This window comes from Schistocerca cancellata, chromosome 8 (assembly GCF_023864275.1).
Source record: "Schistocerca cancellata isolate TAMUIC-IGC-003103 chromosome 8, iqSchCanc2.1, whole genome shotgun sequence".
Taxonomy (NCBI): domain Eukaryota; kingdom Metazoa; phylum Arthropoda; class Insecta; order Orthoptera; family Acrididae; genus Schistocerca; species Schistocerca cancellata.
In genome coordinates, this window is record NC_064633.1 from 167,970,717 (window position 1) to 168,114,895 (window position 144,179).

The following is a 144,179-nucleotide window of genomic DNA, read 5'->3' on the forward strand; positions in this document are numbered from 1 at the left end:
GTCCATAACCCAAAAGTCTCCACAGAGGACATGAGAGTAATCAACCAGAAGGTTGTACTGAAGGACGAACCCTGGTGGTGGAGGTCAGAGAGAAGTCCCTGAAGGGGTTGTGAGAGCAAGACCTAAAATTGTTTTTAGGGTTCTCGCAGGTCACTGTCAGGGTTATCAAAGACTTCAAAGGTAATTATGGCAGCAAGATGGAGTCTAGAGGTGCTGCATATCAATCGGCAGAGCAGTCAAGGGGCCACTGCTGCCTTTAGCCGCTGCCTGGGGAGACAGGAAGTGGGCGCGGATACAAGAGCCCGACTTATATAAAGGGGGAATATAGAGCCTCAGTGGAACTGGAGGTAAGCTGACTTATGCTAGAAATATAAGAAACTCCAGAACATGCATCTATGAAAGAAATGGAATTTCCTTCATGTTAATTATGTATTTCTGGTCCAGGGACCTAGTGACCAACAGAATGCAGCAGTGTGAGGAAGGTATCACGAGGGAAATTGCTTTGACCTCATCATACCTTCCTTATGAAGACAGCTCTCCTCCTCCTTTGGAGGGTAGCAGATTGATGGACGCTTGCCATCGACAAAGCGGCCAACCGTTGGTTGGATGTGACGCCAATGACCACAACTTAGTGTGGGGTAGCAAGGACACCAACAATAGAGGTGAGTCCTTCTTGAATTTCTCTTAGCTAACAACTTCGACGTCCGGAATATGGCAATGAACCTACATTCAGTAATAGCAGAGGGGAAGAAGTAACTGACATAACCCTAGGTTCAATAATGATGGGCAGCTACGTCAAACAATGGCATGTGGCGTTAGAGACAGCCTCATCATACTACATGTACATTAAATTCAAGGTGGAAATGGGAATCAGACAGACCATGACCCACGAAAGCAGACTAGAAGACATATGGTTGGGGGAGGGGGGGGGACTTTTACGTAAGCAAATCGGAAATTGAAACCTCTATAAGGAATCCAGTAGCGTTTGAGGATGTAGCAGAGGCAGGCATACTAACCTCACACCAGGACACCTGGACAACCACCAAGAAGTGCACATACAGGAGTGTACCTTGGTGGAATATTAACTTCGAAATGCAAAGAAAACAGGTATGAGGACTGATTAACATTGCGAGACGTGAAGGACAACGGGCAAAACATCGTGAGGCCCTTGTCAACTACAACTTTTCAATTAGATAAGCAAAGGAGGCATCGTGGAAGGCATTCTGTGGGAAATAGAGAGCATGGCTGCTCAGGCCAGACTTCACAGAATAATCACTAGAGTCGAACCAATCCAGGAGGTGCGTTGAGGAAGGAGTATGTGCAATACACAAAGACAGCACATGAGACTCTGGAACTCCCCTCAAAAGACACTTTCCTCAATAAACTGTGGCGGATAAAAAAGACTAGAATGTGATCCCATAGATAATGGTTCTCAAGCATTCGAAGAGAGGTCTGAGAATCAGCCAAGGTGTGTGTGGACTTCAATACAATCCAGTGGGCGGTGGGAACATTCCAGCCGTTGAGGTCACCTAGCCCAGATGGAATCTCTCCAGCTCTTCGGGCAACAAACAGGAGAGAATCTCATAAGAATCCTATACAGGTTATTCAGGAATAGCCAAGCAGTAGGAATCATTCTCAATGTTTGGAGGACAGTGAAGGTTGTCTTCATTCCAAAGCCAGGGAGAAATGATCATAGTATGTTCAAGGATATGAGACTATTTAGTCTGCCTCCTTCATTCTTAAAACATGGGAGAAACTGGTTAATGTATATTTTGGGGAGGGGAATCTATTTAGGGCCTTTCTACATTGAAACCAACGTGTGTATCAACCAGTTAAATCATGTGAGATAGCTCTCCATCAACTCGTTGGGAGGGTGGAGAAAGCACTTCACTTTCACGAAATAGCCCTCTGCATCTTCCTGGATATGGAGGGATCCTTCCGTAACACGACCTTCGATTCCATCGTATTGTAAGTAGGCTGTTTAGGTTTTCTTATTGGCAACGCCACGTAGCGCTCTGTATGAAAATCACTGGCTGTGCTGTGTGCAGTCTTTGGCTAGTTTGCATTGTTGTCTGCCATTGTAGTGTTGGGCAGCGGCAGCTGGATGTGAACAGCGCGTAGCGTTGCGCAGTAGGAGGTGAGCCGCCAGCAGTGGTGGATGTAGGGAGAGAAATGGCGGAGTTTTGAAATTTCTGATACTGGATGTCATGAACTGCTATGTATATTATGATTTTTCAACACTATTAAGGTAAATACATTGTTTGTTCTCTATTAAAATCTTTCATTAGCTAACTATGCCTATCAGTAGTTAGTGCCTTCCGTAGTTTGAATCTTTTATTTAGCTGGCAGTAGTGGCGCTCGCTGTATTGCAGTAGTTCGAGTAACTAAGATTTTTGTGAGGTAAGTGATTTGTGAAAGGTATAGGTTAATGTTAGTCAGGGCCGTTCTTTTGTAGGGATTTTTGAAAGTCAGATTGCGTTGCGCTGAAAATATTGTGTGTCAGATTAAGCACAGTCATGTACAATTGTTCTAAGGGGATGTTTCAGTATTTACAGCAGAGGTGCGTGATCTATGGACCACAGTATGTAAGTGCACTAGGGCCATGCTTAATGGAAGGAAGTTATAGGCTACCATGGTAAGTGAAAAGATGTTTATTAACACGACTATAGGTTGCCTATAAGGAGGAATTCTGTCCCCTTTATTAGGGAATATAGTGGTGAACGAATTCATTTAGGAACCAAATTCAACAAAAGGCTTTTGCCAAGGATATGCAGACGATCCTATTATAGTATACTTGGCAAATTTACTGACAGAATTAGAAATAAGGCACAAGGTACATTGGACTTTGAGCAAGACTGGTACATTAAACAGGATCTAAGGGTTAATCCTAAGAAGAATGTTGTGGTACCATTTACGAATACGCATATCCAACACTGAAGTTGAAATATAAAGCTCTTCAATGAAACTCTACGTGTGAGGGGGGGGGGGGATAGTGAAATATGTAGGGGTAACCTTGGATGAGAAACTAACATGGACCCCTCACATCTGCCACAAGGTGAAAGGTACTCTAGTGAGTACCAGGATTGCGGTAAAAACTGGGGCCTAAGCCCTAGAGGTATTGACTGGATATACACCACGATGGTTAGATCTAGGATTACCTACGGGGACATAGTGTGGTCGAAGAAGGTAGAACAGTTGGTTGCAGCTAAGGAGCTTGCTAAGGTGCAGAGACAGTCCTGCTTAGCCATAACAGGCGGTATTAGCAGCATGCCAACTGCTGGGATGGAAGCCACGCTGGACATGCCTTCAATACACCTTTGGGTCAAAATGGAGGCAACAGCTGGTGCATACAGACTTAAAACCGGTAAGAACTAAAAAAATGGTTCAAATGGCTCTGAGCACTATGCGACTTAACTTCTGAGGTCATCAGTCGCCTAGAACTTAGAACTAATTAAACCTAACTAACCTAAGGACATCACACACATCCATGCCCGAGGCAGGATTCGAACCTGCGATCGTAGCGGTCACGCGGTTTCAGACTGAAGGGCCTTTAACCGCACGGCTACACCGGCCGTCGGTAAGAACTAGATTTCATTGATATATCCAGTATCACACACTAAGATTGTGAGGTAAATATAGGAATGGCTGGAGAAATGCTTGCCAACTGTATAAAAAAACTCCCAACCGCTTCAAAAAGCCTTTCAATATAATAACTGGAAACAGGGAGCAGCGGAAAAAAACAGTTCGACACTGTATTAGGGACATTGTTTGCCTGATCGATGGTTCTAAATCAGAACAAGGCACTGGGGCAGGTGTGTACGTGGTTCAGCTAAGACTGGAGGGCATCATCTCTCTAGGAAAACTGTCCTCGGTATTCCAAACTGAAATTACTGCAATCAGGGCATTTGTAGAGGATAATACGAATAGGTGCTACAAGGACCATAGCATCTACATCTGTTCAGACAGCCAGGCAGCCCTGAAATCAATGGCAGCTCCTGCAACGAGATCTAAGATCGTAGCAGAATGCCACAGGGCCCTGGTGGAGCTAGGGGGAAACAGTAGTGTAAAGCTAGTGTGAGTCCCTGTCCACTGAGGCATCTGTGGCAATGAACAAGCCTACTGATTGGACAGGGGGCAATGACTCCATTCATTGGACCGGAACCTGTCCTGACATTCACCAAGGCTATGATCAAACTAGAAGTGGCTTAGTAAACACACATAGAATATTGGACCAAGGCTATAAACAAAAACATGCTAAGGTAATGATGCCTAAGCCATGTTTTAAAATAAGCTCTGTAAGCCTGGGATTGAACAGGAAAGAGATCAAAATCATCACTGGACTGATGACCGGCCACATAAATTCCAAAAGAAACACCTACATACAATGGGTATAACGGAAAAAGATCCTAGATGTAGGATCTGTAATGAGAGTGAAGAAATTGCATCACACCTAATCTTGGAATGCATGGCACTGGAGGGCAAGAGTTATAGAACTTTCGGGACAACTGGACTTGATGAAATAGTTACTAACAAACAAAACAGGTAAAGGGACTCCTTACACTACTTAAGGTCATGGGTTAGCTTTACTAGACGTACAGGAAGCGATACCGCACAATAAACTCGGGTTCGCTGCGGACAGTGACGGGTTAGAGCAAAGCTGTTTTAGCTTCCCTCTCAAAATCAAATAAAAAATTAAATGAAGGCGAACGCTCGTGAAGAGCGGGAAATGCGAGATCAGGTCCCGCCCCCGCACAAATTATAATTCCATTATACAGCTGATAATTGTCCATATTCTCAACTAAGAATATATTTCATGTATAATGCAGATGGTGTTATCCCTAGGTACTCTTAGTGACTGTCCTGAACTGACGACCATTTGCATGCATTTCACGCAAATTTCACATTTCTGCACTGCCCTTTCACGTTTCCGCAAGTTAAGGGCTAGACGAATACACGGTATCGGTCGTTATACGTCCGGCCGTACTTTAAAATAGGAGCACCGCCGTGTTTCCTACAACCGCCAGCGCGGCACGAAGGCGCTGCCACGAACGATTACGCCGCTGCCAATGGGATGCAAGAATCCCCACTACGGAGCTCCAGCGGGCTGTGGACATTCACGCACTGAGCCCATTCTGTGTGTCTGCGAGTTGAAAACATTTACATTCTTACATACCGCTCATTGATTGACTTCTTCTGGATAGACATTATACTGAAAAGTGACAGATTTACAAATCTTTTGTGCCTGTTTATATTTCTACTGTTAGCAACTGACGTGGCAGTCCACAACAACAAAGTAATGTACTATGTACTATTTTATAGTAGATCAAGAATAAATTAATGTCTGAATACTCTGTTCATCAACGTCATCTCTACCTCACCCCTGTATCCACTAAAGAACCACAAAACTTGCAAAGGAAGACATAACACGATGCGCTTCAACACAAGAAAGAAAAATAAAATAAAATCATAAAACGATCAGCAAAAAGGAATTATCGGAATTGGGCGGATATCGAAAGATGTGATGCACATGTACAACCAAGAAATAAAAGAGTTTCAGAAAAATTAAATGATTCATTCACGTGAAACAGCTTCACAAATTGGGGAAATCTGTTCACCACTGGTACTTACGCAAGTAGTTATTCGGGTTGGATTTGATTGACAGATTTGTTGAATGTTCTCCTGAGGGATATCGTGCCAAATTCTGTCCAATTGGCCTGTTGGATTGTCAAAATCCCCAGATGGTTGGCGTGCACTGCCCACAATGCTCCAACATTGTCAGCTGGGAGAGATCCGACGACATTGCTAGGGAAAGTAGGGTTTAACAAGCACGGAGACAAGCGGTAGAAACTCTTGCCAGGTGCAGGCTAGCATTAGCTTGCTGAAACGGTCCGCTATACTTGGTGTCTCCAGATACGTATTCTTTGGTATCGAGGCTCATTTCGAAGCGGGACTGATCACCACAGACAATTCTACTCCAGTCAATGAGATTTGGGGCTGATGCCGTGCCTGGAGACACCCTAGACAGCAGTGGGACAAATTCGGGATTTTGACAGTCCGACGCGCTAATTGGACATAATTTGGCAGCATATCCCTCAGAAGCAAAACAAAAATTGTCAAGCTATTCCCAGCCGAATAATGGCTTCAACAAGGGCCTGAAGTGGACCAATGCGTTACTGACTCGTAAAAATTTTTGAAGCTCTTTCACTTGATTAAATCATCAAATTTTGCAGAAAATGTAATCATTTGTTTTCCTGTCACGTATACTTCGTGTACCGATTGCCGTCCTATTGGGATAATTCCTACATAGTGCTCGTTATTTTGTGTTATGGTCCATTTACAGTATAACTGATATTATGTATGTGTGTTTTAGTAGAGCTCTGCTATGCCTCGAGCAACTGCCACCACACTTGGTACCCATACAATATGGCCTAGTACCAGAAGATGAATGAGGTGTATGACACCCCTAACATCACTGCGTGTCGTGAAGGAGATGGGAAAGTGGTGAACTGTAAGGGCCAGTTCAGCCATCCTATAGGAATCACCTTGAGGAAAAGTACACTCTTCCTTTACGAAGAAAATCACTAATTCTAAAGAGTCTGTCATAATAAGGAAGGAGGTACAGCGGTAAATGACATCAAACTTCCAGTACGTGTACAGTACACCGCTACGAATTGCAGTTTGCACCGTATTTTACATGTCGGATTGACTCATCCCACGGCTACAGTCAGTTTTCATACGACAGAGGCTGCAATGCCTTTATCACACTCCACTTTTGTCCTTCATATGTTTTACGCTTTTCGTGGCTGAAATACTGCGCTATTGTGTTAATGTGGTACGCAATTCAGTGTCGCCGCGTTCAATATAACAGGTTTCCGAACTCGTTAGGCAACACATGTACGTTCGCGTTCACGTCCCTTTTAGGTATGCCCTGTGGAAATATTCAGTCATTACAAAGTCTGTAAATTTTTAACAGTTTTCAACACGAAACAACAGCTGCAGATTCCGCCACTGGAAAACAAGTCTAGCATCAAATACCTTTAACTGTTCACTAACGAGACAGAGTTCCCCTAAAATACGCCAACTCCTGCGTAACTCTTGCACGGTACAGGAAAAGTATACTGTAGCAGCAGCAGTAGAAAAAATTTAATAAAATTTTGAACTCTTTTACAGCTAACAGATTTATCCATCTACCGCAACAGACTAGGTCCTCCTTTGTCCATCATCTACCCTAATTGTTTCTCCACTGTGAACGTTAACTTGTTAAACTCCAAGCAATTTTTAGGTGACCACCTCTTCCGGCCTAATCTTCAGCGTAGTCGGTACATTCAGAACAAGGATTAGCGACAACGTTTCTTTAGGTTTCGTAAAATTCGACTTCTCATTGGACATCTCAATTATGGCTGTCTTTGGTCATGGATGTTCGAATGTTGTTTTAAACAACTGGAAGAGCAGAACCTGGTACCAGCAAATGGCCGATACCTTTCCGATAATGCTTCGATCATTATCGCCCTCATGTCCTGGATGGAATTAAAGAGTCAAGTCTTAATAATTCTTTGTTTATTACTGATAGTTCCCGAAGTATAGTACAGGCATAAGCTTCAGACCCCATTCTCGTTCTCTGTAACTAGGGATATTATCACTCGCAAATTCAATTAAAGCTAACGGAATTTATTTATTTGTAGGGCAGAGCTAACTTCAAAGAATTGAAGCTTATTTCATAACGCTATAAACATAATCTCCACCCGTATACTTAAATAATTTCCTTTCCTCTCGTCCCGTTTTTCGTACCGTACACATCGTCTACATCTATTTCAGTTTCACATTGATTACTGTTCCCCGTAACACCTGACATCCACTCATAAATACCTGGCGGAATCCACTCACTTAAAGCGACTATACGAAGACGCAATTACACTCGAAAAAAAAACACAAAATTAACACAAAAGTACTCGCCAGTCTACCTAAGAACTTGGCTTCGGCAGAAATTGTACAGTTACAAATTGCAGCCAGAAGCGACGTCGAAAGAAATATAATGAGAAAACTGTTAAGGATACCTGAAAACAAATTCGCACATGACAGAAGTAGGCGACATACACTTTGGACCTGTGCGATGGGGGATCTGCCATATGAATCAGTAAGTCATGGGACATCCTGTTGGATGAGTGTTCAGGACTGATGGTGCTGACTGCGCTTTCTGTTCTCCCCCCTCCTTCGAAAAAAACCTTCTCGCTCTCGCCCAGATAAAAAGATTCAGCGTCCTCCAACAAGTTAGCATTGCATCTCACTCCAATACTGCTGACTGAGAAATCAAAGCAATACATTCCGCAGTGCCCATTTCTAATACCTAGTAAATAGTTGCTGGAAACCTTTGAATGGAGTTACGTAATGAGGTGGCGCAGTGGCCAGCACACTGAACTCATATTCAGGAGGACGATGATTCAAATCCTCGCACGGCCCTCCCGATTTAGTTTCTCTAATGTTACTCTGAATCGCTCCATGCTAATGTCGGGATAATGGCATTGAAAAGAGCACGTCCAGTTTCTTTTCACACTCCTTCCGTAATCCGAGCTTGTGGTCCGTTTCTATGGACTGTGCTGTCCGTGAAATCTTAAAATCTATCTTCCTCCGAATGAAACTGAGTCGTATGAAGCACTATCTCCGACGCAGGTTTGTATTTCACCTGGTCAGTGAGATTCAATGGCAAAAGATCTTTCTTCATCGAAATTACACCGTAAAACGATAACAAAGTTTCCACACTACCTTGTCCTTTGATTCAGTAAACAAATTAATGAAACAGATTCTAGAAAGCTTTAGGAGTAATATATCATGCACCCACATGTACCATACCGAGGACATATTGAGGTTTTTGAAAATTCCTAGAGAACGAAAACCACTATGCATCACCCCCAGCGAAGAATTTGGGAAACAGTGTTAACTTGTGTCACAAGTTCTACTCGGCGGCTTTGAAGTAAGACAGCTAGTGTCGCGTAGACGAGTTTGGTTATCGGTACATGAAGTCAGAGCAGGTCATTAAGCAATTTTCATTTGCATCTGACTGTTTTAATTCGATTGTGTGCTCTTCTTCGAACTCATTCATCCGTTAATCCACATTGTCTACCTGTAACATCACTTTTTTTTCTTTTCACATAAGTTGTTCTTCACCTCCCCCTAGAATATTCCTGTTCTCCACCTCCTTCCAGCATTCTGTGAACTACGTAGAGACTTCAATAAGTAAGTTAAACAGGTCGTCCCGCGATAAGATCATTGAGCAACAAGGTTAGCGCATCGTCAAAAAAGAAAGTATTCTGTACTTCTTGCAAACATAGCTCTGCTGCAAAGCGCGTTACAGATACAACACAGTGCGGCAAAGGGAAACGTACTACAGAAATGAATTACACGGAACGATACAATTCGTTTAGGCAAAAAACATAAATTCATCAACGGTTCATTGTGAAATTCGGGTGTTATATTGACCAAATGGAATGTAGCGTCCAGCAGTTGAGGAATATATTTAAAAATTTCACCGAGGCCGTACTTATGTGGGCGATGCTGACCTGCTAGGAAGACATATCTCACCCATCGTGATCTTCAACTTTTCGGAAATCTGAAAGAATATCCGTTGACAAAAAGATTTTACAACGATGAGGAAGTTCATACAGCGATTCTCAAATGACTCCGGCGACCAAGACGCAAATCTACATCTACATTTACACGGGTACTCTGCAAATCACACTAAAGCTCCTGGCAGGTGGTCCATCGAACTATCTTCACAATAAATCTGTATTATTCTGAACAGATCGCGAAAATGGAACGAGTAACCGTATCTTTCAGCGTGAGCTCTGACTTTCCTTACTTAATTATGATGATCGTTTCTCCGTATGTAGTTCAACGTCGACAAAATATTTTCGCATTCGGTACAGAAAGTTGGCGATTGAAATTTAATGAGAAGCTTCCGCAGCAACGTAAAACGCCTTTGTCTCAATGATGTCCATCCCAAATCCTGCACCATGTCAGTGTCTGTCTCTCCTAATTCACGACAAAGAAAACGCGCTGCTTTTCTTTGCAGTTTACTCGATGTACTCTGTTAATCCTACGAGGTAAAGATTACAGAGCGAGCAGCAGTAGTCCAAAAGAGGACGGACAAGCGTGGTGTAGGCAGTCTCTTAAGTCCATCTGTTAGGTTTTCTAAGAGTTTTGATACAAAACGCAGTCTTTGGTTTGCCTTCCCCACAGCATACTCTGTGTGTTCTTTCGAATTTAAGTTGTTCGTAACTGTAATTCCTAGGTATTTAGATTAATTTACGGCCTATAGAACAGAATCATTTATCGTGTAACCGACGTTTTACGGATTCCTTGTAGCACTCATGATAAGGACCTCACACTTATCATTATTACTGGTCAACTGCCAATACTAGCATCATACAGATATCTTTTCTATATCGTTTTTCAGTTTGTTTTGATTTTCTGATGAGTTTACGATAACCGACAGCATCATCTGCAAACAGTCTACGACGGCTGCTCAGATTGTCTCCAAAATCGTTAATATAGATAAGGAACAGCAGAGCGATTACACCACCTTGGGAAGTGCCACAAATCACTTCTGTTTTTTTGGATGACTTTTCATCAGTTACTACGAACTGTGACCTCTCTGACGGGAAATCACGAATCAAGTCACGTAACTGAAACGAAATATTGCATAAGCACCCTATTTCACTAAAAGCCGCTTGTGTGGTACAGTTAAAATGGTTCAAATGCCTCTGAGTACTATGGGACTTAACTTCTGAGGTCATCAGTCCCCTAGAACTTCGAACTACTTAAACCTAACTAACCTAAGGACATCACACACATCCATGCCCGAGACATGATTCGAACCTGAGACCGGAGCGGTCGCGCAGTTCCAGACTGTAGCGCCTAGAACCGCTCGGCCACACCTTCCGGCTGTGGTACAAATGCCTTCAGGAAATCTAGAAATACGGAATCAGTTTGAAATCTCTCGTCAGTAGCACTGTACACTTTATTTGTTTTTCACAGGAACGATGTTTTCTAAATGCGTGTTGACTATGTGTCAAAAGACCGTTCTCTTCGAGGTAATTCATAATGTTCCAAAGCAGTACATGTTCCACAATCCTATAGCATATTGACGATAATCATACGGGCCTGTAACTTAGTTGATTACTCATGCTACCTTGGTTGAATATTGGGGTGACCTGTGCAACTTGCCAGTCTTTGGGTACGAATCTCGTGTCGAACGAGCGGTTGTGTACGATTGTTAAGTACACAGCTGTTGTATCAGTATACTCTGAAAGGAACCTAATTGGTATACAGTCTGGACCGGAAGACTTGCTTTTACTAAGTGATTTAAGTTGCTTCACTACTCCGAGGATGTCTAAGTTACTCATGTTGGCAGCTGTTCTTGATTCGAATTCTAGAATACTTATTTCGTTTTCTTTGGTGAAGGAATTTCGGAAAACTGTGTTTAGTAACTCAGCATTATCAGCACTGTTGTCGATAGTATTTGCATTGATATCGCTTAGAGGAGGCATTGATTTTGCATTGCCACTAGCGCACTTTACATATCACCAGAATCTCTTTGGATTTTCTGCCAGTCTCGAGATAAAGTTTCGTTTTGTAAACTGTCATCTCATTGACGTCTACGCTAAATTTCGAGCTTCTGTAAACAGATCATCAACCTTGAAGACTTCCCTTTCGTTTAAATTAGGCACGCTGGTTTCGTTGTTTTTGCAACAGTGCTCTGACCCGTTTTGTGTACCTGTCTGTCGTTTGTTTATATCGTCGGGAAATGAAAGGAGTGGTGGAACGTTCCGACTGTTATTTACAGATACTATGTGACTTCTTTGGAGAATATATATATATATATATATATATATATATATATATATATATATATATATATATATGCCCAGCTCTAAAGTATAGTACAATACTGAACGGAAGTTACGTGGCCTAACATATTATTGCATAACTTACTGTGACGTACCTTAGTATACGTTTGTACTACAGAAATGCTCCACGGACAGTCATGGAGAAATGGGAAAGGGGAAGTGAATCTCTTTTTACGAGTATCTGAAGAGAGTGAACTCACGGATGTAGATCACCACGGAGAAGACGACAGACAGCAGTTGCCATTTTTATAATGTGTTAGTCTTGCAGCAATGAAATCTGTTTGGTTGTGGCGGAAGTTCGCTGAGTTTTTCGGAAGTTCAACAGTGACAACATATACACATAACAGATACTTTACTCATCAACAGTATATATTCCTTCAGTATTTACAACAGTCTGCCAACACTGGGGTAACTTTCAGATTCCGTGAGTGTAGAAAAAACATGGTTTTGAGTCGAAGAAATCATCGAGACATGTTCGAAACGCATTTTCTTGCGGGAAGGAAGTTCCTTGAAGGTTGTTCGACAGAGAGCTCCAAAGGTGAAAAGCAGAGTGCGCAAGGTCTGGTGAGAAGTTGAGTGCGTAATGATTTCCTAACCCACCTTCTATACACTACTGTCTGTCTGTCCGGCAGAATGCGGGCGGCCGTTACCATGGAGTAACATCACTTCACGCAGTCATCCTGGTCGTTGTTCTTGAACAGCATCTGCAACACGTCACGCTTGTTGACAGTGAATGTCAGCAGTGATGGCTGTACCTCGGGGAAGCAGTTCTTAGTAGAACAACGACGCCTTTCTACCAGACGCTTAACATTATCTACTGCGAATGCGATCAGATCTTTGTACGGGGAGTGATTGCTTTGTTTCCGTTCAACCACTCTTTTCTTTTCCTTATGTTGGCATAAAGACACCATTTCTGGTCATCAGTAACGATATAGGATACGAATAGTCAGTGTTAATCATGAGGAAGTTGATGACGAGGAAGCAAAGACGCACTTATGGCCACAGTCTGATTTTAGTGATTTTGGCTTTGAGCAACCGTTACCCATACACCCAATTTTTTAACCTTCTCCATTGTGTGCAAATGTCGCACTATGTTCGGATGATCACAGTCCATCACATTCGCCATCTCTTGAGTACACTGACGTGGATCATTCTGGAGTAATGCGGTTAAGCAACCTTCATTAAACCTCGAAGGTCTTCCGGAATTTAGAGAGTGCAAAAAAGTGTGCAAAAAATCCTTAGTGCAAAAAAGGACACTCCTTAAAAAGATGAACACCATTTTCCTGTCGTGCTCGGTACAATGGCATTATTCTCACAGAAGACGTAATTGTTCCTCAGCATCTTCGCTGCTGTCAAACCTCTATTAACCTCAAAATGTAGAATGTGTTACAAATGTTCCGATTTCTCCTCCTTGCACTCCATTTTCTACCTTCCACTGCTCCACTCACTATGTAGAAATGAGAAAATTACATTAGATAAACTCAAATAGTGACAGTGAACTACAAATAACAAATGACGATCGATAAATAAACCCATAGCATCCGAAATACAAACATGCAAAACGAAAAGGTTTAATCACAAACCAAATATGTTATAGGTACGGTACATGAAAACAACGAAGTCATGAAGGATTCTTCTTTAGTATTTAACGGTTTTAGTTCCAATAACTGTTTTTCTTCTAATTGTTCGCCACCCTCGTCCACAACCAATACCTGTAACAAATCTGTTCATTACTTATTTAACCATATCTTATCATGGCCATGAGGCCTTCGCTTACATCAGACCATGCTTCACACTTTCAGTTCAATTTTTGCATCACAGTATCCCAAGAAATAACTGTTTTAATATGACAAATGGTAATAAAATGATTTACTTTCCATCGTAATTATGTGATTAAATAATACTGACTATGAACGAATATAATTAATACTATCAGTTCTAGCATTACTACTGTTGCTGCCGCTAATAGTCATAACTGTAATAATAATAATAATAATGAAAATGGTAACAATAATGATAGTAACAGTTGTGAAATGGGCTGGCCCGCGAAGTGAATCGAACGGCATTTGGAATGAGTAAGAACGTCGACTTAGCTCTAGACCACGGTGTCCGATATCATTTTATTTTCTGATTTCGACTCTTGAGAGGTAATGGATTACCATTCCCCCATAAACACTTAGACATCCCATTAAAAATGTCCTCACCAGAGTCAAGGCATCAGTGTGGCAGAAGGTGAAAACACCCCATATTAATGTCCGCTAATAGGTGTCCGAATGCATTTCTTCTTCATAATTTTTAGAACATATCTTCCTAGCGTGGGAGTTAAAACATTTTTTATGTTCACTGTTTGCTAAATGTGAGTACCTAGAACTCATGCCAGTGATTGACTAATAATGCTTGCAGTCACTTCATTTCTACCGTTGGAAACTGTTTCCGAAATTTCATTATTACCCACTATATTTGGCTTTTAGTATGTCATGACGGTCATCTTAGCAACACTTTCCGTATCTCTACTAAAGTCATCTGTAACTGACCAAAATAAGCTCATTGAACAACGTCTTAGCTTGTCCACTGAGACACCTTTGCTTCTTAAGGACCTCGATATGTCAGTTAGGCAATGGTAAGCTTTCGCCGTTTGGGATTCACAAGTTGTTCCTTGTTTAGAAGTGCTTACGCTATTCCGATACTGATTCTACGTCCTAACATGTTCTTGTTTTGTACTGGTAAATGTTCTACTTTAGGAGGAAGCCTGGATTTGCCTGATGTCGATTAGAGCTGGTTGTGTATCCTCCTATAACACAAAAAAAAGAAAAAATAGGAAAAAAAGAAAAAAAGAGTTGCGATCGTTAGGTTTACTTCCCGTCATAAGGCTTGGCCTCCTGAAATTCTAGGAGTGCTAGTTCTTCCAGTTTCGCAGGAGAGCTTCAGTGAAGTTAGGAAAGCAGGAGACGAAGTACTGGTGGATGTAAAGTTGTGAGGACGGCGCGTGAGTCGTGCTTGGGTAGCTCACGCGGTAGAGCACTTGCCTGCGAAAGTCAAAGGTCACGAGTTTGAGTCTTGGTTCCGCACACAGTTATAATCTTCCAGGAAGTTTCTCAATTTTTGTTCAGTGGAAGCTGATTATAGTGACATATGTCATATTTTAATTTCGTAGCGCTGTAGAGCAAGAATTATTACCCTCAATCGAATTATAAAACAACTGCCGCATTATTAAACGTTGTGTACTGAAAACTTACAATGCTACTTGCTCATTGTGAAACTACTCACAAACATTCCTTCTGTCACGAGGAGCCATGGTGGCTTGTAAATCAGTTCCATGGCCTGTATATGCGAAATTTTTTCTGAAATGCGCGGTCCAATCCCGTTAGTGTGACTACCTCTCAGAAGCCTAATACACCAACTAGTGCAGCGCACACGTGCGAAAGAGTGTCAGTGAGGTTCTGTAAGATACCGACACAGATGAGGAGACATGTAAACTCGACTGCCGTGGCCAGCTGCGATAGCTTTCTCTGTTCACTACCTATGGCGCCAACAGCCCTACTAGGGTGGTCACACATTCCGCTGCTCAGCAATACGATTTTGAATTGTTGATTCTAATCACAGTGGGCCAATATTCTCATGCATCAGAGACCACTCACTGGATTACTTTTGTAACCTCTAAACATTAGAAATAAGTATTATCTTTTAGTATGAAATTAGGTTTCAGATGCAAAAATGTAGGGTGACAACAGCGGTTGTGGCGTTCGGTGCTTAGTAAATGTGCTGCGGAGTCATTTGGCCGTTTACTGAGATTTGAAATGGAAATTGTATTCACGAATCATCTGTGGATTTTCGATGGTTAAGTTATGTTTTCATTCCCTAAGTCACTAAATACTTGCATCAGGAGACATCCAGATCAGCACTGCTGGACGGTATAAGGAGAGAGAAATCATTTATTCAATATTGTGTCAATTTGTTGATGAGTCATTAATTCTTATGCAAAACAGATGTAAGCGAAGTCAAAAACTGGTGCCAAACCCAACTATACTAAGCAGAAGGAGAGCTAAATGAGAAATGGTCGACTAATTGCAATGAAAATTTTTGCCAACGTACGTGAGTAACTACTGTAACAAATTTCGGCCTTACATAAGACCAGTATAAGGATAGAAATCACCTGATAAGCACCTCAGTGACTAGCAAAGAAACGAAATATATCAGAGATAAATCTTCTCATGATCTTCTCATGATCATTGTACTGAGAAATAGTGAGTTGTGTAACTGCGAAATAAAAAAAACCTGCTAAGGCGATCAACTGCGGAGAGACATTCGCACTCTGCTCCCTTACGGGCAGCGGATTATCGCAAGTCATTGCAGCAATGTAAGGCGCCAAACGATTGCAATATGGCGCATTTCGTTCCTGTTTTGCAAGGAGCATTATGGACAGACACACATAATTATGGGGCTATATGCCTGAAGATTACCTGCAAAAAAATATGCAGAGGTAATACACCGATAAGCCAAAACATTTCGACCGCTGCCCACCGCGACGCCTCGCGTCGTTGCCAGCACGTGATGCGGCAACGTAAGTACGTAAGCTGAGCAGACGTGGGCAGGATATCATCCTACCAAAGGTATGGTCGGAAGTGGGGAAATCCATTCAGATAAGCGACTTTGAGAAACGGCAGTTATTATTACGCAGAGCCTATGAACGAGTAACTCGTAAACTGTGAAGATGGTCGAATGTTTACGTGTTACTGCTGTGAGACTCTACGGAAAGAGGTATAAGGGCAGTGAAACCACCACTACACGCTAAATGGTTGTACTCCAAGGGTCTTCACAGAATGTGGGGTTCGGCAGTTTGTCTCCTCTGTAAAGTAGGGTAGACGGTGATCTGTGGCATCTCTGCCGAAAGAGAACAATGCTGGTGCAGGCACAGGTGTTCCGGAGCACGACGTTCATCGCACACTGTCAAACATGGAGCTGCGCAGCGGATCACCCCTCCGTGTTACATGTTGACACAACAACATCGTCAATTACGATTGCGATAGGCACGGGTCCATCGGGACTCGACTGTCGATCAAGGGAAACATATAGGCTCTTCGGGTGAGTCACATTTTTGCTACGCGAGGTCGATAGTCGTCACCACAAACGCCGTCATCGAGGTGAAGGGCGGCTCGAAACGTGAAGCGTGCCACGGCCCAGGCTGGTGGGAGAAATGTTATGCAGCGGGACAAATTCCCTGCTCTTGAACGGGACCTGTGGTTGTAATAGAAGACATGCTAAGAGCTGCGAACCACCTCCATACCTTCACGCTTGATGTCTTCCCCGACGGCGATGTCATCTTTTAGAACTACACTCCTGGAAATTGAAATAAGAACACCGTGAATTCATTGTCCTAGGAAGGGGAAACTTTATTGACACATTCCTGGGGTCAGATACATCACATGATCACACTGACAGAACCACAGGCACATAGACACAGACAACAGAGCATGCACAATGTCGGCACTAGTACAGTGTATATCCACCTTTCGCAGCAATGCAGGCTGCTATTCTCCCATGGAGACGATCGTAGAGATGCTGGATGTAGTCCTGTGGAACGGCTTGCCATGCCATTTCCACCTGGCGCCTCAGTTGGACCAGCGTTCGTGCTGGACGTGCAGACCGCGTGAGACGACGCTTCATCCAGTCCCAAACATGCTCAATGGGGGACAGATCCGGAGATCTTGCTGGCCAGGGTAGTTGACTTACACCTTCTGGAGCACGCTGGGTGGCACGGGATACATGCGGACGTGCATTGTCCTGTTGGAACAGAAAGTTCCCTTTCCGGTCTAGGAATGGTAGAACGATGGGTTCGATGACGGTTTGGATGTACCGTGCACTATCCAGTGTCCCCTCGACGATCACCAGTGGTGTACGGCCAGTGTAGGAGATCGCTCCCCACACCATGATGCCGGGTGTTGGCCCTGTGTGCCTCGGTCGTATGCAGTCCTGATTGTGGCGCTCACCTGCACGGCGCCAAACACGCATACGACCATCATTGGCACAAAGGCAGAAGCAACTCCCAACGCCGAAGACAACACGTCTCCATTCGTCCCTCCAGTCACGCCTGTCGCGACACCACTGGAGGCGGGCTGCACGATGTTGGGGCGTGAGCGGAAGACGGCCTGACGGTGTGCGGGACCGTAGCCCAGCTTCATGGAGACGGTTGCGAATGGTCCTCGCCGATACCCCAGGAGCAATAGTGTCCCTAATTTGCTGGGAAGTGGCGGTGCGGTCCCCTACGGCACTGCGTAGGATCCTACGGTCTTGGCGTGCATCCGTGCGTCGCTGCGTTCCGGTCCCAGGTCGACGGGCACGTGCACCTTCCGCCGACCACTGGCGACAACATCGATGTACTGTGGAGACCTCACGCCCCACGTGTTGAGCAATTCGGCGGTACGTCCACCCGGCCTCCCGCATGCCCACTATACGCCCTCGCTCAAAGTCCGTCAACTGCACATACGGTTCACGTCCACGCTGTCGCGGCATGCTACCAGTGTTAAAGACTGTGATGGAGCTCCGTATGCCACGGCAAACTGGCTGACACTGACGGCGGTGGTGCACAAATGCTGCGCAGCTAGCGCCATTCAACGGCCAACACCGCGGTTCCTGGTGTGTCCGCTGTGCCGTGCGTGTGATCATTGCTTGTACAGTCCTCTCGCAGTGTCCGGAGCAAGTATGGTGGGTCTGACAAACCGGTGTCAATGTGTTCTTTTTTCCATTTCCAGGAGTGTATAATTGTCCGTATCTCGAAGCCAGAACCATGCTACAGTGGAGTGAGAAGCATTATGGTGAACTAAAGTTCATGCCGCGGCGCCCAAATTCGCCTGATGTAAATCCTAAGAAACCCACCTGGATCACTATCGGGCGATCCCTAATACGCAGAATCAGTGACCTATTTCGTTCCAAAGATGGACAAACAAAGTACTAAGCTGACGGTCATAATGTTTTCGTTCAACACTGATTAACCTCTTAGGAGAACTAAAATCTTGTATGTAGGAATCAACATGGACTCGGTACCAGCGACCCTGCAAAGCTCGGTTTGCACCGTTTGTCCACGAAATTCACAACGTCCCAGAGGACCCACGCACATAAGGAATTTCAAGCGCGACGTTGTTGTCTAACGAGAGGTTGCGACGGCAGAGAACTGCAGCGGAATCAAGGAAGGCTTTCAGAGTATGGATGATTAGTTCAGGGCCTGCCTGTTCAACTTCAACGAAAATAAATTGAATGTATCACGCATGAAATGAGCGCGAAATTTATTAAACCACTATCAATTATCAATGGAAACAGTAACAAACCTGAAATACCTAAGAGTAACGGATCATAGCGGTCTATACGGAAATGATCACCTAAAACTAATTGCAGGAAAGCCAGGTGCCATGTAGAAAATCATGGGAAGAATTTGAAGGAAATGTAACTGATCCACGAAGGTATCTACTAGCAAATCAATAATTCGACCGATTGTTCAGTAATCCTCATCAGTCCGAGACAATTATCAGATCAATAGAACAGATAGTGAAGGAACAACGAAGAGTTGTTCTTGTCAGGTCTAATTTTTTGGCTAAAAGCCACAACGTTACAGAGATCAACAAACTCCAATGGCAGATTGTTCTAGAAGAGCGTTGTGTATCAGAGGGTGGCTTGGGCCTCCTTTCAAAATTTCGAGACTGCACATTGCCGGAAGGGTCAGCAACGTATTAGGTGTTCCCATGTACGTCTAGCGAAAAGTCCGCGATGATAAAATCAGAGAAACAGAAACCATATAGAGGCACAAATGTGAAGTTTATGAGACTACGTCCGTGAGGCGAACGAAGCATTTTACGGAGTAAATATATAAAAGATGAGTCGCCCGGATATCATGCCAAACATGTATCCACAAGTATACAAGGCGAAATTGCTGTTAGTAACGCAATAATCGGTGAAATTAAGATGAATGTTTCAGAAGAAACAGAATTTTACTTTTAAAAAATTGATATTCCCTCTCACGCATTACGTGGTGGCAAACCGGAATTACCATGTAAATATCACTGCTGCCACTGCATGTATCCAGCTAGCGCACTGACCTCTGGAAGTGGATGTGTTATTTTAGTGACCTGAGTGGAACACGTCGAACTACGCCTCTCTTTTTAAAAAATCGTAATCGGTCCCTATGTATGTGCAGTTTGGCTGTAAATTGCTCTGAGCACTATGGGACTTAACTTCTGAGGTCATTAGTCCCCTAGAACTTAGAACTACTTAAACTTAACTAACCTAAGTACATCACACACATCCATGCCCGAGGTAGGATTCGAACCTGCGACCGTAGAGGTCGCGCGGTTCCAGACTGTAGCGCCTAGAACCGCTTGGCCATTCCGGCCGGCATGTGCAGTTTCGTCGGATGTGAAATTAACGACATATATGAACCGGGAACTGCCTTAGTCTCCTTCACCGAAAAGCTTTAACAAAGTTCTTAAAAAAGTAGCAGTCTGGAATCTTGATAACGAGTAAAAGTTCTCTTGAAATAACTTTCACTGTATTCCAGTATCGACCGAACTACCGTATGCTTTTTACTTACAATAACCCGAAATTATTATCAATAATCAATGCTGTGTCATCCTCCAAATTTCAAGACAAAGCTCTTTTTCCTTTATTTAAGTTCAGAAATAATTTTAATTTTTCCAGGAAAGACGGAACATCTCCTTCTCCATCAAATGACAGGTAATTACTAATAATGCTAGTATTATGTGGCTAAAGCAAGGACAATCTTTCATTAGCTATACCTATACCGCTGATGCTCATTTTGAAAAATAACTAGCCGTTTTTAAGTTTTTCTACTCACTCACAGACTCACTAGTGTTGACAGTCCATGGCTTATCTATTTCAAGTTCACATTATAGGCACCATATGGCAACAGCCTTGTCTGTCTGTCTCTCTCTCTCTCCCCCTCCCTTCCTCTCCCTCTTTCACTCACTCACTCTCTAGCTCGTGATAAACATTGAATACGCCATGAAAACGAAAAGACTAAAATTATTTCTAGCCGTCTTTTCCTACATAGCTTAAAAAAGATTTCATTAGGGTGCTGAGAAAAGCCATTTGTATTTCTTAGGGGACAAAATCACATAGGTGGGGAACGTAACTCGTACAACCTACAAATGAAAAACTACTAGAATATTGTTACCTACAAGCTTAAGGAAGCTTGCGGGGTATACATGTAGTTATAGATCAAGAATATTGTGTGAGCAAGAACACCAGTCAGAAAATTTCACAGTGATGGACACGCTGTTGTATCACATGTCATTCCGTGTGACAGGTCATTTATATACACTGAGAACAAAGACCGTCTCATTACGGTATATTATGGCGTGTTACCTATATTACTGTATTAATGAAATTACTGAAGAGTAACGGCTGTTCAGGACAGCTTAATAGATTATTAAAGAACTCTCGGGAAAGTGACACTTTAGAGTGTACCAGGCACCAATTTGTTACCGAATTGGTGCTACTCGAGAAGGTGTTCCCAGTGACTGAAGCTTCTTACAACAGCTCTTTTTTTTATAAAAAAACAAAAACAAAACTTTTCCGTCATCCGTCTCTAGGACCGCTATTACCTTCATGTTATATAACAATATGCTGTTGGATCTCGAAAATGCAAATGTTAATAACAGAGGTGTATTAATTGAACAGGTGAATGTTATTTGCACTGTAGATGAACCAAGAAAAAGAACAGAACCTAAATCAGAGCTGGAATTCGTGTGGTGCCTAGTTCCCTTCCACATTTTCAAAATCCGGAGCACTATTTTACTTCCACTATTGTTACCTCAGTTTTTACTGTTGTGAAGTCTTGCTGGAACAATGCAGTACACTTCCCAAAATGGAAATCAAGTTTTTTCTCCCCTTCTGATATTCCTATTTCACCTTTGACGTGTTCGAGCAGGAAAGCAAAAATTCGCTAGACGACTGTAGGCGGGATCGAGTTACCCTAAAACTTGCGCGAGAATCAGAAAACATTTTGAAGAGTCGAAGTGCTTAGGAGGTAAGCATTAGATTGAGAAGCGACTACGATAGGACTGTAATCTATCCGCTATGTTATTCAGTCTGCACATAATGCTAGCAGTAACGGAAACGAGGGAGATACCTCTAATGCAAACGTTTTAAGGAAGGGAAAAACTTTGTAGTGTCTCGATAATATTGGATTTTATGCTGCTCAACTTAAGAAATAAATAATTAATTAAGAACGTTCTTGCTGCTGAAAGAGAAAGTGACTGGTTCTAAGTGCGAATAAGAAAGTTTTTGTTTCAGGTGGCAGTGAGACAGTGGCACTACATTTCATTTGTGATATTGTAAGTAAAAAAGTACAAGAGCAATGATTTATACAGTAGAGCCGTAGTGAACAAAAGCCTTTTCTCATATCTTTTGAATATTTTATAAGCGAAAATAACATTAATTTAAAGGAAAAAATCTTCCACTATTCATCTCCAGTTCTTTCGCAACTCCATTCGTGGGATCAGATGTTGCGACGTTTACTGCAGAACTCTATCTGCTGTTGAGGCAGGAAAGTCAGCATCGTCGACAAGTCCTCCCGTTTTCCAATTGGTAAATGTGGCTGGTCTTTCAGATGAAGTACGGTGTTAGATACTAGCTGGAGAGTTACTGAGGCCCCGCTCACCCCGCGGTCGGATTATCGATCCCTGGTAATCGATGGTGGTCTGTGGTTTAGTCTTGCGATGAGAGACGCTGGTCTGAGGGTCTCTTACTTGAAGATTATTTAAGAGCGTACAGGGTGTCGGTTGCCCTTGAGTTCTCAAGTTCGATTCCGCGGTTGTACGAATTGTCTCCGCAAGGTGGCGGGCTGAATGAGAGAGCGAGCGGGCGGTGCAGGGAGGGTCGTGTTATCTGCTGTCATAGTGCGGAGCCTGCGTGGTCGCCGAGAGCGAGCACGACGAGAGTGCTGTACTCGAGTCTGAGCGGCCAATTTGCAGTGATGTTTATAAACAGCAGCGACAGTTTGTCAGTAAGATTATTGGTCTGGTGACTGAACGTCTGTGTGAAGTACACTCCTGGAAATGGAAAAAAGAACACATTGACACCGGTGTGTCAGACCCACCATACTTGCTCCGGACACTGCGAGAGGGCTGTACAAGCAAGGATCACACGCACGGCACAGCGGACACACCAGGAACCGCGGTGTTGGCCGTCGAATGGCGCTAGCTGCGCAGCATTTGTGCACCGCCGCCGTCAGTGTCAGCCAGTTTGCCGTGGCATACGGAGCTCCATCGCAGTCTTTAACACTGTCAGCATGCCGCGACAGCGTGGACGTGAACCGTATGTGCAGTTGACGGACTTTGAGCGAGGGCGTATAGTGGGCATGCGGGAGGCCGGGTGGACGTACCGCCGAATTGCTCAACACGTGGGGCGTGAGGTCTCCACAGTACACCGATGTTGTCGCCAGTGGTCGGCGGAAGGTGCACGTGCCCGTCGACCTGGGACCGGACCGCTGCGACGCACGGATGCACGCCAAGACCGTAGGATCCTACGCAGTGCCGTAGGGGACCGCACCGCCACTTCCCAGCAAATTAGGGACACTGTTGCTCCTGGGGTATCGGCGAGGACCATTCGCAACCGTCTCCATGAAGCTGGGCTACGGTCCCGCACACCGTCAGGCCGTCTTCCGCTCACGTCCCAACATCGTGCAGCCCGCCTCCAGTGGTGTCGCGACAGGCGTGAATGGAGGGACGAATGGAGACGTGTCGTCTTCAGCGATGAGAGTCGCTTCTGCCTTGGTGCCAATGATGGTCGTATGCGTGTTTGGCGCCGTGCAGGTGAGCGCCACAATCAGGACTGCATACGACCGAGGCACACAGGGCCAACACCCGGCATCATGGTGTGGGAAGCGATCTCCTACACTGGCCGTACACCACTGGTGGTCGTCGAGGGGACACTGAATAGTGCACGGTACATCCAAACCGTCATCGAACCCATCGTTCTACCATTCCTAGACCGGCAAGGGAACTTGCTGTTCCAACAGGACAATGCACGTCCGCATGTATCCCGTGCCACCCAACGTGCTCTAGAAGGTGTAAGTCAACTACCCTGGCCAGCAAGATCTCCGGATCTGTCCCCCATTGAGCATGTTTGGGACTGGATGAAGCGTCGTCTCACGCGGTCTGCGCGTCCAGCACGAACGCTGGTCCAACTGAGGCGCCAGGTGGAAATGGCATGGCAAGCCGTTCCACAGGACTACATCCAGCATCTCTACGATCGTCTCCATGGGAGAATAGCAGCCTGCATTGCTGCGAAAGGTGGATATACACTGTACTAGTGCCGACATTGTGCATGCTCTGTTGCCTGTGTCTATGTGTCTGTGGTTCTGTCAGTGTGATCATGTGATGTATCTGACCCCAGGAATGTGTCAATAAAGTTTCCCCTTCCTGGGACAATGAATTCACGGTGTTCTTATTTCAATTTCCAGGAGTGTATTAGCATATCCAGCAGCCTGGTTACAGAAGAAGTACCAGTACAGTTACGCTGTTGTTCAACGTTCAATGACCTGACTGCACTACTTAGTGTATATGTAACGAAACAACAGGTTGGTCTAAAGGATTTGGTATTAGTAACATGCACACCTGTTACTGTTCATGTTTCTTTCGCCCGTTTAGAAATGTGGTAACTGTAGTTGGCTTTAATTTCAGCGGCGTTCATATTTAAAGAACTAACATGTTCTGTTGTTGTTTATTGACAGTACTTTAGATACTTGTGCTTCAAAAGAATTTCCTCTTCCTCAAGCGTTACGTAATAATTAGTTGGGTGGATTACTCAGTTTTAATAATTGTAGTACGATTAAGTGGGCTGACTGCTGCTTCTCGTAAACCGAGGACGTGTTCATGAACTAGTGCAAGAGGAATACGAGTAAATGGCTTCAACTGTTTGCACTGCTGTTCATCCGGAATTGTTCCATGAAGTCAAATATTCTTGATTGCATTTGTCACATAATTACTTCTTACTTGAAGTATCTCTAATGCACTCACATTGTTGGTTGGTTAAGTTGGCATGAGAGGGAGCAATCATCTATTGGCTTCATTCACAGATTACTAAATTAAAAGGTTAAAATTAAATGGATTAGAGCCATTTAACTGCTAAGGCATGACTTTTTTTTCTTTATTATGATTTTAAACACCTCATACAAAGGTCTGCTGTCAGCAGCAGAGTACGCCGCTCTTCAGCCTTAGGTTTGACAATAAGTATTACATAGAGGTGGCACAGAGAATACAGCCAAAACGGCGGGCAAAAAATGTAGACACTAAAAAACAAAAAAACATCAATAACACTAGTTGACACGGCGCACATAACATGGATGATGGCGACGGCCCACGTGAACGGTGGTGGCGTGACGGTGAAGAAACACTAAACACAAACGAAGGCACACACTCGAGACACTGATGGCGATGATCTCCGGCGCGCGAATGTTCACTTAGCGTGTGCCAGTCCGGGGACCTGCCAAGAGAGGAGGAGGAGGAAGGGGAATGGGAGAGGGGAGAGCAGAGCACAGATGCCATGGGCAGGGGAGATAGGGGGAGGGAGGAAGGGGAAGCCCGGGGGAAGAAGGGAAGAGGGAGGGGCGGGGGAAAAGGAAAGAGAAGGGAAGGGAAGAGAAGGGAGGGAGGGTGCCTAAAGGAAAGGACACAGGAAGTGCGGGGGGGGGGGGGATCAAAGTTGATAGGAGGGGTAGATGGAGGGGAGGAGGACTTCATCAGGGAGCTGGCGGAAGCCACCTTGGGAGAGGGTAAGGAGGGTGGAGAGATGGAGACCGGGTGGGACATGGGAATAAAATATGGTTCAAATGGCTCTGAGCACTATGGGACTCAACTGCTGTGGTCATCAGTCCCCTAGAACTTAGAACTACTTAAACCTAACTAACCTAAGGACATCACAAACACCCATGCCCGAAGCAGGATTCGAACCTGCGACCGTAGCAGCAGCGGGGCTCCGGACTGGAGCGCCTAGAACCGCACAGCCACCGCGGCCGGCGGACGTGGGAATGCAGGCGCGGCAGCGGGCGGGTGTGGGAGAGGATGGGTGAGACAAGCGGATGAGGAGGATCGAGTTTGCGGGAGGTGTACAGGATCCGTATCCTTTCAAGGAAAAGGAGGAGTTGGGGGAAGGGGATGAGATCATGCAGGATCCGCGTGGGGGAGGGGAGACGGATGCGATAGGGGAGGCGGAGAGCATGGCGTTCAAGGATTTGTAGGGATTTATAAAAGGGAGGGGGAGCGGAGATCCAGGCCGGATGGGCGTAACAAAGGATAGGGCGGATGAGGGATTTAGCTAAGGCATGACTAAGAGCCCCCTATTTATGCCAGTCTTACGCAGGAAGTGCGCATGCGTGGAGGCGCAGAAATTCGATGGCCAATAGCGACGATATCAACCGATAGCTGGAAGGACAGCAACGCCACCTGCAAGATGAAGAACCAAACACTTCGGCGCACGCGCGGAGGCTGCCGCTGCTGCTCTGCACTGCCATCGGCCGCCCCAGCGACCTCTGTCAGAAGCCGCAAGGAAAGATGCGCGTCCGCGTGGGCGCGTGACTATCCTCCCGTTGTCAGCAGAATATTTATGTTGCGGGTGAATCGTCATCCGTCGTATGACCAACAGTACTCCTCTCTGCTCGATGCGACTTCAATATGGCCTCTGCTGGTTTCCAAGCTGTACTGAGCTGAAAGCCCGTGTCTGTGTTTACAAGATTCGTCGAGCTACGTATTTCGACTGCTTCCTTAATAACGCTGTCCCAGTACGAACTCGTCGACGCGAGAATTTTATGTGTTGATAATTCATAGAATGGTCTGTACTGAGACAATGCTCGGCCACTGCAGACTTCTCTGGTTGCTCCAGACAAGTGTAGCGTCCGTGTTCAGTGCATCGCTCTTCTACAGTGCGATAAGTTTGTCCGATGTACGTAAACACCGGGTCTTCTTAGGCCAAGGCTGTCCTTAGATGAGCCCAAGAGAGCTCTGAGTTTTGCCTTCGGACGAAAGACACATTTAACTTTATTGACCTTCAATAATATTCCTATTTTTGAAGAGACACCGCCGATGTATGGTTAGATGACCATTCCCCTTTGTTTTTCGCCTTCTTCCAGTTCCTCACGTTTGGTAACCCACTTCGGGTGTTAGGCACGGAGAACCTCCCGTTCGGAATATTCATTTTGTTGTAAAGTGGTACGCAGATAGATTAGCTCATTGGATGAGCTGCGTGAGTCTGATATGGCTCTTACTCTGTGAACCAACGTCCTAAGTACGCCACTTCGTTGCGAAGGATGGTGACAGCTGTTGGCCAGTAAGTATTAGTCCATGTGTGTTGGTTTACGGTACACTGCGTGACCTAATGTGCCATCTTCTTCTCTCCCTACCAACACATACAGGAATGGAAGTTCGCCGTTTTTCTCCATCTCCCCGGTGAACTCGATGTTGAGATGAAGCAAGTTAAGATCCTCAAGAAATACATTCAGCGATTCAGTGCCGTGAGGCCAGATAACAAAGGTGTCGTCCACATATCGCCAAGAACACGTAGGTTTCATATCCGACGACTGGAGTGCTCGAAGTCTTCCATAAAAAGATTAGCCACAATGGGTGACAAGGGACTACCACCCATTGCGACGCCGTCAGTCTGTTCAAAGTATTGTCCATTAAATAAAAAGTACGTCGAGGTGAGCACATGTTGGAATAAGTCTAAAACTTCCCCATCCAGCTTCTCGCTAATGAGCAACAACGATTCCTGCAATAGTACTCGAGTAAAAAGTGAGACTACGTCAGAACTTACGAGTACATCTGCTGGTGGGAGTCGTAAGTTTTGGGCCGACGAATAAAGTCTTGTGTGTTACTGATATGATACTCACACTCTCCTACTAAAGAGCTCAGTTGCGCTGCCAGATGTTTCGCGAGATAAAACGTTGGTGACCCAATATTACTCACAACAGACCGCAGTGGCACATTATCCTTGTGAATTTTGGTCAATCCATATAGTCTGGGAGGTACTTGCGCCTGTGTACGTAGTCTCTTAGCAAACACATCGGAGATCGTGCCGTTCTTGAGGAGCTCCACAGTTTTTCACTGAATTTTGGCTGTGGGGTCCTTATTTAGTATGCGATAGGCAGAGTCGTCCAAAAGCTGACGCATCTTGCTCAGTTACATTGACGTGGAGACGATAACAGTCACATTTCCCTTATCCGCTGGTAAAATCACAATATCAGTATCTTCTCGTAGGGATCGAACCACTGACCTCTCTGCAGCAGTTATATTGTTCTTAGGCACTTGCGCCCATGTCAGAGCACGCAAATCTCCAGCCGAATCTCCTCGGCAGATTCCCTGGGAAGTTTTAGGATGCCTTGTTCGACGGAGTTAATGATGTCCAGAACAGGTGGTGTCTTCGGAGTCGGTGCGAAGTTCAGTCCCTCCTCCAAGACCGTTACCTCCGCGTCAGGCAAAGGCATGTCCGCTAGATTGCATACAGTTAGTCTACGAACTTCGTTGTTCTCTTCTTGTGGTAAGCGGTCTCTGAAGCGATGAAACTTGTCAATTTGACGTGCTGCGTCTTGTTTTCGATTCCAGTCTGAGAACGCCCAAGTAGCGCTGTCAGCCCACGTCCAAGAATCTGTGGACAATTTTGACGATATCTTCAAATGAAGTGCCAAGAGCTCTCTAGTTACGACGTCCAGTTATCGCCGAGTATGGTGAATCCTTTCTCTTATCAGTGCGTGCCCTGCTCGATTTTTTATCCTTTTGGGGGCTGCAGAGTTTATGAAGTGCGTAACCTTAGCGAACGTCGGAATAACTCGATGTTCTCGGCAGCCGATGGCAGCGCAGAGCAGCAGCGGCAGCCTCCGCGCGTGCGCCGAAGTCTTTGGTTCCTCATCTTGCCGGTGGCGTTGCTGTCCTTCCAGCTATCGGTTGATATCGTCGCTATTGGCCATCGAATTTGTGCTCCTCGACGCATGCGCACTTCTTGCCTAAGACTCGCATAAATAGAGGGCTCTAGTCATGCCTTAGCAGAGTGTTCGCCGTACCTGAAGATGTCGGCCAGTTGCGCTGACGAAATATTGTGGAGTTTTCACTATGGCATCCGACGTCTCGCCCGAGAACCATATATACTACCTCAGTTATTACCTGGGAACAGCGTATTATAGCACTGAAGCACATGCAACATTTATATGCGGGTAAAATCCACCTTGAGGTATAAAATTAATCTAGTATTATTTGAATTTCATGTGAGTGGACTTACCTAAATTTTAGCGACCAATACATTTCTTTTCATATGAGTAAGATGCCATGCTGCTGCAGGAATAAGAACGGAAACAGTGGAAGAATCCTCGTATCAGAGCACAAAAAAAGCAAGAATATGTGCCTGTTTATTTACAGGATTCTGACTGAAAGGGTGCCACCTGCCTCCTTCTACTTTCCTCAGTCCCTTTAAAAGTTACCACAAAAATTTTGGTATGCGAATATATTTACGTTCTTTTATGCTGAGAGATAAGATAGTGGCATGGCAGTGGTAATGACACGGAAAATTCATTTATGCTGGAAGATAGTAGACGGTCGCTATGTTATAGAAAGATCTAAGGCGACAACGGTAGTGTGAGAGAAAGAGAGGGACGTGGTGGCGGTCGAACATATTTGAAAGTGACAGAACAGTGTTAGGAGAAGAGTGAAGGAGGCAGTTGGTGTGTCTGGGGTGGGGACGGTGCATGAAGTGATAACGAGAAAGTGGTAGCGTGTGAGAGTTAGTGATAACGAGAGACAAAGTATATAACAATGACAATGTGGAAGAGATAGTGACAGCGAGAACAGAAAGCAGCAGTAGGAAGCAAGTAATGACACGTCAGCAGTAATCGAGGCAGTCAGAGTGAGAGGAGACAGTAGTAGTAGCACAGAAAGAAGGCAACTGTGGCTGTGACTCAGAAGTCAATGACAGAGAAAGACAAAGAGGTAACGACAATGGGTCTGGCTGAATGAAGCAAGAAAGGGCAAATGAGAGTGGGTGGGTATAAGCGACTAACTGTCGTAGACTAATTCATGTGAGTGAGTTACAATTAGGAGTATTTGTGTGAGATTGAGGTGCGTTGTACGTTGGAAAAAAAAGTGAATATGTTCGCACCCCAAATGTTTTCGGAAAATTTTTAAAGATGATGAGGATGATAGAATGGGGAAGATGGTATCCTTTTTTTCTGTCGGAATCTTTTAAACAAACAGAATCATATTAGTGATTTTGTGCCCTGAAAGGAACATTTTTCTGCCTGTTTTTTTTAATTTTTTTTTTCATGGTAGTGATGCTTAGGTTCTGTGTCTGCGGATTAAATTTCGTGGAGAAAAAAAACAACCTGTTTCAATAACGAGGAGATACGTTTCGGGCACTCGTCCATATTCAGTGGGCGTACAGCTAAATTTTCATTAATTTGATATTTTGTAGCCTTCAGTTTAAAATATGCAGCTGTATCGTGCGAAACCATAATTCATTTAACTAACACCGCTGTACCATTTTGTACTTGCATCCAGTTAATATTGAGTCTGCAAATTGTAATTAATATTTTATTTGTATTTTATAATTATCCTTAAGTTGTAGCTAAAGAGTTCAGGAGCTGCACATTATTAAATAAAAGAAAGCTCACACAGGTATTAATTAAATGAAAACATACATTCGGGAAATGTGTTAGCTTAAGAACCACTAACTACCACCCCCAATTTAAGTGTCGATTTCCTCTGTATAAAACATTCGTTCATACATCTATATGTTTGTGACGAAATATCTCTTGAACAAATGTCGTAAAAAAGCAAAATTAAACTTCCGCGCTCTGACTCTACACGGGCCAGTCGGTCCCGACAGACAGTCGTCTCATACTCTGGCAATGGCGTCAATGGATGTGGAATGGAGGGGAAATCGGTCAGCACACCGTTCTTCCGGATAGTCTTGGATTTTTTGACCTTAGAACTGCTACTGATTGATCGAGTAGCTCGTCAGTATATCACACGAGGCGGAGTGCCCCCCTTGGCAGACTCCCCACTAAGTAAAATTCCCAGGCAGTACCGCGGATAGAACGTTGGTCCTCCACATGTTTACCGAAACAGTGCTGACGACCCAGCTTTGGAGACGGACAGTTGTTGTAGTATAGTGATATAATTCTGTACATAAATTCAGTAGTATACGTGGCTATTGTCTAGAGAATGTATTGATGAATGGATGGCTGGATGGATATGTTGGTATGGACGCAGGACAGCAAGGTCTTCAGCGCCTGCGGGAAAACAGTTTGAGACACTTGTCGGTAAAATACGCTAAACAAGAATATAAACAGCACGCAAAATAAAGGTAACAGAAGTCGGAAGACTATGTGCGTACCCACACAGAAGCACAGAAGGAAGTATCTCGTCAATATTAAAACATTAACTAAACGGGAAGAAAGTGGTATAAGTAGCTAAAGCAACATGACAGATAGAAGTGGCTGGCTGACCGCAAGAATAAAAAAGGGGGAGCCAGCCATTCTGCAACACACTCAAACCTCCAGTGTAAAAGTTTAGAGTCCAGAAACATAACAAAACTTTAAAACCTTAGTCACAATCGCCTCATCAGCAACTAAAATAGAGGACAGATCCCCACCAATATTTCCTTCTGCCCTTGCATCGCGGTATAAAATGCGCACGGGTATGCGCACGCTACAAGCATCACAAAACGTTGGATCCTGTCACCGTGTAAGACGTGTGCGTTGCCGGCGATGGGCGAGGCATGGCAGAGTCTCTGACCAGAGAGTAGTATGTAGTTAGTTGTTGCTTGTCGCTAGTCGGCATTAGTCATCAGTAGTCTTCAGTAGTCGACAGTTGTCGGCGCGTGCCTGCGCGTGTCGGCAGTCTGCTCTGATCGTGACTTTGGAGGATGAGTATTATTGTAGAAGGTAAAGAAGCAGCCTTGCGGATATCTAGTAATGTATATTAATTGTCATTAATTTCTTTAAAAAAATGCCCCAAGAATAATTTTAATAATATAAAGTAATTTTTAAGAAAAACATTCATTTCAATTTAAAGAATATTTCCAATGCATGATCATTCCTTCCAAGAATTAAAAAAAAAATAATATAGGCCAGCATTGCACGAAGCTGTGCCAAAAAATTTTTACGTAAGAGCAGATATATTCGCAGTTTTTAATGAGGAAAGAATTTTTCCTTTTTTATTCAAAATACAGGGCCGAGGCGCAGCGCTGCTGTCGTCATAAAATTTACCAAGTTACTGATTTTTTTTATTATTTCCGGGTTTAGGAATTGAATTTTGTGGTTACATTAAATGTGAATGCATTTCTGCACGGAGATAATAAAAGGGAACAAATTTTGTTCAGAGGTTACAATATATAAAATTCATTTAATTATTATTTTTGTGCGGAGGTTGCACTTGGTTCCTGGTTACTAATTTAAAATAATTCTGTGGGGAGATTACACTTGGCGACATCCGGCCAGGATCGTATTTCTTGGTGAATCTTCTGATAAGTAATCATATATCTGCTCTTATTTACATAAATGTAGTTTGCATCTGGCGCAACGCATTTACTAATTTGTCACTCTTTCTTTCACAGATCATCGGCAATTTGTTGCTCTTTGTTGTAATTGTGTTTGTTGCATTTTGCAATGTCCTTGTTTCGTTTGTGCTTAATTTTGATTTGTGAAGAATGCCGCGAAAGACTGTTAACAGTACATCGCGATGTACAATGAGTGAAATAGCCGACTCGAATAGCTTGGTTCAAAATGGTTCAAATGGCTCTGAGCACTATGGGACTCAACTTCTGAGGTCATTAGTCCCCTAGAACTTAGAACTAGTTAAACCTAACTAACCTAAGGACATCACACACATCCATGCCCGAGGCAGGATTCGAACCTGCGACCGTAGCGGTCTTGCGGTTCCAGACTGCAGCGCCTTTAACCGCACGGCCACTTCGGCCGGCTCGAGTAGCTTGACCGATAATACTTGCAACACTGAGTGTAATAGCGACAGTCCTCCATTTACGGATAATCAGTGCGTACCGATCACTAATATTGATTTTGATCCTAATGATAAACAAATAAATTCAATTATGTCCTCTGTTAATTTAACGACAATTGAAGACGCGAGACGTTCTGTTACAATGAACGCTGCCCAGCTTGACACACCCGGTTTACAAAATTTACGTAGTGAGCAGATAATTATTTCTAACGAAAATGAACAATGTACTCAAAGTACGTCAAATTTATTTGATTTCGAGGTAGTGACTAACAGTGCACATCCGATTTGCAAACATTTTCAAGAATCACAGAATATCCAAATGGATACTCAAAACGCGACAATTGCAGGTATGCCATCAAACAGCACAGAGAATAGAGTAAGTAATATTGGGTTGGATCAAATTATGGCACTATTGCTACAACAGAGTGAAAATTTCAAACAACTTAATGAAAATAATGAAAATCTCAAACAACAACTTAATGAAAAACTAGACAACAATTACAAACAGTTGAGTGAAAAACAGGACAACCTTAATGAAAATTTCAAACAACTTAATGAACAGATTACAGCCGATGCCGTGCAATGTCATGATACTAAAGAACAATTACGTGAGGAAATTAAGGGTAGTGCTAGGAAAAGTAGTGAAGGAATTAGATCTGTTGCTCAAGAATTAAGGAATACGCAAGCAGCTGCAACAGAGTCACTTAGAGACGAAATTAGTGCAGTCAGTAAACAATGCTCTGAAAACGCAACACAGTTACGCGACGAGTTTAAATTAATGGCAGCAGAACTTTCGCGCACACTGGATGCAAAAGTAGACGCGAAATTCGACCAACAGAACAGTCAAATTGACGAACGTTTTAATCACCAACTACAAAACAGTGAAACGCGTTACCGTAAATTCATGCAGGAACAAAATAAAGTAAAACGACAAGTCATGGAAACAATTACCGCACAGAGACAGGAAGATAAACGCAAATTGTTTACGAAAGCAAAAACATACGTAGACAACAATATTGCTTCGGTATCAGACGAAATTAATACAATCAAACAGTTGAACACCGAATTGCGTGATGAAATTTCCGATCTTAAATCAAAAACAGATACACTCACAGTAGACTTTCAGACAGTGACCGACAGACTTGAACAATTAGAATTAATACAGGATCCCGATGCCAACAAAGCAGACGTTAAAAAATTGAACGAAACCACACGTAAAATACAAAAACAAATTAATGCTTGTGACACTAAAAACGATGATCAGGTAAAAATACTGACTGAAAAATATGATGAATTGGCCAGTCGTATTGATGTTATCGAAAGTAATAATGACACCAAATCAGACGATACTTCACCAGTTTCGTTTAATCAAACACCCGAATTTCAAAATTTACAGCAGAAAATCAGTGAGATAGATTCGTCCAATAATACATTACGTTGAAAATTGTCATCCTTACAGCACGAAGTGACGGAAATGAAAAATATTTCAGCCTTTAACACATCACAGCAGACGCCACTTAGCGAACATTTATCAGACTCACGCCGCCAGTATAATTTAGGTAATTTACAGAGAGTACGTGAGTTAGATTCCGAACAGTCACAGACAAATAGATTCTCATACAATCCTGAACCTGTTCACACATTCAGAGACGATAATGTTGATTACAAGCAATTTTCATCTGTAAAAAAAATCTAAGGTATTTAAAAATGACAGAGCATAGGTACAGGCTTTGGACTGGATACGACAATTTGCTTTTGTATTTTCATCAGCTTGGCGTGTAACGCAGAAACTAGAATTGGATTGTATACAACAACTTGCTTTTGAATTTTCACCGGCATTGCCTGTAACGCAGACACTGAAATTTATTTGCAGCGCGTAATTGACCTCAGGGGATTCATTACGCTTCGATGAATATGTGCCGTAGCGGGCACAGGGCCCCGAGCCGTAGTAGTGCTGTTTCCTCTTTAGTTTTCTGCACTGCTGCCTTCTCTTCTACTATCCTTTATCTCTATCAGAGCAGTTATTCAACTATCGAACTATCTAGAATTAGGAATGTGTAAAGAAAACCTGATATGACAAGTTTTACCAAAAGTGACAATTTATCATTATACGCTCGCGAAATGACAACTACCGCCGTAATTTTAATAACAGATAAAATTGTAATCATCAGTATGTACAACATTTTCAGCAGTCGTCAAAATTATCAGTAACCGCATTTTGGTAACAATAGAGGTTTTTCACAGCAACAGCATCAAAGCCAGGCGGTTAGCATACCTAACCAATAATGTAATGTACAAGGTCAATCAAGCTTTAATGTTTCGCCGTCTTCACGTATAGCCTCAGCTCCATCAAATAGTAACGCACAGCAACAAAGAAATAACTATGTACAGAAAACACACTATTTCAATTCCTATCGCAATGCACCGTATACAAATGACTATCATGACAGACGTCAAAGTAATGAGCACAATTTTCAGCGTATGTTTAATAACAGACGGTCTTATCAGCAGCAAAATCATCCGCAACAACATATTACCATGAATGAACCAGACAGTAGATATCATCCCGAATGTAATACGTCAGGAAGAAATAACAGATCAGTTCAAGTAGTGGAAATGCCAGAGCATCGTCCCGAAAATAATAGAACGTCAGATAGAATTTGACTAAATACAGTACAGGTTGCATCTTCCAGTAACGCAAGCAATACTTTTGACACAGAGAATATTGTTCACGAAAACGCTATTTCTTTTGACGACATCCGATACACACTTTTGCATTGAAAGACAGAATCACAACGTACGTAGTCGACATTCTTATCGCAGAAGCTAACTGGTCTGAACACAATCTGATTCTTGAACAACTGTTACGAACTTTTCGTGTACAAGGACTCACAGTTAACCTCAGTAAATCGCACTTTGGTAAAACTTCTATAAAATTTCTTGGACATGTAATTTCAGCAGAAGGCATTGCGCCTGACCCGGAAAAACTTCAAGCTTTACGTGACATTACTGTTCCTACGACGAAGAAACCATTACACTGTACGCAATAATATTCTGTTTCGCCACTCTCACCCTGACAGCAACAATTGGTTATTACGCATTCCTGACGAACTTGTTAACAAATTAATTTGGTATACTCATTTAAGTTACGCACATTACGGAGCCAGAAAATGTTTTCTTATACTGAGACAGAACTGTTATTTTACCAACATGGAGAAACGTATTCGACGAGTTTTAGCGTCATGTAAAATCTACCAGAAAGCTAAGTCAGATACGACTTCACATATTCCTCCGTTACATCTCATTGTACCTGTTAAATTGAGACACGTGGCCGCTGTAGACATTTTTGGTCCGATTCCCAGAACTAATAGAGGTTTTTGCTACATCTTTGTCGCTGTTGAACTCACTTCAAAATTTGTTACCTTCACTCCGTTACGCAAAGCTACTGCTAAAACTGTTTCGAAAGCATTTGTAAAACATTTTCTACTTCAAGTAGGGCATGTGTTGAAAGTAATTTCCGACAATGGACCACAGTTTCGATCTGCTATATGGACACGTATGTTACGAGCTAGAAATATTTCTCCGATCTATATATCCAGGTACCATGCTTCTTCGAACCCTTGTGAACGATTAATGAAAGAAATTGGTAAACTGTGTAGAATATACTGCCATAAAAGACATATTGATTGGGACACACACATACTCTCATTCCAGACTGTAATTAATTCCATACCAAATGAATCTACTATGCTATCTCCGTCTGTTATACTGAAAAATGTTGAACCACCTAACAAAATTCAAGAATTAGTAACCTTTCCTACATCTCGTCGACTACGACACCATGAAATAATTGACACTGCGCTGAACAACATCAAACGTGCCGCAGAGCGCCGGAGAAGACAGCAAAAAACAGGTTTGTACACGCCGTGATTTTCACATTGGACAGAAGATATTAGTATGTACACACTATTTATCCAACAGAGGAAGGAATAGATGCAGTAAATTTGAGCTTCTATATGCAGGTCCATATCGAATTCGCAGCATTCCTCACCCCAATGTAGTACACGTCGAAACTTTGAGAACCAGAAAAAGCAAGGGCAATCACCATGTCTCCAACATCAAACCCTTTATTGAATGAACATACTTTATGATTTATCACACTGTAATGCCATTTACTAATTTTTTTATGACCACTTATGCAATTATACTCACATGAAGATTTACTGATGATTATCGTATTTTTTCTTGGCAAGTGCCCGTCAAGGTAAGGTTAGCAGGTCGCTCTTCTTGTCGTTACACATCAGACCGTGCATATTTTTCCAGATGAACTTACACATTTTATGACCACGTATGCAATTATATTTATGTGACTACTTACTGATGATTATCGTATTTTTTCTTGGCAAGTGCCCGGCAAGGTAAGGTTAGCAGGTCGCTTTTCTTGTCGTTGCACATCAGACCGTGCACATTTTTCCAGATAAACTTACATATTTTATGAACAATTATGCAATTCTATCTAGTGACATATTAATTTAATCAAATTCTCTCTCCATTAAAGTCTTCAATTCTCGCCTCTATTAACTACACAACATACAAGCTGAACACAAAGAAAGTCATTTCTTGTCGTTATATATCAGACCGTGTACATTTTCCATTTTTTATGTATGTATGATTGTTTGCCAGTTTTGTTTGTATGCACTATGAAATATTTAAGATATAACAAACACCAGTTGACTTTAACATTTTGCCTTATGATATCTCAACATCGTGACTATTTTACAGTTTTTTTGCTGCTACATTGTGATACTCTGTGTAAATTTTTGCACCTGCACATTGTCTGTGTTTTTGACATATTACGTTTTCCGTCATGCTATGCTGTATGCTCAATTATATCACTAGAAACCAGTTTCTATTTAATGGGTATATGATTTAAATGCAAGACATTAATCTTTGTTCATCATTTTCAGAAAGAAATAACGAGTAAAAGAATTAAATTAAACAAAAATGGGAATTTCACCTTCGGAATGAACGAAAGAAGATGCAATACCTCGTCACGAAAAGTAAATGGATCAGAATTAACAAGCATTAGCGAGAATATACTATACACATCGTATGATAGCAGTCTTAACTAATTTTTTCTTTCAGAATACGAGGCGATTGATGCAGGCTGTCAGACAGAACTACACATCTTAATTTTAGTGATGAAATATGCTAGAAATAAGGAATAGTTGTATAATGAATAATGAAGTGACTTTTTTGCAGATGATAATGAATGGTGATGAATAATGATGAAGAATATGTTAATATGGATAATGAAGTTTTTCTTTACAGGTGATGATAATAATGGAGTTATGATGATATGGATAATGACGTTTTTCTTTGCATATGAGGATAATGTTGAAGTTTATGTATTTATGCTATGTACTTATTTAAGTATTTGTTGCAGTTCGTTTTGACAGTATGTCTTATGTCGCATGGTATGATGACTGAAAGTTTTGGAAAGGACAGCTAGAGAACATATATATTTTATACACATTTCACTACCTGTTAATTCGAAGTTTCCAGCATAATATGCGTTTCTTCTTTCAGCTTAATAATCCATTTTGTATTTTTTCTAGGAGAAGCTATTCACGAAATTAATACGCTATAAGCAGTTAATCATTAAACCTGTTCTAGTACTTGCATTTTTTCTTACCAATTTGTGTGTGTCATTCATGAATATGATCACATATACTCTACTTGTTTCATAACCTTGCTACAGCTGACTCATGACAAATGACGTTACACATCTTCATTTGCAGCAATAAGTCAAATGCAAATATTGTTATGCCCCAGTAATTAATTATCGATCCCAACGCAATGCATTGCAAGCACAAAAAAAAAGTATTACCTGTCCCAAATAATGCTACCAGTTTAAGAGAGTTCTGAGTAATACTGAATCATGTTTTCTAGTCACAGACGTTGAATAATAGTTACAGTATGTTACATTTTCAATATGTCCTATGTCACTGGCATGATCAGTTCTGAGTAATACTGGATGATGCTTTGTAATAATACATAAATACTATGCCAATAATTTCTGTAAATAATATTTCGTAATACTATGCCATTCATTAAATTCTGTTTTGAATGATGACTTCTAATGTTTTGTAACTGGCCAATGAGTGCCAATGATTACTATAACTAAGAGAATTAAGTTTTTACTATGCCATTCATTAGCTCCTGTTTTCAATGATGACTTCTGATGGTTTGTAACTGGCCAATGAGTGCCAATGTTCACTGTAATCAGATGATTTATGAACATTATTCTGTAATACTTCATACATTGTACAGAAATGTTCAGTAACTGGGCGATGAGTGCCACCAATTACTCAAATCAGTTGTTAGACTAGTGTAATTCTCAATGAAGACTAGTATGTGACTTAATGTCCTTCACCTTCTGACCTAATTACCAGAAATTACTGCAATATCCGTTTGTCCTGTCTATCCTCATGATCATGGAGCACTATATTTGGTTTTTGCACTAATTCTACGTTGGTGTACCTTACAAGAACGTGGTGTTGACACGACATGCTGTCCACCAACTTGAGCGATGGAGATGTTATTATGGTCCCACTGTTTGGTATACCTAATGTACTACCATAATGATAACATGGAATATTACTACGACATTTCAGTGTCTTGGCTACACTGATTAATACTTCAAGGAAAAGAACTTCAGATTGTCTCACTTGGCGTTGTGCTTCAACCATGATGCAATCCTTCCCTTTCCTATCCTTGTTCTTGTAAAATAGTAAAAAAAAGTTTATACAGTGCTTGTGCACTTTTGTCATTTTGTTAGCATGATTTGTATTCGTTGCATATACATTTTGTGATTTGCTGATATGTTCAGTACTACAGTGCGTGTGCACTTTATGTCATTTGTTAATATGATTTGTACTCATTCCGTATACATTTTGTGATTTGCTGATATATTGTGAACTACAGTGCGTGTGCACTTTTGTCATTTTGTTAACATGATTTGTATTCATTGCATATACATTTGTGATTTACTGATATGTTCAGTACTACAGTGCGTATGCACTTTATGTCATTTGTTAATATGATTTGTACTCATTCCGTATACATTTTGTGATTTGCTGATATATTCTGAACTACAGTGCACGTGCACTTTATGTCATTTGTTAATATGCTTTGTACTCATTGTGTATACATTTTGTCTTAGCTTGATATGTTCTGTACTCAGTGCATGTGCACTATATTTTATTTCATGTTCTGCACTTATATATATGTATATTTTCTGTGATTGTAAATTTAGTTAATTAAGAAAAATTTGTTGCTCATGGCAAGTCCAATCGACTCACCATCGCTGCCAAGTTTTTGCCCCCCCAGTGGAGGGTTATGTAAGACGTATGCGTTGCCGGCGATGGGCGAGGCATGGCAGAGTCTCTGACCAAAGAGTAGTTGTAGTTAGTTGTTGCTTGTCGCTAGTCGGCAGTAGTCTTCAGTAGTCTTCAGTAGTCGACGCGTGCCTGCGCGTGTCGGCAGTCTGCTCTAGTCGGGGCTTTGGAGGATGAGTATTATTGGAGAAGGTAAAGAAGCAGCCTTGCGCATATCTAGTAATGTATATTAATTGTCATTAACTTCTTTAAGAAAATACCCCAATAATAATTTTTATAATATAAAGGAATTTTTAAGAAAAGCATTCATTTCAGTTTAAAGAATATTTCCAATGCATGATAATTCCTTCCAAGAATAAAAAAAAAGTATAGGCCAGCATTGCACGAAGCTGTGCCAAAAAATTTTTGCGTAGGAGCAGATATATTCGCAGTTTTTATTGAGGTAAGAATTTTTCCTTTTTTATTCAGAATACAGGGCCGAGGCGCAGCGCTGCTGTCGTCATAAAATTTACCAGGTTACTGATTATTTTTATTATTTCTGGGTTTAGGAATTGAATTTTGTGGTTACATTAAATGTGAATGCATTTATGCACGGAGATAATAAAAGGGAACAAATTTTGTTCAGAGGTTACAATATATAAAATTCATTTAATTATTATTTTTGTGCGAAGGTTAGATTTGGTTCCAGGTTGCTAATTTAAAATATTTCTGTGGGGAGGTTACAACCCCAGTAAAACGCCATGTGTAAGTGGCCCGGCCCAGTACGAAGATGTGTAAGGGTCACTTCATCCCGCCTGTGCAAATGGATGGAGGAACGCCACGGCCGGATAGCTGACTTCACCAGCCGTGGCTTAATGTCCGTTACCGCCCGCCAATCCTCATCCCACAACTGCATGAACTTCCCGTGTAGGCAGGAAACGACAGCCGGCAAGGGAACAAAAATCTCTTTCACATCCTGTCCTGTCTCATTGCAGCCCGATTGGCCTCTCCATTTCCCCGTATTCCTACAAGTAATAAGTTAAAACGTCATGCCTGGTTCTGAGAATTTACAATACGAATAGCAAAAATGAGCTTCACGATTAACCTTTTCCATTTACTTTTGGGGCGAGGGGAGGGGTGAATCAGCGAGGGAAGTTTCATATAAGTTTGAAATCCACACTTATATATACAGACACGTCGCTAATTACAGCTTTTACCAGTAATACTGGTAAGTTCTTAACCAATGTACTTCAAACTTTTACACAGCACTCTAACAAACGTTCGGGTGGACTTCGGCTATACATTTTTTAAACAATGAATAGAAAATGCTGCTAGCAAAAATATTGAACTATATCTTGGTCGAGTTCATTAATATGCTGATACTACCATAATACAAATTCAAACAGTTGAATGCTACATACAAACTCAGCGAAATTTCAAGCGTCCTGCCAGCCGCAATTAGTGTCGGAGGTACTCATGAAGTGGAAGATAGCGGAAGAAACTGCACACCTCTTGGCTCTGGTTCGATTCTTTGTACCGTCCCATGTCCTACGTTTGTATCACATGGCTCTGAGCACTATGGGACTTAACATCTATGGTCATCAGTCCCCTAGAACTTAGAACTACTTAAACCTAACTAACCTAAGGACAGCACACAACACCCAGTCATCACGAGGCAGAGAAATTCCCTGACCCCGCCGGGAATCGAACCCGGGAACCCGGTCGTGGGAAGCGAGAACGCTACCGCACGACCACGAGCTGCGGACCACATTTGTATCGTTTTCTTGATCGGCTTTAGGTAACGAAACGAAGAACAAATTTGACGACACCGTCTCTGGTGGCCTAAAATTCTAACTTCAGTGTTAGTGAACTCGGAAACTGCACAACATATAGAATTTTTTGGAGCATGTATTCCTCAACACAACCCTAACATGCTTTTCAGACTCTGGAAAGAAGGAGTTGTCAGGAGATAGGTGATGTACACAAAGAGAGGGAGGAGAAGGAGATCGACAAAGAGAAGAGAAGGTCAGGGAAAGGAGCAATAAGGAAAATTTTACGTATAGCTATTTCCCAACTACGTTCGTTAGTCATGAATACCGTTTGTTTGATGTCGCTAAGACTTCTCATTCTAGAATACTGAATGTTTACATTTGGGTAATTTGGGCGCCTTCAGTTACGGATCCCTCAAGACACGTGCACAGTTTCTTATTTTAATACATGATTTACTGTATTAAACTTTAACGCAAGATTATACGTCTTAATGAGTGTATTATGTCAGAATTTTAAATTATCTAATTCGGTCAATAATTATGTTAATATTGATAGTCACAGTATTGTTGTCTCTGGAAGAGAGTGGGACCGGAGGAGTGGGTAATGGTTTTTTACCGTTTTAGTAATACAGAATATTATTTTACATAGGGAGCTATGGCGCTGATAATGATGTCGACAAAAAGTATGTTATCATCAAGGCACAGAAGCAACACGTCAACTTAAGATAGAAGGAAAGCTGGGACGAGTCTTGTTCTAAATATAACTATATAATAAGTGGTCGGTTGCTGTATTTCTTCAAGTACATAAAATACGTAAATAAATGCCTGAGATGGCACAGACGAAGTTTACGGCTAATACGCGGTCAAAAAGAAAAAAAGATTTTCAAGAAATTCATTTCGCTAGTTGCCACACAGTTATCAGAAATTAGGCAGTGATCCCGGAGACGCATGCGAACTTCTCCCTCTTACATGCCCAGGACTGACGCTGTCGTCAGAAGTAGCTTTCGCACTGCAACCCGGATCAGCAACCGAAGCACACGGAGGTCGGCCCCAGAGCATTCCGTTGCGCAACTGCAACGCGATTTGCGCATGCAGGTAGCGGCTATGCGGGCGCCCCTGCCGGTGCGGGCTATGCTCGCGATAGGAATCGCAACAGGCCGTGCTGGCGAACCCGGCTGTGGGCCCTCCATGTCACCACCACGTCAGACAGAGCGCACCGGCTTCCGCCGTCGCCATTACGCAGAAAGTGAAAGTGGCGTCCGGCCAAAGACTAGGCTAAAACCTAAACCATTCGAGATTAGCCAGAAGCTGTCGTGATTCGAACAGGTCGTATACAGGCTGAGAGCTATTGCTCAAGACAGCGCATGCGCAGAGCAGAATGCACGGCAGCATTTCCGTCAGTAGAAATCGTCTTCTTCACTTCACGGAGTAGGCGTAGTGCCTATTCAGTCTTCACTGAAGCCATCTGTTCATCAGACGTTCTACATCTCTCTTTTCTGTTCGTTTATATTGATGGTTTGGTTAGTTAATCTATACTCCGACGTTCTGTTGATAAATTGTTTCCATTTCCTGCATCTTACTGCTGTTCTTTCATTTATGCAGTTTATATTCAGCTCTTGTCTTAAAATATTTACGTTTTGATCTCTGACGATACATCCATCAACTTTCTCTAAAACTTTCGTTTCTTCAATTTGTATCCTCCTTTCGCCTGTTTCATTTGTTGTCAAACATTCTATTACACGTATTGTAATAGCTGTAGCAGTTAATACGTAAGCCCGCATCTCGTGGTCGTGCGGTAGCGTTCTCGCTTCCCACGCCCGGGTTCCCGGGTTAGATTCCCGGCGGGGTCAGGGATTTTCTCTGCCTCGTGATGGCTGGGTGTTGTGTGATGTCCTTAGGTTAGTTAGGTTTAATTAGTTCTAAGTTCCAGGGGACTGATGACCTAAGATGTTAAGTCCCATAGTGCTCAGAGCCATTTGAACCATTTTTTTGAGTTAATACGTAAATTTTAGCTCTATATCGTTCCTTGTCTCGCCACCCACTTTTCTGTGTATTAAGCAACCTTCCATCTGTAAGTTATCTGATTTATTAGTGAGATCATTTTCATAAATATCGTTAATAATGCAGTCTAGCAGCAAAACCTGCGAGACTTGTCGTATTGATTGTTCATGCAGAATTAATGAAAATTTCCTTTTCAAGGCGATTACTTTTGGCTAAGTAGATGAAAAGAAAATAATCCTGTAGCGATCCAACAAAGCATTGGTAGTGTCGTGGTTGGCATACGTCGAATGAATATCTGGACGTAACGTCGTAAAGCGATACTAAATGGAACAAGCACGTGACGACGGTAGTAGCCAAGAGGAACGGTCGACCTCGGTCAATATGGAGAGTTTTAGGAAAGGGTCCTCCTCCATAATGGAGACCGCATGCAGAACATTGATGCGACCCATTCTCCTTCGTGAACTCAAAGAGGAATCCCTGCAGGGTAGACGATGTTTTACTTCGCAATGCACTAGTGAGTAAATTTAGAGAACCAGTATTTGAAGCGGACTGCAGAAACTTTCTACTGTCTCCAACGTACATTTCGCGTAAGTATCACGAAGATCAAGTGAGAGAAACTGAAGCCTGCAGAGAGGCATATACAATCTAAGACGAAAAGGAAACAAACGCACAAGGAATGAGTGTTTCAAAGTGGTTTCAAATTGATATTCATACAAATATGGGCGGAAAATCCAAATTTATAAACTTGGGTGGCCGATGAACGAACGTGTTAACCTGCAGGACGAAAAAAAAATGGTTCAAATGGCTCTGAGCATTATGAGACTTAACTTCTGAGGTCATCAGTCCCCTAGAACATAGTACTACTTCAACCTAACTAACCAAAGGACATCACACACATCCATGCCCGAGGCAGGATTCGAACCTGCGACCGTAGCGTTAGCACGGTTCCATACTGTAGCGCCTAGAACCGCTCGGCCACCCCGGCCGACGCTGCAGGACGATTTCACGCAGATTTTACCAGTGGTAGGTAACTGGGGACATGTCGGTACTATGGCTTGAAGTCTTTGTGAATTTCATTCCGTCTACTCAGTTGGACAGTGACTGCCACACAGACAGGCGCGCCAACAATATACGCAGAAACCAGCATCTGAGAGACGACGTGTATTTAGACGTAAAGAAGCCGGCTGGAGCAATCATCGAATCGCTCGACATTTGAATAGGAGGAATGTCGCCATTTGACGAAATTGGCAGGTATGAGAAACCCGTGGCAAAACACAGTGTCAAGAAGGAAGCGTTGAACCTTGAGAGATGACTGAACGAGAAGGCTGAGCAATCGTAAGACAGACACACAGAGTTCCGGTTTCATCACTGTCATCGGTTCGAGTGCAACTCGCGTTTCAGTGGGCACAAGGACCGTTAAAAGGCGGTTCACAGGAAGGGGACAGAGTTTACGGCACCACTTGCGCCGACTGTCATCGTCCTCGGTATACAAACAAGCCCGCCGGCAGTGGTGCGGGGCACATTGTGATTGACATTTCATTAACTGGATTGGATTGATTTTGGGGGAAGAGACCGAATAGCGAGGTCATCGGTCCCGTCGGATTAGGGAAGGACGGGGAAGGAAGTCGGCCGTGCCCTATGAAAGGAACCATCCCGGCATTTGCCTGAAGCGATTTTAGGAAAATTACGGAAAACCTAAATGAGGATGGCTGAACGCGGGACTGAACTGTTGTCCTCCCGAATGCGAGTCCTGTGTGCAAACCACTGCTCCACCTCGCTCGGTCATTAACTGGAACAGAATTGTCTTCCCTGATGAGTTCTGAGCCACGATGTTCAGCGAAAACACGTTAGGTTGGTGGGTCACCAACTACATTGTCGCTCTCTGTGCGACCCAGCAACTAGGGGTGATTGTCCTGGGTGCCACTTCATTTCATAGCAAGACCCTTTTGGTTGTGACCCAGGTCACCCTTCGAGCATAGTGGTACATCGGATATTTTCTACGTCCTGTTGTGACGCCCTTAATTGGTAGCCATGCTGGGCTGAAATTTCAGTAAGATAATGTCCGCCCACACTCGGCGAGTATTTCTAGTGCTTGTCTTTGTGTCTGCCGAAACCTACGTTGGCCAGCAAGGTCTCTGGATCTCTTCCCGGTTGAGAACGTGTGGAGCAATATAAGCAAGGTCTTCCAACCAGCTCGAGATTTTGACGATCTACAGCACCAATGGGATTTTTCGAAACTCTAATCATTTGTTTGCTTGCAGATATACATGGTGCAAATTCTAAGTTGACAGACCAGAATTACTCAAAAATAAGCTTCACACGAAAAAGTGTGTAAAATCCAAAGATGATTATTTTCGAGGGGGACATCTACTGGTGTTAAGTTAGCCCGCCACTCCAGCCCCCTGGGTGGGGCAGGAGGCAGCTTTAAAGTTTCAAGTGGGAACCCCCATTTTTTATTGCAGAATCAGATTCTACATAAACAACTACGTACATTTTGTATTAAACATCGTAATTCAAGAAAATCCATGTTCTCCTTTGCGTGGAAAATGGTTACGGATAAATAAAAAATTCTTATTTACTTCGTAACTTTGGTTTCGCTAAAACTAAAACTCTCCCTATCTCCCCATAGTTTGGGGTTTGAGAGAGAGGAATTATACAAATGTTGACCCAAATAACTTATCCGAATCTGCGGAAAAAATTAATGTTTGGGTCTACATTTGTAAAACTCTAATTTCTCTTTCTCAAACCTCACGCTATGGGGAGACAAGGAGACTTTTAGTTTTAGCGTACCAAAATTTACGAAGTAAATAAGTATGTTTTATTTATCCGTAGCCATTTTCCACTCATAAATGAGAACATGGATTTCCTTGAACTACAGCGACAGCTGCCAAGAATCAAAGCGAATGTTTAAGACAAAATGTACGTAGTTTTTCATGTAGAATCTGATTCTGCAATAAAAAAGAGGGTTCCTATATGAAACTTTAAAGTTGCCTCCCGTCGCACCCCCAGGGGGCTCGAGTGGCGGGCTAATTTAACACCAGCAGATGTCCCCCTCGAAAATAATCAACTTTGGACTCTAGGCATTTTCTCGTGTGAAGCTTATTCTTGAGTAATTGTGACTGTCAACTTAAAATTTAAACCCTGTATATCACATCTCTGGACATCAGTCTTATTCAGGTAATTAAGTTTTTGTTTGAGTAGGGATTCGTTCTTTCCTTGCTCCATTTACAAGTGGAACAGAAAAGGAATTAACTAGTACTGGTGCAATAGGCGACTTGCGAAATATCTATGCAGGTGATGTGTCTCAGTTTCTCAAATATTAATGTGGATGTGCTTGGGTATTTTGCTTCTACAGTAGTAGGTGAAGGAGCCATTCTCTGGGTATGTTGGGGTGGCGTTCGTCTCTGGGCGTCGTGGGTTTGATTTTTTTGCGGTGACTTCAGGAACCCGTCGCAGATGAAAGTGGCTGCAGCCACACAGGCGGCGTTCAGGATAATCCTTCATTGCACATCAGCTAGGTAAGAGACACGTGAACGCCATTGTCCAGCGCCGCAGCCCAGCGTCGGCCTACGTGTCCTTATATCGGTGTAGCCGTGACGGACACCACATGCTGATGGGAGCCAGCCTGATCAGAAGGCGATGAGTGGTACGGGCTGCGCCTGAGGCTAGAGCCGCTTCACTGAACGCCGTAGCGACTGTGCCTGTCACAGCCTGCGGGAAAGTAGGTAAAGACTGTGGCTCCGAGGTGAGACGGCACAGCGACCTAAACTCAAGAAAATTTTCAAGTGTGTGTGAAATATTACGGGACAACTGCTAAGGTCATCAGTCCCTAAGCTTACACACTAACCTAAATTATCCTAAGGACAAACACACACACACACACCCATGCCCGAGGGAGGACTCGAACCTCCGCCTGGACGAGCCGCATAGTCCGTGATAGCAGCGGCCCAGACCGCTCGGCTTATTCCGCGCGACCCCGAACCTCAGCGTACTAGCAGTGGTCTCATGACAAAGGCTGCTCTCTGGGGAATGTTGAAAGGTGTAGCAGCACGGCGACCGTCTCCGGTTACAGTCGCCGGTCCGAATCCGCCTGATGTGATCGGCGGGTATAAATAACTCCCCTGTGTCTGTGTGTATGGCTGCTTGGCAGTGAAGGCGTGTATTGGCAATCGGAGTAAATGCTGCATCGACGACTCGTTTCGATCCTCTTGCCACACGTTCATGTAACGTGTGGGGGATTTTGCAGGTCGACTGGGTCGTCAAACAAGTGTTCTTGGGATGGTAATTGGAACATCATGCCCCAAACTTCATTGTGGTTGCGGTACTCTACCGAGACCGCAACACACGTTCTCACTTTGGACAAATTTTTCCCAGCATTTAAATTCATGCTGGTCTGAAGAACACTAGATGGATCTCACAGTCAGATACCATTACAAACAACAAATCTCTCTATAGCTGGAACAGCTGCAGTCGCCCGCATCTCGTGATCGTGCGGTAGCGTTCTCGCTTCCCACGCCCGGGTTCCCGGGTTCGATTCCCGGCGGGGTCAGGGATTTTCTCTGCCTCGTGATGGCTGGGTGTTGTGTGCTGTCCTTAGGTTAGTTAGGTTTAAGTAGTTCTAAGTTCTAGGGGACTTATGACCACAGCAGTTGAGTCCCATAGTGCTCCGAGCCATTTGAACAGCTGCAGTCGCTGTCTAGTTCTGAAAACAAGACCAGTTCTTGAACACGATACGAAATATAAGTTACTACACTTTGCCTTCAGTGGTTACATTTGCTCACATTATTCACTTGTGTGGATTATTGTGCATGCAGTCCACCTGCTGCCCCATGTAATAATCTCTCGTGTACCTTGTAAGTAGGCTGTTTATGTGCTGTGTGCAGTCTGTGGCTAGTTTGCATTGTTGTCTGCCATTGTAGAGCGGCAGCTGGATGTGAACAGCGCGTAGCGTTGCGCAGTTGGAGGTGAGCCGCCAGCAGTGGTGGATGTGGGGAGAGAGATGGCGGAGTTTTGATAATTTGTAATACTGGATGTCAATTATGAATATTAAGGTAAATACATTGTTTGTTCTCTATTAATAGCTTTCATTTGCTAACTATCCCTATTAGTAGTTAGTGCCTTCCGTAGTTTGAATCTTTTATTTAGCTGGCAGTAGTGGTGCTCGATGTATTGCAGTAGTTTGAGTAATGAAGATTTTTGTGAGGTAAGTGATTTTTGAAAGGTGTAGTTTAATGTTACTCAGGGCCATTCTTTTGCAGGGATCTTTGATAGTCAGATTGCGTTGCGCTAAAAATATTGTGTGTCACTTTAGTGAATGTTTGAGTACGTTCAGTTTTGCTCAGCTGTTTGAAAAGCAAATAGTGTAAGAGGTTTATCAGCACAGTTTTGTATAAATTGTTCAAAGGGGACGTTTCAACCTCAGACTCTAGACAAATGTAATGCATAAAACACAGTCTACGGCATTCCGTTGTCCATTAGGCAGAAACATTAAACAATCTTGCAGGGTTAGGGTGCTGGTATTATGGACAGGTTCCTCGAAATACCTTAGTTCCACTGCTTGACGTATCTACTAGGGTCTGTCAGTTAATAATGGAACACATCTTTCTTACCTGGGTCAATTTACGTTGAAAAAATTCGATATTTATTGTGAACATCGTGAATATTCTTGCTTCAGCGCTGTACGTAGCCTTCAAAAAGTAGACTGTAACGGACATATGTTATAATCAGAGAGCAGTGTTTGACTTTCTTTTGGCAGAAAACAAGAACACCGCAGAAATTCATAGGCTCTTGCAGAATGCCTTCGGCGACCTGGTAGTGAAAAATCACCAGCCGTTGGACCAGGTGTCTGTCATCATCGCAGCAAGGTCGAGAAAACCTGTCTCATTTCCAGCGTGCCGGCCTGCGTCGTACAGCTGTGGCTGCTGCAGAGTTGGAGCGTGTGGACATTCGGGGTTATCGACAGATCACAATCAAATACCTCGTAGCACAACTGGACGGCTACGTCGGGGTACTCAGAGGTGTGTGCCCACAGGCTTCCTCCCTACGTAACAGGAGATCACAAACAGCAAAGAAGGGCCATCTGTGCTGAATTTCTTGCGAGTCACAAGTCTGATTGCAACAAATTTTAGTCGAGCTTCATCACAGGCTACGAAACATGGGTTAATCGCTACGAACCGGAAACAAAACGACAGTCCATGGAGTGGAGCCACACCACGTCTCCTCTGAAGTAAAAGTTCAAAGCCACAACCTCAGCCGATAAAGTCGTTTCAACGGTCTTCTGGCACTCTGAATGGGGTATTCAGTTTGATGTCCACCCTTGTGATGCAACGATCAATGCTGAAGTTGTAACCTCCCCCTCACTTATCGACCTTAATGAAAAATTAAACCGCGTGTACCTAATGGAAATTTGGGAAAAGCAATCGTCACCGAAGGCTAATCTGTCGGTAAAGAGGGAGGAAAGGGTTACATCTAAATGAAAAAAAAATGCAAATGAAATTGGAGAAATTAATTTTGAAAAGGGGTAAAATAATAAAGAAAGCAAATGTGCGGCCATTACGTTAACAATTAACTAGCGGTAATTAGATATTTGAGATTTGGGGGAAATTACGGTCGCCAGTCCTATGGACAATTACTATAGTAACTGAAAAGGAAAGGTTATTACACATATAATTAGTACTAGAAGCGTGGCAACTGAAGGTTGACACATGTAGTGTGAAAACTGAAAGTTTGTCAGAAGTAATAAATATCACTACACTCTGACTTAATTTAGCAAAAGAATTAATAAATCTGGAAAATTGAAAGTCAGTTTAATGACCGAAGTTAATAGTGAGCTTTCTTTCTGAAGCACATCGAAATTCAGTAAAATACGGTTAGTCTTGGACTACCTCAACAATCATTTCAAAAGCTACTTGAATCTACACAATTTAGAATTAAGAGATTTAACTTTGATCTTGAATTAAATGATTCTGAACCATTAACAATAGTCAAATTTAGTACGTACCAAGCTGAGCTGCAGTCACAGGTAAGCTAAAATACGGTAACAAAACTCGCACTCTTAATTTGTAACTGTGTAATCTAAATATTGTAGGCAGCTATGAATACCTTAACTGAACTTTGAAATTAAATCAGTGAAATTGAATGATGCTGGCGTTTGAATTTCAACGACACTCGGGTTCATTCCGGAAAAGGAAGGGACCCTGCTTGGTAATGCAGTTGGGACAATGAGCAACAAAGTTTCATGCTACGTTGCTGTTGGTTTAGTTATGAAAATGGATCAGTTTGAAAAGCTGAGATCTGCCATACAGTTCTAAAACTTTACGTGCTTCCAGTCTTCCTTGTTGGTTGACTGAAGGTTTGAAGCCGTCGATCGAGGAGGTGGCGACAGTCACTCATTGTCGGCCGTCGCTGTTGCAGAAGCTGGATGTTGGCATGCCCTCTTCTCGACACGGTCACCAGGCGAAACGGACTCTTGATGTGCGCCAGCTAATGCTTCCCGTCCGCGACACCGTGTCAGAAACTATCATAGCAAGTCGAGTGCAATTACATGTTGCCCAACAGCGAAAGCGCGGCTACTCGCGGGAGCGTCACACAACCCACCTGCTCCACTGCACCACCCCAGCTAGACTCCTCTCTGCTCGTGCTCCACGCGACAGAGTTAACACCACCAAAGATCGTAAACAATTTGTTTCTCCACACGACCTATCGATGTATTCGTTCGATAGCATAGTTTTCCCTAGGCCAGACCCAGGCTTAAAAATACAAATAATATATACAAAACAAACCAATTATACATCGACATAAATGCATAAATATATACAAAGACAAAACAATTACAATATACAAAGACAGAAATGTCATATCCTCAGGTGACAAAATAAGGAAAAATCTATAGTACAATAGATGGAAATAGAAGGATAAGTATTTCCAGCGTTACACGTGCCAACATTGTCTGAGGATGTTCGTGTAATGTGAACAGACTCAGAAAATGTCCCAAAATAGGAACAGCGGAAATGCATATGCTCAAAACATCAACAAAATTTAGCATTCGTCTAATTAATCATAAACCAATTTTTATACCATAATAATTGAGTGGAGACACTCCAAATCTTATTCCACTCTGTCATCTTACACAAAAGAAAACAGCTTGATAACATATTAAAATTCATAGAAAACATAGAAAATGGTTTAGCTATTCTAAAATCATCAAAATTCCTAACAGTATCAAGAAATGGAACTCTGTTTACAAAATTAACCAGAAAACATGGTCATAAAAAACAGGTACATCAAAATACGCAAATTAATAATTGATTACATAGAATACACATTTTATATAACCTTTTCATAATTAATATTCTCGTCATGAGAGTCCACTTAACGCTAAACAAGAAAATAATATACAGCAGGTCGACAAAAACGTAAATATTGACAACAGAATTCTTTCACATCAGCTGTCCGGGAAGAAAAACAACTCCGTCTTCCGTACCCTCAAGTACGAGGAATGCCAACAGCGGCACAAGAGCCGACAGTGGCTCCGCCTCGCCAGTATTGTTGCGCCCCCTGTGCGGCACGCTTGATCTCACTCGCCTGTGTAGCGGCATTTCCAGAACGTCCGTTTCACTGAATTCTTTCGGAAAAACTCACTCCCGAGTAATCTCAAGGAGTCCATTAACACTATCAAAGTGGATAACTCAACACTGTCCATCATCACACGCATGTACTAGCCTGAAACATAAAACAGCGTCTAAGTACATCGGCAATGACTAGTAAATCACACATTTATGAAATCTTACAGCTAGTTACAAAATCATATTTACATTCCTTAATCTACTGTGACTCAGCTGAAAACTTAAACTACAGCTTGGATTTTTCAATTGATCATTAATCAATTCCTCTTAAATCATTCAGTCAAAATGAAATACTTATTAATTACAACTTCTTTAAAGTCCTCTTGGTCAGGCAAAAGCATGGCAATCTAGCAAACCTTAAATCTTACACTCTATATTTACATACTATACAAATTACCCATTGTGTGGTATTAATCGATCCTAGGTTGGTACAATTTCAAGTCTACAATGTTCCGTATACCTAATAGTTTTCCAGAGCTTGGATACTCTAAGCAATAAGCATTTGTGTGAGGTATACCAATGATTTTATATGGTCCATTATACACAAACTTAAATTTACAGATTTCATTGTCTATCTCGCTCGATTTCTCATGAGCTTTTACAAATACTAAGTCTCCGATTGCAAACTTAGCAAAACGCGCTTTAGCGTCATGACGACGTAAGCGAGCATCGGCTTTTAGCTTCATTACTTCTCGCAAACGATCTTTTTTCACACCAATACTAATGTCAATGCATGTAGGGAATTTGATTATCTCTTCCACAAGTCCCGGTTTATCTGAAAACACACTCTTATTCCTCATTATTACTTCATACAGGTCTCGTCTTTGTTCGTGTGTTACGTTTGACACACCGTCTACAATACTTTCCAATTCACTTTCTACACTATTGTCAATGCCGAGATTCCTCACATTACAGTAGTTCAAATTCATACCTATGTCAATACCATCCGGCCAGTTAACAATGTGTATAGGCTCATATTGCCTATGCACACCGTCTCCTGCCTCGTCAAAACTAACTACTATTGTTTTATCTTGTGACATACATGTAAAAGTCTTGCTTTCGCAAATAATCACTACACGGTACTTTAATAGCCAATCTAACCCGATAATTACATCCGTAGTTAAGTCTGGCACGACGACAAACTCTTGTTCAAATCGTGCCCCATATATCTCGAAGTTGACAAAAATCTGTTTTGTGACCGGTTTACTGGCCTTCCCAGTAGCACCGATAATTTTCACTCCTGTTACTGGCATAACTACGATGCCAGTTCTGTCTTTCAGTAACTGAAATATTTTTCCAGATACAGCACTCAATTCTGCACGGGTGTCAATCAACACGTTTAGTTGGAGGTCGTGCATATTAACAAACACTACTATCTGTCTACACTTGTCCTCGACTGTTTCTTCATTTTCCCACACTAAACCCTCGTCTATATCCAGGTCATTCCAGAAAAAAACCAATCGGCTTTGATCCTAAATTCGGCTTGTCTGGCGGCTTTTTCAGCCTCTGTTCACATACAGTTTTAATTTCAACAGGTTTGTCCTGAGGCTTAGTCTGTAGCTCCGCCTCCAATACCGAAACCTATTCCTGTAACTCGTCAACTAGTGAGTCTTGCTTTGATATCAATTCAAAATTGTCACCTTCGTTGATTCCTCTTTGGTCAGATTGATCTCATCTGCCAATCTACCTGGAGGAATGTGCCCAGTAGTATCTGCAATTACTTCCTCTGGATCTGCGCAACCCACACTGCTACCGTCTGACCGTATAACGTCAGCTCTAACCTCATATACGCTGTACTCTACGTACTTTTCTACCAATCGTGTCCAGCTATCACTATAATTCTCGTAATCTTTCTCCTCAATACTTTCGCAATGTTTAAATTGGAGTTTTGCGTCGGATGGGTCGGCCACTTCTAACACTATAACTTTCGGTAAAGTCTGCCGCTCAGGGCCAGAACTTTCCGTTATTACTTCAACATCCAACTCTTGCGGTATGAAACACGACGAATCTTGCTCGTGCTCTGCATTAACGTCAACTATTTCTGGTAAAGTCTGTCGGTTAGGGCTAGAACTTTCTATCACTTCACAAACACTATTTTCCTGCGGGACGAGACGCGGAAAATCCAGCACGCGCTCCCCATAAACACTTCTCCCATACATGCCCCTATAATCTCTTAGTTCGTCGTATAAGCGACCAAACTGCCTTAACGAGACCTCATCCCTCTCTGCATCCCCTCGCTCGATGACGGACATGTTATCCGACATCTAGTCTTCTCTCAACAATTGCGAATCTTTCTTAAACTCAATCTCCAGTTCTGCTGTGGGTGTTACAGCTGCCACATTATAATCTATTTCCGGAACGCTACTTACATTGTTCTCACTGACAGTGAATGTATTTTCTACTGCCGTGTCTACAGCTGATCTACTACTTGTGGGCGCACTCCTTTCTCCTAACACTGGCACACTCTCCCACCGTTGAATATTCCATACGGAATTTTCGTAACGACGACACCTGGGTTTTCTCCTGTTATTGGGCCGCCTACATTTCTCCACGCCCGGTCGGCCCCTCACCGGCGCGGCTAATGGTTTCCCTGTCTCGTCCCAGCAGATACGCTCCCCGGATGATGCTGAGGCGGCTGATCACACCCTCTGGCGTTATTACTCTTCTGCGAAGCCCGTATCACGCTAGTATGATACTGGTTTCCGTCATTTCTGTTATTATTTGCATTGTACCGATTGTCATTAGGGCGCGAACCACTATTGTTATTGCTGCCAAGATTGCGGTATCCATTATTCCCATAGTTATCGTTGTTGTGGTTGCTGTGGTACCCGTTGTTGTTACCACGGCATCTACCACTGTCGCGACTATTGCGCCAATTGTCCTCGTCCTCGACTCTTTCCAGGATATCATTGATTGTTTTATAATTGTTTCCTACGTATCGTTTTGTATCATCTGGAAGCTTCTTATAAAGTTCCCAGACTATTTCGGATTCACTGCGGCGATCACGCAAATATTCAAACTTGCGAAACCAGCAGTCACAAAACTCCTTCATCGAGCCGCGCGAATTCGCATCGAAAGGCCTCGATACGACAAATTCCCGCCAGACACTTTGCTGTTTTTGCTCTGACCAGTATTCAGCCAGAAACAAATTTTTAAACTCGTCAAAAGTCAGGTTGGTAATGTTGAGGTTTAAGCCCCAACGCTTGGCATCACCAGCCAACACATCAATAACGGCTTTAATTTTTCTCTCATTAGTCCATGATCTGGGTAAAACTCTTTCACAATTTTTAATGAAATCCGTCGGGTGTATACCGCCCTTTTTCATGGGGTCCAACCGCCCCTCTTTCGTCAACAATTCCGAACTATGTGCACAGATTGGCACATAGCTCTGTTTTAAGTCAAGTTTCTTTTCTAATTCCGACACTCTCACTCAGTGTGCTCCCTGCCGCCGTTGGATAAGCGGCTGCAGCAGCAAGTTATATACGCCTAGCTCACTCATTTGTTACATAGTTTAATTCTTAATATCTTTGCGTGTTTTTGGTACTTGCATTGTTTAATTCATAATTTTCGGGCGTACTATACACACCTGGAAATTGAAATAAGAACACCGTGAATTCATTGTCCCAGGAAGGGGAAACTTTATTGACACATTCCTGGGGTCAGATACATCACATGATCACACTGACAGAACCACAGGCACATAGACACAGGCAACAGAGCATGCACAATGTCGGCACTAGTACAGTGTATATCCACCTTTCGCAGCAATGCAGGCTGCTATTCTCCCATGGAGACGATCGTAGAGATGCTGGATGTAGTCCTGTGGAACGGCTTGCCATGCCATTTCCACCTGGCGCCTCAGTTGGACCAGCGTTCGTGCTGGACGTGCAGACCGCGTCAGACGACGCTTCATCCAGTCCCAAACATGCTCAATGGGGGACAGATCCGGAGATCTTGCTGTCCAGGGTGGTTGACTTACACCTTCTAGAGCACGTTGGGTGGCACGGGGTACATGCGGACGTGCATTGTCCAGTTGGAACAGCAAGTTCCCTTGCCGGTCTAGGAATGGTAGAACGATGGGTTCGATGACGGTTTGGATGTACCGTGCACTATTCAGTGTCCCCCTCGACGATCACCAGTGGTGTACGGCCAGTGTAGGAGATCGCTCCCCACACCATGATGCCGGGTGTTGGCCCTGTGTGCCTCGGTCGTATGCAGTCCTGATTGTGGCGCTCACCTGCACGGCGCCAAACACGCATACGACAATCATTGGCACCAAGGCAGAAGCGACTCTCATCGCTGAAGACGACACGTCTCCATTCGTCCCTCCATTCACGCCTGTCGCGACACCACTGGAGGCGGGCTGCACGATGTTGGGGCGTGAGCGGAAGACGGCCTAACGGTGTGCGGGACCGTAGCCCAGCTTCATGGAGACGGTTGCGAATGGTCCTCGCCGATACCCCAGGAGCAACAGTGTCCCTAATTTGCTGGGAAGTGGCGGTGCGGTCCCCTACGGCACTGCGTAGGATCCTACAGTCTTGGCGTGCATCCGTGCGTCGCTGCGGTCCGGTCCCAGGTCGACGGGCACGTGCACCTTCCGCCGACCACTGGCGACAACATCGATGTACTGTGGAGACCTCACGCCCCACGTGTTGAGCAATTCGGCGGTACGTCCACCCGGCCTCCCGCATGCCCACTATACGCCCTCGCTCAAAGTCCGTCAACTGCACATACGGTTCACGTCCACGCTGTCGCGGCATGCTACCAGTGTTAAAGACTGCGATGGAGCTCCGTATGCCACGGCAAACTGGCTGACTTTGACGGCGGCGGTGCACAAATGCTGCGCAGCTAGCGCCATTCGACGGCCAACACCGCGGTTCCTGGTGTGTCCGCTGTGCCGTGCGTGTGATCATTGCTTGTACAGCCCTCTCGCAGTGTCCGGAGCAAGTATGGTGGGTCTGACACACCGGTGTCAATGTGTTCTTTTTTCCATTTCCAGGAGTGTAGTATTTGAGAGTTGTAGCATCGCGTTTTAGTACCTGAATAGTGTAAAATCGCGTAGTCTCCTTGCGCCGCCGAGCAGTGTGTCAGCAGTGCGCAAGTAGCAGCATTACTGCATTTACTAGGCAATCTTGTATTTTAATAACCGTTTAAATTTTGTGTTGATTTGTTTGCGCAGTCTGTAGATTAGTTCAGACGTTCTTTGCACAACAGTTTTTAGCATGTATAGGGACTGCAACTGCTGTGTTCGGATGCAGGCTGAGTTGGCGTCCCTTCGCTCCCTGCTTCAGGCAGTGTTGGCTTCGGTCACACAGCTTGAGGCTGTTGCCAATGGGCATCACTGTGGGGGTCCGGATGGGGGTTTGTCGGGGACGGCCAGCTCGTCCCACGCATCCCCCGATCGGACTACCACTGTGGTTGCCCAGGATACTGCCCGCATAGAGGCTGATCCCTCACCTGTGGTAGAGTGGGAGGTCGTCTCAAGGTGTGGCAGGGGGCGAAAGACATTCCGGAGGGCTGAACGGAAGGACTCTCCAGTTTGTCTGACGAACCAGTTTCAGGCTCTGTCTCAGGCTGATACTGATCTTTGGCCTGACAGGGCTGCTTGTCCTGTTCCAGAGGTTGCCCCTCAGTCTGCAAGATCCGGGCGGTCGCAGAGGGTGGGCTTACTGGTAGTTGGGAGCTCCAACGTCAGGTGCGTAATGGAGCCCCTTAGGGATATTGCAGCAAGAGAGGGGAAGAAAACGAGAGTGCACTCCGTGTGAACACCGGGGGGAGGGGGGGGGGTCATTCCAGATGTGCAAAGGGTCCTTCCTGATGCCATGAAGGGTACAGGGCGTTCCCATCTGCAGGTGGTCGCTCATGTCGGCATCAATGATGTGTGTCGCTATGGATCGGAGGAAATCCTCTCTGGCTTCCGGCGGCTATCTGATTTGGTGAAGACTGCCAGTCTCGCTAGCATGATGAAAGCAGAGCTCACCATCTCACCATCTGCAGCATCGTCGACAGGACTGACTGCGGACCTTTGGTACAGAGTGGAGGGTCTGAATCAGAGGCTGAAACGTTTCTGCGACTGTGTGGGCTGCAGATTCCTCGACTTGCGCCATGGGGTGGTGGGGTTTCGGGTTCCACTGGATAGGTCAGGAGTCCACTACAAGCAACAAGCGGCTACACGGTTAGCAGGGGTTGTGTAGCGTGGGCTGGGCGGCTTTTTAGGTAGATGGCCTTGGGCAAGTATAGAAAGGGCAACAGCCTCAACGGGTGTGGGGCAAAGTCAGGACATGCGGGGACCAAGCAGCAATCGGTATTGTAATTGTAAACTGTCGAAGCTGCGTTGGCAAAGTACCGTAACTTCAAGCGCTGGTAGAAAGCACCGCAGCTGAAATCGTTATAGGTACAGAAAACTGGCTGAAGCCAGAGATAAATTCTGCTGAAATTTTTACAAAGGCACAGACGGTGTTTAGAAAGGATAGATTGCATGCAACCGCTGGTGGAGTGTTCGTCGCTGTTAGTAGTATTTTATCCTGTAGTGAAGTAGAAGTGGATAGTTCCTGTGAATTATTATGGGTGGAGGTTACACTCAACAACCGAGCTAGGTTAATAATTGGCTCCTTTTACCGACCTCCCGACTCAGCAGCATTAGTGGCAGAACAACTGAGAGATAATTTGGAATACATTTCACATAAATTTTCTCAGCATGTTATAGCCTTAGGTGGAAATTTCAATTTACCAGATATACACTCCTGGAAATGGAAAAAAGAACACATTGACACCAGTGTGTCAGACCCATCATACTTGCTCCGGACACTGCGAGAGGGCTGTACAAGCAATGATCACACGCACGGCACAGCGGACACACTAGGAACCGCGGTGTTGGCCGTCGAATGCCGCTAGCTGCGCAGCATTTGTGCACCGCCGCCGTCAGTGTCAGCCAGTTTGCTGTGGCATACGGAGCTCCATCGCAGTCTTTAACACTGGTAGCATGCCGCGACAGCGTGGACGTGAACCGTATGTGCAGTTGACGGATTTTGAGCGAGGGCGTATAGTGGGCATGCGGGAGGCCGGGTGGACGTACCGCCGAATTGCTCAACACGTGGGGCGTGAGGTCTCCACAGTACATCGATGTTGTCGCCAGTGGTCGGCGGAAGGTGCACGTGCCCGTCGACCTGGGACCGGACCGAAGCGACGCATGGATGCACGCCAAGACCGTAGGATCCTACGCAGTGCCGTAGGGGACCGCACTGCCATTTCCCAGCAAATTAGGGACACTGTTGCTCCTGAGGTATCGGCGAGGACCATTCGCAACCGTCTCCATGAAGCTGGGCTACGGTCCCGCACACCGTTAGGCCGTCTTCCGCTCACGCCCCAACATCGTGCAACCCGCCTCCACTGGTGTCGCGACAGGCGTGAATGGAGGGACGAATGGAGACGTGTCGTCTTCAGCGATGAGAGTCGCTTCTGCCTTGGTGCCAGTGATGGTCGTATGCGTGTTTGGCGCCGTGCAGGTGAGCGCCACAATCAGGACTGCATACGACCGAGGCACACAGGGCCAACACCCGGCATCATGGTGTGGGGAGCGATCTCCTACACTGGCCGTACACCACTAGTGATCGTCGAGGGGACACTGAATAGTGCACGGTACATCCAAACCGTCATCGAACCCATCGTTCTACCATTCCTAGACCGGCAAGGGAACTTGCTGTTCCAACAGGACAATGCACGTCTGCATGTATCCCGTGCCACCCAACGTGCTCTAGAAGGTGTAAGTCAACTACCCTGGCCAGCAAGATCTCCGGATCTGTCCCCCATTGAGCATGTTTGGGACTGGATGAAGCGTCGTCTGACGCGGTCTGCACGTCCAGCACGAACGCTGGTCCAACTGAGGCGCCAGGTGGAAATGGCATGGCAAGCCGTTCCACATGACTACATCCAGCATCTCTACGATCGTCTCCATGGGAGAATAGCAGCCTGCATTGCTGTGAAAGGTGGATATACACTGTACTAGTGCCGACATTGTGCATGCTCTGTTGCCTGTGTCTAGGTGCCTGTGGTTCTGTCAGTGTGATCATGTGATGTATCTGACCCCAGGAATGTGTCAGTAAAGTTTCCCCTTCCTGGGACAATGAATTCACGGTGTTCTTATTTCAATTTCCAGGAGTGTAGAATGGGACACTCAGATGTTTAGGACGGGTGGTAGGGACAGAGCATCGAGTGACATTATACTAAGTGCACTATCCGAAAGTTACCTCGAGCAATTAAACAGAGAACCGACTCGTGGAGATAACATCTTGGACCTGCTGATAGCAAACAGACCCGAACTTTTCGACTCTGTATGTGCAGAACAGGGAATCAGTGATCATAAGGCCGTTGCAGCATCCCTGAATATGGAAGTTAATAGGAATTTAAAAAAGGAAGGAAGATCTATCTGTTTAGCATGAGTAATAGAAGGCAGATTTCAGACTACCTAACAGATCAAAACGAAAATTTCTGTTCCGACACTGACAATGTTGAGTGTCTATGGAAAAAGTTCAAGGCAATCGTAAAATGCGTTTTAGACAGGTACGTTTCGAGTAAAACTGTGATGGACGGGACAAACCCACCGTGGTACAACAACAAAGTTGGAAACTACTGCGAAAGCAAAGAGAGCTTCACTCCAAGTTTAAACGCAGCCAAAACCTCTCAGACAAACAAAAGCTAAACGATGTCAAAGTTAGCGTATGGAGGGCTATGCGTGAAGCGTTCAGTGAATTCGAAAGTAAAATTCTATGTACCGACGTGACAAAAAATACTAGGAAGTTCTGGTCATACGTTAAATCAGTAAGTGGCTCGAAACAGCATATCCAGACACTCCGGGATGATGAAGGCATTGAAACAGATGATGACACGCGTAAAGCTGAAATACTAAACACCTTTTTCCAAAGCTGTTTCACAGAGGAGGACCGCACTGCAGTTCCTTCTCTAAATCCTCGCACAAACGAAAAAATGGCTGACATCGAAATAAGTGTCCAAGGAATAGAAAAGCAACTGGAATCACTCAACAGAGGAAAGTCCACTGGACCTGACGGTTTACCGATTCGAATCTACACAGAGTACGCGAAAGAACTTGCCCCCCTTCTAACAGCCGTGCACCGCAAGTCTCTAGAGGAACGGAAGGTTCCAAATGATTGGAAAAGAGCACAGGTAGTCCCAGTCTTCAAGAAGGGTCGTCGAGCAGATGCGCAAAACTATAGACCTATATCTCTGACGTCGATCTGTTGTAGAATTTTAGAACATGTTTTTTGCTCGAGTATCATGTCGTTTCTGGAAACGCTGGATCTACTATGTAGGAATCAACATGGATTCTGGAAACAGGGATCATGTGAGACCCAACTCGCTTTATTTGTTCATGAGACCCAGAAAATATTAGATACGGCTCCCAGGTAGATGCTATTTTTCTTGACTTCCGGAAGGCGTTCGATACAGTTCCGCACTGTCGCATGATATACAAAGTAAGAGCCTACGGAATATCAGACCAGCTGTGTGGCTGGATTGAAGAGTTTTTAGCAAACAGAACACAGCATGTTGTTATCAATGGAGAGACGTCTACAGACGTTAAAGTAACCTCCGGCGTACCACAGGGGAATGTCACGGGACCATTGCTTTTCACAATATATATAAATGACCTAGTAGATAGTGTAGGAAGTTCCATGCGGCTTTTAGCGGATGATGCTGTAATATACAGAGAAGTTGCAGAATTAGAAAATTGTAGCGAAATGCAGGAAGATCTGCAGCGGATAGGCACTTGGTGCAGGGAGTGGCAACAGACCCTTAATATAGACAAATGTAATGTATTGCGAATACATAGAAAGAAGGATCCTTTATTGTATGATTATATGATAGCGGAACAAACACTGGTAGCAGTTACTTCTGTAAAATATCTGGGAGTAAGCGTGCGGAACGATTTGAAGTGGAATGATCATATAAAATTAATTGTTGGTAAGGCGAGTACCAGGTTGAGATTCATTGGGAGAGCCGTTAGAAAATGTAGTCCACCAACAAAGGAGGTGGCTTACAAAACACTCGTTCGACCTATACTTGATTATTGCTCATCAGTGTGGGATCCGTACCAGATCGGGAGGAGATAGAGAAGATCCATGGAAGAGCGGCGCGTTTCGTCACAGGGTTATTTGGTAAGCGTGATAGCGTTACGGAGATGTTTAACAAACTCAAGTGGCAGACTCTGCAAGAATGGCGCTCTGCTTCGCGGTGTAGCTTGCTCGCCAGGTTTCGAGAGGGTGCGTTTCTGGATGAGATATCGAATATATTGCTTCGCCCTACTTATACCTCCCGAAGAGATCACGAAGGTAAAATTAGAGAGATTAGAGCGCGCACGGAGGCTTTCAGACAGTCGTTTTTCCCGCGAACCATACGCGACTGGAACAGGAAAGGGAGGTAATGACAGTGGCACGTAAAGTGCCCTCCGCAACACACCGTTGGGTGGCTTGCGGAGTATAAATGTAGATGTAGATGTAGATGTAGATGTAGAATTACTTGGCAAGTGTTTGTCGCAAGCGTTTCTACTTCCCTTTTATTTTCTTCGCAGGTGTTAGCCTGCTTCGTCACTTTGGTATCTACTTCTTTTGATCCTCTTTTTTCACTAATTGAATTTGTTCCGTCACCTTATTCTCGATTATCGGAGCAACTGCTTCTCCTACACTTTTCTCGATTCTGCTAATTTCGGAATAAAAACGAGTATTTATGCTCGCAACTTCCGCCTGAACGCCTATCATTTCCTGTTTAAGATTATCGATTTCGGAATTAATCACAACAATATCTTCTTTGATTTTATCAACTTTTGTGTTAACAACTCCAACATTGTTGTTAACAACATTAATAGCTTTGTTCTGATTGTCTAGCTTCCTTCAATTTTTTCAGACTGACTCGTGACTTCGTTAATCAAAACATTCAATAAATCAGTTAAATTCCCGGAAACTACCGGTTATACTTCCGTAGCGGCTTCCTCTTTAATTGTCCCCCCGTATTCGTCAACAAGGGATTCACATTTGATTTTCACTTCCGATTCCGAAACATTTTCTAAAGTTTGGAATTCCATTTCTGCTCTTTGTTGCGTTTCGGCGGTCGCATCTTTCATGCTAGCCGCCTGCCCCTGAACAATGGGTACAGCGGTGCACGTTTCCCACTGTTCGACCGATTGTTCCGTATCCAAGTCTACCTAATTTTGGTAATTGTTGCCTTAACTCATTTTAATAATTTTCAATATAAATGAAAAATCTCAAATCTAATTAGGATTCCTCCCACTACTTAATCTCACTGACGTAACGACTTGTTCGTAACCAGTATTTTGTTATGAGATTTGCACAATACAAAACTCGTGTCCAGAACAACCTCAAATCTGAAGATTGTCCTGTCACCAGGTCGCCACGTGTAACCTCCCCCTCTCTTATCGACCTTAATGACAGTGAAAAATTAAACTGCGTGTACCTAACGGAAATTTGGGAAAATCAATCGTCACCAAAGGCTAATCTGTCGGTAAAGAGGGAGGAAAGGATTACATCTAAATGAAAGGAAAAATGCAAATGAAATTGGTGAAATTAATTTTGAAAAGAGGTAAAGTTAATAAAGAAAGCAAATGAGCGGCCGTTACGTTAGCAATTAACTAGCGGTAATTAGATATTTGAGATTTGGGGGAAATTACGGTCGCCAGTCCTATGGACAATTATTATAGTAACTGAAAAGGAAAGGTTATTACACATATAATTAGTACTAGAAGCGTGGCAACTGAAGGTTGACACATGTAGTGGGAAAACTGAAAGTTTGTCAGAAGTAATAAATATCACTACACTCTGACTTAATTTAGCAAAAGAATTAATAAATCCGGAAAATTGAAAGTCAGTTTAGTGACTGAAGTTAATAGTGAGCTTTCTTTCTGAAGCACATCGAAATTCAGTAAAGTACAGTTAGTCTTGGACTACCTCAACAATCATTTCAAAAGCTACTTGAATCTACACAATTTAGAAATAAGAGATTTAACTTTGATCTTGAATTAAATGATTCTGAACCATTAACAATAGTCAAATTTAGTACATACCAAGCTGAGCTGCAGTCACAGGTAAGCTAAAATACGGTAACAAAACTCGCACTCTTAATTTGTAACTGTGTAATCTAAATATTGTAGGCAGCTATGAATACCTTAACTGAACTTTGAAATTAAATCAGTGAAATTGAATGATGCTGGCGTTTGAATTTCAACGACACTCGGGTTCATTCCGGAAAAGGAAGGGACCCTGCTTGGTAATGCAGTTGGGACAATGAGCAACAAAGTTTCATGCTACGTTGCTGTTGGTTTAGTTATGAAAATGGATCAGTTTGAAAAGCTGAGATCTGCCATACAGTTCTAAAACTTTACGTGCTTCCAGTCTTCCTTGTTGGTTGATTGAAGGTTTGAAGCCGTCGATCGAGGAGGTGGCGACAGTCACTCATTGTCGGCCGTCGCTGTTGCAGAAGCTGGATGTTGGCATGCCCTCTTCTCGACACGGTCACCAGGCGAAACGGACTCTTGATGTGCGCCAGCTAATGCTTCCCGTCCGCGACACCGTGTCAGAAACTATCATAGCAAGTCGAGTGCAATTACATGTTGCCCAACAGCGAAAGCGCGGCTACTCGCGGGAGCGTCACACAACCCACCTGCTCCACTGCACCACCCCAGCTAGACTCCTCTCTGCTCGTGCTCCACGCGACAGAGTTAACACCACCAAAGATCGTAAACACTTTGGTTCTCCACACGACCTATCGATGTATTCGTTCGATAGCATAGTTTTCCCTAGGCCAGACCCAGGCTTAAAAATACAAATAACATTTACAAAACAAACCAATTATACATCGACATAAATGCATAAATATATACAAATAGTAAAACAATTACAATATACAAAGACAGAAATGTCATATCCTCAGGTGACAAAATAACGAAAAATCTATAGTACAATAGATGGAAATAGAAGGATATGCATTTCCGGCGTTACAAAGTGTATAGCGCTACCCCCAGTAAAGCGATGAAACGACTTCAGCGTGTTAGGCGCCACAAAAATGTAAATCTAATTCCCCACGGCAACGCAAGACTTCACAAAAGTCTGCGCACCAGAGTGCAGCTCAAAATACTTCATTGAGCGGTTCTTCCTCATTCACTCTATATCCCGGATTTCGCACCTTCATACCTCCATCTGTTTGGCCCTCCCGCGGGAGGAAGTACGTGTGTGATGGGGAGGTTATTGGAATGAGCGTTTGGCGTAATTGGCCGGGAGGCCTCTTGCGGGGCAGGTCCGGCCGCCTTGGTGCAGGTCTTGTTTCATTTCAATCCGTCACGCTGACCACTCAGCTATATGGAGGCTACTGATGCAGCGACATGTTGGCTCCGAAGCCGACCAGTGGAGTGGTTCCAAGTGGGCTTTCTGGCCTTCCCATTATGGCCTATGGACTGCACAGAGATTAGGATCATAAATAGGGTCGTGTAGAAAAATCAGTGATGAATCATAAGTAGTATTGGAATGCTGACTAAAACAAAGCTGCTTGCAGAAAAATAATGTATTGCATTACTTATTGAACGCTCCTTGTACGATTATTGAAAGTTGCAGGATTACACACTTGCTGATTTACACGAATTAAATGTTATCTATTAAATCTATACCTGACTTTATCAAGAAATCGGTCATCCTTACCAATGTTCCTGATTTTCCCCACGTTAAGCATCATCCTACTAACGCATTATGACTTTTCATTTCGTAGTAAAACTTGTATTTAAATTACGAGCAGAAGAATTCTGCAGGAAGAACTTTGTTTACGGAAATAACCGTGATGTAGCCACTACAACTGCGTTACTGATTATACAGTCTCGAAAGCTTTCGCTCAAATCTTAAATTTTCACCTCTCATGCCAAAAAAAAAAAAAAACGTTCAGAGTGCATTGGTTCTGTAATATAGCGACGTACTCATTTAACCAAAGGTGGTCTACATGTTTCAACGTGTTTCACCTTATTTCAGCATCTACTGCTCAAATAACCCTTTAATCTCGTCAAATTTTACAGAAACGTCAGATGATCTTCCATTATGACTCCCACTCACCTTAAACTCATTCCGAATTTACCTCTAGTAGGTTCTATATCAAATGACTGTACATCGAGGGACTAAGACCGGTAAACCGACAATGTCACAGCCAGTGACACATCCCTCATCAATGAGATACTTCATTGCCCTACTACGGGGCTTATAGTCAGCTTTGCATGAGAAGAGAAAAAACCTGAACCATAGATACTGGCGTGACACTGTTTATTTCTTATCCTGAAACAACTGTATCATAGCTTTCAGCTCCTACACTAGAGAGCACAGTCACCGATTGTAGCTGGAGTGCGGCGCAGAAACTGAAAGGTAGAGCAAAACCTCTCCACGTGACGTATACACACTGATCACATCGCACAAGTTATCTACTAGTACAGACTTCTGGAGCGCTCTTAAACTTATAACTTACGTAACAAAATTACCTTCGATATATTTCGCTTGTATTCGTCCAATATTTAAACTCGTTTATGCTTTCCAGAGGTCCACACTTCTGTAATTTCAGCCATGCATTTTCCTACTTTATCTGTCATAATGCCCTCTTTGTCGTCGAGTCCAATATACTATGTCTTGGTACATAGAGCTTCATGACGTGGTAGGTTGCACTGGGAACATATAACCGGTTACATCGTTTTGTCTCCTTGATTATTTCCTGGACCATATCTAGTCCCAACGTATTTATGATATATCAAAGGACAAGGGAAGAAGATGGACACAAACCGAGGAATAACAGGCACAAAAAACACATTTGTGGTTACAGGACACACACGCTACCACTTACTCTCGATTTCGCCGACAGTGATGTTACTGCTCCACTGATAGATATCACTTCTGATACTACTTATAGAGGTGTCGGGATCTCTGCGGTCGGCAGTGGATGATCCAATCTTCAGGTTTGTCAGAATGGCGTTGGCTCTTCCATGCGAGTGTTGCGGTTTCCATAGTTTGGTGGTGATTGCAGGGATCAGTAGGAGATGAAGATGGCTACGGAACGATAGACGGTGTTCAGGAAGACTATTTACTGGATCACATACAGGTGCGCGCATTAATCTGGTGATTGAGCCTAGCGTCAATTCTCGTATTTTCGTATCGGTGTAGCGGCGGCGGATACATCTGAAGATTTCGCATGCTGCTGGTAGCCGGCTTGCTAACAAGAGTAATTCCCCTTCGAAAACCCTTCAATTTAGTGACTAGCACGTGAAAAACTGAACAAAAAGCAAACATGAAAACAGGAACAACGTGTAGCGAATTATTAAAAAATTAGCAAAACATAAACAGTGAATCGTTCAAACTCATGACGTTAAACGTCAACTGTATCGCCACAACCTCGGCGTCGGAGGTGTGTGGTCACGGATTGGACTGCAAGGGGGAAATCAGTGTTACAATCGCCCACACGCACTTTTTCACAAAATTATGAACTTTCCGGCAATTGAATTGGCTCTCCCCCTTCTGTAGTCTAGAAAATTGTCATACTATACGTTGGTTGTAGAATATGAGTCATGTGCTAAGAATATATTACCCTCGAAAATAAATGTAATGAATAGTGAGAGCAGACGAGACGCTGCATAGACGCCTCACAGAAATGAAAACAAATAAATGAGTGCGAACTATGTTACAACAAAGGAATTAAAGAGGCAATTTCAAAAACGGAACGAAAGAGTCATAAGACGTGGTACTGGTGTAGAACAAAGAGGACGTTCGTATCTCTTGAGGTCCTCCCTTACTCCTTGCTGTTGTAACAAACATTACACCACGATACAAAGACAAATCAGAATATAGCGAATAGGCAAGTATGACCGGACGGCAGTTCATAATTTTGTGGGAAAAAAAAATGGGCACGAAGGAGATCTGAACACGGATCTCTCCCTCCGCAGTCCCACATGGTGAGCACATAAAAACAACGCTGTGGCTTTTCTAATTTATTCGATGTTGCACATCTTGAACTTGGACCGTTCACTGTTTCGATTCTGCTTATTTTTGCAAATGTCAATACATCCTATTCTTGTTTTCATACTCGATCTGTGTTAAATTTTTGAAGGGCTATGCACTGGGACATCTTACTACTAAATCCGAGGGGAGTGCAATAGGGAGTTTCCTATGTAAGAAAGCGCTGAGTGCCACCGGAGGCCATCTGAATTTAGCGCAGCATACCCGCAGGCCGCAGTGACTGTGCGTCGTATTCAGCAGCACAGCGACCATCTGGTTATGGTTGCAGCCAGGAACCCACCTTCTGGTGCGATACTCCGTCCATTTTGCCACTTTAGATTTAAGTTACTTATTGTAAACTGTAGACCATTTTCGGTCTTCTGGGCATTACTTTGATCTCTGACTTAGAGCAGAATGTCTATAATTGCGTGTCATGGAATCAGTCCCAAACTCTGTTTAACTTCAAATGTCCACTGTCTAACAGTGTTGTACAACTACACAGGTATATTGAACCAGAGGAAAAATGCTCCTGCCGCAGCATGTAAAGGGCCCATACGCACAACTCCGACTGAGAACCAGCTGCGTCCCTAATCCTTCCTCAGCAGTTTTAAACGTTTTCCAAATATTTTGGCATGTGAACAAATTTTCTCTCTATTTGACATTCAATGCTCGAAATCATTAACTCGCACTTGACCATTCTCACTGTCTCATTCGGCCCAAAATATTGTCATTATCTCTTTGTGGCTCTCTAATTGTCACTATCACCTGTCTCCCAAAAACGTTCTCCTGTGTTGTGTCCTGCTACTCTCTGTCTCCTCTCAGTGCCACTGTTCTTGCTCTCTCTTACAAATGGTGCCTGAGCCTATTTCGTTCCAATGCGGCTGTGTACTCTCACTATCAATATCCCTCTTCCTCGTTTTAATTGTCATAGCATCTGTCACTCGTTATCACTGGATCCAGCGCATTTATTCTTCCTTCTTGTTGTCATTCCTCTAACACTGGTACTGTCTCCTTTGCTCTTTTCCTAGCATTGTTCTATCACTGTCAACTGTGTTCCAGCCCACTGTCCCCTTTACTTTTTCGCAAATTGATGTTCTGTCCTTAGTTCATTCTACATCACAATCACTGTCTACAATCTTCCACTGTTTATTGCTTTCTCGTCTCTTTCTCACTGCCACTGCCTCTTCCTATCTCAATATAAAAAAGTGCAAATACGCTTACACGCCAAAATATAAGGGAAAATTTGTAAAGGTGTGGAGGAAGGTAGAATTTGTCAGTTGGTACCAAACTCTGCAGTCAGTCCGTTAAACAAGAGCGTATTTGCCTCTTTTGTACTCCGATGAGACGGCCGGTGTGGCCGAGAGGTTCTAAGCGCTTTATTCCGGAACCGCCTGCTGCTACGGTCACAGGATCGAGTCCTGCCTCGTGCATGGGTGTGTGTGATGTCCTTAGGTTAGTTAGGTTTAAGTAATTCTAAGTCTAGGGGACTGATGACCTCAGATGTTAAGTCCTATAGTGCTTAGAGCTATTTGAACCATTTGAATCCGATATGAGCATTTGCCGCTGATTCCCTTTTTTCCCTGCTACAGCAGAACATGTCACTTATATGAAAAGAACTTTAAGGGTCATTAAAATTTTTATAGTTTTCTTATGTGAAATCGAAATTACGCAAAGCTAATTTTACATATCAGACCATATTCTATGTACACAAAAATTATGCACGTGCTTCAGTGTTATAACAGAGTGTTCACAGAAACCTTCTGATGATAACGTGGGCACTTTACAGCATATTTCTCCGTACTACGTCAACTAATCAACTACATTTTCGCCTCTGACACTGTTTTATATACGTATATTACATTTGGAAGTAGGATAACTTTAAACCTCTTTACCTCGGAAGCGGATAAAAATATCTTGGTCTTAGAAACGGATCGTAAAAATCATAGTTACTTGCTGTGCATAACGATGTTGGAGTTCGCACCTCAGTTATGATAACCATTGACCATATTATTATGGTGTTTCGAGATAATGGACAAAGACTTTAAAAACGGCAGGATGGCACACTAGATAAATACCTAGAGAAGTTAAAATTTAAACTGTTTTTGCTGTTACTTGTTTATATATCTTTTGCTGACGGCAAAAGTAAGGTGAAAAATGCATTTTTCGGGTTCTCTCAGGAACCGCCCATGAATTAAATAGTGCGTCCATAAGCTTCATAAGACGCACCATAGATCCCATCTAATGAAAATAGAATCAGCCGTCTTGCTCTATTTGCATAAGGTGGAGGACTTGTGAAATATTAAAATTTTGACCTTTGACTGTAGGATAGTTACAGTAAGACGATCTTTCTCTTTGGTACAAAAATGGTCCCTAACCGAAGGGCTATTGAAATCCTTTGACCTTAACTTCATATCACCAATAGAACCGCAGATTCGAGCCTCGGGAAAATCATATTTTTATGCGCGGCGTTATAGAACGTATTGGTAGCGCATGCGTACCGACTAGAGTAGGTGGAAGGCTGCCTTGTTACACTCCTTTGCTTAAATGTATTGGCGCTCTGTTGTCTTTTGTCACAAGCCGAAGTGGGAAATCACAGTCAGGGGAAAGTTCTCAAGTACAGACCAATGATGAATGATTAATTTGAAGTTAATATGCTTAATTTTGTATGTTTTCAAGTTTGTAGGAAGGAAAAGGGCATAAGTGCAGAAATGGGAGAGAAATACCAGAGAAGATAGTCCTTGGCTGACATTCATCACCCGCCGCCGAGATTCTGGCCAGCTCAAAGGGCCACGACAGCCATCCGCAAAAACAGAACTATTTCTATAAGGTTTAAAAATACTGTTCCTTTACTGTCAGAAAATGGTTCCGTAGAGTACTTTTGTGTAGGGTATTAGCAGCAATGTAGTAGATCATTTGGGTCTGAACTGAAAATACACTCCTGGAAATGGAAAAAAGAACACATTGACACCGGTGTGTCAGACCCACCATACTTGCTCCGGACACTGCGAGAGGGCTGTACAAGCAATGATCACACGCACGGCACAGCGGACACACCAGGAACCGCGGTGTTGGCCGTCGAATGGCGCTAGCTGCGCAGCATTTGTGCACCGCCGCCGTCAGTGTCAGCCAGTTTGCCGTGGCATACGGAGCTCCATCGCAGTCTTTAACACTGGTAGCATGCCGCGACAGCGTGGACGTGAACCGTATGTGCAGTTGACGGACTTTGAGCGAGGGCGTATAGTGGGCATGCGGGAGGCCGGGTGGACGTACCGCCGAATTGCTCAACACGTGGGGCGTGAGGTCTCCACAGTACATTGATGTTGTCGCCAGTGGTCGGCGGAAGGTGCACGTGCCCGTCGACCTGGGACAGGACCGCAGCGACGCACGGATGCTCGCCAAGACCGTAGGATCCTACGCAGTGCCGTAGGGGACCGCACCGCCACTTCCCAGCAAATTAGGGACACTGTTGCTCCTGGGGTATCGGCGAGGACCATTCGCAACCGTCTCCATGAAGCTGGGCTACGGTCCCGCACACCGTTAGGCCGTCTTCCGCTCACACCCCAACATCGTGCAGCCCGCCTCCAGTGGTGTCGCGACAGGCGTGAATGGAGGGACGAATGGAGACGTGTCGTCTTCAGCGATGAGAGTCGCTTCTGCCTTGGTGCCAATGATGGTCGTATGCGTGTTTGGCGCCGTGCAGGTGAGCGCCACAATCAGGACTGCATACGACCGAGGCACACAGGGCCAACACCCGGCATCATGGTGTGGGGAGCGATCTCCTACACTGGCCGTACACCACTGGTGATCGTCGAGTGGGACACTGAATAGTGCACGGTACATCCAAACCGTCATCGAACCCATCGTTGTACCATTCCTAGACCGGCAAGGGAACTTGCTGTTCCAACAGGACAATGCACGTCCGCATGTATCCCGTGCCACACAACGTGCTCTAGAAGGTGTAAGTCAACTACCCTGGCCAGCAAGATCTCCGGATCTGTCCCCCATTGAGCGTGTTTGGGACTGTATGAAGCGTCGTCTCACGCGGTCTGCACGTCCAGCACGAACGCTGGTCCAACTGAGGCGCCAGGTGGAAATGGCATGGCAAGCCGTTCCACAGGACTACATCCAGCATCTCTACGATCGTCTCCATGGGAGAATAGCAGCCTGCATTGCTGCGAAAGGTGGATATACACTGTACTAGTGCCGACATTGTGCATGCTCTGTTGCCTGTGTCTATGTGCCTGTGGTTCTGTCAGTGTGATCATGTGATGTATCTGACCCCAGGAATGTGTCAATAAAGTTTCCCCTTCCTGGGACAATGAATTCACGGTGTTCTTATTTCAATTTCCAGGAGTGTATTTTTTGAATTTAAATACCTAGTCTGATCGAACAGAATCCACTAACACCTGAAGAAGGATTCAAATGTAAATAGTTATTTTACTGGTGTTGGATAAAACGTAGTAGCAGCGCTGCCGTACCATGTAAGTTGGACGTCAAACGGCATGCGCTCCATATGAAGCTGAAGGCGCTGGTCATCTGAAATAGTGCAGTCAGCGGCAATGTTCAGGAAACATGAACAATGTGCTCGGATCGAGACTGAAGTCTACTATCATAAAGGACGATGATCATCCTTAATGAGAAGAACGATGCCGTGCTGTCACGAGGCGATCTCCATGCAGGGGTTACTACGTAGGTGCGGGTGGGAGATATTGGACCATCCTTCGTGCCTACACTGTAAGAATCCGAACGCTACAAGATATCATCTGTGCCACAATACGCTCCTTGCGAGACATCGACAGTGTACGACACCTTTCGTCTGTGTGGAGAAAGGTGAGCGAGACGCGGGGCGTTTATACTAAGGGCATGTAATGGGGTGAATATCCCTCATTAAAGTCTACTACGGTCCATAACAGTGATACCCTCTGGCCACAGGAAGATGTTTCAGTTTCTGTTTACCGAGCTCCGATCAGGGGCATTTTACGGGTAAATTTTGGAACAGTAAACTGATCGACTTACAATATAATTGTAGCTCCAAAATACGAGTCTACTGGAGAATTAGAATGACAGGACCTAAACGATTTGGATTGATCACAGTTTTGTACACAGCACAAATCTGAATCTTGGAGTAGATCGAAGACAGATTTATAGGTGTTCCGCACATGACAATATGCATCTCTGAATATCGACTCTAAAACGCGATGTTTGCATCCAGTACCGTGTAGCACGGTACGATTAACCTGTAGAGCTATTCGTAGTACCAATGCTCCACAAAAATGTAATGGCAACTACTTTTAGTAATCAAAAATAGTTAGTAGCTGCCTGAATGAGGGGATTCCTTCCCTAGTAGCTTAGCCAATTCGTATGAAGGAGTAGAGGCAATGAAACCAAGAGAACAACTGTTTTAGCCTCTTGGTGTTGTTGCTGGATCGAGTTGCCACAGTATTTTTAATGTTAACGAGTGGGATAAAACAGGGAGAAGCCAGCTCCTGTAGAGGGTGAGATTTGATAAATAACTTAATGGACAGGGCCAAGGTGGTATTGGTACGTAAGGGTTTATTTCATGAACATATCGAATGGTAGGATTAAGGGTACAAAATGCAGCTCAATTTCAGAAAATGTATGGTCTAACTGAGAATAAAGAATTTGTATTTTATTATTATAATACAAGGAAACATACTGTCTAACTGATACTTATTTTCGCAGTAGTTTGACTGGTAGAAACGTAGTTGGCTACTTATCCATTCGGAATTTAAAAAGAATATATCAACATATATTATAAAATGGATGTACTTATGTATGTATGTTTGTGTGTTTTTATGTATGTCCCATATCTCCTCCTAAACCACTCGACCGGTTTTAACCAGACTCCATGTACACAACACTTACTGTCTGGGAAGAATGGCTGCGGGGTTAAGAACCACCAACTTATCAAAGCGGTGGGAACGAAAAGCATTCATCCAATATTTGAGAATGAGAGCACTTAGTGACTTGCAATAAACATAACATATAATTTCGAACATTTAGGAAACTTGTTTTCGCTGAAACCCTCATAAAATTATGAAAGGAGAGAAGTTTATCTCTTACTATACTTTCGCTGTTCATACAGTACGAATGCCGCATGAAGCATTACGTCTTAATTTGTTACTACTTAGCTACTTACTCTATTAACATCACAATTTGCAGATAGTATCATCATATGTCGCCGAATGTATCTGTATAAATATGTCGTTGTATAGCTCATAATTCAGGAGATACGACGTAATTAGTATAGAGCTGCGTGAAAATGAAACTGCTACTCGAAATTTGGTAGAGTTATAGGGGAAATATGTGTACAAATACTTGTGAATTACTTTAAATTTGTGTGACATATACAATATGTGACATGTGCGTATGCAGGTAAAGCCGCAGATAAAAAGCTCATCCTAAATAAACTGGGTACTTAGCTTCGTTAAGGTCTGGGAAGACATACTATAGGGATAACAATCACTAGCCTCTTATTGCAGTGAGGATGACAACGCGGAGAGACCAGAAGTAAGAAGGAGATGGAAAGAGGGTGGTAAAAGAAGATGAACACGGATATATTGCAGAAGCAGATGGACAGAAAGAGGGGAATGGGGAAATGTATACAGAAAGAAAAGCACATTGGCGGAGAGAGCGGCAGGGAGAGATTGACAGAGGAAGGAAAGAGGAGGAAACTGACCACGCCAGATGAGAAGAAGAGATTAGTAGAGAGAGGGGTAGGAGGAAATGGGGAGAGATAGGGATGAAGACGAGGGAGACCGAGAGAGGACAGAGGCAGAGATGGACAGGGGAAGAAAAGAGGTGGAGATAGATAGAGAAGGGAAAGAGACATAAATGGACTTACAGGAGGAGAGGAGCAGACAGGGGGATAGGAGAATATGCATAAAGAAAGGGGAGAGGATGAAATATAATTAGATGTGGGAGAAGGAGATGGACGTAGGAGGAAAGAGGAGAACACTTAGGGGAAAGGAGAAAATGGATAGAATGGGAGGAGCAGATTCATAGATGGATCGAGGATGAGCACATGGACAGAGAGAGGGGAAGAATGAGAAGGACAGAGAGAGGGGAAAATATAAGATGGCCTAAGAGAAGGAAGAGTTGGTCTGCTAGAAGACTGGAATAATACATACCAGGTCAACGCCAGGTACTCAGCTATTAAATCTCTACATAAGTCTCTCTCAGACTGACTGACTGATTCATCATCGCCCAGTCCACACAGCTGAGAACAGAAACTATAATTTTGCAGAGTCTGTTGATCTTACATCATAGGCATCGTCTGAAAAGGAATTTTTTTAAATGCCATCTTTCAATGGATGAAGTAGGGGTTGAAATGTTTCTTGAAAATATATCGCTATTAAGTCAATTTTGAGACTAGACTTAGGGAAATTTATGTCTGGTTTATCAGTCGGTAATACAGAACTGCGAGTTCAAGCATCTTTGAAAATTTCACCCCTATTTGGGTGAAATTATGGGTGACATTTCGTTTTGGAAATAAATCATTATTAAAGAACTACTATAGTATTTTTAATGCTAATTCGTATTTGACGTCCCAATGGCAATTTCAGTGTTTTTTGGAAATTCAGCACATAAGGTGGTGTATTGGGGGATGAAATGTTGTAAGTAGGCAGTTTAGGTTCTTATATTGGTAACGCCACGTAGCGCTCTGAAAATCACTGGCTGTGCTGTGTGCAGTCTGTGGCTGGTTTGCATTGTTGTCTGCCATTGTAGTGTTGGGCAGTGGCAGCTGGATGTGAACAGCGCGTAGCGTTGCGCAGTTGGAGGTGAGCCGCCAGCAGTGGTGGATGTGGGGAGAGAGATGGCGGAGTTTGGAAATTTGTAAAAATGTATGTCATGAACATGTATATTATGACTGTTAAGGTAAATACAATGTTTGTTCTCTATTAAAATCTTTCATTTGCTAACTATCCCTATCAGTAGTTAGTGACTTCTGTAGTTTGAATCTGTTATTTAGCTGGCACTAGTGGCGCTCGCTGTATGGCAGTAGTTCGAGTAACGGAGATTTTTGGTGAGGTAAGTGATTTGTGAAAGGTATAGATTAATGTTAGTCAGGGCCATTCTTTTGTAGGGATTTTTGAATGTCAGATTGCGTTGCGCAAAAAAAAAAAATATTATTGTGTGTCAGTTTAAGCACAGTCATGTATAAATATTTCTAAGGGGACGTTTCAATGTCTTATGGAAATATTTCATTATGAAAGTACTTTTAAAGTTTAAACTATTAAAATCTGAATCTGGCTTCCAGTTAGAAATAAAAAAATTATGTTTTCACTGTTTTTGGAAATTCAACCTCTAAGGAAGTGAAATAGGCCATCATCATCTAGCACAAACTGCTAAGAACAGGAATTTGAAATATGGAGAAGAAATTGATTGTATACTGCAGGCATCGTTTAAGAAGGGTTTGTTAGAAATTCCACTCCTAAGAGGAGAAATCAGGGATGAGAAGTTTTATGAAATTATTTCATAATGAAAGCATGTTCAAAGCTAAGTCTAAGAAGACTGATATCCCTGGGGCACGAATTTTGCTATTAGACGTCATTCCTAATAACCAAATGGCCCTCCTTTTTCCTAGCCGTCAGCAGTCTCCCCACTGCTACATTTCCTTGACAATTTGTTTTGGGGTGCGTTAGCTCTCTGGAAAAAGCCAGTCTGAGTTACGTTGCAAAGTGAATCGTGCTTCTTGCAGAATATTATAGAGGCACCCCGAGGTCTCACTGTCTCTGTCGCACTGTTCTTGCTGAATCTCTCGGGGTCACTTACTGCCATGTTGAGCTTGCTGTTTCAAAAAATGGCTCTGAGCGCTATGGGGCTTAACATCTGAGGTCATCAGTCCCCTAGACTTAGAAATAGTTAAACCTAAATAACCTGAGGACAGCACACACATCCTTGACTGAGGCAGGATTCGAACCTGCGACTGTAGCAGTAGCGCGGGAGCTAGCTTTTCTGTCGGCGTATTTGCCAAACGTGCTTGCTTAAGACACATGCCTTGGTTGTTGACACGCTGGCCTCCCCGGCAGATGCATTGCTCGGCAAGTAAAATTAGAAATATTCAATATGCTACAAATGTAGTGTGTGGACAGTAAGCTGTAAATGTGGATCTTACGGGGAGGGTGCCAGAGGTAAATCCCTGAGGTCCCCCTATCCTCTGTGTACTCGATGGATGGCCAGTGTCGCGTTGCGCGTCGAGCGAGCAGGTCGTAGTTAACTTCCGCCTGTGCCGCAGCGCCGCTTGTGTCGCTGCTACTCAGTCTTGTTGGTGTATCGGCCAGAGTCACATCTTAGTTGCGTAGCGGAGTTTGTTGTAGTTTTCTGCCCGCCCCATGGTGTCTGGCTAGTCTCCTAAGTCTGCTCCTCGTCGAACTACTGTTCATTTCAGTTTTGACAAGAGTACGCGTCGTGTTCGTGTTCAACCTGGCTCTTTAGAAATGCACTATTGGCTGATGTTATCCGTGTTACACCTGATCAGGTAGATACAGTTTTACCTCTATTTAGACTAGACTGAACTGCATGTGACTGCTTTAGTCTTTAATAAAACTTGCATCTGACTGAGTATTTAACTGAACTGGACTTTATCTGACTGCATGAAAATATTGTTGGAAAATTAATACTCAAAATACACATCTGACTGCATCAAAGTTTAGTGGTAAAAATAAATGAAAGTCACCAACCTGCATCTGACTGCGTCTGTGGACTTAGCTCGTGCACTCCTTCCCGTTTAGCCGATAATAAAACATATATTCAACTCAGCCGTAGTGCAATGGCATAAAATATTCATTCTAGATAACTTTACTCATTTTGGCCCTGTTTGTTACTTAATAAAAATTCTGTCCTGATCTGAATAATTTGCCAACTGTGCAGTGGCATATAGATTATTTTACCCTGATAAATGAAATTATTAGCGTTACATATGGGAACTATACTTTAATGTACCTTTTGGTTGAATGCAAGCACAGGACGCGGAGAACGACATAAGGTGTGAGATGAAACTCTAATTTTATCTAAAAAATATTTATTGTTCAAACACATGTGAAAAACAAAAAAAAAACTTCTATATCATGGATTTACGAGAAAGTTTCACAAAGCGCTTATTGCATCATCAATGGGATTTCTATCTAGCTTTTAGACATTATTTAACCAAAGAAAACCTGTTTTATTAGTTATTCTTTCTAGTTTCCACAGGTACGGGCCGAGTTTCGCTCAATATATAGCTTATTATGTGCGTAGCGCCAATTCGTACTTTGATGCTATCACGACCCGGCTGCCTCCTGCAGACATCTAGCTCCGACTCGAAACACGTCTGCTGTCTCTGCGCGTCTCCTCACCACTACTCAAACTTTTACCGTGTACACCTAGCTCTGTTAGCTGTCAAAGATCTTACTACTCGAAGATGTACTACTCGTCCAACGCCGGCCGCGGTGGTCTAGCGGTTCTAGGCGCTCAGTCCGGAACTGCGCGACTGCTACGGTCGCAGGTTCGAATCCTGCCTCGGGCATGGATGTGTGTGATGTCCTTCGGTTAGTTGGGTTTAAGTAGTTCTAAGTTCTAGGGGACTGATGACCACAGATGTTTAGTCCCATAGTGCTCAGAGCCAATCGAACCATTTGAACTCGTCCAACCTTGCGGTTGGGAACTATCGACATTTTTCACTGGTTCTATCCTGATCGAATCTCAGCACATACCTTTCAACCTCTAAGCCCCAATGTTAATAGGATACGTTCCCAACTACGCCTTGTTGCGTTACGGCAGTTTATTTACGATTCCCAAGCTGATATCGTGTGCTTACGAAAGGGATTATTTGATTTGTTTTGGCTTACTGGATACTCTGTTTTTCAATGTAGCGCCTGAAAATTCTACCGGTATGGCTTTGCTTTATCGAGATGGAATCCCGCTGACGGACTTCGGAACGCTAGATAATGGTTGCGGAATAGGCTGCAGTTTATATGACACCATCTTACTTTTTTTACGCTCCACTTGGATCAGGTCGTTCACCCCATCGCGGGCGGTTTTATAAGGAAGAAGTTCTTTATTTACTCCGACGGAACCCGCGTAAGGTTTTATTGGTGGACGATTTTAGCTGCATCTTCCGTCGGGTAGATTAGACCCCCAATTATACATATTGTCGTTAACTTAATGGTACGTCGACGTCTTTGCATCTCCGAGATGCTTGGGTATATACACTCCTGGAAATTGAAATAAGAACACCGTGAATTCATTGTCCCAGGAAGGGGAAACTTTATTGACACATTCCTGGGGTCAGATACATCACATGATCACACTGACAGAACCACAGGCACATAGACACAGGCAACAGAGCATGCACAATGTCGGCACTGGTACAGTGTATATCCACCTTTCGCAGCAATGCAGGCTGCTATTCTCCCATGGAGACGATCGTAGAGATGCTGGATGTAGTCCTGTGGAACGGCTTGCCATGCCATTTCCACCTGGCGCCTCAGTTGGACCAGCGTTCGTGCTGGACGTGCAGACCGCGTGAGACGACGCTTCATCCAGTCCCAAACATGCTCAATGGGGGACAGATCCAGAGATCTTGCTGCCAGGGTAGTTGACTTACACCTTCTAGAGCACGTTGGGTGGCACGGGATACATGCGGACGTGCATTGTCCTGTTGGAACAGCAAGTTCCCTTGCCGGTCTAGGAATGGTAGAACGATGGGTTCGATAACGGTTTGGATGTACCGTGCACTATTCAGTGTCCCCTCGACGATCACCAGTGGTGTACGGCCAGTGTAGGAGATCGCTCCCCACACCATGATGCCGGGTGTTGGCCCTGTGTGCCTCGGTCGTATGCAGTCCTGATTGTGGCGCTCACCTGCACGGCGCCAAACACGCATACGACCATCATTGGCACCAAGGCAGAAGCGACTCTCATCGCTGAAGACGACACGTCTCCATTCGTTCCTCCATTCACGCCTGTCGCGACACCGCTGGAGGCGGGCTGCACGATGTTGGGGCGTGAGCGAAAGACGGCCTAACGGTGTGCGGGACCGTAGCCCAGCTTCATGGAGACGGTGGCGAATGGTCCTCGCCGATACCCCAGGAGCAACAGTGTCCCTAATTTGCTGGGAAGTGGCGGTGCGGTCCCCTACGGCACTGCGTAGGATCCTACGGTCTTGGCGTGCATCCGTGCGTCGCTGCGGTCCGGTCCCAGGTCGACGGGCACGTGCACCTTCCGCCGACCACTGGCGACAACATCGATGTACTGTGGAGACCTCACGCCCCACGTGTTGAGCAATTCGGCCCTACGTCCACCTGGCCTCCCGCATGCCCACTATACGCCCTCGCTCAAAGTCCGTCAACTGCACATACGGTTCACGTCCACGCTGTCGCGGCATGTTACCAGTGTTAAAGACTGCGATGGAGCTCCGTATGCCACGGCAAACTGGCTGACACTGACGGCGGCGGTGCACAAATGCCGCGCAGCTAGCGCCACTCGACGGCCAACACCGCGGTTCCTGGTGTGTCCGCTGTGCCGTGCGTGTGATCATTGCTTGTACAGCCCTCTCGCAGTGTCCGGAGCAAGTATGGTGGGTCTGACACACCGGTGTCAATGTGTTCTTTTTTCCATCTCCAGGAGTGTAGATATCCTACGTTGTTGCGATTTACGTTTTTTACAGCTACTATAAGTAGCCGATTGGACCGCTTTTATTTAACTGCCCCCATATGTAATCAGCTTCTATCGATTGATAATTCCTGACAGTTTCACTGGTCACAGTGCTGTTTCAATGACTTTTAACCACGTTCCGCAGCGGGTCCACCTTTCACGCCCTTTATGGAAGCTAAACACTCTGATGGACCTCTCTCTGGAAGACATCATCACAGACGTATGGCGGCGGACCACCCAGTCGCAGGCGCGTTATCCCCCACTTCTAGAATGGCGGGTTTCCTTTGCTAAAACCCGGATTCGAAATACACTCGAGCATTTTAGCGCCGAAAAAGCGGCTGATATAAGGCGAATTATGGACTTTTATTATGTTGTCCTTCGCGATCTTTACGATAATGCTCGTGATGCCCCCTTCAGAGTTGTCGACGTCCACTGTGTGAAGGCAAAACTCTTACAACTCAAACGTAGGCAAATGCATGGTGTCCGATTGCGTTCCCAGCCTCGTTCAATCGTACAGGATGACTTGAACTCTCTCTATCGTCTTCTTCGGCTTCACAAGCGATCTCAAAGGGCGTGACTTACCACCGTATGTTCTCTAGATGTGTGTGAGTGGCCCTCCCAATCTGATATCTTGCGTGAACCTTACCAGTAGTTTTCCGAACTTTATACTGAAGTGGATTGAGACAGTCCACCGTCTATTGATTTTAACTCCCTCCTTGATAGTGTTGTTGTGCCAGCTTTCCAGGAAGAGTTTTTCTCTGTATTCCATCGCGATGATATACTTGATATTTTGGCTCTTTCTCCCTCCCACTAATCTCCTGGCTTGGATGGCCTTCCCTAATAATTTTATATTCTCCTGATAGGAGATACGATAACATCTATGCCGAATGAAGTATTCTGTGGAGGCCTTCTCCCGCACATCTTTAAGGTTGCTACAGTTGTCCTGATCCCCAAAAAGCTTGAACGTTTGCGTGTGGATCAGGTCTGCCCGGTCACCTTCTTCAACTATGACTATAAAATAATGGCGAGAGCGGTAAAAAGCCGCCTGTCGGTACTGTTGGCTACCATCATCGCGAGCCATCAAAGTTGTCTTCTGCGTCGTATTCTCCTGACTCCCGTTGCTGAATGTCGTAATTTAATTTCTATTGCTTCCACCATTCCCGTGCCAAGCGCATTACTTTTCATTCATTTTCACCAATTGTTCGACCGCGTTAATCATGGATTACTTACGCACGTATTAACGACTGTTGGTCTTAGCGATGCTGCATGACGGCTGTTTACTTCTCTAATCACTGGTATTCGGGCGTCCATTGACGTAAATGGACTTCTTACTTCCGCCATCGCGGTGTGTCAGGGCGTCCTTCAAGGGCGTCCATTATCTGTGTCGATCTACGTGCTATTTCTGAAACCCTTATTGCGATCTATAGCTGCTCGTTTGGGTGGCTGGTCGTTATTTATTTTATTTATTTATTTAGCCTGATCAGATTAGGGCCATCGGGCCCTCTCTTACATCGGACCAGTGTTTCACACATGCAGCATTTCACACATCAGATTACTCTAGTCACAATATGAATAAAGAATAATGACTAAGACCTAATAAAGTAAGTACTGGCAGTATTTTTACGACAGGTACTATACATACAAATTATGATAAAAGTAATAATAGTTACAGTAAAAAAAATTAAATAATAATGATAAACATGAGAAAATTGGCAATAGTAATGAAGATTTGTGCAGATGTACATTAATATCGTGGTGTGTAAAGTAGATGTTTACTAGTATAGCGAGTTTTGGGGGAGGGAGACTTAAGGAGGGGGAAAGAGGGAAGTAATGAGGTGAAGTGCATTCGTGTACAAAGGAAATCATTACTGTTGCTTAAGTAGATACGTCATTAACTGTTTTTTGAAGCTGGATATGTTTTTAAGTTCTCTAACACACCGAGGGAGTTTATTCCAGAGTCGGGTTCCCGCTACTGTAAAGGACTTGGAGAAGGCGACTGAGCGATGCAGTGGAACAGAGAGGATTTTATTATGATGGGAAAGTGTGTTTCTATCATGTTTTTCAGACATAAGCGTTAAGGACGAGGAGCGATATGAGGGACAGTGTACATTTATAAGGCAGTAGATGAGACAGAGTGTATGGAAATCTCTGCGTTTGTCTGCACGCAGCCAGGACAATTTTGCATATGCTGGTGAAATGTGATCAAAAAGTCGAATGTCACAGATATATCGGATACAGGCGTTCATGACCAGTTCCAGACGTCGCGAGTTTTCCTGAGAGAGGCCTTGTAGGATAATATCGCTGTAATCAATGATTGGGAATACAAGCGTTTGTACTAATTTCTTTTTCAGATCGAAAGGGAAGAGTTTTTATATATTTTTGTAGGACATGGAGGGATGCTGATGCTTTTTTGCACACTGCAGTTACGTGCTCTGTCCAATTTAGATTTTCATCTATTATTACTCCCAAACTCTTTGCTGAGGGAGAGAAGTTAATATTTGTTCCATTTAGGATAAGAGATGGTACGGATTCCCGATGTTTTGGGCTAGTGAGCTTAGAGTGACCAACAAGTACCCCTTGGGTTTTAGATGGGTTTAGTTTTAGTCCTATGTCCTGTGCCCATGTTGATAGTGCATCGAGATCAGTATTGAAGTTTTCAATAGCTTTCTTCAGATTGTTTGGTTCCGCACTTAGATACAACTGAAGGTCATCAGCATACATATGATATTTGCAATAAGTCAGAACCGATGACACATCATTGATATACAGAGAGAAGAGTATGGGACCTAGTACTGAGCCTTGGGGAACGCCTGACACTACCTGCCGCCATTGTGATTTTATATTCCCGGACAGGACGCGTTGCTGACGAGATGTCATGTATGAGTGAAACCATTGCACTGCACTTGGTGCGAAATTGAGACCGCTAAGTTTGGCTAGTAAGATGTCGAAGTCGACAGTATCAAATGCTTTGCTGAAATCTAAGAAGCAAATGATAGTCGCTTCTTGTCTGTCCATAGCAAGTTTCAGGTCATCTGTCACCTTTATTAGTGCGGATGTTGTGCTTCGATGTTTACGGAAACCTGATTGGTATTCGTCTAGTAGGTTGTTAGTAGTTAGGTAGTTGGTGAGCTGGTCATGGACTATATATTCTAAGGCCTTTGATAGTGCAGGAAGAAGGCAGATGGGGCGGTAGTCAGAGGGTGCTGTGGCGATGTCCTTTTTAGGCAGTGGCTTAATTTGTCCCAGTATCCAGGCCTCAGGGAAAACACTTGTGATTAATGAGTCGTTGAAAATGTCTGTTATAGAGGGCAGTAGTTGATCAATAATAAGTTTTACCATCTGGATAGTGATGCCATCATGTCCAGTAGATGCTGATCTAATCCGCGTTATGGCTTTCTTGACGGTATTGCAAGTGACGTGCCGTAGATAGAATTTTTCTTTGCTACAGTCGTTCATCCCCATGAAGTAATCAATGATTCTCTGTTTTTTTTGCGGTTCAATTGTGGTTGCAGGTAATGTGAAGAATCGGTTTAGTTCTTCAGCTGGGACCATGGGATTTTCTGCAACTTTTATTTCGCCTAAACCGAGACTATGGAGATTTTTCCACAGGATAGCTGGTCTACATCTATTGTCAGCTAATGTACGGGCATGCCTGAGCTTAGCGTTTCTCACCGCTTGACTGACTTTGTTTCGCTTCTGCTTGTATTCAATGTGATTTTCAGGTGTAGGGTGTATCTTGTATGCTCGATGAGCAGCGTCTCTGAGATTCATGAGCTGTTTTAGTTCATCAGTCAGCCAAGGTGCAGGTTTCCTTTTTACTTTTCTGGCCTTTATTGGAGCGTATTTGTCATATAGTTTAGTAATTTTGGTAGTGAAATCTTGGAGTTTGTCGTTTATGTACATGAGGGGAGTAGAGGTCATCCCCCAAACTATTTCTTGTGCCTCAGTTTCGAGTTCAGGCAAATTTATGCGTTTGAAGTCTCGGTATGTAGACAGTTTTTGTTTTTTTCTAGGACATTCTAATGAATACGTCATGAAAATGATGTCATGGGCCGACATGCCAGGTGCAGATATTTGAGAGGTGCGGATTATTCTGTTTGGAGATTTCGTTGCGAATATATCTATGAAAGTGTGACTGGTAGTCATGTGATGAGTAGGTGCCAGCTGAAGTAGCGTCATATTTGAGGAAGAAAGCATCCTCTTAAATTTCCCAGTGGAAGGACTATTGCACAGAAAATTAAAGTTAGTGTCACCTGCTATAATTACATGTTCATATGACGATTCGAGACTAGAGAGGGCAGTTTCGAAGCAGGCGAACCCGCCTACTTTAGGAGGTTTGTAAAGGACACATATTAAGCACTTTCTGTTAAGGGATTTGATCTCTATGAACATATATTCCTCTTGTTTATCTACATTGTTGTCGGATGTGTGTAGTACAGTAGGTGACAAATCAGAGCGTATGTACGTCCCTACTCCGCCCCCTCGTCTGTTGCATCTGTCGTGCCTGAGGAAGATATAGCCATCTAGGTTTACGGAATTTGTAGGAATACTTGGTTTCAGCCAAGTCTCTGACAAAAGTATTACGTGTATATCAGTAGTCTGATATATATATTTGAACTCGTCGAAGTGAGCTGGCAGAGATGGGACATTTGCATGTGCAATATGCAGCTTGGTGCGTTCGGGTGTTGATTTCCCGAGGAGACTGCCGACAGATGTTTGCGGGTCGTGGTTAGCGGTGACAAGAGGGTCTGGCATGTGGAATGCGGAAAGCGTGTGAAGGAGAGGGGGTGAGGGTGTGTCCTCCCAGTTCTGAGCAGGGAGAGCGGCCGAGAGTGAGAGGGGGTGGGTCCCCGGGGAGGCAACTTGAACTGTGGCCAAGGTCAGCGAGGTCTGCAACGGTTCTGGAAGTAGCCGTGGGCCGGCAGGGGAAGGAATTTCGCTAAACACAACGGGAGTAATCTGCACGAAACGGTAGAGTGTGATATTAATTGCACTTATGAGGATAACAACTAAAGTATGATGGTGGGTTGCTAATTAAAGATGGAAGTGAGACTACCTTATGTAATAATTAACAAAAATTACATGAGAAAACAATTATAGATTAAAATAGTTATGTGGAGAAACGAAAAGTTGATAATACAAATAATAACAAAATTACATTAGAAAGCAATTAGAGATAAAAAAAATTGTTATGTGGAGAAACGAAAAGTTTGATAATACATTAGTTAAGTTATGGTTGACAGTGTAAACAATATAAACATACAAGTTAGTGGCAGCAAGATTAAACTGATTTAGCTTCTAAAGCACAGGCTTTCGAGTTCATTAACACTGCAAATTGTTCTCTTTCCGTTTTCGGTCTTAACCATTATCCTGCCGTCATTTGTCCATACATTCTGTAGCCCAAATTTCGAAATCGCTCTCTTCAAAACGTTTAATCTTTCAGATGTCAGATCCTCGCGTACTGTCAGACCCGACTTCGCGAGATTCTTCTTTGCTCTGAAGATTTCAGATCTTTTCCTATAGGACACAAATTTCACTATTATAGGTCTTGGTTTTGTAGAACCTGGCGACCTACGACCCACTCTATGACTTCTGTCAATGTCACTCAGTCACCTGCACGCCTAGCTTTTCTTGGACAAGGTGTATCACTTGTTCGTCTGTGTTCTCTCTGCTGCTCTCTGGAATGCCGAACAGTCTGAGATTATTGCGTCTCTGATATTGTTCGAGCTCGTCCGTCTTCTCAATCAATTTCTGTTCGAGCAGTCGTGCTTTCTCCTCACTTGCTTTTAACGATGCGTCCAGTGCACGGATCTCGCTCGCATTCGCCTCCAGAGTTTCCTGTATTTTGTCCGTCACTGCTGCAGTGACAGCATCAGTGATGGTTTGAACAACGAGCCCGAGCGTCTCCTTAGCCTGCAGCGCGGCACTCACCTCAGCCTTCACGAGTGCGGCGATGTCAGCGATGCCGGGCGAAGCGGCCGCAACTCCCGGTGTAGACTCCACGCCTGCGCTGTCGCAGGCCTGGCCGTTGGCTGCACTGCGCGTTGTTCGGCGATTTTCCATTTTAAGTGCGATTCCGTGTAATTGGTGCTCAGTATGTGATGTAAAATACGACACTTGGCAGTAGATATACGGCTTTAGTATATGTAGACTAGCCTAACTGCATAAAACACCTCCAGATTTCACGTAAACTTGGGAGAAAGGGTTACCGTTCGTGCATATGCTGACGACGTTATGGTTTTTCTCCGTACCCATGATGATACACCACTGCTGAAGGAAGTTTTGGATGCCTTTTGTCGTCTTATGGGAGCGCGGATTAGTGACCAGAAATGACGCTTACTCAGTTTGTGAGGATTTGACGCTGTTGAAATTCCATCGGCTTTGAAGGTCACCCGATATCGATCGTTAGGTGTTATAATTGACAATTGTTCACTAAAAATGGCTAAGATGAACGGGAAGTCTGTCACGGGTAAGATTCAGGGAGCAATCACTGAACACTTCTTCGTAAGGTCCGGGCCATGGAAACGCATGCTATAAGTAAGGCTTATTTTATTTCACAAATCTTTCCACTGCCTGCGATGATGTACCGCAAGTTGCAAGAGTTAACCGTCAGGTTCATCTCATGCAACTCTATATTTCGCGTGCGTTAGGTCGTCATGGAGCTTCTACTGGGAGCTTTGGGCCTCTCTGACATTCGGGTTAAGGCTTATTCCTTATTCACCGGTCGCACCGTTTTAGCATGTCTACCCGCCCCCAGTCACTTACAGCTCGCCTTCATGACTGTATCCGGCCGGTGAGTTTAACCCCTCCAGTAGATTTCGGTATGACTGGTTATAAACTACGACACGTTCAGAAATTTTTTCCTGAAGTCAGTTAGTTAGGAGTAAATATTCTTTCCCAAGCGGATCTCATCTTCAAAATGCTATTGAAGCGCTGGACAGTTCCTCATAGTATTCCCTCTGCGGAAGCCCTGTCGACAGAAACGAATTGGAAGATTGTTTGGTCTAACGTTAGCCTCCCGATTTTTCCGATGGAAGTGGCGTCCTCGTGGTACCAAGTTGTTCATGGTATTGTACCTACCAGCGTGCGACTTATTCGTATTGGTTCCACTGTGACGGATCGTTACCATGAAACTGATACATTATATCGTCGGTTGATCTCCTGCTGTCTTGACCATTGGCTTCACCGACATCTAGCTTTTCTCCTCAGGACGTCGGAGGCGGCTATCTCGGGGGAGATTCTCGTGCGTTCCGATTCAGTCTTTTTTCTCCGATCGGAAAACAATGCCACCATGTGGCTTGTTGGACATTATGTGCACTACATGATCGTGAGTGGATATGACGCAGATCCATGTGCCTTTTCCCAATGTATGGCCACAGTCCATTAGACATGGCTCATGATGCCACGTGATCGTGAGCTTTTTCCTAATATGCTATATTTTGTTTTTCATCGACAAGGAGTTGGATGAGTGGCAATCCCCCCTTCTTTTTGTGGAAAATCTTGTTTCGATTTGAATGTAGAAGTGACTGAGGAAAGAAGGTGTGTGCACTTAAAATGAACGCCATAGTCCTTCGCCCCTTTTGTTTTGGTCGAAAAGATTTTTTTTGTTTAAATTATGAACTGTCGATCAAATAAAAAAAATTAAGTAATTCTACCTGTGGATCTAGGAAACAAAGCTGTATTTATTGTGATTATGAGGACTTTCATTAATTTATGATAATTTAATTTGTTAATTTTTAGTGTGAAGGGGAAAAAATGGCTCAGTCGGATACAGCGTCTGCCATAAAAGCAGGAGATCCAGGGTTCGAGTCCTGGTCAGGCTACACATTTTCAACTGTCCACGTTCATATTTATTTGTAAGCAGCTAAAGGTCTGGATTTCATTGTAATCGCATAGAAATTTTCTGTCTTCCGAAACAACTGCTCTGCTGGGCAACATAACAGCTGTATCAATCATCGTAAGATAGGTATATGTCAATATTCAGCAGTTCTGATCTTTGTGTTACAGCTGTGTGGAGTACCGTAAGAACGAGAATGGCGTAAAATTATCAAAAATTATCAACAGATGTATATTCAATGTCAATAATACTTTAAAACGACGTAGGGGGACTAAACCGTGAGCGATAAGTGCATAAGTATTTCATATAAAAGGAGCTAATAATCAAAGTAATAGTATAAATACTGCTTTTGTAGCAAAAAAAGGTCAGAGAATACTAAGGTTGTTATTGAACTATCACAATTTCTTCAAGAAAATTACTTAGGCAAATTAAATTTGATAATACTTGTATAATAACGAACTTTGTCAAAGCTAGGCCTCCGTCAAATTTTCTTTGATTAAATCCAGCGCCTCGCCATAGCTTAGATCAAAGAAGGCTTTCGTCTTCTGTTCGCTGCATGGAGAAATGCATAGACCACAGATAACATAGACTGCGCATGACGTCATTAAACTGAACCAACAACTAAGTAACGTGACTCTGGGCATTACACCCAGTTTCTGTTATTACGCATTGTGTGGGGTGGAATTGACACAGTTTTTCTCATTTATAAGTAAAATGAAGCATTGATTTTAACAAGAAAGTAATTTGCCTTATTGCTGTTACACATATAGTAGTGCAGTTAATCTGATTTCTCCGAAATTCCTAACATTAATGCGACCGTTATTGTTTTTATGTGCGGCCAGGTGAAACCTACTGACAGTTCTGTTTACAAGCAACAAAATTACAATTCTTCAATGAATATATACGCCCAGAGAAATCTTGTTTTGACGTTACTCGCTTCGCAAATGGATGAAAATCTCAATAGTAAAAGGGAATTATTTCAAAATACTTGCAGAGATATTTCAGCAGGATGAAAGTTACGATGGCTGTTGGTCCTTGGATGCGAAATTTGATGAATGACTAAGATTTTCAGACGGCATACTGTTAATATCTAGCTCGCTTCACAAGTATAAATCAAAGTTTTGCAATATATTACGCTTCCTATCTTGATATCGTTTCGGTAGCTGTACTGGATTGGGAAAAAGTCAGAAAATTTATGTGCTTATTTTGTGTAAATACCTGGCATACACATAAACGCATTTCCTTCCTTACAAAGGCATATAACATTTCACACACTTTACTGTGGAATCGTTAGGAAAGTAATGACGCGTGCGGAATTATTATGTTGTCTTTCACTCCTGTGGAAGTGGTGAACTACAAGAATTCACAGTACTTTAGCCAACTACTGCTTATCTCTGTCTGCTAAAGAGATACAACGTAGTAGTCAGACAAAAACTTTTTATTTCCTAAATCTCGAACTCAAATCAACTTAAAAATCTAAGGAAAAACAAAGAATACTAGTAATATCAAAGAATAAAGCAGATTGTCCGTGCGCTCGTAGCCACAGAATAATGTATGGATATTTATGCTTCACCCGACGTCCGGCTATCGTGTTTACTGAAGGCACTGATTGAACTTGTTGAGCCTGCAGTGCTGGCAGGGACTGTGCTACTTCCTCTTGTGACGTCGAGACAGTGTCATACATGTGCAGGGTGTACATCCTCTTCGATCGGTATCATATCTGCTGGTTTGACGCATTCCAACGATACGACTTGGGTCTTCCCATTTTGATCTATATTGATCTATATGCATGGTGTGTTCATCCTGGGGGAGAACTCTATAGGGCCTAGAATATGGGGGCTACAGCGGTGACTTGACAGCGTCTGTCTGTAGCATCACATGTGTACATGACCGTATATCTTTGTGCACGAACATATTTACCTCCCCATGTCTCGAGACAGAGGATGTGCGATGTCTGACCATACACTCTGCGCATTGTTTGGCCGGCCGGGGTGTCCGAGCGGTTCTAGGCGCTACAGTCTGGAACCGCGCGACCGCTACGGTCGCAGGTTCGAATCCTGCCTGGGGCTTGGATATGTGTGATGTCCTTAGGTTACTTAGGTTTAAGTAGTTCTAAGTTCTAGGGGACTGATGACCTCAGAAGTTAAGTCCCATAGTGCTCAGAGCCATATGAACCATTTTTTTTTTTTTTTTTTTTGCGCATCGTTACAGGTACACAAGGCAATTCACTCTGACGTGGCCAGGTTTGATAGGTGAAGGGTTCTGCGGACAGTCTTAGGGGTTCACCATAGACCAATTCTGCCGTGGATGCTCCAAAATCTGCCTTTAATGCTGCGCGAAGGCCCAACAAAACCAGTGGCAAAGCTGACGACCAAGAATGCGAGTGGCACATTAAAGCGGCTTTTAACATTCTATGCTAGCGTTCCTCGATAACTTTTCTTGTTGCGTGATAAGCCGTGGTATGATGATGGTGGAAACCGCAGAGGAAACGAAAGGTATACCGGAGCCACCGTTTCCGCGGAAATGTCCGATAATGGAACCGCCTCAGCCCATCTGGTGAAGCGGTCGACTGCAGGGAGGAGATAAGAGTATCCTTCCGACGGCAATAGAGGTCCCACGATGTCCAAGTGCATATGTCTGAATCGTTGCGTCGTAAGTGGGAACTTTCCTACTGCTTTGTGCACGTGTCGTCCAACCTTGGCACACTGACAATCTAAGCATGTTTTTGCCCAACTTCGGCAGTCCTTTATATTGGGCCACACGAATCTGTCCGTCATCAGTTTGACGCTGGCGTTTATTCCCGGATGAGCCACCCCGTGGATGCTGTCAAGTAAATGCCGTCGCACTTTCTTAGGTACAAAAGGTCTTGGTTCTCCCTGTTATAAATTGCACCAAACTTGCAAAAGTTTGCCGCAGACGTGACCTGGATGTACGGAATTCGGCGAGTTGGTGTCTGTCTCTTCCGCAGCAGCTAACTCCTTGTAGTCAATAGCCTGAAAGATTGATTCAAACAGAGACAGGAAATCCGGCACGACGTTCTGAGCTCCTTTTATATGCTGCATGTCTGCCGTATATTAGGCGATGAATTCAGGTTGTCCAAATTGTTGTGGTGAGAAGCCATCCTTGTTCCTATTGAAGGCGGAAGTAATCGGCTTGTGGTTTGTGAAAACCATGAATGGGCTGGCTTCCACTCGTGACCGGAAATGTGTGACAGATTCATAAATTGCCAGCAGTTCCCTATCGTAAGCACTCCATTTAACTTGTGACGACGTAAGCTTAATGGAGAGGAAGACCAGGGGCTGCCAGTGACCTTCGACATGTCGGTGTAGAGCTGCTTCAATGGCCTGCTGGCTAGCATCTACAACATTGTCAGTAGCGCCTGAGGAACCGGGTTTGCCATCAGGACTGCCTGACGTAATAAACACGCCCTGGTCTTATCGAATGCTATCAACATCTTTGCTGTCGATTGCCAAGGTCGTCTTCCCACTGTGTCCTTGCCACATTAGGCAGATGTTGTCTGTAGAAATTAACTGCTCCAAGGAACCGACGCAGTTGGTGATAATCCACGGGGTGAGCAATGTCTCGGACGCCGAAAAGACCAGGAAATCATAGAGGTATGCGAATCAGTACGGTAAACCTCTTACCGCATCGTCGACAAACCGTTACCAAGTTTGTGCCTCATTTTTCAAACGAAACGGCGTACGGAGGTATTCGAATAAGCCGAATGACGCCGTGGTAGCCGTCTTTGGAATATCAGCTGGCGCTACCGGTATCTGGTGATAGGCATTGTGGCAATCAGTGACACTAAAAATCGTCGCCCCTGCCAGCGTGTGCTTAAAATCCATAATATGTGGTATTGAGAAGAGTAAGGGTACTGAGTGCTCGGTAGTGTCCACATGGTCTCCAGGTCCCGTCTTTCTTCTCTACTAGATGATGTGGTGATGACCACTAGCTATCGGATCTAGGGACGACTCCCAAGCGGAACAGTTCGAATTCTGCCTTGTGCTAAACGACCAGGAACTAACCGGCGCGGTCGCTGAGATACTGGTTGACCGGGTGTAGTTCTGATGTGATGGACCGTGTTGTGCTTAACTGTCTGCGCACACGGCACGGATTCGCAGTTTGCTACGTGTGGAGTCACTCCCTGTCCGTCATAGAACGTAGAAAGAGGACCTCGTCCTTGGGTGCTTTTAATTCTCTGCTTACCACGGCAGATGCTCGACGAGCCAATATGTACCGGGTGATCAAAAAGTCTGTATAAATTTGAAAACTGAATAAATGACGGAATAATGTAGACAGAGAGGTACAAATTGACACACATGCTTGCAAAAAATACAAAAGTTCAAAAAAGTCGGACAGATGGCGCTTCATCTGATCATAATAACAATAATTAGCATAACAAAGTAAGATAAAGCAAAGATGATGTTCTTTATAGGAAATGCTCAATATGTCCACCATCATTCTTAAAGAATAGCTGTAGACGAAGAATAATGTTGTGGTGAGGCATTGGCGTCGGATGTTGTCTTTCAGCATCCCTAGTAATGTCGGTCGATCACGATACACTTGCGACTTTAGGTAACCCCAAAGCCAATAATCGCACGGACTGAGGTCTGGGACCTGGGAGGCAAGTGGCGACTGAGCACACGATCATCACCAAACGACACGCGCAATAGATGTTTCACGCGCGATCTGTCGAACATTTTGTGAACTTTGTTTTCTTTTCTTTCGTTCTAATAAAACCCCATGTCATTCCAAGCATTTGTGTTAATTTTTTCCTCCCTATCTACATTATTCCGTGGTTTATTAAGTTTTCAAATTTATACTGACTTTTTGATCATCCTGTACTTCAACTGAATAATGAAACAAGAAATCCGCACACAGTATTGCAGCTGACACATCAGCAATCATGAAATTCCATGGTAAACGATCTAGGAAACCGAGACCTACGTCTATCTGGCGCCTTCCAGAAGTCATTGTTGAAGTCTGGTTTGTTGCTGTGAGCTTTGATTGCGATGGAGGAAGATTCACACCGCAACTTATAACAGGCAATTCACTGACGTCCGAACCTGAGTCGATTAGATAAGCGCGACCAAATTTAGCGTGTGTGACAAAAAGTCGATGGGACGGCGAGAGTATAGCAGAAAGGTCACTCACCAGTAGTTTCCTGTCAAGGCTCTCACCTCTCAGTGGTAGGCCCTGGTGCTCGAACTCGCGACCGGCGACGCCTGTCACCGGCCACTGTCGCCATTTGGGTGAGTGCAGGGTGATGTACATCTCGTCGCCTTGTTTCCGAAGCGACGGTGGTACCAGCAGATATGCTCCGTAGACCCGTTGGCATCTTCCTTACTCTTCCTGTATGTGGCTGCTTTGCCTTCGAGCAACATCGATATCTGTCACCGCAAGTCATCAATGTGTTTTCGTAGCTCGTCCAATCGTTGAGTAATGTCCGCTTGTAGGCGCCGTTGTATCACTGCAGCTTCCTGAACGTCTGTACTGCTCCGTTCGAACGTCATGGACGACGTATGCTCTGCATCTAACGAGGCATAGACTTTGTCGTCTAGTGAGAGGAACGATGAAATATCGCGTACGTCGGGAAGCACCACAGCCGTTCTAACTGCCTCTGGAAACTGTACGCGCCATACATCTTGCAGTGTCTTATATGGCAACTCGGTGTCGTCGACTACGCAGGTGCCGCAGAGATTCCGAAGGCGACTCATCTCCTCTCTTTTGACCATGTACTGCTTCTTGGACACGTTGTTCCACAGGCCGACGTTGTCGATCAAGGAGTAACTGTTTAAAATACGTATACTTCTGCATGGTGGGCGGCCTGAGTTTTATATCTGCGCCGATCGTTGCTGCCCTACTGTCGACCGCACTAACAGCGATCATGCATTTAATATCTTCGTTTACAATGCCGTGGTGCTGGTAATTCAGATCGAGCATTGCATGCCATAATTCAGATTTATCAGGAATGAACTGCGCTGGACCGGCCATGGTGGCCGAGCGGTTCTAGGCGCTACAGTCTGGAACCGCGCGACCGCTACGGTCGCAGATTCGAATCCTGCCTCGGGCATGGGTGTGTGTGATGTCCTTAGGTTAGTTAGGTTTAAATTGTTCTAAGTTCTAGGGGACGGATGACCTCAGAAGTTAAGTCCCATAGTGCTCAGAGCCGTTTGAACCATTTTTTGAACTGCGGTGGGCGTACCTTCATTTGCCAGTGTTATCTTCCGAACGGCAGTTCCTTCATGGAATTGAAATGTTCAACGCAGCATTTTCCACGTTTTCAATGTCGCGTCGTAAATCTTCGATGAATTTCAACAAACGCGCCGGCTCTGCGGTAGACGATACCGAACGGTGCTGCATTTGCTCGTCTAAAAGGGAATGCAGTATACGGGGTCACCACTTTAGCCAACTATAGCTTATCTCCATCTGCTAAAGAGATACAACGTAGTAGGCAAGCACTAACTTTTTATTTCCGAAAGCCCGAAAAAAAATCAACTGAAAAATTCTAAGTGAATACAAAGAATGCTACTAAAATCAAAGAGTAAAGCAGATTGTCCGTGCGCTCGTTGAATTGTCAAAAGCAGTGCTTGAAAATGGGAAAAACTGTAACCGTCAGCTCCAGTTCACACAGCGCGTAAACCCAGGACTTCGTCGTTCTGCCCCGAGTCACGTGACTTAGATGTTGGTTTCAAGCCTTAACTTGCCAGAGATAGGGACATTTGTGGTCTACGTTATATATGGTCTATGAGGAAATGTTACCGCTTGAAGCGCTAGCATCGCTGTTGCTGTTTGACAGTGTTTACGGACATGGCTCAAAATATACTTGGTATGTAGCATCTACAAGAAAATTCATCGAAGTGTACGAGGTAGATGAAGCAGCGTATAACTTCCAGCGTCACTAATAGAAAAACCAATAAGGAGAAACAACAGCTATTAAAAAAAATGCTGATGCCATTAGCCGTGAATTACGGCCAGGATGTACCCCCAAGGATATAAACGACAAATACAACTTCTGCAGAAATAAAAATATTGCTTAATGGCCATTGTACGCTATAAAAGTTTTTTGTCTTCAGATATTCGTTTTTCTTTTCTTTATAAGTAGCTTCTCACGTTTCTAGGGTCATTTTCTTCAATGTACATTGCGATATTACAGTGCTATAGTATAAACTAGAGTAACTTTCTCCTGTTGCAAAAGTTAGTCTTTGGTGGATATAGCACTTCTGAAGCGAGTGGTCTGATTTGTAATATGAGTAGCCGCTCTCTCAAGCAGGTATTGAAATGTACTCTCGTCCATTCGCAAGCAATTTTCGTGTGACTTTACGTCCTCGACTTGCAGCTCCCTTAACAGATTTTCCTGGATGCTTTTAGCATCTTTCCGTGAAATCCACAGCTTCACACAAGTACGTTTCGTTTTCCTTTTATTCTGCTCCTCTTCCAGATGTAATTACAGTGCAGTTGTGGTACATGCAACTGCAGAGTACAGTAGGAAATCTTCGTGGGCCTTCCCGAAAGAGATACATCAGAGATCTTTGTCAAACAAAATTTGATGATAGTGTAATACTCCTATTTGTGCCACGTCAAATACCATTGTCACGTTTGTACGTCAAAAATTTTGATAGTGAACTACCGACCCAATGTATTTCTATATAACATCTGTTGAGTATTCACTGAAGTCCTACATTCACAGTAAAGCTTTATAATAAGGTACAGTTCAAAGCTGTTAATATTATTACACATGAAGTAAGCACAGAAACGAAAGCATATCTCTGATCGAGAATTTTGTATCAGCAGATCTGTAATTAATTTTTATAGACCGCCAGTTTTGAGGCGCACAGAGAACCAGAACGGAGACAATTTGTTACAGATTCTCTGTGCTCATACAAGCTCTTTATTGTTTGCGTTTAATGTCTCACATAGCCTCTTATTTCCACGATTTTTCAAAGTTTGCGTTTGTTCACTCCTTCGACAACTATCAATCGAAACAATCGTTTCATTTTCTTACTGATTATATTATTGTGTTTCAAAAGGGCGAAATGCACTTTCTGCAAGCAGAAAAAGTGGTTTAATCATCTACACATCTTTTAAAGTCCTATTCTTGTGGTCTTTTCTTTGATACAGCTGTCTTGAAGTAGTTTTCTACCGAGTGTTCTCAACTTTCGTTCGTTGTGTGCTGATTCCTCGAAACTTCGTCCGCTTTATAGTGTCGTCGATCATTCCTAGTTTTGTCACTGTTCTCCTTGCCTTCCCCGACTTCATCTTTAATGGATCTCCGCCGTATACGTTAACGCCCACATAGTTTTGCTCATTCTTATAATTTCCACTAGTTTTTTCACCATTTCGTTACAAAAGTTACTTTTTAATATGATTCGCTGTCATACTAAACTAGAGATTAATTTCTTTATTAATTTTATCGTAATTCTATAGCTGCCAACAAATCTTTCACGCTTTCGAAAGGTGTTATACCCACTGATATTCAACTTACTTTTTCCTCCAACTAGCATCCATCTATCAAGTTCACAGTGACATTTCAATCTTACAGGAAGAGCCTTTCCCAGTGTGTTGCTTATGACGTCTTTGTCCTTGAATGGATATCGGAAGTTCCTGATACAATTTAACAATGTGACGAACAAAGACTCGAAACAGTAAACTTGTAGTTCTCGAGAAATCGAAGTACGATCCACAGGATTCCTTCACAGCTTTACGTTTGCAGCACCTCTCTCCTAGTTTCCAAATTGCGAATCGTGTTATCAGACTTTACTTCCAGGAGTGCTAGTCCTGCAAGGCGCACGAGAGATCTTGTGCAAAATTCTGAAAGGAAGACAGAGGTACTAGCGGAACTGAGGCTGTCGGGGCATTGTTTATCGTGCCGACATCGGTCAGCTGCTAAGATCATTGCCAACAGAAGGCTATTTTCTGGGTTTGAGAACAACCTCGGAATGTAGTTTTAACCTGCCATGGCGTTTCAAAAAGGCGAACACCCTCATGTATACTGATATTTTCATATTGTATGAATTTCACCATTCCATTGGTTTGTTAAATATTGATTATCAATCACAAGCAGAAGGAGTAGACAGCGCACTGTATTGGAGACGGTATTGCAGTTCTGCGTAAACAACTGTGGTGTTTGTGGGTCGCATGACCATAACACTGCTATTTATTATCTGCAACTAAGTGAAATTAGTAAAAAGAGAATTAGAAGCGCTTTAGTTTCTGACTGCGTCGTAATCATCATTTACTTAAGTTCCCACTGGACTGGATTCGGGAGGACAACGGTTCAATCCCGCGTCCGGCCATCCTGATTTAGGTTTTCCGTGATTTCCCTAAATCGCTCCAGGCAAATGCCGGGATGGTTCCTCTGAAAGGGCACGGCCGACTTCCTTCCCTTTCCTTCCCTAATCCGATGAGACCGATGACCTCGCTGTTTGGTCTCTTTCCCCAAAACCAACCAACCAACTTAAGTTCCAAATAAATATTTCTGGTGTTTTAGAAAAAGCTGCTACAAGTTGTCAGCCGTTTCCTTAAGCATAAGAGTCCCCTTCCTGTCACAGCAACATTCGATCAGGGACTCGGGAAGATGGGAATTTCGAAAACAAAACAGTTTCTTTTACAATTATGCCAGAGTTGATACAATCAGGCAGCGATGCTTTTCGTCAAATAGGAAGAAACAGGGTGTATTTAGGAAGCAAATAAGAAAATTGATATGTTTGCAGTCTCATTCATTATCATATCTAAGGCTATTGAAAGTTTTTGCTTAAACTGTAATCATGAATTGAGTCCATTATAATCAGATTAGGTTCTACCCTGTCATAGGTTCAACCAATATTTATCCAAACGCAGTTTAGTAACTCCATGAAAATATCTCTTAAAATGCGACGTGGAAATAATCTGATCTATCAGCGTGATCAACTGGAAATGGCATCAAATTCGTAATGACAATAGGCTAAGCTATGAGACAGAGATGAATTACATGCATAACGTGTGATATTATGTGGAACGGATATTCTCTGTACGTCCCACATCTGTGAGACTCATACATCAATTGCTTACTGAATGAAAATACATTTATGTTCCCCTGTTTGCAATATATGTCGGCGGCTTGACGAGCTGCCGATGTGCTATAATGTGACCTGGGGAACGGTAGTGTGACTAATGCGGAAAATTATGCACCGACTGAGAGTATATACACACATCAAGAAAAGTTTTGCATCACCTCGGTACGCAGAACTCTGGAGACAGAAGTTGACTGCGGATATTGTGTCACAGACACAGTCCCTTTCACAGTACAGAGATGTCACTAAACCCCGCCAAAGGTGTAAACAACAATGCATGAGCAGCGCCTATTAGACGGAGGGGGTCCAACAGTCGATCAGTTCCAGTCATTCCACCAGGGAGGAGGTACACGGCCCGTGTTCTCTGTAGTTCAACCATGCCCAGACGGTCCATACCGTGGGTCGATCGCGTCCGCATTATTACTTTGTTTCAGGAAGGGTTCCCAACAATTGAAGTGTCAAGGCGTCTCGGAGTGAACCAATGCGATGTTGTTCGGACATGGAGGAGATACAGAGAGACAGAAACTGTAAATGATATGCCTCGCTCAGGCCGCCCAAGGGCTACTACTGCAGCGGATGATCGCTACCTACGGATTATGACTCGGAGGAACCCTTACAGCAACGCCACCATATTGAATAATGCTTTTCGTGCAGCCACAGGACGTCATGTTACGACTGAAACAGCGCGCCATCGGCTGCATAATGCGCAACTTCACTTCCAACATCCATGGCGATGTCCATCCATGCAGCGCGATACAGATGAGCCCAACAACTTGCCGAATTGACCGCTCAGGATTGGCATCACGATCTCTTCGCCGATGAGTGATGCATATGCCTTCTATCAGACAATCGTCGGAGACGTGTTTGGAGGCTACCTAGTCAGGTTGAACGACTTAGACACACTGTCAACCGAGTGCAGCAAGGTGGAGGTTCACTGATCTTTTGGGGTGGCATTATGTGGGGCCGACGTACACCGCTGGTGGTCATGGAAGGCACCGTAACGGCTGTACGGTACGTGAATGCCATCCTCTGACCGATAGTGCCACCATATATGCAGCATCGTCTTCATGGACGACAATTCGTGCCTCCATCGTGCACATTTTGTGAATGATTTCCTTCAGGATAACGACATTGCTCGACTAGAGTGGCCAGCATGTTCTCCAGAAGTGAACCCTATCGAACATACCTGGGATAGATAGAAAAGGGCAGTTTATGTATGACGTGACCCACTAACCACTCTGAGGTATCTACGCCGAATCGCCGTTGAGGAGTGGGACAATATGGACCAACTGTGCCTTGACGGACTTGTGGTTAGTATGTCACATCGAATACAGCCACGCATCAGTGCAAGAGGACGTACTACTTGGTATTAGAGGTACCGGTGTGTACAGCAATCTGGACCACCACGTCTGAAGGTGGTCTGTGGTTTTCATGAGCAATAAAAATGGTGGAAATGATGCTTATGTTGATCCATACTCCAGTTTTCTCTATAGGTTCCGGAACTCTCATAACCGAGGTGACTGCAAATTTTTTTTTATGTGTGTACAAGGTGTTTGTTTTTACTTGAGACTACTAAATATCTCGAAAATGACGCTTGGTACGACAAAAATGTTGTAGATGAAAAATTAATAGTAGTAAACAGGGCATCGGTGTTCGCTATAGATGGCCACCTCCTAACTAATCCTCCCGCGTTGGCGGGATCTACATTGTATTTCAAATGGGAACTGTCACTGTGATAAATTATTGTCGGGTTATCAGTCGAGTTTTGGCCAGAATATGATGAGTACGAAACTCATCGAAAAGTTGCGACAAGACGACTAGGCTGATAACCCGAGAAGAATTTATCACTGGAATAAGCCGATGAAGACTGTCACCGGTAACCGTCCCTTTTTATTGCATAATCGGAATCTACGCCTAAAACAGGATACGTCTTAAGCAAACCGTTGTTTTCCATTCGTTGTAGATGGAACTGTTATGAAAAATAACAAGATAGCCTGTTCTTGCCGATAAGAACTGACGCATTTGATTCTGCTCTTCATATAGGATGTAAATGCAAAGCTTTCTTTTGTAAGGTTGGTATACATGTTCGAAATTTATTTTAGTGTAGCAAAGTTGAGTGTGCAGTACTTTATAGATATACGTTTCAGAGTCTGTTTAGAACCTACAATTAGCATGATCCAGGAACGTTGGGAAAGTAATAGTTTTCTGTCCATTATTTACCTCTTTACAGCGGTTGCGATATGTATTCCGCCAGTAGGCAGATAGCGATCAGCGTGAGAGTTACGGTGGTTGGATGGAAATGCACAGCAAAATCATTCCGCCTTATAATCAACGCCGTAGATAACAGAAAACTACCATACAACTAGCTTATTTGCCGGAAATATCGATGTCTAGACATATCACTTGTACATATCATTTGTACATATCATTTGTATTGTACAATCATCTTTCCAACAGTCAACTAACATTTATACTTTGGTATAGAAAAAAAGTTTTACATTTACTCGTAAATTAAATATAGAATCAAATGTGTCAACTATTAATTACGCCATCTACCACGAATGGGAAACAAGGGTTTGACGAAATAGCACGTACTTTTTGACGCAGAGGCCGAATATGCAGTAAAAATTGGAGTTCCCATTTGAAAACGAAAAGTAGACCCCATCCACGCATAAGGGGTGGTTAGGAGGTGACCACTTACATCACAAACAGATGTCCACATTACTAGTATCAATTTTTCACCTAGAATATGTTTGCCGTACGATTAGACACTTTTCTAGATATTCAGTTGTCCCAAACACCCCAGTTACGTTTGCTGGGAAATGTGTGAAATATGACTGCAGTGGCTGCAAGTTGGTATCGCAAGGAAACACCTCACTTTCACTCTCCTGGTGAATGTGACATACATTATAAACCGTTCACTATGTGCATCATACATAATAATAGTTTTCGTTACCAACACCCACAAGCACCGTACAGCCTAATTGATGCGATCTGGATAGCTACTTCCTGCAACGTGTCTGCCTCTGACTGGCCTGTTTATGAAAAACACTTACCTGCCGAATAGTCAATAGTCAGTGGAGACTGCTGTAATGTTTCCGGCTTTCAGAAAAAGCAAGACAGGCCGCATGTTCTATCACTGGTCCCACAGGTATTCCAATTCTGCACTGATCGATTGCGAGAGAGGCAACGATGTGTTTCACCTCTACACATTGATATCTAATAATAATTAGTGAGTGGCAGTGGTTTGCCCTCTTCACTACTAAGAAAATGTGTTTGCTGTCGTCGTTGTCGTTGTTTTTGCCTTCGAGCCAAAGACTTGATATGTGCAGCTCTACATGCCTACCTGTCTTGTGCGACAGTTTCCATATCCGCATAACTACTACAATTTACACTGACAGACAAATATTGAGACATGCAGGAGGAAATTTATGAGACTCTGAGTCTTTAGAAGGTATGTGATGTGGTTACAATGATTACAAACTAGTGTTACTCTTGGCGATTGTTCCCGCGGCCTCCTTGGATTGGAAACTTTCGACAGTGTAGGGGATCGCGGATGGCTCAACTTGGAAAATGTGAACGTGATATGCATTAGGGAGGTCACTCTGGATCTAGCCCTCGGACCGTCAGGGTTTAAGATTTTGTGTTAGACGTTCTTCCCCAAGTGTTCTTCTGGAGAGACTTCATCGCGAGCTAGCAAGTGCACTGCCTCTGTCACCCAGACAGAAGTAATTCCTGTTGGGTATTTTCTCATGGATGGAGCATATTAGAACAGTCAGCGGCGCAAATCTCAGCGATTTCACCACCTGTTCGCTATTTGCTGACTTCGTATTGCAAAAGAAGTTTGTGGTAAAGTATTTTGGCTGCACCGGCGTTGTAGGGACTTTATAAAAGTTTTTGAACTGAAGCCCTCATCAGCATGAGTACTCGGTGTCGTGGGAATCCCATAAATTTTCTGTTTTTTCTAATTGGAGCTCTCACTACCGATCATCATACTGTTAGACAATAGGGGTGTAGTATTTACTGTGCTGATCCAAGAGGTTGAACACTTTTATCGTTACTTGAGAGTAGGGGCCCATTCAAGTACGTAACCAACTTGTTATTCAAGATTTCATACGTTGTGCTCTTACTGTGAGAATTTATTATAATGCATAGTATATTTTTCCATGTCCTTAATTCAATAAATCACTTTTATACTTGAAACTGGTTGTTAGGCAGCAGTCAGTTTAAACCTCCCGCCGTTCCCTGGCGTACTGATTAATTACTACTGAGGAAACTAATTACATCATAATGTAATTAAATTAACGCGCATTTGTAACTCTTTGCCACTATCATTTACATGGTGACTTCACTGATTTCTTCCACGTGTGTTGATCTTTTCAATATAGTTATCGCGATAGCTAGAAAGTAGGGGGGGGGGGGGCGGAGGTTGACTGCGTGATCAAGTCACATGCAATTTCTTTAGAATTAAAGTATCCACAAAACGCTTCTGAATACCAACACCTCGCATGTTATGGGTGGTTACAGATGCAGCTTTGCGCAGCGTTTGTCTGCAGGGGACTTCCAGCAACTTGGGTGAGTCCACGCCATGTCGGGCTTCGGCACAACGCGGTGAAAAAGGAGGTCCGACACAATATTAAGAGGTGTCTCATGACTTCAGTCACTTCAGTGCATGTCATGAGATTGTTCCATAGGCTAACAAGGGAAAACCTCCGGTAGGTACTTCAGCCATCGTCAGTTAACTTAATGGCCAAATAGTAAAAATCATCGCCTGCTGTTACTATCTCACTCCCTATACTAATTCTGTCGGCATCTCCTATTACGTTATAAATCATATCTAATAAAATTGGGTCATGGTCCTGACAGGCAGAAAACAGCATATTATCTTGAATTCAGTCACAAACACAGACAAAAGTAATATTAGGTTGTGCAGTATTCACTGCATTCACATGTTATAAGCAATTTATTTAGCCAGTAGTAGTTTTCACAAATGAGTGTTACCTGTCAGGCGATGGGGTCAAATAAATATTTTACGGGATTATAACCAGATTTGGGCATAACGATAATGTTGTGCAAGGCTAGACGGTTATTTTGGAGAAGGTGGTGCCCGACAGCTCGTAAACGCTTGAAGAACGTCTTGCGTTAGTGACAATAATCTTTAACTAACATCCAGGGGGAATAGCGGACTGCCTCCAATTCCTTGCAGTAGTGCTTTCTGTTGATATATCATGAATGAGTCCACTGTCTCGCACAGTTAATGATTGACGATAAGGAATATGTGGATATTTTATGGGTTTTATTATCTATCACGTGACAAAACAGTTAGATGGCTCAGGTAACGTTCCCGTCCGACAGAAGTAAAAAAGTGTCTCTGCGTTGTACGAAAAACCCAGCCAAGGAACCAAAAACTACATGTCACTAAACATGTAAGCTATAGCGATCCGCCACGCTCCGGGCAGCCAGTAACAGCTGCAACACCGCAGAATGCGCGCAGCCATTGAGGCAGTATTTCAACATTTCCTATGGTTTTGTCTACGATATTGATTGAGACATGCTGAAAGCTCGCAAAGTCATTGCTCGCTGGATGCCTAAGATCCCTACGGACAACGGCAAAGGCCAGCGAATGATGACGCTTGAATCACCTAACATGTCACGCCACAGAAGAGTATGAATTCTGAAAGGGATAGTCACTGGTGATGAGTCGTGGGCGTACAAATACACGCCCGAAACCAAGAAGACCTCTGTGGAATGGAAACATTCTGGTTCCCCCCTACCAAAAAAAATTTTGTGGGAATCAGCTTGCCTGGAAAGTGCTTGTGACAGTGATCTGGTAAATGTTTGGTGTGTTATTGGTGGTTAACATGCGTCATACCCTTCTCTGGCAAACGCCTATAATGGTAATGCTGATAGCGCCAGACTTCTTCATGACAATACTCGCGCTCGTATTGCTGCTCCTGTAAATCACCATATTTGGGTAGGACGTGCTCTTTCGTTCACCATACAGTCCGGAACTTGCACCATCGGACTTTCATCTGTTTGGTCCCATGAAGAAATTCCTGATCAGTCAGCTCTTTGCGGCCGGCCGCTGTGGTCGAGCGATTCAGTCCGGAACCACGCGGTTGTTGCCGTCGCAGGTTCGATTCCTGCCTCGGGTATGGATGTGTATAATGTCCTTAGGTTAGTTAGGTTTAAGCAGTTCTACGTCTAGGGGACCAATGACCACAAATGTTAAGTCCCATAGTGCTTAGAGCCGTTTGAACCATTTTTAACCAGTTCTTTGCGTCAAATCTGGAAGAGAAATCAACAGTCCGCATATGGCTGTACTACAACCCTACGGACGTCTATGAACAGTACAAATTCAAACTGAAACTAACGTTGGAGAAATGTGACGAGAACGTTGGTGACTCTGTAGAAAAGTAAGTAAAAATATAAGTTCGATTGTGGGTTTTTTGTTTTGTTAGGCTTACTTATTAAATTTTTTTGTAGTAAAATCACTGTGCGTTGCATCAGATCTTCAGTCGTATTAACAACTGTCGGTTTTTCTAGCAGCCTCTAATCAGATTCATTCATATTTGACTTGGCACAAAAACCAGCAACGTCTTATAAAAGACGTTCATCACGAGAAACATCGTTCTCAATTCTAAAATGTTTTTCGATTAACTGAAACTATCACTGGATGTATCAATAAAAACATTTACTCTAGTTCCTAACTAAATCAGGAGAAGATAAATTGCCATTCACGAAGATGAGAAAGTAAGGTCTTAATGTTGTATGTCAGGTGGGAGGATTAGAGGTTAACGCCCCAAGATGAAGAGTTCCTAGGAGATGTATCACGAGCTGTGATCAGGAGAGAATGCTGTCTGAAATCGGACGGAGCACAGAGAACGGCGGCCGTGAGGTCTATCTCTCTGCTTAACTTGGAATCAAGGTGTGAGTACTTACTTGAAGTGGTAGGCATCTGACTGGGAAGATGTAGGGTGCTGGGCTAATTTGAGCATGTTCCACTAAGTACCGTTTATTGTCTCTTCCACAAAGCATTCTCTTAACAGCAAAGGATAACAATGTTGTAGAATCAATGATATTTAAGAAAGAAATTATCTCAAAAACACAGAACACTTGTATAACTACATACAAACACGAGTCGAGGCAACATTAGGAATGTGCAGCCAAAAGCATCAGGTCAAGCATTATTATTATTATTCTTGAACAACAAAATTTGCAGATTAGGACCAATCATGTTGTTAAGGAATAGTTCACTAGATTACAAGAAGTCCCACACAAAAGAAGAATATAATACCGACAGAAACATGCCATTTTTATTTTTATTTATTTATTTGTATTTGGAGACAACTTTATTCTAGGGCCACGGCCAATCGAATGTTTGTAATAAGTAGGACATGGAAAAATGATAACATATACACAATGCTGAACTTACGTTCAAGTAGACCCAATGAGAATGAGAAAATGATTTTAAATGTTCTGCCATCGGGAAATACAGTAAGATACTAACAGGCCACTCTCTGTGATGCTATGAATGATTTTCACAAATTGCTTTAGCTTCAACGGTCGTTAATAATTAAGCTTAGTACCAGTCATTCAGATCATTAAGAAAGTTATAAAATTTACTGTGTACGCTACTGGTTATTGTAGCAAGAGGTCGGTTGCCTGCACGGCTGTGAACTTAGAATAGAATACCCTTGAGGCAACTTAATTAAGTTAAATGCCTAATTAGAGAAAGTAACAGTTAAAACAGTTAGAGGCTTTCTACAGCCAGAATTACAGTCGCTAAATACACCAGCTTGAGCCCACTGGGGCAGCTGAAGGAGACAAACGACCACACGGGCACAAGAGATGAGCACACTCAAATGCAGTAGAATAGTAAACAACTTCTGTCAAAGCATAAACACGAAATCAGTTGACCAGCTTTCTTACAAAGACATGAGATACACCTATGAAATTGTGTAAAGAATTAAACGAAACCCCGAGGTGCATCTTCTTACCTTCATTAATTTTATTTATTTGCTTTGAACTTAATTCTACTGGGATGCACACAGTGCAATACAGCAAGGACCGTTTCTTGGCAACCGGTTGAATTGACTACAGCAACAGCTATGAAATGACCACTTTGCTCCCCTGCAACACACAAACTGCTTAAATCCCATGAAACGCACACACAAACAAGTGGGACAAGACTGGCAAGCACAAGAGATACAAACGCCAACAAAGTTTCAGTGCAATTACTCGCGAAAGCAGCTCTCTAGAAAATATAAATATCCGGAGCTTGTGCAGACACTAAGAAGCCACGGTACTCAGCAGTATGAAGACAGTGTGCCAAAATTGCCGATAGTGAATTTAATGATGAAGCCCCGTTCGCCACAAGTCGAGAGACATCCTGAAAACAGCTAGAGATTGCCCAGCACAGAAACAAACAAGCGCATACACGATCCACAATATATCATGCTAGCCACACGAAAATCAATCAAAAACTAGAAAAGTAACCAGGATGCTTGGGATCACAACACTTGTCAGTCAAATTCTAAATTATTGTCCGTTGCCGGAAGTGGGCGCACACCATAAAATCCACAGTTCCGAGACAGAACGAATTTTGAAGGCAAGTATGCTTCCTCTAAATGGTTGAGAGACTGACAGTTCGAACTCCAAATGGCTTTATAGTTCCAAGACCACACAAACCAAGGCCGGGTGCCAATTTCACGTGATGTTTAGCCCACAGGGAAATCAACACATCCGTGGAAACAGTTAATCCTAATCTAGTCACAGTCCCACCAACAAGAGGAGACTCCATAGATACGCTCCAAACGTCCATGTACTGCCGTTAGGCACTGCCTCCGTGCTCTCTGGTGAGGAGACATCCGTCGGTTACCCAGCTGCTGGGCAGGAACATTTGCTGCGAACCGCTGCTATCGATATAAACGAGCGACCCGTATATGGAACGTGCATAGGACTAATTTTCTAATACTTGAATGAAAGCTAAGCGATTGTCTGTAAGTTGCTGTACTCTTAGGACACAGATAATCAAAAGACATATTCTTGCAGGAGAATTTGCGAGTCCACATTATAGTTCACACCACCAGACACCATCAGAAAAGTACAGATGAGTCATTGGTCACACTGATCACAGGATTTCTCACCCATTGAACACAGGACAGTAATTCCACCAGTCTTCCCCGACTATCTTCATGAAATGACTTACTATGTACTTACGGCATCATGGTTATGGAAGCTTAATCGCTTAATCGCCTTTATTTAATGAACATCTCCACAAAATATAACAAATATCAGACTGGTAATTAAAGTAAGAGGGTTTTCTTAACGTAACACTATGGCTGCGAAAGATCGTCACTTGGAAACAGTTAGACATAGAGAACTGTGCTTTGCTCTGAAACATGTAGCAGCTTTCTCAGACTATTTTCTTTTAGCCTGCTGTTGCAGATTTGACCCACAGTGCATCAAAATGTCGAAAAACCAGAAGAACCCCGAATGTGTCACCTGTTAGGCAGAAGCCAAATCTGTTTTAAAATACTCCAGCATTATAGGAGTCAATATGGCGGGAAGGGGGGGGGGGCGGGTACCATCGGCTAAATCAACCATATTGAGGGAATTAAGAAACACTGCTTGCACAGGAAAAGGATTTACTTGAAGGGGCGTCTCCTTGTGTGGCAACCACGTGTTGGCAGACTGCAAGCTGAATTTCAGAGCAGCTAGTCGTCGGTCATTAATTGAATTTCAGGAAGTAAAATCAACTGTACTGTACCAGAACGTAAATACCAAGCGAGGACCGGGTAACAGAAAGGCGGATCGATGCTTTCTAATTTTATTAAAACTTAACGTGCACCAGTGATTACAAATATTATATTGGTTTTTGGATACACCTTCTGTGAATTGTACACTATGTGGTCAAAACTACCCAGACACCTCCAAAAACATACGTTTTTCATATTAAGTGTATTGTGTTGCCACCTACTGCCAGGTACTCCAAATCAGCAACCTCAGTACTCATTAGACATCGTGAGAGAGCAGGATGGCGCGCTCCGTGGAACTCACTGACTTCCTCCGTGGAACTCACGGACTTCGAACGTGGTCAGGTGATTGGGTGTCACTTGTGTCATACGTCTGTACGTGAGATTTCCACACTCATAAACATCCCAAGGGCCACTGTTTCCGATGTGATAGTGAAGTGGAAACGTGAAGAGACACGTACAGCACAAAAGAGTACAGGCCGACCTCTTCTTCTGTTGACAGATAGAGACCGCCGACGGTTGTAGAGGGTCGTAACGTGAAATATGCAGACATCTAACCAGACCATCACACTGAAATTCCAAACTGTATCAGGATCCACTGCAAGTACTATGACACTTAGGCGGTAGGTGAGAAAACCTGCATTTCATCGTCGAGCGGCTGCTCATAAGCCACATATCACGCCAGTAAATGCCAAACGACGTCTCGCTTTGTGTAAGGAGCGTAAACATTGGACGATTGAACTGTGGAAAAAGGTGGTGGGGAATGACGGATCACGGTACATAATGTGGAGATCCGATGGCAGCGTGTGGGTGTGGCGGATGACCGGTGAACGTCTACTACCAGCGTGAGTGGTGCCAACAGTAAAATTCGGAGGCAGTTGTCGTATGGTGTGGTCGTGTTTTTCATGGAGGGGGCTTGCACCCCTTGTTGTTTTGCGTGGCACTATGACAGCACAGGCCTACATTGATGTTTTCAGCACCTTCTTGCCTCCCAATGTTGAAAAGCAGTTCGGGGATGGCGATTGCTTTTTTCAACGCGATGGAGCACCTTTTCATAGTGCACGGCCTGTGACGGAGTGGTTACACGACAATAACATCCCTCTAACGGACTGGACTGCACTGAGTCCTCATCTGAATCCTATACATCAGTGCGATTTATTGGAACGCAGACCTCTTGCCAGGCCTCACCCACCGACATCGATACCTCTCCTCATGTAGCACTCCGTGAGGAATGGGCTGCCATTCCCCAAGATATCTTCCAGCACCTGACTGAACGTATGCAATGGAGAGAGGAAGCTGTCATCAGGGCTAAGGGTGGGCCAACACTATACTGAATTCCAGAATTACCGACGAAGGGCACCTCGAACTTGTAAGTCATTTTCGGCCAGGTGTCCATATACTTTTGATCACATAGCGTTCTTTCTTAGAGGTGAATGTGTTATGAGTGTCCCATCCCTTACCATGGCCCCCATCCTCATCCGACGTCTAGCCATTAAACTCCTCTTTTTGTGGGCTCACATCAATGATAATGTGTTCACAACTCCATTCAGTGACACTGCTAACCTGCGTGCAGGAGTAAATTAACCATTACATGTACACAATGTTGTGGGTTGGCAGGAGAGCCAACCCCGTATATTAGAGGAAGCCAAAAGGCACGCGTTTTAGCTTACGCCAGCTGGCGTGAGGTCTGGAACAGGACAAGGAAATTAGACTTTAAAAAAAACTGACGTAGCAGGTGGAATACTTAACTTTAATCCATAAATGGTGAACGTCGCTCTTGACGGTACATGTTTTACAGCATCAATAGTAACTGGTAATGGCGCCTTGCTAGGTCGTAGCAAATGACGTAGCTGAAGGCTATGCTAACTATCGTCTCGGCAAATGAGAGCGTATTTTGTCAGTGAACCATCGCTAGCAAAGTCGGTTGTACCACTGGGCGAGTGCTAGGAAGTCTCTCTAGACCTGCCGTGTGGCGGCGCTCGGTCTGCAATCACTGATAGTGGCTACACGCGGGTACGACGTATACTAAAGGACCGCGGCCGATTTAAAGGCTACCACCTAGCAAGTGTGGTGTCTGGCGGTGACAGCACACACAACTCGAATACCGCCTTATTGTCCTATTAGTGATGAACAGAATCAAAATTGAAATTCTGACATCACGGCAGACTCATCAACGCCCAGACACCCAAATCACTACGGACAGGAACTGCAAATTTGGTGTCGATGTTGACCATATACTGTGGCCATAATTTAAGAACGCCTTTTTTTTGACATTCCGCACCTAATGGGGTGATATAGGAGGTAAAAGGTGGTTTCAAAATAAGTCACTACAAAGTCGATTTTGAAGCTAGCACAACAGAAATTCGTATTTCGTTCCTTAAACACAAACAAAAAAATAACGTATTTCTTCATTTTTGATAATTCTGTCTCTGAGGGGGTGAAAAAGGGACTCAGATTCAATAACTAGTCATCCACCAGCCTAAACCGGGTGTTGATCTTACACTGTAGGCATCGTTCAGAAAAGGATTTTTCGAAACTCCATTCCTAATGTGGTAAAATACGGGATGAAATATGTTTCGAAAATATCTCACTAAACTGCAGTTTTGAAGCTAGAACCACGAAAATTATTATATTGTTTTACACTGTTTGCTTAGTGTGTTGATTTACTCACGAGCAATGATCATAACATCACAAAAAAAGATTAGACGAAAAAAGTGCAAACCATAAGGTAATAATAATTAGCGATTCTAGGCGCTTCAGTCTGGAACCGCGCGACCTCTATGGTCGCAGGTTCGAATCCTGCCTCGGGCATGGATGTGTGTGATTTCCCTAGGTTAGTTAGGTTTAAGTAGTTCTAAGTTCTAGGGGACTGATGACCTCAGATATTAAGTCCCATAGTGCTCAGAGCCATTTAATAATAATGAGCGTATGGCATTGGTTCAAAAAAAATGGTTCAAATGGCTCTGAGCACTATGGGACTTAACATCTATGGTCATCAGTCCCCTAGAACTTAGAACTACTTAAACCTAACTAACCTAAGGACAGCACACAACACCCAGCCATCACGAGGCAGAGAAAATCCCTGACCCCGCCGGGAATCGAACCCGGGAACCCGGGCGTGGGAAGCGAGAACGCTACCGCACGACCACGAGATGCGGGCATGGCATTGGTGGCCGGGAGTCCCCAGCCGGGGCGGTTCGGCCGCCGCTCCACAAGGTCTTTAACGCCACTACGACGACTTGCGAGTGACTGAGGATGGAATGATGATGAAAGACACACAACACGCAACCATCTCGAGGCAGAGAAAAATCCCTGACCCCGCCGGGAATCGAACCCGGGACGCTGTGCGCGGGAAGCCAGAACGCCACCGCAAGACCACGTGCCGCGGACAACCATAAGGTAATGCAACTGAAGCAGCGAGTGCTTAGCTAGTCTGTAATAATTTCCAAGTTACGATTTTCTGAAATCATACCGGGAATTTGTGGACACCCTGTAAAACATTTTCCATTTCCGTCAGTGTATTTATCTACTGGCGCCCGAAAGTGATATACGACAAATCTTTCGTCTCTCAGGCAATACGTTATCGCAATAAATTGCTTACATTGGCACGAGTCTCACGGAGGCGAGTCGTTGGAATGTGATACGATCGCACGAGGCGATAGTGGCCGCCAACGGCTTTTTCTACGGCCGCATCACCTTTAAGCTGCCGCAGTAAATGTTGAGAGGGACGAAGACGTGAAATCGATTGCGCAATATTGTGCGCCAGCGGCAGAGTAGGTGTCACACGGGAAGAAATCAGCGTTCACTGGCGCCACTAACCGCAGCGCCGCACGGACGTGCGCGCCCGACGTCGTTGCCGGCGCTAACTGCCTTTAGCACAGAGCCGGGCGGATGTGACACCCAACCCCCGTCGTCTGCGAGAACTCCCGGGCCGGAAATTCTTGCTCCGCACTCTGAGTGGGAATAACGGGGTGTGGGGCCTCACGTTGCAGAAGTGGTGCAAAGAGATAGAGAGAGAGAGAGAGAGAGAGAGAGAGAGAGAGAGAGAGGAAAAGAAAGAGAGAGAGAGGGAGGCTGGGGGATCCAGTAGTTCTGGGAGGGAGGCTGTGATTCACATATGTGGTACATGGAATGCTTTTTAAGTTATGCCTGTGTAGAACCGAATAAATGCAATTTATATTTTAGGCAAACTATCAAACGTCCGAAAGTTCTTCACAGATTGCTTTGAAATTTTGGTATAACATTGATTTGAATATTCACGTATTTTATACACATGCTGGAAGTTCTTGAAAGATTACTTGGAAATTTAGGCAAAAATCTAAATTCTAATTATGGCATGATTTAGGTACCTAATTGTTTAATATATGATGTATAATATAAAGTAACTTTATGATGTTTTAATGACGTTTGCCTATTATTAAATTTATATAACTTTATGTATCACGTGTATTTAAAAATTGGTAATAAAACCCTGCACATACCAACGGAATGTTGTGCGAAAATTCCAAGACTATCAGTGATAAACTTTTCGAGATTTGGGATTAGGAACTTGTTTCTATGTAAGTAGGACGTCCATGTCGTTTTGTTCAAGATCTGAAATCTCCGGACGTTCTTCACGGATTGCTTCGAAATTTCGACACAACGTTCCATTCGAATACTCAAGTATGCCTTATACCAACCAGACTCCCATCTGGATTACATGTGATATATATATAATAAAAGTGGAAAAGTTATAAGAATGTTAATATTGGTCTGTTGAAAGTCGTTAGACTCCAAAAGCTCTTGACAAACAGCTTTGAAATTTTGATAAAACGTTGAATTCTAATATATGCGTATTTTTAGCTGCCTAATTCTTTATTATATGATGTATATAATATATGAATATGTAACTTTTCGATATTTTTCTAATAATGTTTCCCTATTACTAAATATTTATGAATTTCTGTATCACATCCGTTTAAAAATAGGTAAATAACAACATATGCGTGTATCAGTGGAACGTTGTGTGGAAATTTCAATACAATCGGTCAAAACATTTGGATATTTGCGATTTGTAGCTTCTTAGGCTTATGCATAAGTAAAAATGTAGATATCGGTTTCTTCAAAATCTCAAATGTCCGAAAATTGTTGGTGAATTGCTTTGAAATTTTGACGCAACCTTGCATTAGGGTACTCAAGTGTTACTATACTTACTGCCCTGCGATCTACAATATATGTGTAATAAAGGGGGAAACCTCATAAGAATGTTAATATTGATCTCTTTAAAATCGTTGGTCTCCGAAGTTTCTTGACAAAGTGCTTAAAAATAGAACTCAGCGCTGAAATCTAACATTTACAGGTTTTTAAATACGTAGTCCTTTATTGTGTGATGTGTAATAGACGTTTATGCGACTTTTTCATATGTTTATATAATGCTTCCCTATTATTACATTCATTAAAAAATTCATACATATTACATGGCGTAAGGTGAACGTTGAAACTGTTGTATGTATGTGAAAAAATGTGTTTATTTTAGGACTCTGAAGATGCCTCAATACATTAAGTGAAACGCATATGGGAAATATTTCCGCCTTTTGAAAAGCACCAATATGTAACGTCATATCGTCGATTTACTATTACTGGCAATGACGAACTGTCAGATTAAGAACATTAAATATATTACATTCCTTTGGTAGCCAGGTAATATCGCTTATGAATGATTTCCTTTCCTGTGTTTCATTCCAGCTAGGTTCAGACTTCGAAACAATGAATTTCAGTACAATGCTGGTGATAGATTTTCTCTAATTACACGCATGAATAATATGGGTATGCTTTATGCTAAAGCATTTCTTAAGACAAGTTGTTGAGTACTGACTTGTGTCTTCTTGCAAATCACCAGAACCCAAACGATCCCTCATCCTCACACTGAAACGTCACTGTCTAATTGTGGTGCATTATATTGCCTGTTGCCGGATGCATTTATGTTACAGTCTTTTTAACTGAAAATAGATACTTAAAGGAACACTATGATTTCCTCGTAACGGCCGCATCCAGTATTCTGAAATACTTTCACTTATTTCTTAGCTTTCACTCGATTTCAATACGGGCTCCGATCACCGGAAGTCGGCATTCAGTTATTGTCATGTATTACACTACTTCACTCTTCCGGTGTGTACTGTGCCCTCATGAACTTAGCATATAATGATACCGACATCAAAGGGTTTCCATGTTTGTATCAGTGCAGAGAAGATCACGCTAAGTACACTGAGGCGACAAAGGTCATGGGATGCCTCCCAATATTGTGTCGGACATAATTTTGCTCGGCGTAGTGCATCATCTCGATGTTTAGATTAGATCAGATTTACTTTTATTCCCGTTGATCCTTATTGAGGAGTTCCTCCAGGATGTAGAACATGTCAGAAAAACAACAATACATGACATATATTTACAACTCAAACAAATAAGCTAATGTACCATTCCATGGGTCCCAAGTGGAATGACAGTCATTTTTTAATGTGACACAATATGAAAGAATCATTTTACAAATACTAATGCACTGAATTTAAAAAAAAGGTTTTTTATTTATTTATAAGGTAATAAACGTGTAATACAACTACTATAGTACTTATTTACAATGGACACATTACTGCACTGAAATGGTGCAGAAGTTAGATTGTACTTACGCACACACATACACGCACACACATACACACACACACACACACACACACACACATACACACATACACATACTTATTTACAACGAACACATTACTGGAATGAAATTGTGCAGAAGTTATATTGTACTTATATATATATATATACACACAAATCAGTTGGTTCTACTGAGAAATTCATCAATGGAGTAGAAGGAGTTGGTCTGCAATAAATCCTTTAGGCTTCTCTTAAACTGAATTTCATTGGTTTTTAAGCTTTTTATGGCTGCTGGCAGGTTATTGCAAATATGTGATCCTGAATAATACACGCCTTTTGTACGAGACTAAGTGACTTTAAATCCTTGTGAAGATTATTCTTATTTGTAGTGTTGATTCCATGAATTGAGCTGTTGGTTTGAAAAAGCGATATATTTTTAATGACAGATTTCATTAAAGAATAAATATAATGGGAAGCAGAAGTTAGTATCCCTAGTTCCCTAATCAGGCTTCCGCAGGATGTTCTTGAGTTCAAACCACATATAACTCTTACTGCACGTTTTTGTGTCCGGAAAACTTTAGCTTGGCTTGATGAATTACCCAAAAAAATAAACCCATATGACATTATGGAATGAAAGTAAGCATAGTATGCCAGCGTTTTCATTTTTATATCCCCTATGTCTGACACAATTCACATTGCAAATAGAAATTTGTTAAGACGCTTTAGCAGTTCTGTGGCGTGCTTTTCCCAGTTGAATTTATTATCAAGCTGTAATCCCAAGAATCCACTTCTTCTATCTGCTTGTCATCATATGTTAGGCATATACTCGTGGGACACCACTTACAAGTTCTGAACTCCATGTAGTGTGTTCTTTCAAAGTTTAGTGACAGGGACTTGGCTAGGAACCAGTGAATTCCTTGTCACTAAACTTTGAGATAAACACACTACATGCAGTTCAGAACTTGTAAGGCGTGTCCCACGAGTATATGCCTAACATATGATGACAAGCAGATAGAAGTGGACAGTGTTAAATGTGACATGAACTCAACAAGTAGTTGAGAATCTCGAGCATGCTGCCTCTATAGCCGTCCATAATTGCGAAAGTGTTGCCGGTGTAGGTTGTTGTGCACAAACTGACCTCACGATTATGTCCCTTAAATGTTGGATGCGATTCTTTTCGGGCGATCTGGATGGGCAATTCTTTCTTTCGAACTGACCAGAATGTTCTTCAACCCGATCGCGAACAGTTGTTGCCCAATGACATCGTTGTTTGGGAACATGAATCCCACGAATGGTTGCAAAAGGTCTGCAACTATCCGAACTTTAATATTTACAGTCAACAATGGGTTCAGTTGGATTGGAGTGTCCATTACATTCCATGTAAACACATTCCACACCATTATTGTGCCACTACCAGCTTGCACAGTGCCTTGTTAACAACCTGACTGCATGGCTTCGTGCGGTCTACGCCACACTCAAAACCTACCATCAGCTCTTACCATATGAAATCGGAACTCATCTGACCAAACTACGTTTTTCAGCCGTCCAGGAATACACTAAGCAGATTCAGAAGGATGTGGGCTGCAGTAAGTACTGGGAGATGAAGAAGCTTGCACAGGGTAGGGTAGTATGGAAAGCTGCATCAAACCAGTCTCAGGACTGAAGACCACAACAACAACAGGGTCAAACCCATATCATCACAAGCTCAAATGCGCTGCAGGCGTTGTCGTGCTGTTACGAAAGGCAGTCGCGCCGGTCGCCTGCTGAAGTAACGCATTAACGCCACATTAAGTCACCCTATCCTAACGGCTACATTAGTCGTACGCCCCACTTTCACTTATGCTGTTATTTTAATAAGTACTGCAGCAGCTCTCGGTCGTTACGCGAAGGCCGCTGGCCACTGCATTGTCCGAGTTTTTTTTTTTTCCTTTATTGAGCTTCGATTCCCACTAAAGGGGGCGGGCTGGCAGCAGCTTATTATGCCGCTCTTCAGCCTACAGAATTTGTTTTAAAAAGATTAAGATAATAAAAATAATAACAGTTGGCGATAAAATCGGTAACTTAAAGGTAAAATGGCAGAAAATACTGGAGCTTAAAACATAAAACACAGGGTGGATGATGCTAATAAAATACACAGGAACAGAAAAATAATAGACAGACAATTAAAAAAACATGGCGACAGTCTGGTTTCTGTTCGCAAGAGATATAAAAAGCATACCCAGCGACAGCATGATTTCTGTTCGCAACACTGTGGAAAGACGCACAACACTGAACACTCACTTAAACACTGCACTAAAAAATTGGCACAAATATGACATACCACACCCGAGAGCAGGTGGGGGGAAACTGGTCAGATGACGGGAAAAAAGTGGGGGGGGGGGAAGGAGAGGAAAAATGAAGGGGAGGGGGAAAGGAGCCAATGGAAGATGACGATACATAAGAGGGGGGGGGTTGCTGAGCAGACATGCCTGGGAGGTGGGGAAGGCAGTGGAGGGGAGTCTAAATGGATGCAGGGGGGGAGGGAGAATAGAGATAGGGAGAGGGTAGGTGGGGAGAAAACACAGGATGGAAGGGGGGGAGGAAGAGGGAGCCCAGGGAAAGGACGGAGGAAAGGAGGGGGGTGAGGATCAGAATTGATAGGACGGATAGGCGGGGTGTCCGTGGTGAGAGGTTATTTCTGATATACGGTATTTTCAGCACACTCTTCACTCTTTCGATCTCGGAGTGTTAAATTTCCTAACGATTTTTGAAATGCAATACCCCCTGCGTCTAGTTCCAACTACCATTACGCGTTCAAAGTCTGTGAATTTCCGTCGTGGGACCATAGTCACCGAGCAGACTTGTACATACGAATCACCTGAGTACAAATGCCAGCTCCGCTAATGTCCTGCACTTTTAGATCCTGTGTACGCGACAATAGCGCCATCTGTTGCTGTGTATTCTCATGGTTTTCGTCGCCTCAGTGTTCTTAAAAATGTTGAAAGTATCATGATAGCAAAGATGTCGGCCTCCAATTGCATTGTCTCCCATGAATGCCCAACATACACGTATTATTACCGCCTGATGGGAGTATTGTTAGTCAGTTGTTCTTTTCTTTCACAGTTTATACGCAGGCAAAAGAGTAGCACAGACTATCTTTAAATGTCACACTGCTTCCTGCTTTTCTAATATGAGCACTATACCTCATCACACATCTTATGACGTTATCACCGGGGATTAATGTTTGTATATAGGGACTTGGGCCATAAATTCTATTCAGTTTATAAAAAGCAGCAAAGTGGAAATTACACTGATGAAAAGGAAGTAAGTAAGGGTTTTTATTATTCACAGATGTGGCCCATGAAGAGGGTTCAGGTGGAGCTGTATATGTGTAGTTTGATTCTCATTTGCACAGAGCAGCAGATCGACATTCAAACGGCGCCGATATTTAAGTATTATCACCTGTGTTCTCTATTAATTGGTTATGAATTATTCGAAAGGAAACTCTTAATCTGACAGATAGTAATTTAATGTTGTTCTCTAGATGAACTGTATCAAACAGTTCCATTAACGTTGACTTCCACGTAACACAATGTCAAATGATGGATAAGCCAAGGATCGTGCTAATATTGTATATACAATTTTTGCGTGCGCAGCTCATGGGTAAGGCAGGAGAAGAAAACGAAATGTAAACGCATTCCTCTCCACTAGTTGAACCGATAAGCTGCCAAAAACCCCTTTAGACATCATCATTTTATGACTACCAGACGGTTAATCATACGTTAAAAGGAAGTGAAAAACATGCATTAGATGTCTGTATGAATGGAAAATGTGAGAAAAGCGTCGAGATTAGCGAAACTAATCAGCAATCCGATTGTGAATAAAAGTTCAGAAATTTATAATGCTTACGGAAATTTATCTGTGGGAAAATTTGCGTATCAGAGTGGGCAAAAACCTATCCCAACCTATCAATTAGCGGGTAGAGCAGTGCTCACCACCAAGCAGTGGGGGTACCATCTTAAATTAGCGTGGTCGCCCATCTGGATCCAAGATGTTCCGAGTTCAGCTGTGGTCATCAGGAATCTCATCACGTCAAAGTTTTGCGGCTGCAGCCCTCGTCCCCGAATTCGGAGTCCTTCCGCTCCGAAATTAATGTCATAATGCCTTGCCACGTACTACCTGAGTTGCACCTTGGCTCTGCCTCGGAAACGTGTATATTCGGTCTCTGGTCTAGGCCATTCTAAGAAATACTACTATGGGAATTGGATGACTGAGAGTTTGTGGTTTATTTACGTTCCACGTTAACTTATTAGTGTCTGTCGAGTATGATGGAAAGAATCAGTCGCGCGGGATTAGCCGAGCGGTCTAGGCGCTGCAGTCATGGACCTTGCGGCTGATCCCAGTAGAGGTTCGAGTCCTCCCTCGGGCATGGGTGTATGTGTTTGTCCTTAGGATAATTTAGGTTAAGTAGTGTGTAAGCTTAGGTACTGATGACCGTAGAAGTTAAGTCCCATACGTTTTCACACACATTTGAAGACTTTTTGAAAGAAGCAGAAATTCTGACGTTGTGTCCTAGAAAAGTCGAATGGAAAATTACCAGCCATGGCTGGAGAGGGAAAGACGATAACAATTGAGAGAGAGAGAGAGAGAGAAGGCGCTTGTCTCAGTCACAAAAATTGTTCAAATGGCTCTGAGCACCATGGGACTTAACATCTATGGACATCAGTCCCCTAGAACTTAGAACTACTTAAACCTAACCAACCTAAGGACAGCACACAATACCCAGCCATCACGAGGCAGAGAAAATCCCTGACCCCGCCGGGAATCGAACACGGGAACCCGGGCGTGGGAAGCGAGAACGCTACCGCACGACCACGAGATGCAGGCTGTTTCAGTTACCCCATGTCTGGTGCGAAAACTGACGGAGGAATTCGGTCTTGAAAAAACATGCGTCGAAATTACATAGAGAGTCTCGCCCTCCATTATCTGAGTCGACAGATGTGGGAGGGCCTGTCTGCGTAAAAATTATTAGTTCTGCAAAGTACCCTCCTTGCCGCAGCGGACGACGCGTTTCGGAACTCCCTCATTGGCTCTGAGCACTATGCGACTTAACTGCTGAGGTCATCAGTTGCCTAGAACTTAGAAGTAATTAAACCTAACTAACCTAAGGACATCACACACGTCCATGCCCGAGGCAGGATTCGAACCTGCGACCGTAGTGGTCACTCGGCTCCAGACTGTAGCGCCTAGAATGCTCTCATTCTTAGTGGATACAAAGATTACTTAATTGCCGTCTGGCAGCTCGCCAAAGCGCGGCCAAAGAATTTCTCTTTCATTTGCGGACAGGACCACCGAAGATGCGACTAGTGACTATTGTCCCACATAGGCGTCCTACCGAGCGCCGGCCCCCAACCCGGGTAACAGAGTCCAGTGGGGTGGAATGGTCCCTCACTGTGCGTCCCTCCTTCGCAAGGAACTCACTATAGCCGGAGCTCACGTCGGGGATGCAACCAAAAGCCAACATTTGCGTGATTCGTAAATTACTAATCGAATAACAACATTAACAGAAGCTACTCACACTCTTTCTGAGCAAAGAACACAATCTACAGTTGAAATCAGAAAGAAGAACGGAAGAATATCATGCATTGACTGATCCTGATAATTACAATCGTCTCCCACTATGAGATCGGGTGGAAACGAAATACATCACCTAAACAGCGACCGTTCTCAATGCCACAACCCAGTAATGTAAGACTCTTACTTTGTTTCAAAAGCAGTCATCGTAATTGTTAATACGTTCATCCCACGATGAGAAAAGGCAGTTAAGCCTTCGTGGGAAAATGTCAGAGGTTGCATTTTGAACTATGATAGTACTCAGGCTTCACCTGAAGCGAATCGGCGCCCACGAACGTCTTTCTTCAGTGTCTCTAGAATATGGATATTGCATGGGGAGTAATCGGGGCTGTACGGAGGATGAGTAAGGGCTTCCCAACGAAATTTCTGATGCGTAATGGAAACAACATTGACAACGTGTGGACGGCCATTATATTGCACCGTAATGATTCCGTCAGTCCTAATTCCTGCCCGTTTGGTCTTTCCGGTGGCCTTTACTTAAGCAAAGCGTCCATGTACCGCAGTGCATTAATTGTGGCGTCGTTTTCCAACAAGGTAATGAGCAGTGGATACTTGGTGCCAAAGAAAATGGCCTTCATGGCACTCCCGGGGTTGTCATGCTTATTACGAGGTGCATTCAAGTTCTAAGGCCTCCGATTTTTTTCTCCGGACTGGAGAGAGATAGAAGCATGCGCATTGTTTTAAAATGAGGCCGCGTTCATTGTCAATACGTCCCAGAGATGGCAGCACCGTACAGCAGATGGAATTTTACCGCCAGCGGCGAGAATGAGAACTGTTTTAAATACTTAAAATGGCGACGTTTTCCTTACTTGAACAGCGTGCAATCATTCGTATTCTTAATTTGCGTGGTGTGAAACCAATTGAAATTCATCGACTTTTGAAGGAGACATGTGGTGATGGAGTTATGGATGTGTTGAAAGTGCGTTCGTGGGTGCGACAGTTTAATGAAGGCAGAACATCGTGTGACAACAAACCGAAACAACCTCGGGCTCGCACATGCCGGTCTGACGACATGATCGAGAAAGTGGAGAGAATTGTTTTGGGGGATCGCCGAATGACTGTTGAACAGATCGCCTCCAGAATTGGCATTTCTGTGGGTTCTGTGCACACAATACTGCAGGACGACCTGAAAATGCGAAAAGGATCATCCAGGTGGGTGCTACGAATGCTGACGGACGACCACATGGCTGCCCGTGTGGCATGTTGCCAAGCAATGTTGATGCGCAACGACAGCACGAATGAGACTTTCTTTTCGTCGGTTGTGACAATGGATGAGACGTGGATGCCATTTTTCAATCCAGAAACAAAGCGCCAGTCAGCTCAATGGAAGCACACAGATTCACCGCCGCCAAAAAAATTTCGGGTAACCGCCAGTGCTGAAAAAATTATGGTGTCCATGTTCTGGGACAGCGAGGGCGTAATCCTTACCCATTGCGTTCCAAAGGGCACCGCGGTAACAGGTGCATCCTACAAAAATGTTTTGAAGAACAAATTCCTTCCCGCACTGCAACAAAAACGTCCGGGAAGGGCTGCGCGTGTGCTGTTTCACCAAGACAACGCACCCGCACATCGAGCTAACGTTACGCAACAGTTTCTTCGTGATAACAACTTTGAAGCGATTCCTCATGCTCCCTACTCACCTGACCTGGCTCCTAGTGACTTTGGGCTTTTTCCAACAATGAAAGACAACCTCCGTGGCCGCACATTCTCCAGCCATGCTGCTATTGCCGCAGTGATTTTCCAGTGGTCAAAACCAACTCCTAAAGAAGCCTTCGCCGCTGCCATGGCATCATGGCGTCAGCGTTGTGAAAAATGTGTACGTCTGCAAGGCGATTACATCGAGAAGTAACGCCAGTTTCATCGACTTCGGGTGAGTAGTTAAATAGAAAAAAAAAATCGGAGGCCTTAGATCTTGAATGCACCTCGTATTTAGACGACGCCGCAGAAGATTCGCTGGGGAGCCCTTGCATTTCTTCCGCGCAGTCCCGGTTTCTCGCTACGTGATTTCCTTACTTTTGGAGCCCCGAAGAAAGATATTCGTAGCTGGCAATTTACTTTTGACGTAGAGGTCCATGCTTGGGCACGATAATGGCTCCCTAGGCAACCGCAATCACATTTCCATTAACACCTTGACTGTCTTGCTTGCAGCGGGATATATGTATTAACTCATTGAGATTAATTTTGAAATAATAAGTAGTTTACATACTTACACGTGGAAATCTGTTTCGTTTTCATTTGACTCTCTCTCACACTTTTTACTCATCTTATTCGTCGTTGCTGCCACTACAGACGGTCAATATGGTTTTGGTACTAAAAATGGTAGTGAAGGAAGAGTGACTGAGCTCTGCGATAAACATCGGCTAGTAACAGAGAAAACATTGTTCAAAAACAAAAAAGGAGATAGAATAGTGGAAAAACTGTCAGACACGGGCAGATTCCAGTAGGATTACATCACCGTCAGACAAGATTCTGAAATTAGATATTACATTGTAAAGCATACTCACAGATAGATATAGACGAGGATCGTAAAGTAGTGATAATGATTACTATATTGAGGTTTGAGAGAATCGTCTGGAATAATGGCCATGGGGAGGAGTGTCGTAATTAACTACTGAGACATGATGAGGTGCGTTTCGAGTGCTCTAAAGCCGTACATATTGCGATAATGAATACCACAATTGTCACCTAAATTCAAGAAGAACGGGAAAAAATGTATACCGAGGGCCACAACAGACGTTGGATGGAAGAATATGGTTTCAAGGAATGCTTTGGTTACAGAAGAAATACTTGAGTTGTATTACGAAAGGAAGATGTAGATAAATATTCAGGAAAAGATAGATGACAGCAGTGCGGCAATATACGTAACTTAGAAATGAGATGGATGGGAAGAGCATGGTTACAAAGGCGAAATTGCTGCAGGCAAATTGCGAAGAAATTGTAAAACTTATTTAGGATTAAGATACGTAATAGCAGTATTTGGTGAAATTGAAAGTAGGCTCGTTGACATTAAGAGCGCAACGGGTATTTTATTCTTAAATGCAGAGGAGAGAGAGGATAGATGGGAATAGCACATTGCTTTATCAGAGAGAGAGAGCTGTCATATAACGTGATGTATGAAATGAGAGTCGATATGAAAACCATAGGTGATCCAGATCTAGACTCAGTGTGTAGCTGACCTTTGGACAACTTTCGATCAAATGAGGCAGAAGCAAAATTTAACATTCCTTTGGGATTTCTTAGATAATTTCGGGAAGTGACAACCGAACGATTTTGTGCTCTAAATCCATTCTGCAGACACTCTTCATGTACTCGTCTCAGTTTCACGCCATTTATTGATGACGTTTACCGCGTTCAGGGTGGTTGCTACAATGCCCTCTATAGTTCCTTCACAACCTCTACTTTACGTGTTCTTGTATCGGTAAGGGACAGCGTAATCGTCTTCATTCCCAAAATTTGTTTAATCTATGATCATTTCAATTTCACCTTGTGATATAATCTGATGTCTGGTATTGATAGAATCTAAGTCGTTCAATGCATTTCTTACCACCCCGTTGCCTATTCTGGATACTCCAGCAGATTTGTCATTAATTTCAAGAGGTAACTTGGGTCTCTTATCATTACCAACACTTGTTATGAAAGCGGCGTACCTACCGTTTCTTTATTTTTTTTAAGTTATCTAACAATGAAAGTGAAGTATTCAGAAGGGAAGTAGCAACGAAAAGAGACCGCAGGATATGTGATGTTATTTCGATGTTTACAAAACTCAGTCTAATATTCGCAGAGAACTTGGCTATATAAGCGATCATATAAGCTTGACAATGCACGCTCTGTGACCTAGATGCGTGCACTGACTGGGCTTGGAATGGTGTCATAAGGTAATTTTATTCAAGCTTGCCCGTAACTGTTCTGACAGTATATTGATATCCTGGATACTGGCAGTGGAACTTAAGCTGATATGCACGTGGTCCATCGGGGTGAACCTGGGAGTCCTGCTGGCCCCTAGAGTACTTCCACATTACACAGGCAGTCCAGGGAGACTATTTTTCATGTATTGCGTGAATCGTCCTGTTGAAAATGGCACAACAATACAGGTGAGGTAACATGTGGATGCAAGATGGCCGTAACATACCACTGTGCCGCCAGACTTCCCTCAGGCACTATCACCCATAACCTGAAGTCATATCAGATAGTCCTTCACACCATAACATAGCTGAGACTCCCCAGAAGATTGGATTAGTGGACCTCTCCCAAGGTCGCTACCACATTCACAGACAGTGGTCGTAGGACGTCATGCTCATCTGTAGTTTATAGCTGCACATAATACAACTCCATTCATCAGAAGTCCATGCTTCCTAGTCAAGGCACCTTTCCAAGTGCAGCCGTTCGTGTTACCGTATTAACGGCAGCACCTGCAAATGAAAATATTCTGCACTATAGTAGTCCAGCTGCTGCTTGCCTCTGACCAATGGCGCAGGATGACACAGAATGTAGAAAGGAGCCCATCACTTGTTCTCGGATGGCAGGCACAGACGTTGACGGGTTACAGTGTGTTGGATACACAACATGGTGGTCCTCTATTGTGGCGGCGAGACGTTCTACTTCGGAAATTTGAGGATGAGTCTGGACCTCAGGTACCAGTGCAGTCGAACGTCGGGCCATTGTCCCATCTGAGTGCTCCACAAATTGCATACTGTACAATTCTAACAGCTGCCCGAATGGAGATCTCACACGACTATGCAGCATCTACGCTTCTTTCATAATGATCACTCAACGTCTGATACCATTCACGCCCCTTATATACACCACCTTTCCTGGTATCAACACTAAACAGAAACCACGCTAATGAACACTGATGACCATTTTATGTGTCATAGAGAATTGCAAACTAATCTTATACATATCTCCTGATGATGTATAGGTGTACGAAGTTACACGGACATCTGACCATGTCTTCTGGTTATTTCTCTGTTAAACTTATTTTTTGTGTTTGAGTGCATCATTTGAGTAAATGGCCCTCACGAACATCGTGAAACTGTGTGTGACTTAGTTACCCAACTAATTTGAAACTTGGAAAACTACTACAGTGGCGAAAGCTTTCTACGGCTCGCTACACTAATTCTTTGTTGTAAAACTAGCTGAAGGTCTTTGTACACTTCTTTCGTAAAGTCACCAAGCTCTTGCATTACGTCGTCAGAAATTTTATCCATTCCTAAACGTTGGTGCGCTTTTCATTTTGAATTTTGTCAATACCTTCTACTATCTTGTGTCCAGCTTTCTCTAGTTGCTCACAGATTGTCTCGATGTCTTTTAATTCGGTTTGTACCTATCAAGCATCCTGCTTATTCATATATTCACACGAGCTGAATACTGGAGTTATCTGATATCCTGTGTAACATGTTGGCACCTCGTGTCATCTAGTAACGACTGACTATCGCTTTTTTAAAATGAGTTGCTTGTTCATCACATCATTCACAAACTTACCTCGCAGCGTCCTAAAATTACAGTTTGCAACTGGTATCTGACGATTAAACTTCATCAATTAATTCGTTCTGTTCATTGAACGTTTTATCCAACTGTTCAATAAATTCATAGGTTGTCTTGTTCTGTTCGTCGAATTTTTTGTTCTGATCATAGAATATTTTGCAAATATCTCGCAGTGTTCATCGAACGTTTTCTCGAACACAAAATACAAGCCATGCAAACGTGACACCACGTTGCAAACGCACCCACATACGCCGATCATATAAATGAAGGGCTTATTTCAATAGTGGTACAAGTCCATTACCTCCAGTTTTCTGTCTATAATGCTTCTGAAATTAATGAGCCAAACAAACAGAAAGAAAGGTTCATCTCCAGCAAGAAACTATACGCTTGAATATTTCTGGTATCTCAACTGCAGATTTTTCAGCGTTCATTTAACTTTAGTACTCTGTATCTCAATATGAAATAAAAATACTTATACCACTATTGAAGTAAGCCCTTCTTATGAGGGTTGCACAGAAAGTAATGCATCGCTATTTTTTCTTCAACTATTCATTACTGAACATAATGAGAATAACGCACACGAAAAATGGTGTTTTATCAGTACACCCTGTTTTTCCATGTAATCTCCATCTCATTGTATGGCCTTCCTCCATTGCGAAACAAGGGCCTGTATGCCCTCTCAGTACCAATGTTAGTCCTGGCCGTGGAGCCAGTGCTTCATTGTGTGAATCACCTCCTCATCGTCCTCAGATTGTCTTCCGTGAATGGCATCCTTTAATGTCCCAAACAGTCGGAAGCTTTCTGCAACATGTCAGGCGTGACAGCCGTGAACTGTCTCCCCGACCACTGCAAATCGTGGATCTTTGCCGAACCCACTTCTGATTACCTCATGCCCCCCCCCCCCCCCACTCTCACTCTCTCTCCATGCCGAGCGACTAACTCTATCTGATCCCTAGTTTCTCCCAGTACTCATGCCATTCGACTGTATCTTTTGTGCTTCAAAGCATGTGTACTGAAATTATTGTAGCTAGTTGTTACTCTGCAGAACAAACCCTGACTTGTTGACATGTGCAGATATGCGTCCAAGAAACTTCATCTTTCACTGAGGCTACTATCTGGATTGATGTGTTCCCTCAAAGACATGTCAGGACTTGCACATTCAAGGAATAGGTAATAGGTAACGCTATCTCAGATGCCAGTGGCAGTGGTCTTTACCTCTTTGCCTCTAAGGTATGCAACAATAGGAATGGCTGGATTGACTAGCTACACAACAACAAACACAATATTACGATTGAGCATATGGCCAAATTACCTGCTACCTAGAGTGCAAGCGTGTCGTGAGGCAATGCTGATAAGCGAATCATACCCTTATATGAAAGCCACGTGACACGAGACTGGCTCTCTGGCCACTAACATCGCTCTGTGTGCGTCAATTTTATGTTATGTCTTTAGTAACATCGTGACTGTACACTGCGAGAATAAGATGTACAACAGTTCAAAACAGACATGGAACATCCTGCAGAATCGTTTTAGTTATTGCATCTTCTTTTCTCTGTTTCCTTAATACTCTCGTGTTTACTGCATCCAAATATTCGTTGTCTATTTTCACTAGAATTCTCTATCGCTGTGCCTCATTTGCTTATTCAGTTTATAGATATCTTATCGGCGTGACTGTGTCAGCACTGATACTGTATGGACTGTTTTTCTGTGTTTAACTATAATTTTGTCATCACATCCGCGGTGTTAACCACCCATAAAACTGATTCAGTCTGTTTTGCCCTACTGTATGTTTTGTCTGACACTTAACATGATTGTGAATATGCTATATGAATTAATGCAGGAAGCTTTGTTTATGTGTGTGTATGGGTCACAAAGATTTGAGACGGTATTCTGAAATCTGAAAAGTGTTGAGGAACCGTCTCAATCAGTTATGAAATTATTTAAATCTGTGGGAATGGTAGTAACTTCTAATCGAAACGTTATAATGCCACTGTTTGTAAAAGTGGTTAGATTAATTTCAGCTAATGCGGTGATCTTAACATTGTGCTTGCAAGCCATTTGCACAGCTTAAAACTGAAATATTTACCAGTACGCCAATTATAGCTTGATTTTCTGTATGCATGTTCAGATATGAGCAGCATTTAACGGTATGCAGCGATGATTCCGAGGTTGAGTTAGAGTTTAGCGTTGTTTTACAGCCATTTTCGAGAAGGCAACAGTGTGTGCAGATCAGCTGACTGACACATAGGATATAAAATTGGGTAAATGCATTTGAAGCTTATCTAAAACATGTGGGGAGGACTGTCTACTACAATTCCTTTTGCTATTTTTCTGAAACTGAATAAAAAATACTGACACATGGCAAGGGGCAATCTGTTACAATTGCGTTTGATTCTCGTCTGTCACCAAACAAATTTTTAAGAATGCATAGGCCAAATAGTTAGAACTTTATGTAATACTGGTGATGTATAGACTTGAAGTGTTGTGTATTTTCCACTGTGGGCCAACACACATTAAAATTTTTAACAGAAGGTAACAACGTTAGTAACGCAAGATGAAGTGCTTTTACTGTAGAATGGAGTCGCTATGACGTTTGACTGACTTTGATTAATAGCTAAAGTAAGTAGATGAAAGCATAGAAACCATAAAAATCATGGGGTTGCTATAATGTTCATAGTTTTAATCATCTCAAATTCAGTTAAACATTAATAAAATGCTAATAATTTCTGAACCATTAGTTGCAAGAGCATAATGATTCGGCTCTGTGTGTATTTATGCTTCTCAGACATAAATCCATGACGAAATGATAGATCGCAATTTAAACGCTTGTGCTTCTGAATTCTCTGTGGGGCGTGCTTTATCACGTCCCACATGCAACTGGCAAGATAACAAGGAATGAAATGTTATACTGCTGTGGTAACTACACCCTCAGAGGGGTATATACTATTTAACGCCAAGGGGACCATGGCCTCCCACAGAAGCTTTCGCTCCAAACTCCAGCTACTCTCATATCTGAAGGTTGAACATTGTAGCTTTCACAGTACAGATTTTGTCAGTCAAGAAGTAGATGGGGACGATATTACATCTACAAAACATAGAACTATAAAAGACTTTGTTACCATTGAATGTTCTTTTTACTCTACACGTCTTCTCTCCTGTTTCTGCAAGATGTATTCAATGTTTTTTGTTAGAAGGATGTTCACTTCAGATTATGCAACATGAGTCTTGCAGTAGTGATCTGGATTCAGAAGAATGTTGTGCGATAAATAGATACATGTGAGTAAGTACTTATTTTCTATACTTCTGGTTGTTAGTCTACATCTGCTGACAGGAATCATATATATTCATGTAAGTTGATCAGCGAGAGAAGAATGGATGTTGATCGTTAAGTCCTCCTTTATTGAAATCTATGAAAGTTAACATTTTGTTATAATTAAATTTGAATTTAATCCCTTATCTTATGCTTTTTCTCTGTTTTTACGGAAGTGATGAGGACTAGGAGGAGAACAATATGCATATAATACTGATAAAAATTCGTATGAGTTTTTATGACGATAAAGAGAGCACAAGCATTCAGAATAGGTCCACCTTCATTGTTATTTATGATTTAGTTTGATATATTCACATTCGGGTTAAGGTCGAATTTCTGTATTCAGTATCTCACAATTTTGTTGTTTCCTTTTTAAAAGGTTATTCTATAAGGGCGTGGGGTGAGACTCCTATAGTTTCAAAATGGCGAGGCGTGGAGTATAGTTCTGAAGGCCAGTCGACGCTCTGTGTGCCAAGGAAATAGCATTACAAAAACACATTTATTCGAAATAATTATTACAACTGAATGAGCTTCTCCAGAGCTGTGGCAACGATAGGAGACTCATCATGCAGACTTGGAACACACTGGATAGTCCGTCCCTGCGGAGTCTGTAGGCCATTTTCTCCATAGTGACTGCTTACATAACACCGAGGCACTGGGCAGAGCGCGGCTGGTGTAGTTCGTACCTTGGTGTCGACTGGTTTTTACTACGGCACTCTCATGGACATTAAACTGGTGTGTCCGAATAAACTCCAGCACCTCTTCGAGGGTTGTAGACGGTAGTGCAGAGCTATTGCATGACCTCTCCCCAAAAAGTAGGAAGAGGCTCCCGTTTCCGCTCACAGATGCAAGCTGGTGTAGCCAACCTTTCGCATACCTCCAGGATATAGTGGTATGTTTACGGTGCGCCAAACACCATCTGTTCGTCTTTCAGTTAGGTAGGAAGTACAAATGCCTATGGCTTCACAATAGCTGACAGCTCACTGTGACCAGGTTTGATAGACTAGCCGAGTAGAAATCTCGAAGGTAGAGGTCTTATGGCGCATGGCAGGCTGTCTGTTGCATTGTAGACGTCTCACTGTAACTGAACTGCATATGTGCTTGGAAGCCTGAATACTTATCGCAGTCCACTTCGTTCAACGATATGTCTTACCAAGGATGACCACATATGTCCTCGTTTTCTTTGCTCATGAGCATTCTTCACCGCATGTTTGTGTTACAACACTGTCTTTCAGTGCTTCAGTTTGGTGTCGTCTGCACGTCAGTGGTCTGATGAGAGTTGTTGTGAGAGCTCCTCAGTGAGCTCGAGTTGCTGAATGGATGATTATGTCTTCTCACTCTACTGAGTTGAAGCAATAGCTTCTGTGATAATTACACGCAGTACAGTTTCTTGTTATTCAGTTGTTTAAAAGCTTATTCTTAAACCATAGTTATGTTTCTTAATCCTGTATTGTCTTTTTGTCTCTATTGAATACTTATGCTCTAATGCAAGTTCACATCTCATTTTATGTTACAGTTTTCTGTTCCTTGTTGATACTATTTAGCCACTCCTCAGGTATCTGACTAGTTGATGATTGAGGGCGATGGGTGGTTTTACATCTCTAGCAAATGTAGAATTGAACGATGGTACGGTGGTAGTGGTAATGCCTATGCTATACCATTGCCTACCTCTACAGTGCAGATTATGCTAAAATACATCATTTCATTATGCTAAAATACATCATTTCTGTAAAGTTTTTAGACCGGTCAGTAAGTGTAACGGATCGGTGTTTCATGGTGTTGTTGAGGAACGTTAGGTTTTTGGATGGTAACACTTCCAACACAACGAATGTTGTGGTAACTTGATGGTGGTTCTATCGGGAATGGTAGTTGGAAGGCGGGATTGTGTTCCTGCAATACCAGAAGTTGTGGCATTTATCAATATACCAGGGTTTCGGAGTTCTGCTTCGGTCACGCCCGTGGGTGTTCCACTTTTGTAACAGTTTATTATGACAACTTCCTTTCAGAAAACAGAAAAAAAAACAGGGTGCTCCACTCTCTGGAAATGTGGTCGTGAGGTCAACTCTTCTCTTTGGCACTCTATTATTTCTGTTTACCCTTCTTTCTTATTTCTTCACTGTCGTGCATTACGCCCAGCACGTCCACACTAACAGCACTCTGGTTAACGACACTGCGACAATGCTTTTGCAGATGTCCCTCGTTGCAGCATCTGTGGCATTTCACTTCGTAGGTAAAGACCCAACAGTCATTACGCCCTTTATTACCAATACCGATTTCATCCAACTTTGTGCCTGTACTGACAGCCGTGGCTAGGTCCGATGAATTATCCAGTCTGTCTTTTGTGTAAACCTCGTAATAAAACGTGGAGATCCCTATTGGTGGCTTCTAGCAAGGTTACTGCAGCCACAACGCCGAATGTTGCAAGGGAACGTTGGATACCGCAAGAAAAGAGAGTGCACTCACAGGACGGTTTGAGCTAAATAATATAATAAAGAGCTATTTTATGATCACCTCTACTTTGTCTGCGTCATTTTCACATCCCGCGTCCGGCCATCCTGATTACGGTTTTCCGTGATTTCCTTAATCCGATGAGACCGATGACCTCGCTGTCTGGTCTCCTTCCCGAAAACAACCAACCAACCAATCTTTTTCACACATCATAACTGTCAGAAAACTAATATAACGCCCACAAAAGACTCGGAGTGTGCTGACGAACAAGAATGGTCCATGATCCCCCTTCTCACAATCATCAGGAAAGGACGGTAAGAGTAACATATATACTTAACAGCCGAACTAAGTTAATAATTGGCTCCTTCTACCGAACCCAGACTCCGATGATATAATTGCTGAACAGTTCAGAGAAAATTTGAGTCTCGTAACAAATAAATATCCCACTCATATGGTTATAGTTGGTGGGGACTTCAACCTTCTCTCGATATGTTGGCAAAAATACTTGTTCAAAACCGCTGGTAGGCAGAAAACATCTTCCGAGATTGTCCTAAATGCTTTCTCCGAATATTATTTCGAGCAGTTAGTCCACGAACCCACACGAATTGTAAATGGTTGCGGAAACACACTTGACCTCTTAGCCACAAACAATCCAGAGCTAATAGAGAGCATCATGACTGATACAGGGATTAGTGATCACAAGGTCGTTGTAGCTAGGCTCAATACCGTTTCTTCCAAATCCACCAGAAACAAACGCAAAATAATTTTATTTAAAAGAGCGGATAAAGTATCACCATAAGCCATCCTAAGAGACAATCTCCATTCCTTCTTAACTTACTATGCAAATGTAGACGAGTTGTGACACATATTCAAAGATATAGCAGCAACAGTAATTGAGAGATTCATACCTCATAAATTGGTAAGAGATGGAACTGATCCCCCATGGTACACAAAACAGGTCCGAACGTTGTTGCAGAGGCAACGGATGGGATGTTAAGAAGAACGCGAAATCCCGAAGCTGGGCTAAAATTTACAGATGCGCGAAATTTGGCACGGACTTCTTTTCGAGACGCCTTTAATAGGTTCCACAACGAAACACTGTCTCGAAATTAGGTGGAAAATCCGAAGATATTCTGGTCGTATGTAAAGTACACAAGCGGCAAGACGCAGTCAATACCTTCGCTGCGTAGTGCCGATGGTACTGTTACCGACGGCTGTGCCGCTAAAGCGGAGTTATTGAACGCAGTTTTCCGAAATTCCTTCACCAGGGAAGACGAATGGAATATTCCAGAATTTGAAACACGAACAGCTGCTAGCATGAGTTTCTTAGAAGTAGATACCTTAGGGGTAGCGAAGCAACTCAAATCGCTTGAGACGGGCAAGTCTTCAGGTCCAGATTGTATACCGATTTTGTTCCTTTCAGATTACGCTGATACAATAGCTCCCTACTTAGTAATCATATAAAACCGCTCGCTCACCGATAGATCTGTACCTGCAGATTGGAAAATTGCGCAGGTCGCACCAGTGTTTAAGAATGGTAGTTGGAGTAATCCATCGAACTACAGACCTATATCATTGACGTCGGTTTGCAGTAGGGTTTTGGAGCATATACTGTATTCAAACATTATGAATCACCTCGAAGGGAACGATCTATTGATACGTAATCAGCATGGTTTCAGGAAACATCGTTCTTGTGCATCGCAGCTAGCTCTTTATTCGCACTAAGTAATGGCCGCTATCGACAGGGGTCTCAAGTTGATTCCGTGTTTCTAGGTTTCCGGAAAGCTTTTGACACCGTTCCTCACAAGCGAATTCTAATCAAGCTGCGGGCCTATGGGGTATCGTCTCAGTTGTGCGACTGAATTTGTGATTTCCTGTCAGGAAGGTCACAGTTCGTAGTAGTAGACGGCGAATCATAGAGTAACACTGAAGTGATATCAGGTGTTCCCCAGGTAAGTGTCCTGGGACCTCTGCTGTTCCTGATCTATATAAATGACCTGGGTGACAATCTGAGGAGTTCTCTTAGGTTGTTCGCAGATGATGCTATAATTTACGGTCTAGTAAGGTCATCCGAAGACCAGTATCAGTTGCAAAGCGTTTTAGAAAAGATTGCTGTATGTTGTGGCAGGTGGCAGTTGACGCTAAATAACGAAAAGTGTGAGGTGATCCACATGAGTTCCAAAAGAAATCCGTTGGAATACGATTACTCGATAAATAGTACAATTCTCAAGGCTGTCAATTCAACTAAGTACCTGGGTGTAAAAATTACGAACAACTTCATTTGGAAAGACTACATAGACAATATTGTGGGGAAGGCGAGCCAAAGGTTGCGTTTCATTGGGAGGACACATAGAAGATGCAACAAGTCCACTAAAGAGACAGCTTACACTACACTCGTTCGTCCACTGTTAGAGTATTCCTGCGCGGTGTGGGTTCCTTACCAGGTGGGATTGACGGAGGACATCGAAAGGGTGCAAAAAAGGGCAGCTCGTTTTGTATTATCACGTATTAGGGGAGAGAGAGTGGCAGATATGATACTCGAGTTGGGATGGAAGTCATTAAAGCAAAGACGTCTTTCGTCGGGGCGGGATCTATTTACGAAATTTCAGTCACCAACTTCCTCTTCCGAATGCGAAAATATTTTGTTGAGCCCAACCTACATAGGTAAGAATGATCATCAAAATAAAATAAGTGAAATCAGAGCTCGAACAGAAAGGTTTAGGTGTTCGTTTTTCCCGCGCGCTGTTCGGGAGTGGAATGGTAGGGAGATAGTATGATTGTGGTTCGATGAACCCTCTGCCAAGCACTTAAATGTGAATTGCAGAGTAATCATGTGGATGTAGATGTAGATGTAGATAAGTAACTAAGGCATGATGTAAGATTTGAAGGCATGGCTGACCTAAGAATATTGTAATCTGCAAAATATTACGTCCATGGAAAATAGTTAATAAATAAGGTAGGGTTAAGCCGTGATACTGTGCCGTTAAATTGGAACTACAATAAAGTGTCGCAACGGTACCGCTTGTGTGTATTTTACTGCCTCCCTATTGTGCGTCATTGTGTCAAGACAGCCAAATCGCTGAGACACGACACGGATGTGAGATGGCGTCAGACGTAACATCATCAATCAAACTGCTCCAGGTTCCGCGAGAAGCAGTGTTCATGATAGCTGTAGATACACCAGCAGCAGCCGACCAAGACAAAGAAGTCATAAAGCGGGAACATCAGATATCGGAAAAGACGTGGAAGTAACGGAATTATATGTTTTTTTTATCTAACGACACAGATGGGGCTGATACAGCACCTGCAGTCGAAAAATTATGGGATTAATGTACAGCACAGTTGAGGGTGATACAGCGCCAATAGCTGGGAAGTTTTAGGATTGTTATGGCACCAGTACCTTGCTCACTGGTATGTAAGAGCTCTTGAATTGGGGCTACTCTATAAATGTCTCAGAGCGAGATAAATTAATTAAGCAGTTAATTCGAAGTGAAAAGTGGAAGGAAACTTGGATGGATTCCCAGGTCACGATGTCTTGAAACCATGACCAAAGCTATGTTGCCATGGGTCTCCTACTGTCCTAAATAAACTTTTCTGAACTGCTAAAGAGTAAGAATAGGGAACAAAAGGATAGTGGAAAACCGCATGTTTCATCCAGGTCAGTATCGCTAAGCAATGGGACAGTGTGCGTATCATTCTGCTTGCGTGGATCAGATCTCTTTCACAGTACATGTATTCTCCCGGTTAGTTGATAACATTATTACTGTAAACTTGCAGATAGCTTTCCCTATTTGCTAGGTTATACTGTTAAGGTAACAGGATAGTATTCACATAGATTAACGAGAAGAAAAGTGTGGAGGTAAAGGGGTGCTCGATTTTTGCTACCCCAGATAGCAGTCACAATTTTAGAGTAATTACTAGGTATTACTTCTGTTCGAACAGTTACAGGAAAGTGATATAAGTAAAACGTGAACATGAAACACGAAATTAGCATGCGATTGGAAGTAAGTGACAATATCTTCCTGATTCGCACCACCCTCCCATTAGGTGAAATGACGTTGCTGATATCAGGACCAAAAGTGTGAGTGGTACAGAGGACAAAGTATTACCATAAATGGAGGTTTTTTTTATCTCAAAGTCTTCCAGTACCAGTTTTTCACATTACCTGCACTATAAAGGCGTATTTTATTTAATGGGGATTGGCTTAAGACTATTCGAAACAGTACCTCTTTCTCTTAAGGTATGTGGAATAACATTATCTATGGAACTATAGCAGTTTACGGTCCTTTTCGTCTTTCAGACTTGTAGAATAACAGGATGCACAATATCAAATCCAGGACAGTTTGATACAATATAACCATCATTTTCTTAAGTAGATCGAAGCGGGCATGGTGGCCTATTTTGAACACATAATGCTTTGTTTGGTTAAATGTCTCCTTACTGGTCAGAATCCACGTAACTAATGTACGAACTTTGGTTACTCTTTAGCGTGTGCTGCTACAGGTACTGTATAAGAATCGGTGAGACAACTTTTCAAAATACGAAAGTTCGTAAACCACTCGCACTGGAATCCTACAATAAACTCCGCTAACATTCTAAGTTTCCCTACTTTTAGTTTGTTAAAGTCAGTGGACACTATTTCATTTAAAAAAGCGTAGGTTTGCAAAAATAGACTTTCTAAGTATTATTACAATCTGATTATTGGCTAAGAAAACGAGCACCTCATTACCAATCCATTCTGTGAAAACGACAAATCAATAGTAGATTCTATTTCCACAACACCTGCGATGCAAGTTTTAGATGATTCAATCTGTATATGTTACATGGATTACCACACACAGTACATTTTCTTGCTAATCAAGTGTTTGTAGGAACTTATTCCCAAAATGTTCTTTTGTTTCTTAAACCTATATGTCTCTCCTACACCCTCCTGCTCTATTATAAGTTTACAATTTCATTCTACGTAAAACAATTTCAATATTTATAAAATGTAGCTACTACGCAGGCATATGAAGTACTGGCGATTCAGAATGATACGTGGATTTACGTGTCATTCATACGAACTGTTAGTAGCACCATGCAGGTACTAGTAGTGGTAATGGTAGAAGACGTTCCTCTGCAGACTAGAAGGAACCTTTGGTAACAGCATGATGGTGTTCCAGTCCATAGTACACCAAATACTACAGAATGTGTTCACGAATTGTTCCCAAGTCGTTGGACTTGTCGCAGAGGATCTTTGTCTAGGTCGACACGTTGTCTCTGTCGCTGGGTGGTTGACTTGGGGGAGGGGACCAAACAGCGAGGTTATCGGTCCTTTTTGATTAGAGAATGATGGGGAAGTAAGTAGGTTGGGCCTTTTCAAAGGAACCATGCCTCAATTTGCCTGAAGCGATTTAGGGGAATCACAGAAAACCTAAATGGGGATGGCTGGAAGCGGGTTTGAACCGACGTCCTCCCGAATGCGAGTCGAGTGTGTTAACCACATCGCCACCTCTCTCAGTCCGTTGCCCAGATTTGACGCGTCGTGGTACTTTAGGTTGTCCATGTCTACAGCACTGAATGTGCTGTATGATTTCCGCTGAAAATTGCTATTTTAATGAAGCCATCTGATCATCCGATGTGTGTAAGAAGTCGGGGTTGAAGGCTCTGTCGAGGAATGTTAGGTTTTAGGCTGGTACCGTTTCTAACGGTTTCTCGGCGAATAGAACGTAGGTTGTGAGTGCGGTGGTACCGGTGATAGATCCTCGAAAGCGAGATTATTTTTGTGCAATATCACAAGTTCTATCATTCATGAATGCACCACTTTACCGCAGTTCTTCTCTGACCATGCCTGTGGGTTTTGCAGTTCTATAATATCTTACGATGACAAAAATGAAAAAAAAAAGTTTTCATCTATTCCTCGAAAAGTGATCGTCAGACTCTCTCTTCTCTACAGCACTCTTCTATTTCTTTTTTTCCTTGTTTCTTATTCCTGCACTAAAGTGCTCAATGCACAACACAACCGAACTAACATCACTCTGATCAATTGCACTGCTTTTGCAGATATCCCATACGTCCTTATCTATAGCATTTCATTCCGCAGGTGAATATCCAGTGCTTATTATGCCCTTTCGAAGCAGAATCAATTTCTTCCTACGGTATGGTGATACCAGCAGCTGTGGCCAGGTCAAACAGATTTTCCATCCCAGTTGTCATGACATATCGGCGGGGACTGAAGGCACAGAAGACAATGAGAGTCCTATTGTCAGCTTCAGACGAATTAATTTAACCGGACTCTGCACTTCACATCAGCTCCTACTTTTGTGCACCCTCCAGATTTTGTCCAAGAAGTACTCCACTGACTCACTGGTTTCTCCACAAAATTATTAAATTTTTCCGTAAAATATCTGGCGCTATTCTGTTTCTGGGAATGCTGATGCAAGCAATCAGCTAGCTCGTGGGATTTTTCTACCATACTAAGTGCCTCGTAATTCTTTATATATCTTACACCATTATACATAACAGATGCAACAGGTTCATGGTGCTCCAAACACCATCAGTTTGGTTTTCAGTATGCCTGAGGTGGACGTCCTTATTATTTTACTTCACCAGATGAGACGTTGGCAGCGCACAGCAACCAGCTTTGGCCGACCAGGCAATCAGGAAAGTAAATGTTGTCCGCAGCATCGTACCCAGCACATTACAGTATCTGTATCAGAGATGCCTCACTGCAACCGAATAGCATATGTGCTTGGAAGCCTGATTATTTATTGCTGTACATCTGGGGCAATGACTTTGCGTCTTTCCGAAGATATCTGTATGTGTCCTCTTTTACTCTTTTCTGTGCACACCAGTGTTCTTCGCTGCAGCTCAGTGTCATAATAGTGGTCTTAAGTGATAAAGCTTGGTGCTTTTCTGCGATATCTGTGGGTTGATATGTGTTCTTGTGGAACATTTACACTTTCTTGCTGCATAATGCTATGTTGCAAGAGAGATCATTTTGCTAAGCTGACGATTCAGACTTCTCGCTCGATTGAGGAGCAGGAATTGTTTTCGAAGCGTGCAGTATATATGGCAGTATTGACTCCCTACCTGTTTGTCGTTCTGTTTCCTGTAAGGTGCACTGGCATTGTATGACATGGCCTTTCCCATGCTGAAGAAAATGTCAAGAAATTCGTGCTTTTGTCAATGACACCTTTGTGTATTACAACAGATCTCACAAAGGAGGAGGAGCAATAATGTGCATGTAATACGGATGCTATATCGTATGTGTTGTTGTGAGAATAATTACAAAAAATGGTTCAAATGGCTCTGAGCACTATGGGACTCAACTGCTGTGGTCATAAGTCCCCTAGAACTTAGAACTACTTAAACCTAACTAACCTAAGGACAGCACACAACACCCAGCCATCACGAGGCAGAGAAAATCCCTGACCACGCCGGGAATCGAACCCGGGAACCCGGGCGTGGGAAGCGAAAACGCTACCGCACAACCACGAGATGCGGGCAAATAATTACAGAACATGCATTCAAGGTATGTCCATTTTTAATCAAATTTAATCCGAATTAAGATTTTGTTTGTAAATAAACTATCTCATTATCGTTTTTTCCAATTGTTTATCTCACTGAGGAAGTTATAATGATGATGATGATGATGATGATGATGTTATTCGAAAAGTTACAGAGATAGCCGTTGAATACTTGAAGGAAAATATGTGAGACTTTCTATAAACGCTCACTCACACTGACAACCAGCTGCTCAGCGAACCGTTTCATGCAACATCTGTATAGTTTATATTCTCAATATCCTTGTCATAGTTATAGTGAATACAATAGACGATACTGAATGATATATGTAAATGTTCTTGACTGGAATATGAAATAGATTTACTACTACAACTGTAAGTGGGAACTGGTCTTAGCACATATTCCACAGCAGCATAAAACATAAAGTGCCGCTTCATCTGGATTCTAAAGCTGGAAAATTCTTTTTAGCAGTACCTGCCACTAGGCATGACGCTGTTGACTGTTTTGAACAGTGTGCAGCATGAAAGTGTCCATATAACTAGTCTTAGGAATGGAAATAACATAGACCTGACTTACTTATATTAGTAAAGAAATATTTTGTTGATAATACCTCATTACGACGAGTTCTTACCCTTGTTGCAGGCTTTACTCTGCGCAGGCTATAACAGAAGAAAAACTGCATTCCTCAGCACTCAGATCAATAAAAGTACAGAACTTTCTGATCAGCTTGTCAATGTCAGGATCTCTAATGTGCAACTCTTTGCGTGTGATTTTACTTTCATAACTTAAAATAAATAGTACAGGTAGAGGCATGAGGCTGTAAAGTATTCAACATCGTTTCATCTGTAATTTACTGATAAGCCAATACAGTATTTGACATAAACCATCTTTTTAATGACAATGAAACAAATAGAAATGGAATTCACTGTGATGCGGTACAGTATTCAACATGTTCATATTTTTAGTGGTGTATAAAATACAGAGAGAAATATGTGTGTTTGTGTGTGTTTGTGTGTGTGTGTGTGTGAGTGTGTGTGTGTGTGTGTGTGTGTGAGTGTGTGTGTGTGTGTGTGTGTGTGAGTGTGTGTGTGTGCACGTGCTACAATTTAATTTAGGTTGTTTCAACAACCTCTGAAAATGACGCCAGTGTACGCATTTTAGGTGAAGCTTACATGTTTTGATAAATACTAATATACGTTGCTTGGTTACCTTTAACATCGCGTCAAATTCAGATCGTTGGGACACTTTTGAATTCAGCCACTGCATACTGATTGGCGTATTTAGTTTTAATGACCATTAAAATACTGCGTTATGATTTCTTCTTCCATTTTCATAGTTGGTAATATGGTTTTCCCATCTGCGCAACGTCTTATAAAACGGGTGTGGCTTGTGGCATCACAGTGCTGACGTCGTATATTTGTGAATGACTTGTGATTTCGTATATGAACAATACTTTGCACAGGAGATGCCACAGATGTAAACAAATAATCATAGGTTGCCGACGGCCACACTACTTCGAAAGATTCGCCCGACAGACACTGCATACTGGAGAGCTGATTGGAACCTACAATTTACAGCAGTGAAATTTTAGGAGAAAACTTAATTGTAATTCGAAAGGATAGGCAAATGGAAAATGGAGGTGAGGTATTTGTGGCAGTAGACAATAAACTCAAATCCACCGAGGTAGAAACTGAAGATGCATGTGAGATTGTTTGGGCAAGATCCAGTATAAGGAGTAGGCATAAAATGAAAATTGATTCCTTCTATCACCCACCCGACTCATCTCCTTGTTTAACGGAAAACGTAAGAGAAAACATCAGTTCCCTTATACATGAGTCCCCCAATCATACAGTAATCATTGGTCGAGACTTTAATCATCCAGCGATTTATTGCGAAAATTAATGTTTTGTTAGTGGTGGGCGTGATAAAACATCCTTTGAAACTTTACTAAATGCCTTCTCTGAAAACCACCTAGAACAAATAGTTAGGAACCCTACAGATGACAGATATATGTTGGAACTAATGGCAACAAATAGACGTGTTGTCTTTGAGGATGTCCACATCGAAAGTGGTATCAGTGACCATAACGCGGCTGTGGCAACAATGATTAACAAATACAAACGGCAACTAAACCAAGCAGGAAGATACATATTTTCGCTAAACTAGATAAGAAATGAATGATGTCATATCTTAATGAGGAACTTGAAACTTTCAGCGCAGGGCCGGAGCATCCAGAGGAACTCCGGCTCAAGTTTAAAAGAATAGCTGAGGACGGACTGAATAGATATTACCATTCGAATGATTCATAATTAAAGGGAACCTCCAAGGTATACCGTCACTGTAAAGAAATATCTAAGAAAACAGAGGGTACTGCATAATATGTGTACAACAAAGCGTAGGGCTATAGATAAAGATATGCTGAATGACACGCACTTGGCTGTCAAGAGAACAATGCGTGATGCCAACAATGACTACCGTAGGAGACTACTGTCAAGTGATCTCTCATAGAACCCAAAGAAATTCAGGTCGTATATAAAGGCATTTGATGACACCAAAGCTAGTGCCTAGTCCCTAGCAAATCAGACAGTAACTGAAATCGAGGGAACCGAAGTAAAAGCTGAAATCCTTAACTTCATTTTTAAATGTTCCTTTACAAAGGAAAATACAGGAGAACTGCAGCAATTTAATTCTCGTAACGCTGAAAAGCTAAAATAAACAAGTATTAATGTCCGTGGTTGTGAGAAGAGGCTGAAATCGCTAAAATACAACAAAACCCCAGGTCCTTATGGAATCCCTGTCAGATTCTACACTCCTGGAAATTCAAATAAGAACACCGTGAATTCATTGTCCCAGGAAGGGGAAACTTTATTGACACAGTCCTGGGGTCAGATACATCACATGATCACACTGACAGAACCACAGGCACATAGACACAGGCAACAGAGCATGCACAATGTCGGCACTAGTACAGTGTATATCCACCTTTCGCAGCAATGCAGGCTGCTATTCTCCCATGGAGACGATCGTAGAGATGCTGGATGTAGTCCTGTGGAACGGCTTGCCATGCCATTTCCACCTGGCGCCTCAGTTGGACCAGCGTTCGTGCTGGACGTGCAGACCGCGTGAGACGACGCTCCATCCAGGCCCAAACATGCTCAATGGGGGACAGATCCGGAGATCTTGCTGGCCAGGGTAGTTGACATACACCTTCTAGAGCACGTTGGGTGGCACGGGATACATGCGGACGTGCATTGTCCTGTTGGAACAGCAAGTTCCCGTGCCGGTCTAGGAATGGTAGAACGATGGGTTCGATGACGGTTTGAATGTACCGTGCACTATTCAGTGTCCCCTCGACGATCACCAGTGGTGTACGGCCAGTGTAGGAGATCGCTCCCCACACCATGATGCCGGGTGTTGGCCCTGTGTGCCTCGGTCGTATGCAGTCCTGATTGTGGCGCTCACCTGCACGGCGCCAAACACGCATACGACCATCATTGGCACCAAGGCAGAAGCGACTCTCATCGCTGAAGACGACACGTCTCCATTCGTCCCTCCATTCACGCCTGTCGCGACACCACTGGAAGCGGGCTGCACGATGTTGGGGCGTGAGCGGAAGACGGCCTAACGGTGTGCGGGACCGTAGCCCAGCTTCATGGAGACGGTTGCGAATGGTCCTCGCCGATTCCCCAGGAGCAACAGTGTCCCTAATTTGCTGGGAAGTGGCGGTGCGGTCCCCTACGGCACTGCGTAGGATCCTACGGTCTTGGTGTGCATCCGTGCGTCGCTGCGGTCCGGTCCCAGGTCGACGGGCACGTGCACCTTCCGCTGACCACTGGCGACAACATCGATGTACTGTGGAGACCTCACGCCCCACGCGTTGAGCTATTCGGCGGTACGTCCACCCGGCCTCCCGCATGCCCACTATACGCCCTCGCTCAAAGTCTGTCAACTGCACATACGGTTCACGTACACGCTGTCGCGGCATGCTACCAGTGTTAAAGACTGCGATGGAGCTCCGTATGCCACGGCAAACTGGCTGACACTGACGGCGGCGGTGCACAAATGCTGCGCAGCTAGCGCCATTCGACGGCCAACACCGTGGTTCCTGGTGTGTCCGCTGTGCCGTGCGTGTGATCATTGCTTGTACAGCCCTCTCGCAGTGT